This window comes from Hippopotamus amphibius, chromosome 16 (genome assembly GCF_030028045.1).
Source record: "Hippopotamus amphibius kiboko isolate mHipAmp2 chromosome 16, mHipAmp2.hap2, whole genome shotgun sequence".
NCBI classification, from domain to species: domain Eukaryota; kingdom Metazoa; phylum Chordata; class Mammalia; order Artiodactyla; family Hippopotamidae; genus Hippopotamus; species Hippopotamus amphibius.
This window is the reverse complement of record NC_080201.1, coordinates 63,048,440-63,188,629: the sequence shown is the minus strand read 5'-3', so window position 1 is coordinate 63,188,629 and position 140,190 is coordinate 63,048,440. Positions and strand designations below refer to the sequence as shown.

At 51.8% G+C, this 140,190-nt stretch overlaps 7 protein-coding genes and 3 pseudogenes across 10 annotated transcripts; 6 read left to right on the top strand and 4 right to left on the bottom strand.

Annotated features, from left to right (window-relative positions):
• Positions 1 to 31,461: 31,461 nt before the first annotated feature.
• Positions 31,462 to 32,859, bottom strand: LOC130839038 (ribosomal oxygenase 2-like). The gene is given in 2 exon segments (XM_057712842.1): positions 31,462 to 32,530; positions 32,532 to 32,859. Coding segments are annotated over 2 exon segments (1,239 nt in total). The 5' UTR covers positions 32,807 to 32,859; the 3' UTR covers positions 31,462 to 31,566.
• Positions 32,860 to 35,573: 2,714 nt separating this feature from the next.
• On the top strand, positions 35,574 to 48,991 carry TTYH1 (tweety family member 1). 2 transcript variants are annotated; one of them, XM_057712097.1, is made up of 14 exons: positions 35,574 to 35,780; positions 38,111 to 38,289; positions 40,159 to 40,277; positions 41,097 to 41,310; positions 43,733 to 43,828; positions 45,118 to 45,190; positions 45,509 to 45,584; positions 46,083 to 46,138; positions 46,281 to 46,373; positions 46,580 to 46,672; positions 47,948 to 48,090; positions 48,222 to 48,267; positions 48,454 to 48,534; positions 48,658 to 48,991. In XM_057712097.1, the coding sequence occupies exons 1-13, from the start codon at positions 35,655 to 35,657 to the stop codon at positions 48,490 to 48,492; spliced, it is 1,353 nt and encodes a 450-aa protein (XP_057568080.1). In that variant the 5' UTR covers positions 35,574 to 35,654; the 3' UTR covers positions 48,493 to 48,534; positions 48,658 to 48,991. The 2 variants fall into 2 exon arrangements, with proteins under 2 accessions (XP_057568080.1, XP_057568079.1); XM_057712096.1 differs by having other exon boundaries at positions 35,655 to 35,780; positions 40,159 to 40,270; positions 41,090 to 41,310.
• Positions 48,992 to 50,178: 1,187 nt separating this feature from the next.
• On the bottom strand, positions 50,179 to 54,741 carry LOC130838185 (basic proline-rich protein-like). Its single transcript, XM_057710921.1, has 4 exons — positions 54,658 to 54,741; positions 53,535 to 53,909; positions 52,970 to 53,425; positions 50,179 to 51,081 (listed from the first exon to the last, which is right to left on the bottom strand). The coding sequence occupies exons 1-4, from the start codon at positions 54,739 to 54,741 to the stop codon at positions 50,824 to 50,826; spliced, it is 1,173 nt and encodes a 390-aa protein (XP_057566904.1). The 3' UTR covers positions 50,179 to 50,823.
• On the top strand, positions 53,050 to 63,378 carry LENG8 (leukocyte receptor cluster member 8). Of its 2 annotated transcripts, XM_057711214.1 has the most exons (16): positions 53,050 to 53,171; positions 54,789 to 54,881; positions 55,492 to 55,666; positions 56,025 to 56,126; positions 56,840 to 56,950; positions 57,795 to 58,047; positions 58,173 to 58,314; positions 58,520 to 58,708; positions 59,074 to 59,352; positions 59,426 to 59,566; positions 59,717 to 60,002; positions 60,558 to 60,659; positions 60,739 to 60,807; positions 60,889 to 61,018; positions 61,100 to 61,307; positions 63,216 to 63,378. In XM_057711214.1, exons 2-16 carry the CDS (start codon positions 54,844 to 54,846, stop codon positions 63,376 to 63,378), a joined length of 2,388 nt encoding a protein of 795 aa, XP_057567197.1. In that variant the 5' UTR covers positions 53,050 to 53,171; positions 54,789 to 54,843. The 2 variants fall into 2 exon arrangements, with proteins under 2 accessions (XP_057567197.1, XP_057567196.1); XM_057711213.1 differs by lacking the exon at positions 63,216 to 63,378 and having other exon boundaries at positions 61,100 to 62,872.
• Positions 63,379 to 63,784: 406 nt separating this feature from the next.
• On the bottom strand, positions 63,785 to 66,418 carry LENG9 (leukocyte receptor cluster member 9). Its single transcript, XM_057711215.1, has one exon. The coding sequence runs from the start codon at positions 66,249 to 66,251 to the stop codon at positions 64,557 to 64,559; it is 1,695 nt and encodes a 564-aa protein (XP_057567198.1). The 5' UTR covers positions 66,252 to 66,418; the 3' UTR covers positions 63,785 to 64,556.
• Positions 66,419 to 67,193: 775 nt separating this feature from the next.
• CDC42EP5 (CDC42 effector protein 5) lies at positions 67,194 to 72,333 on the bottom strand. Of its 2 annotated transcripts, XM_057711217.1 has the most exons (3): positions 72,106 to 72,333; positions 71,711 to 71,853; positions 67,194 to 67,709 (listed from the first exon to the last, which is right to left on the bottom strand). In XM_057711217.1, exon 3 carries the CDS (start codon positions 67,707 to 67,709, stop codon positions 67,248 to 67,250), a length of 462 nt encoding a protein of 153 aa, XP_057567200.1. In that variant the 5' UTR covers positions 71,711 to 71,853; positions 72,106 to 72,333; the 3' UTR covers positions 67,194 to 67,247. The 2 variants fall into 2 exon arrangements, with proteins under 2 accessions (XP_057567200.1, XP_057567199.1); XM_057711216.1 differs by lacking the exon at positions 72,106 to 72,333 and having other exon boundaries at positions 71,711 to 71,872.
• A 16,386-nt stretch (positions 72,334 to 88,719) lies between these two features.
• Positions 88,720 to 108,113, top strand: LOC130838184 (leukocyte immunoglobulin-like receptor subfamily A member 6; annotated as a pseudogene).
• Positions 108,114 to 122,387: 14,274 nt separating this feature from the next.
• On the top strand, positions 122,388 to 125,821 carry LOC130839337 (leukocyte immunoglobulin-like receptor subfamily A member 6). The gene is made up of 7 exons (XM_057713544.1): positions 122,388 to 122,421; positions 122,580 to 122,615; positions 122,799 to 123,083; positions 123,230 to 123,532; positions 123,760 to 124,056; positions 124,310 to 124,612; positions 125,685 to 125,821. Exons 1-7 carry the CDS (start codon positions 122,388 to 122,390, stop codon positions 125,819 to 125,821), a joined length of 1,395 nt encoding a protein of 464 aa, XP_057569527.1.
• Positions 125,822 to 134,036: 8,215 nt separating this feature from the next.
• LOC130838183 (ferritin heavy chain-like) lies at positions 134,037 to 135,763 on the top strand (annotated as a pseudogene).
• An 849-nt stretch (positions 135,764 to 136,612) lies between these two features.
• On the top strand, positions 136,613 to 138,618 carry LOC130838182 (leukocyte immunoglobulin-like receptor subfamily B member 3; annotated as a pseudogene).
• Positions 138,619 to 140,190: the final 1,572 nt, after the last annotated feature.

Genomic DNA, 140,190 nt, shown 5'->3' with positions numbered 1-140,190 from the left:
CCTTGCATTTTTGTAGATACAGTGTGACCACATATATATATATATATATATATATATATATCTCAGTATGTGTATATGTACATGTTCATTGTCATTTTTAACTTTATGACAAAATATAGTTTTCAAAGTTATTTTTGAAATCAAGTACAGAGTAAGCGTGTGCTAATAGTCTATTAATTCATTAATGATGGAACCATCACTTGAAATTCCTGTCTTTACCCAAATATTTACCCTTTTCATTGTTCTGCCTTCCCTCTTGCATGTCTCTGTTTCCACCAGGATTATTCTCCTCTTGCCCGAAACTTTCATTCTTCTGGTGCCCATCTGCTGGCGAAGAATACAATTTTTCATTGCCTGAAATGTCTTCATTTCACCTCCAAATATTGATGTTTTGTCCTGTTGCAGAGTTCTAGGTTGGCAGGGTTTTTTTTTTTAAGCACTTAAATATGGCATTAATCATTTTTGTTGCAGATGAACTGTAACTCTTCTCATGGCTCTTTTGAAAGTAATGTGTCCTTTTTCTTTCAGTACTTTTTAAGATTTTGTCTTTGGGGTTCAACAGTTTTCCTCTGATGTATTTCAGGGGGTGTGTGTGTGTCTGTGTGTGTGTGTTACACTTTTATTGAAGTGTAATAGAATAAAAGTGCACATATCAGGGACTCCCCTGGCAGTCCCGTGGTTAAGACTCTGCGCTTCCACTACAGGGGGCGCAGGTTTGATCCCTGGTCGAGGAACTAAGATTCCACATTCAGATCCCTGATGGGGGAATTAAGATCCCACATCCTGCTAGGTGCGGCAAAAAAAAAAAAAAAAGCTAAAAGAAAGGGCACGTGTCAAACGCACAGCTTGATGAATTTTCACAAATTGAGCACTCTTATGTTTTCCAGTAACACTGACTTCTAACAGCATGGGTTACATTTGCGTGTTTGGGTTCTTCACGTCGATGGGAATATCCTCTGCAGCCTCTTTGTGTGTGTGTGGCTTCTGCTCAGCCGAATGTCTGTCAGCTTTGCCATGATGATGCCGGGAGCTGCAGACTTCAGCCCTGGTTGCTCTGGGGAATTCTATCGCGTGCATCACCACAGTGTGTATATCGTCCGAGTGTAGGTAGGCATTGCTTAGCTTCTAGTTTAGGTTGTGATGGATACTGTTGCTTTGAATGTCAATACATGTGAAGTGATGAGCGTATACGTGCAGTTCTGTTGGAATAAACCTAGGAGCGTAATTGCTGCGTGGTGGGCTCTGCATTTATTCATCTTTAGTAGGTGCTTCTGAACATTTTTCGTAGTGATTGTATTAATTTACACCCAGTGCATCTGAGTGTTCTGGCTACTCCACACCCTCACCCACTCCTCCAGTTTCACATCTTTTTATTTTAGCCACACTGTGATGGATAGTGGTAGCTTTGTGATTTTATTTTGCATTTCTCTAATGATTAATGAACGCAGGAATATTTTCCTATGGTTTTTGATCATTTGAATATTCATTTTATTTTTCTGAGATGTCTATTTGAATCATTTCCTCATTTTAGAAAACTGGGTTGACTAACTTTTTTTACTGAACAGTAGGAAGCTTTCTCTTTTTCTTGCTGTGCATGTGAGTCCTTTGTCAGGTATGTTCATTGTGAATATTCCGATTCCTAGTCTAGCTGAGGTTCACTCTCTTATTGGGGCATTTTGAAGAATACAATTTCTGAATCTTATTATAGTCTCACTTATCTAATTTTTATTTTATATTTAGTGCTGCGGCAAAGTGTGAAGAAGTTTCCTGTGTATACCTCCCAGAGCCATATATGTACTTTTTAGATTTATATCTTCAGTCCTTGGGAAATAATGGGGGGTGTGTGTGTGTGCGCGTGCGCGTGTTGTGTGGTAAGGGTCCACATACATTTTTCATGTGGAAACCTGACTGACACAGCACAGTTTATTGGAAGGACCATCCTTTCCTCATTGAGCTGCTGGGTATCCTATGTCATATTGCAGAAGACTGAACACGGCCCTTATCAGCCTTCCTGTTCTGTGCTAATGTTTAGTTTGTGTATCTGTGTACACGTAACACATGGATCCGGACACTCTAGCTTCATAATAAGGCTTGACGCCTAGTAGCGTGAGCCTTCCAGCTTTGTTTTTATTTTTCAGGATATCAGTGAATAACTTTGGCCCTTGGTATGTCTAAGAATAAAAACTCCCTGAGTTATATATATCCATACATATTAGCAGATATATATATATATATATCTGCTAATCTCAGTTTATATCTGCTAATCTCAAACTCCTAATGCATCCCTCCCCCCACCCTCTCCCCTTTGGTAACCAGAAGTTTGTTTTTGTCTGTGAGTCTATTTCTGTTTTGTAAATAAGTTCATTTGTGTCATTTTTTAGATTCTATGTGTAAGTGGTATCATATGATATTTGTCATTCTCTGTCTGACTTAGTGTATGACAATCTCAAGGTCCATCCATGTTGCTGCAGAGGGCATTATTTCGTTCTTTTTTATGGCTGAGTAGTATTCCATTGTATATATGTACCACATCTTCTTTATCCATTCCTCTGTTGTTATACATGTAGGTTGTTTCCATGTCTTGGCTATTGTGAATAGTGCTTCTGTGAACACAGGGGTGCATGTCTCTTTTTGAATTAGAGTTTTGATCTTTTCTAGATATATGCCCAGGAGGGGGATTGCTGGATCATATGGTAACTCTGTTTTAGTTCTTCTCTGGGTTTTGATTGAAATTCCATCAAATCCACAGACGCCTTTGGGAGTATCAATATATTTACAATATTGAGTCTTTCTACTCTCCATTTATTTAGGACTTCAAAGGTTCTCTCAATATGTTTTGTATCTCAGTGTGGTGGTCATACACATCCTTTGTTAGATTTATTGGTTTTATTACATGTTTTTAGATTACTGTGTATGTCATTGGTTTTTTTAAAATTTTATTTCTACCCTTTTTCTTCTGATACAAAGAAACATGGTTGGGTTTTTGTGGACCTTCTATACAACAGCCTTGCAAAATTCATTTATTAATTTTGATAGTTTGTGTATTCTATTCGATTTTACATGTACACAGCAATATATTCTATTTTCAGTGACAGTGTGTATTACTTTGTTTCCAGTGCTAATGGCTTTCATCCCTTTTTCTTGCTTTTTCGTACTGGCTAGAATCACTAATAAATACAAATGTTGACATCAAGATTTCACCATTTAATACAATGCTTTCTGTAGGGCTACTTATATCTTCTTTACCAGATTAAGAAATTTCCTATTTTACCATAGTTTGTATTTTTTGTTCGGTTTTGTTTCCTTTACTGTAAATGACCATTTAATTTTCTTAAATGTGTTCTGCACCTGTCCTATGTCCTGCATATAATTTGTCTCTTTTTCCTCTGTTAATGAGGAAAGTTATACTGATGTATTTTTAAATGTTAAGTCATCCTGCATACACAGTATAAATCCCACTTGGTTATAAAATACTATTGTCATAATATAACTGTATGATTTGCTCATTTTTATGAAGGATTCTTGAACAAGATTAGCTTGTAATGTTTTATCATGTAATATCCTTAGTTGGGCTTTGAAATCAAGGCTTTGCTAGAACTCCAAACTGGGATATAGAAAACAGTATAGATCTTCCTCAAAAAATTAAAAATAGAGCTACCATATGATCCAGCAATCCCACTTCTGAGTATACATCTAAAGGAAATGAAAACAAGATCTCAAAGAGATATCTGAACTCCCATGTTTATTGCAACATTACTCGTAATAGCCACGATACGGCAGTGACCTAAGTGTCAATCAACAGATGAATGGATAAAGAGAATGTGGTGTATTTATGCCATGGAATATTACTCAGCCGTGAAAAAGAAGGAAATCCTGCCATTTGCAAAAGCAAGGGCATTATGCTATGTGAAATAAACCAGACAGAGGAAGACAAATGCTGTATGATCTCCCTTCCATGGGGCATCTAAAAAAGTCAACCTCATAGAAATAGAGGGTAGAATGATTGTTTTTTAAGGGCTGGGGTGAGGAAAATGAGGAGATGCTGGTCAAAGGGTACCAACTTCCAGTTGTAAGATGAATAGGTTCTGGGGATGTAATATATAGCATGGTGGTTATAGACAACAATACTGTACTCTGGACTTTAAAGTTCCTAAGAGACTGGATCTTGTTCTCAGCGTGCGTGTGAGCAGGCCCGCGCACACACACACACACACACAAGAAGATAAGAAAAGAAAGAAAGAAATGGCAACTATGTGATGGGATGGGCGCCTTAGCTAATGCTACAGTGGCAATCAAGGTGCAGTATTTAAATGTATCAAATCAATACATTGCACACCTTAAACTTAATGTTATATGTCAATTGTGTCTCAGTATAAATAAATAGACAAATAAATACAGGGGACACAATGTATATTCTCCCTTTTTCCTCACTGAAATGTTTTTTTATAAGATTTGCATTATGTTTCCTTTAGAGTTTGGATGAATTCACTGTGAAGCACTAAGCACTGTCTTATTTGCACTTATCTTGGGCTTTCTCTGAGCTTCTGGAAGCAGTGGCTTGATGGCTAATCCAATTTGGGAAACAAAAAGGGATCACTTGGTATCTTTTGTTAGTTCTGTCTTGCTTTTGTTTCTGTTTATTTGCTTTTCGGCCATGCCCTGCAGCATGCAGGATCTATTTCCCTGACCAGGGATGGATCCCGTGCCCCCTGCACTGGGAGCCCGGAGTCTGAACTACTGGGCCACTGGGGAAGTCCCCGACATGGATCACTTTGGATAATAAAAAGTTGCATAAAATTAAAATGAGATAAAATTGGATAATTTCTAGGTTGTTATCTCCTCACATACTGCTTTTTTTTCATTCTCTCTTCTTCACTCCCAGAGCTCCAGTTAATCATATGTAGAGATTTTTCCCTGTGCTCCACAAGTCTCTTAGATTGTCCCTTGAGTTTCCATTTTCTTTTCTGCGTACTTCACTCTGGATATATTTACCTTATGTCCCGTTCACTGTTTTTGTCTCCTGCGCTGTTCCAGCCCCCCGTGACCATGAAGTCAGGGTCCAGAAATCACTAGGATCCAATCACATGAGACATAGTTGTCAGAAAAAGCACTGTGACTGAAGATGTCTTCAGCGACTTCAGTCACAAAATTGAAGAGAAGCCAGAAGAGCCACAGTCTACTAAGCAAGAGTGGGAACATTAGCTCATCTCTCTTGGGACAGAAAGGAAAGGTCACACCAGGTCTCTAAGTAATGCCTCTTGGTCAGATGCTCTCCAGAGACTGTCTCAGAGTCTGCTTCAGGGGAAATGCCCATTTTCCTCTGAGTCTCCTTTGCAAAGAGTGTGGGATGTTAAGGTGGTGAGTCAGCTCTCTAAACCAGCGCCATCCAATAAAAATACAATATCAACCACAAATACTAGCCATACATGCATTTTTAAATGTCCACACGAAAAAAAAAACCAAAAAGAAACTGGTGGAAATTAATTATACTTATGTTTCATTTAACCCAGTCTGTTTTATTTTTTTAAACAGTTATTACAACTATTCCATATTTCTTTTTTTAAGTATATTTATTTTATTTGTTTATTTTATTTATTTGGTTGTGCCAGGTCTTAGTTGCTGTAGGCATGCTCCTTAGTTACAGCTCACTGATTCCTTAGTTGTGGCATGCGAACTCTAAGTTGCAGCATGCATGTGGGGTCTAGTTCCTCAACCAGGGATCGAACCCAGGCCCCCCCCACCCCACATTAGGAGCTTGGAATCTTAACCACTGCGCTGCTAGGGAAGTCCCTAACCCAATCTGTTTTAAAATGCTATCTTTTCAATGTAAAAAAATGACTAATGAGATAGCTCACACTCTTTCTTGTACTATGTCTTCCAGGTCCGGAAAATGTTTTATATCTGAAGCACATCCCAACTGAGACTGGCTTTGTGTCGACTGATCAATAGCCACCTGTGGGTAGTGGCCACCACGCTGGGTGGAGCATCTCTTAACACATCCTTGGTACCTGAAGTAAGCACAAGTCGCCTTCAGTAGGTACATCAGTCTCTGTGGCTCTTCCTCTCTTCTGTCTCACTTAGTCTGACTTCATGCAAATTCTCTGTTTCTCCCTTGTCTCTGTCAGTGTCCTTCTCTCCCACTGAGTCTGGAGGGCCTCTGTGTGTCACTATATCCCCAAGAACTTAAGGTGGACCTCCATTCATGTCACTACCTGGGTAAAACGCTTAAAGCAGCCCATCTGAGCCCCAGAGAGGATTGGGGCTAGCTGGGCAGGTTCACGGGTGATCACAAGCCCCGCGGTATCCCTGGAAGCCCATAGCTCATAAGAGGATTGACTGTTCACCATTAAACAGTAGCGTCTGGAAGTCCTTGCAAGGGCAGATTCACAGAGCCTGGGGAGAAAGCAGCCCAGGGATGCTCATCACCATGGCAACCTCTCCAGGGAGGATCAGGGGAGGCACCGAGGTGGGCATGTGCCGCCCCACCCGTGGCCAGCACGTGCAGACAGAGGAGCTGACACAGCCCAACCCAGCAGACAGTTATGTAGGCTGTGGAGCCCAACTCGACAGACAGACACGCAGGGTATGATGTGCAGAAGCTTAACCCCAAGCACGTTTCGGTTTGCTTGTTGATTTTCTCTTGAAATGGGAAGTAACCCCCTTCCTTGAGCTTTGTTCTTCTCGCCGCCAACCCCATCAGCAGCAAAGGACGTTTCACAGCATAACAGATGTTTCAGCTGCTTTGCAACCAAACCGCTGCTCACTTATCTGAAGCACCATCCACGACCCACCGGCAAGTTCAGGTGGGTAATTTGGTTCTTTTCATAAATGAATTTTATTTCTTAGACTAGTTTTAGGTTCACAGCAACACTGAGCAGAAGAGGAATTCCCTGCTGGTCCAGGGGTTAGGACTCTGCACTCTCACTGCCGAGGGCCCGGGTTCAATCCCTGGTCAGGGAACTGAGCTCCCACAGGCCGTGCAGTGCAGCCAAAAAAGAAAAAATAATTGAGCAGACAGTACCAAGGTGTCCCATACACCGCCTGCGCCCACACATGCACAGCCTCCCTCGTTATCAGCATGGTGGCATCAGAGTGGTACACGTGCCACAACTGACGAACTCACACGGACACGTCATCACCACCCAAAGTCTGTAGTTTACAAGAGGGCTCACTCTGGGTGTTGTACATTTTATGGGTTTGGGCAAATGTATAATGTCATGCAGCCCTCACTACCGTTTCACGCAGAGTAGTTTCACTGCCCTCAATTTCCTCTCTGCCCCAGCGGTTCGTCCCTCCCTCCTCCCTGACCCCTGAAAACCACTGATCTTTTTACGGTCTCCATAGTTTTTCCTTTCCCAGGACTTCATGGAGTTGGAATCATACGGTATGTAGCCTTTTCAGATTGACTTCCTCCACTTGGTGATAAGTATTTAAAGTTCCTCCATGTCTCCTCCTGGCTCGGTAGCTCACATCTCTTCCGCACCGAATACTATTCCACTGTGGATGGACCGCAGTTTATTTACCTGTCCACCTTCTGAACAGCATCGTGGTTGCTCCGAAGGTTTGGCAGTTATGAGAAAAGCATCCGCCTTCGACATCTGTGTGCAGGTTGTTGTGTGGACATAACCAATTCATTTCATAATTCATAATGCAGTTCATTTAGGTAAGTACCCAGGAGCACGATTGCGGGATCATGTGGTAAGCAGGTTTAGTTTTGTAAGAAATGGCCAAGCGGTCAAAATGTAGCATTTTGCATTTCCCACCAGCAGTGAATGAGAGCTCCTGCTGCACCACATCCTCGCCAGTATTTGGCGATGTCCGTGTTTTGGATTTTGGTGACTCTGAATAGGTGTGAGGTGGAAACTTGGTTCTTAAGATATTGAAAGAAGTACAGAGCATGGGGCTGAGAAGTCAGACAGAATGAGATCTTCCTCTGATCCTGTCTCCTACAGTGAGTTCAGGCAAGTCACTTCCCCCATAAATTTTCATAAATGTGAGTATGGGAGTTCCCTTTCTTCAGAAGCCAGTTGACCAGTATTTAGTCATTGCCTGTCATGTGCTCAGTGTTTGGGGTACAGGAGTGAACACAACAGATAGGCCCCTGTGCTCAGCACAGCTCCCATCCAATGAGGAGATGGAATCAGTCGCTTAGCTACTCATCAATTATTTAACTACTGTTGTGGTATAAAATAAGGAGGGGGTTACACTCACCTCTGTAACAAGTCAACCCTAAAATACCAGTGTCTTAACACAAAGGGAGTTTGTCTCTCATGCACAACCAATGGGGGTTTCCCTGGGCAGTATTTGAACTTCCTCTCTTATGAGGTTTCAGGACCATCAGCCTCTTCCAACTGTGGCCCCACCATCCTCGTGGACAATGGTGTCCTCTGCTTCCACCCACAGGAAAGAAAAAGAGAAAGGGTATGTCCACCTGTAAGTCCTGGCCTGGAAGTGATACACGTTATTTCTGCCCAAATTTCTTGACTATAAAGACGTACTGTGATCCCAAGCAGATGCAAGGGGGACCAGACAGGGAAGTCCCGTATGGGTAGCCACCTCCCACAGAGACTACTCCACAGGGGAAAGAGAAACACACACTTTCCTGGGAGCAGGCAGACAGCTCTGCCTCGTGTGGAAAGTAATCTAAAGAAGAAACACACGGGCGTATGGGTAGCAAAGGAGCGTGTGATTTTGACCCCTCCAACCGATGCACCGTCTGAGCTGATGGAAGCCTCAGAACTAGGAAGAACCAGCTGCGCTGGAGTTCTGAGGAACATTAAAGGGATGCATGTCCACCAAGTGCTGGCTAAGCTGAAGGTCGTTGTCACAAACAACCAGAAGAAAGGGAAGTGGCCGTGTGGAGGGGCTGGGTTCCTCCCCTCCCTCGCCCTCCGTTCTTGTCTCTGTGGAGGGCTCCTTGTGGCCCATCCATTTCCCCCTTGCGCTGACCGTGATGGGCGGGACCCGAGATCTCAGGTTGTGATTTTGGCTGCCATAGTGACCGTGGCACATGCCTGAATTGTCTGCTGCCGTGGACAGGATGGGTGATATGGACGGGCATGTTCCTGAGCTCCCGTGAAATCTTTACCCCAGAGCTCGAGACTTCCATCTCTCTCTGGACAGAACTCCTCAGACCTGGACGTCTCCCAGCCCCAGAGGGTCATGAAATTCTTCTGGTCTAATACCAAGTCTGCATCAGCCAGGATGATGACTCTGGAGTCATTTTCTAGAAAGGGGTCAAATCTAGAGTCTCACGGGACTTCCCTGGTGCTCCAGTGGTTAAGACTCTGAGCTTCCAATTCATGGGGTGTGTGTTCCATCCCTGATTGGGGAACTAAGATCCCACATGCCACTGGCCAAAAAAGGAAAAAAAGAACCTGGAGTCTCACGGGGCCCAAGCACTTGAGAGTTTAGACTCCAGGAGCACTCCCCAAGTAAGCTCACCAACCCAGCCTCTTCTCATCCAGTTCCAGCTCCACTGGTGGGAGTCAATTGCATTGATCCAAGATAGACCTTAGCACTTTAGGACAGAGACTTGCTCTCTTGTATTCAAATCTTGTGTCCCAGACTCAGCCCTAATAGAGAAATCCAGGTTTAAAATGCTTGATCTTCACTCAGAATCCATATTTGATTAAGCCCTTAAGCTCCTGGTTCAAGGCCAGGGCAGGGAAGCCTGATACTTGGGGAGACAATACCTTCCTTTCATAGTCTCTGCTCCCCCTTGAATCACTAAGGTCCCACAGCATCGATCCAACCAGAACTTGGGTCCAGGGAAGGACCTGGATTCTCAACATCCCAGCCCCTCAGCCCAGAGGTCCCCTCCTGCCATGTCAGGACTCACCAAGGAAAAACCAAAAAGTAAACAGGGCGGGCACGACGCTGCCTGCCCCAGACTCAGCCTTGCAAATGGACAGGTGTACGTGACGTGGTGGTCAGAGACTCAGTCCCAACCATCTTGTGGTTTTCTGACCAAGTGTTTTAAAGGAAAGTTCATGCACCTAACCTAGTTCCTCCTTCCCTGGACTGGAAGTTTGGGAGAGGATTGTTCCAATGCACTCATGACCTACTTGAATCTCTGATCCAAACACCAAATCCAGATTGGCAAGGCTGGCCCTGGGGTGTGGAGAGGGCCTGTGAGCAGGGCCGGGAGTCAGACACAAATGCCACTGTAATGCCGGCTCTGCCTCAGGTACCATATGGGACCTCAAGCAAGGCACCTCCCTAGGGAGATGTGATGCTGTGAATTTCCTTTTTTGTCGCTATTCAACCAATGCATAGTTACCGGGCATCTCTTAAGGACCCAAGTCTGTGCCGCACACTTGAAATACGCACACGAAAGGAGCTCCCAGGCTAATGAGGACGCGCCACATCAGACGTCTCCAAAACCCATGTAATTGCAGGTGCAACATGTAATCTCTAGTAACTCTAGATATTTTTTTTCATGAATCAACCTCAAAACTCAGTAGTTTGTCTCAGTGAAATGTCTGTTTCTCACTCATGTGACCCTTCTGTATGGCTGCCCCCCAGGTCGGCAGAGCTCCTCCTCCGTGGGGTAACCCACGCTCCCAGGATTCTTCCCAATTTTGGCTCCAACATCCGCTGAGACCTAGGAGTACTCCGCTGCCAGAGAGGGGAAGGAGAATGAGAGAGTGAAAATGATGCATCCGTTTCTTTAAAAAAAAAAAACAACAAAAAAACCCCTGAAGGGGCACGTATCCTGCCTGCTCTCATTCCGTTGATGAGAATTAGTCGTCAATGGAGTGAGAGCAGCTGGGTCCACAGCTGGGTCCAAAAGAGGCTGGTGATGCGGTGCCTGGTAGGGCAGCTGCCTCCCGTGATAATGCGACACGATATAGGAGACGCCATGGAAGTTTGGTGCACGTGAGCCACAGCAGGCGCTCAGAGGGAAAGAGTGGTCATGACTCTGTGAAAGGCGAACTTGACCTTGAGTGCAGAACTCAGGGAAGGTCCCCCTGATGATGCTGGACTGAGGCAGGCGTGTGAGGACAGGTGAACTGTCAACACGGGGCAGCAGAGCAGGGAGTCGGGGAGAACCTGGGCAGAATCCTGACCGTAGCCCGGAGTCAGGAAATCGTTTTGCTAGTTCTAAGAAGCTGACACAGTTCCCCAAACACTGGAAACTGGAAAACACTGAGGAGATGCTTCAGTGGGGACTGAATGTGTAGGGCTTTGTAAAAGGCTGTGTAAAGATGTGGGATTTTATGTTTCGGATAACGGGAAAGGTTTTAAATGTAAGGCTGGCATAATCAGATTTTTGTCTAAGATATATGCGTACGGCCACTTCGTGGAGACAGAGTAAGGGGAGGAAATAAAAGTAACAGCTCACGTTTTATGAGCACCTATTATACGCCAGTCACTGTTCGGAGTCCTCCGTGTGGATAGTGTGCTTAATTCTCACGAGACTCAGTAAAGCAGTTTCCTTAATTAGATCTGTTTCACAGATGAGGACGTTGAGGCTCAGAGGGGCAACTGATTTGATCAGCTCTGTGCATCAAATAAGTGTTGGAGCTGAACCTCCACCTGGGACGATCCCATGGTCTCACCTGTTATTGTGATACTGTATTTAGCAACAATATATGATACAAATGTACATTATATGTTGATTAAAGAAAATAAAAGCTGTGTGGATGGACCGGGTAAGGAGCTCTTGCCCTCCAGGAGAGAGATAAGTGGCTTGGGCTAGGATGGTGGCTGTAAGAATTTAAATAAATGCATGGATTCAAGACTGGGAAGTAGGCTCAAAAGAAATGCTGATGGAAGTTTGATTCCCAGAAATGTCTGACCAGCTTGTTTCAGATCAAACTTCCCATTGCAAAAAATAAAATGAAACAAACGAAAACGGGGAAAAACCATAGAGAACATCTGTTTGTTGGCCTTGGAGAGCTTCCAAGGCAGACAGAACTTACAGTTCCAAGTTGCAAAAGGGGAAGGAAACCGAGAGGAATCTATGACTCAAGGACAGTTTTACATTGACGGTCTGCTGATTCTAAACGTAAAAGCAGCAGACAAGAGACTGAAAAGCTGGATGGAACTTTTGGCCGTCCTGTTCAACAAAATTTTCGAATTAGGGGCAGCAAGCAGGAGGGTCCACCATGGAGGAAGGACCCCGTAAACGTCCCTGAGGGGCCACATCCTGAGATGAAGGTGATCCGGGCATTAGCAGGACCTCAGGAGGGCAGAAACCCAGTTTTAAAAAAAGGAAGAGGACTGGTCTCTAGCCCATCTGCCTTCCAGAAGCAAAAATATATCCTCTCTGGAGGAGAACGACCTTATAGAGTGGCAGAGCATCCCCAAAAAACATCACACGCGATTCATGGCACATAATTAAGAGCAGTAAGGCATCGTGTGGTCAAGATTAGCCCGAAGAACCCAGAGGGGAGAAAACAGTATGCAACAGAGATAGACCACATTGGACTTCAAATAACTACAACTGCTATATACAAAGAAATGGCAAGATGGGGAATTTCAACAAAGACTAGAAAATATGAAAACAGATAAATGAAAATTCTAGAATTGAAAAATATAGTTACTGAAACTGTGAACTCAACAATGGGGTTAACAGCAAATGGGATTCAGCTGCAGAGAGAAAGTGTGACCTGAGACATAGGTCAAGAGACATATCCAGACAGAGGAACTGAAAGACTGAAGAATAAATATTCAGAAGAGGGCATGAATTACCTCCATGAATAAAATAAAGGGCATGAGATGAGTATGGGACATGGTAAAAAGGTCCAACACGTGGGTAACTGGAGTCCCACTAAGGGGAAGAGAGAGAGACAGAGGGAGGCAGGGAGGGAGGGAGAAGGGAGAGAGAGAGAGAATTGCAGAATTGCAATCTCATCTCACCACCTCCGCTAACACAGCCCTGGTCCGAACCACGTCAGCTGTCACCTAGGTATGGCAAGAGCCACCTCACCTCCCTACTCGGTGTTATTTTTTTGGTTTGGTTTGGTTTGGGTTTTTCCTACATCCTTTTTTATATTCCTTTCCATTATGATTTATCCCATGATTTGATAGTTCCCTGTGCTATACAGTAGGACCAAAAAATTACATCCATCCTATTTGTAATAGTTTGCATCTACCAACCCCAAACTCCCAGTCCATTTCTCCCCCATCTCGCCTCCCCCTTGGCAACCACCAGTCTGATCTCTATGTCTGTGAGTCTATGTTTTGTAGGTAGGTTCATTTGTGGCATATTTTAGATTCCACATGTCATATCATGTGGTGTTTGTCTTTCTCCCCCTACTTGTTTTTAACCTCCCCCCTTTTGTCTAATCTCAACCAAGCAGCAGTGTCACCCTGTTAAACGTAACACTTCCCCCCAGAATTGGGGCCAAGCCTGGCAGATAGGGGAGGGTGGACACAGTCATGGCTGCCACGGCACTAGGGATGCTGGCCAAGTCCGTTTCTTGACTTTGGGCAGATTTAGATGCGAGAAAATAACTAGCCAACGTGATGGCTGTCATTCTAGGAAATCATTTCCTTGAGTGCAAAACTCCCTTAAAAGAAAAAGGCAGCTCTTATAAAAGTGTTGAAGAGGCAACCAAGAAAAGCTAGGCAAGAGCTGATTCCTATGGAATGTTTTATTATTCCTGGGAAATTATGGGATAACATAGGACTTCTTCTTTGGGCAGAGGCCTCACGGAGAAGAGCAACAGGAGAGCTCTTCCTAGGGAGGGATGCTCCCTGTCCACCTCCAGTCCCCAGAGCAGCCCTTCAGGTCAAGGTCACATCGGAACAGGAAGGGCTTCTCCAGGGCCCAGGGCCGGGAGGAGGCTGTCAAGTAAGACCCGGGTCTGTGTCCCTCGAGAGGGAAGGTCTGAGGTGTATGTCACCCGTTCCCAATTACCAGCACTCAGAATGGGGGTGCAAGGCTGACGCCTGGGTGCCCACACAGGGATGTCCATAAGAGGACTGAAGGCAGCTCACCTAAGACTGGCACCGTTTCCATATATACTGATGCTTTCATGAAAACAAGAATCTCTCGTTCCTCAAAAAACTAAAAATAGAATTACCATGTGATCCAGCAGTCAGTTCTACCTCTGGGTATTTATCCAAAGAACGTGAAAACCTGATCTTGAAGAGGTATCTGCACTCCTGTGTTCATTGCAGCGTTATTAACAATATGTACAAGATATGGAAACAACCTAAGTGTCTGTCAGTGGATGAATGGATAAAGGAGATGTGGTGTCGGACTTCCCTGGCAGGCCAGCGGTTAGGACTCCGAGCTTTCGTTGCCAAGGGCCCGGGCTCAGCCCCTGGTAGGGGAACTAAGATCCCACAAGCCTCAAAGTGCCGTCAAAATAACATAAAATCACTTATTTTAAAAAAAAAAGATGTGGTGTATATATGAATATTACTCAGCTATAACAAAAAGTGAAACCCTACCATTTGCCACAACGCGGGTGGATCTTGAGGGCATTATGTTAGCTGAGGTAAGACTGAGAAAGACAAGTACTGTATGATATCACTCATATGTGGAATCTAAAAAAGGCAGAAGAGTGAAGACAGAGAGTGGAATGGCGGTGACCAGAGGCTACGGGGTGGAGGAAGTAGGGAGATGTTGTTTAAGGATACGAACTTGCAGCTCGTAGATAAAAAAAGTCCTGGAGATCTAAGGCACAGTGTAGTGAATCTACACAATAAAACTGTATTCTAAGCATTAAACCTGCTAAGACACTGGATCTTTTTGTTTAAGTCTTTTTAAAAAAAATATTTTATTTGGTTGCACCGGGTCTTAGCTGAGGCAGGTGGGCTCCTTAGTTGTGGCATGCAAACTCTTAGTTGTGGCATATGGGATCTAGTTCCCTGACCAGGGATTGAACCTGGGCCCCCTGCACTGGGAGCACAGAGCCTTAACCACTGAATCACCAGGGAGATCCCAAGACACTAGACCTCGATTGTTCTCACCACAGGAAGAAAGTATAATTATGTGACACAACAGAGGTGTTAGCTAATGCAATCAGACTGCAATGGAAATGTATCATATCAGTATGGTACACCTCATACTTACACAATATTATGTGTCAACTGTATCTCAATTAAAGAAAACAAAAATGGGAATCCCCTGGAATATATATAGGTATATGAGGGTGAGTCAAAAATTATCCACACTCCGGTTATATTAAAACTTCTGTTGGCGGCACTGTCTTATCAGCACTTTCTGTTCAAGGCTACTGTCTCCCCAGTCACTGCTGTGCAGGTGTGAACATGTTACATCAGTTCATTAGTAACTATGGTGCGAGCAGAAATGGATGCCCCACTTGTGATGTGCACAAAAGAAAAGCAGCGTGCAGTGATTTGTTATTTGTGATCTGAGGGTGTGCATGTCCGCACACTTCTGTCCACACTGTCGACACTCTGCAAAAACTTCGTTTTGAGGTGTTAAAGCATCCTCCCTATAGTCCTGATCTTGTTGTATCGGACTTTCACCTGTTTGGTCCCCTGAAAGCAGCCCTACGAGGATGAAGATTCACTTCTGATGAAGAAGCGAAGACAGTGGTGCATTCGTGGCTCACAGCTCAGCCTAAAACATTTTTTAATGAGGCAATATGAAAGCTTGTTGACAGATGGACAGAGTGTATTGAAAAGCAAGGAGATTATGTCAAAAAATGATGTATTTGCCTCTTCTAAAAGTTAATTGAAATAAATTCTATAGCCAGAGTGTGGATAATTTTTGACTCACCTTCGTGGGTGTGTGTGTGTGTGTGTGTATAGAGGAATATATATATATATAGATATATATACACACACATTCTTTTTCATATTCTATACCATTGTGGTTTATCCCAGGGTTTTGGGACAATGAATGGTCTAAATTTCATTCATGGAAGTGCTTCTTTTCCCCACTGGTAGGTGATGCTCTAGTAATCAAAAAATAAATAATTGCTACCTATAAGGAGCTAAGGATACAGACTTAATGAGAACAGATACGGTACCAAGATCTCTTTTCCTAAGACTAGCGTTGGTTCCTATCACCTTCCCAAGCACCCCCCCAAACCTTTCATTCAGCTGGGAGTTCTTTTGTTCCTCCACAGCGCCCTCTGCTGCCTCCTGTCAGAGCACACATCACAGACCACCTAGGTAATGATTGACGTTTCTCACGTGTCCCTACCCTAATTCACAAGCAGATCCAGGACTGCTTCACCTCTCTCCCCAGAAGGCAACATAGGCCCATGAAAGCGATTGCTAAAACACTAAGTGAATAAATCAGCCAGCACTTGTGGATTTCTCTTTGGCAAAAAAAAAAAAAAAAATCCAGATAAACTCATGACTGTTGTGGAATAGTTGAAAAATACAGAACAGTGCACCGAACAAGAATTACCCATCAGTTATACTTCAGAGAGAACTGCCGTACTTTGCCTCCTTTTTATCTACTTTTTCCCAATTTTTTTATTGTGGTAAAATACTCATAACATGAAAGGTACCATCATAACCATTGATAAGGGTCCAGTTCCGTAGAATTAAGGACATTCACACTGTTGTGCAACCATCACTGCTGTCCATCTCTAGAACACTTTGTCTTGCAAAACTGAAACTCTGTACCCATTAAATGACCAACCCCCAACCCCCCTCCTCCACCCCCGTCCGTCACCATCCCACCGTCTATGTCTATGAACTTGACTATTCTAGGAACCTCATATAAGTGGAATCATCCAACACTTGTTATTGTCTGGTTTTGTTTTATATTAGCCATCGTAGTGAGTGTGAGGGGGGTTTTATCCAGTATTAAAGGCTGTTTTCAAATATCAGAATCCAGGGTAAGAGTCCTCCCCTCCTGAACTCACCCTGCAGCCTGTTGATGGGCTCCAGGTGGTGGGGTGGTTTGGGGGTGGGTCCGGGGTTGGTGTCTGATTCTCCTCCAGGTTACTCCTGAGGCTGGATCCCCGCCAAGCATAGGAAGACAGGTGCATTGGAGGTGGTATCTCCCATGTTTCAAAGACTTGCTAGAATCCAGGAGATGGACCACATTCCCTTCGTGAATGTCATCTCACGCCACTCAGACCTTTGTCCGAGGCCCCGTTTCAGTTCCGGTGGGAAAGGGGGAGGGGGATCCTTTGAATTCCGTGCAGGCTCAGGCCAGCTGGATCTTTCACAGCCTAAACGGATGCGTGAAGGAAGCTGGACCTCGAGGCTTTGGGCTGGTGGATGCTGGGCGGGGGTGGGGTGGGGGTGTTTGCAGGTGGGGTGCTAGAAATGTAATGGAGAGTGTCAGATTTAAATATTTAATATTAATGATAACAATGGTAGTTGGCATTTGTTAAGTGAGCAATTTCCAGGTCTGAGCTAGGTCTGTGACTTTTTTTATTCCATCAATTGCTCAAAATTGCCTGATACGACTGAAAGGGTTATTGTCCAGGTCTGAGGGAGAAATGAGAGCCCAGAGGGGAAGTATCACCTGTACAAGGTCACACAGCAGCTGTTGCAGGTGATGGGGCCTCTTACGGATTGAGGTACTCAGAAAAATCCGCCCCCTGCCAAAGATGTCCACTTCCTAAGTCCAAGAACATGTGAATATGTTACATTACGTGGCAAGAGGTAATTAAATTTTAGATAGAGTCAAGGGTGTTATGCAGGAGATCCTGAGTTGCCTAGATTAACCAGGTGGGCTCCGTGTAGTTACGAGGGAACTTATAAGTAAAAGAAGGAGGCAGGAGAGTCAGGGAAAGACCAGAAGATGGAGGACGGGACCCCGAGTCAAGGAATACAGGCATCTCTAGAAGCTGGAAGATGCAGGGGAACAGATTCCCCCCGGAACCTCCAAGGAACGCAGCCCTGCCCACTGAGACCCATGTTAGACTTCTTGCCTCTAGAGCTGTAAGTTAACACATTTGTGTTTTTCTGAGCCAGGAAGGCTGTGATTATTTGTTACAACAACCGTAGGAAATTAGTGCAGCCCCGAGAGAGGAGCTGAAAGAAGAGCTGGCGTTTGCATTGATCTTTGACCTTTACATCCTGACTTAGTCGGCTAGGACTGCTGCAGACTGCGTGGCTTAAACGACAGAAACTGACTGTCTTATAGTCCTGGAGCCTGAAATCAAGGTGTCGGCAGGATTGGTTTCTCCGGAGCCCTCTCTCCTGGGCTTGCAGACGGCCGGCTGTTTTCTCCGTGTCCTCATGTGGTCTTCCCTCTGTGCACACACACGGAGAGAGATGGGTGTCTGGTGTTCCTCCCTCCTCCTTGTAAGGACACCAGTCCTGTTGGGTCGGGACCCCACCCTCATGACCCGGGTTCACCTCGGTCATCTCCTGTTTCTGCTCTGAAGTTTAGCGGAGCCGGTTCACATTCACTGATGCGGGGACCCTGTGACGCTGCCGCATGATGACCAGAAGGTCAGCAGGATTTCTCCTCTACGAACAGCGAAGCATATGATCGGTGAGTTTTCTCTAAAGCGCGTTACTGCCTTGTGAGATGGCACTATTGTCGGTTCCTTCGATTACTCTTATTTTGTGGATTCTATTGGGGTGTTCATGTTTCTTGTCCTAGCCTCATGGACTTGCATTGCTGTTGGGGCTCAGGGCGGGTCGCCCCCAAATATGCCACAATGGACATGATTATTTTGAGTTGGAGTTGCTGGAGAAGCATCTGATGTGAGAAGGGGAAAGCCTGACCTGTATCTCCCTGGAAGCAGGAAATAAATCTCTTATACGGGAGGTGCCCTTCCTGAATCTGGAGGTGGAAGGACACCCTTATCCTCAGAGACAGGGAATTTGGAGCCAGAAAAGCTTGTATAAACAAACCTTGTTACTTCACTAAGTTGCTAGCCAAGCCCAAACGCTTTAGATTCTTCACTAATTAAGCATCCAAAGCCTAAGTGGCTTTGTCCTGTCAATTCCTCACCAGTTTATTCTTTGTCTAAAAAGTATAAGAGCTGCCGGCTTTGGCCACTTCTGGGGTCCTATTTCTGAGTCCCCTGTGCGGACTAATTAAAATTTGTCTTTCTCCTGTTAATCTGCCTTGTGTCTATTTTATGATTAGTCCAGACACAAGAACTTGAGGGGTACGGGGGAAATGTTCACCCTCCCCAACGTTGTCGAGTGTAATTTTACATTTTATTTGTTTAGTAACAGATTTATTGAGGTGTCATTGATATATTTTTTTAAAACCTGCACGTGTTTAACGTATATCATTCGATGAGTTTGGACACAAGCAGTGATGTTTTTGAAGCTCCTTCAAGTTCATGCATTTTCTGTCCATTCTGCTCTTCAGAGCAGCTCATTCCCGGCATTTTCATCTCTCAGTACAGATGGGGAGGTGGAGGCTCCCCAAGGAGAAAGGAGATTGGGGGTTGGGGGGAGTTGGGGTGGGGGGCGGTGTCACCTGGCCCCGGTCCTGGTGGCGGAGGCTCAGGGGCAGAGACCACCCACCTGGGGCTGCAAAGAATTAACTTGTATCTTGGGCTCCCTCTTGTGGCCGGAGTGGAGACATTCCCTTCCAGGTTGCAGGAAAAATGTTTTTTTTTTTTAATCCAACAAATTCATTTCTTCATTCAATAAGCATTTCTTGATCCTCTACTGTGTGCTAGACACTGTTTGAGGTTCATCAGGAAACACAGAATGCCTGCCTTGACGCGCTTATATTCTATATTGTGTATTATCTGGGAGGCAGCCGACACACAATGTAGACTCAGAGTTCCATCCATGTCCCTGGTACCCAGCACAGGGGCTAAGATCCTGGAAGCCTCAATGGCATTCTACTTAACAAAGAAAATAAATTTTCTGGGCAATTATGATTGGATTTCTATAAAAGGCCTGCTAATCATGCCAGGGTTCTAGGAATTGACCCATAATTATGGAGAGTCACTGAAGGATGTACAGGCACCAGAATCAGCTACGGGATCACAGGATAGTCTTAGGAAGCACCAGCTGGGTGATTGCACCAGGAACGCCCAGAACCAGCTGGGTAATTATAGCAGAGTCCCTGGAATCTGCTGGATAAGAACCACAGAGTCATGGAATCAGCAGTAGTAATAAAAGGGTCCCCGGCACAGACATCAGGAAACGTCTGGAGATGTTTTTGATTGTCACAACGTGGCGGGGAGAGGGATGCTATGGCACCTAGTGAGCGGAGGCCAGGCCGCTGCTGGGCATCCTACAATGTGCAGGACAGGGCGGGACAGCCCCCGCGGCAAAGAGCCAGCCCGTCCTGTCTGTGTCTCTTCAGGCGGCTCTAACAGAATACTCTAGGCTGCAGTAACAGGCATGGTTTTAGAGGCGGGAAGTCTGAGATCCAGGTGACAGCATGGTTAAATTCGGACAAGGGTTCTGGTTTCCTCCCATGGCGGAGAGAGAAAATGGCCCCTCACCACACATGGAACCCAGCAGCACCTTGATCTTGGACTTTGCCCCTGGAACTGTGAGAAATAAATGTCCGCGATTCATAAGCCACCTGGTCTGTGATACTTTGTTACAGCGGCTGGAGCCAACTAGGACGGTGATGGATGCCTGAAACATTTTGTATATACTGAGCCCTTAAGTAAGATTAGTTAGTAAAAGTAGTTGACAGAATGTCACAGTGACTACCCACATACACACTACTAGGGTTCAGCCATTGACGTTTTACTGTTTTATCACGTAGCTATCCATCAGCCCGTTTGGGGTGTTTGGGGTGCCTTTAAAAGTTAGTTGCAGGCTTCAGTATGATTCTCTCTGAATATTTCAGCAAGTGCATCATTACCTCGACTTCAAGCTTCAGAGTTCCTTCTTTTTCCTTGTGTGTTAAAATGTGCATTCAATGAAGACAGATACCATATGATGTAACTTATGTGGAGTATAAAATATGGCACCAACGAACCCATCTACAAAACAGAAATAGACTCACAGACATGGAGATCAGAGTTGTGGTTGCCAAGGGAGAGGGATGGACTGGGAGTTTGGGGTTGGTAGATGCAAACGATTCCATTTAGAATGGGTAAACAATAAGGTCCTACTGTGTAGCACAGGGAACTATATCCAATATCCTGTGATAAATCATAATGGAAAAGAGTATAAAAAAGGATGTATATGTGTGTATAACTGAGTCGCTTTGCTGTACAGCAGAGACTGGCACAACATTGTAAATCAACTATACTTCAATTTAAAAATTAAAAAAAAATAAAGTATGCAAACCCCCCCCCCAAAAAATGCGTATTCAATGAAATGAAAAATACACATGTAAATGTACCGGGAGCTGTGTTTTGACAATTAGATACCTGAACCCACTATCAAGATATAAAATACAGTCACCGTCCCTGGAAATAGTGGGTGCAGGGGCTGGGGGAGGGGGAGTGGGGAACTGGCGTTTAGTAGGAGCAGCGTTTCAGTTTTAGAAACTGTGGGTGGTGGCGATGGTCTTACAACAATGTGAATGTATTTGGTGCCACTGAACTGCACACTTAAAAATGGTTAAAGTGGTAAATTTTATGTTATGCACATTTTACCAAAATTTTAAAATGAAAAATTAAAATAAAAACTGTAAGAATTGGGGACCATTAGCCTCATTTTGCAGCTAAGAAAACGCAGGCCAGATGAGGGGTATGAGTTCTGTGGGACCGCAGACCTAGACAACGAGGGGTTGGGGATTTGAACTCACATGGATGTCCCTCTGAGCTCATCTGTTCTCCTCCTCCAGACAGTTCTTCATCCTCTTCTGCTGCCAACAGTCCCAGCAGCTGTAATAATAATAGCAGAAGTAGCGGTTGTGGTAGCAGTAAAAGTAACAATGATAACCAGAGTGAGTTATATCCATACAACAGATTCTCACAAAGGAGAACTGATACATTTCACACTGTGGAGGAACCTCGAAATGTGACTCTGAGTGAAAGGAGCCAGACATCAAAGGTCACCGGCTGTATGATTCCATTTCTAGGAAATGTCCAGAACAGGCAAATCCAGAGACAGAAGGCAGATGAGTGGCGGCCTGGAGCTGTGGGGAGGGAAATCAGGAGTGCCTTCCTTTGGGGGTGGGGGTTGGGTGGTGAAAATGTTCTGGAACTGGATAGAGTGTTGGTTCCACTGCTTTGTGAATGTGCTGAATGTCATTGAATTGTATGCTTTAAAATCATTAATTTTTAAACTACTTTTTAATTTATTATTTTCAAAAGAAACTTTATTGAAGTATAGTTGATGTACAATGTTTTATTAGTTTCAGGTGTACAGCAAAGTGACTCAGATATAGATATAGATCCATATATATTATATATATCCATTTATATATATTCTTTTTCAGATTCTTTTCCATTATGGTTTATTACAGAATGTTGAATATAGTTCCCTGTGCTGCACAGTAGGTCCTTGTTGTTTATTTTGTATATAGTAGTGTATTTCTGTTCATCTCAAACTACTAATTTATCCCTCCCCTACGCTTTCCCCTTTGGTAACCAGAAGTTTGTTTTCTATGTCTGTGAGTCTATTTCTGTTTTGTAAATAAGTTCATTTGTACTATTTTTATTTTTTTACTTTTATTTTTTTAAAATTTATTTATTTATTTGTTTATTGGCTGCATTGGGTCTCTGGAACCTACTCTGAGCTGCAGTGAGCGGGCTCCTCATTGTGGTGCCTTCTCTTGTTGTGGAGCATGGGTCCTAGGTACATGTACTTCAGTAGTTGTGGCATGCAGGCTCAATAGTTGTGGCTCATGGGCTCTAGAGCACAGGCTCAGTAGTTGTGGTATGCGGGCTTTGTTGCTCCTTGGCATGTGGGATCTTCCCCGACCAGGGTTGGAACCCATGTCCCCTGCATTGGCAGGTGGATTCTTAACCACTGCGCCACCAGGAAAGTCATCCATCCATACTTATTTTTAGGTTCCACGTATAAGTGATATCATATAATATTTGTCTTTCTCTGACTTAGTTCACTTAGTATGATCATCTCTAGGTCCATCCATGTTGTTGCAAATGGCATTATTTCATTCTTTTTTATGGCTGAGTAGTATTTCTGTGTGTGTGTGTGTGTAACATATATACACATCATATCTTCTTCATTCATCTGTCATTGGACATTTTGGTTGCTTCCATGCCTTGGCTATTGTAAATAGTGCTGCTGTGAACATAGGGTGCATGTATCTTTTCGAATTAGAGTTTTCTCCAGTTATATGCCAAGGAGTGAGATTGTAGGATCATATGATAACTCTATTTTTAGCTTTTTAAGGAAACTCCATAGTGGCTGTACCAATTCCCACCAACAGTGTAGGAGGGTTCCCTTTTCTCCACACCCTCTCCAGCATTTTAACATGGTTAATTTTATGTGAATTTCCTCTTGATAAAAAAATAATAACAGCTATTGAGCATTTACTGTGTGTGAAACACCAGATAAGTGCTTGGCCAGGTATTATTAATTTGCAGCACCAAATGGGGTAAGGAGGTTTGGTGGCTCCATTTTTGGAGAGGGATAGTCCAAGCCACAGGGTCAGAAAGCCGGCAAACAGCAGATCTGAGGTCTGTCTCTCCGGCACCAAAGTCCTCCCTTTAAAAAAATTATCCTTTGGGAACTTCCTTGGTGGTCAAGTGGTTAAGACTCTGAACTCCCACTGCGCTGGGTACGGGTTCAATCCCTGCACCGCATGCTGGTGCAGCCAAAAAATAAAAAAATAAAATAAAATAAAATTTAACAAAAATTAAAAATATATATATCCTTGGGGCAAAGACAGCACACTGTAGGGCCCAGGGTTCCCATCCCTTCCTCCCTCGCGTCAGCTCTGCTTTCACTTCTCTCCGCTTGGGCTTCTGGGCAAGGTTTCCTGTTAGGCATGAATTGCGCTGCATGCCCCGCACCCCATACCCCTCCCCCAAAGACAGTGCGTGTAAAAGTGGGAGCGAAAGAAAAAAAAAGAGGAAAGAGAGAAAAAATAAATTTGAAAATCCCTGAACGCTCCTTTTCCTGCCCGTCCAGGTGAGACACACCTGTCCAGCGTGGCTCAGAGGGGATTAGGAGCCTGTAGGCTGCACTGCCTGTTTCTGAGCTGGTGGGCAATCCCTGTGTGGCTGTCACACTATAAATAAAATGGTTTAATTTTTGTCACACCTGCTAGAGCTAAACGCATCTCCAGCATCTGGGCCCACGTACCATTTCCTGCCAAACTCCATTCACAGCCTCAGTGCCGTGCCCAGGTTTGCTTAAACCAGCCCTGCCCCCACCAGTAGTTTCTGTTGCCTGGAAATAAGCTCTAAAATCCCTCTTAGACTTCAGGCCCTGCACGAGCTGGCCCTGCCCACCTCCCTGACCTCACCCTCTAGAACACCCCCTTCCTTGCTCACACCAGTGCCCCCCCACACACACACACAGGAATTGGTTTTCTCTCTGTTCCTCCAATTCTAAGCTTGTCCCTGCCTCAGGGCCTTTGCACAGGCTGTTATTTCTGCCTGAAACTCTCTCCCTGCAGCTTCTCCTCATCCTTCACTACCATCCTCTATTACTCTTTCCAAAATACCTCCCCATCATACCAAATAAAGTAGGCTCTTGTTTTTACCCACTCAAAGCTCCTCATCCTTTCCTATCACATCTCTGTTCACAATTTGTCATCATATAGATTGTGCTATACCTTGGAGTCCCCATCACCACCACCAGAAACTAAAAATGCAACAAAGCAAAACAGCTGGTATGACAAGAAGGGCACCTCACCTATCTGGTATTCCTTCCCCCAAACCCACAGTCTCAGTCCAATCTTGAAAAAAAAAATCAGACAAAACCAGACTCAGGGAGATTGGACAAAATCCCTGAGCACAACTCCTTGAAGCTGTCAAGGTCGTAAAAATCAAGGAAAGAGTGAGGAACTGTCACAGACAGGAGGGGACTCAATGCCATGTGGGATTGTGCATTGGAGAAAGAGTGGGAAAATGGGAAGTTAGAATACAGTGAGTAGTTCAGTTCTAACGTGTGAACGTTTGTGTCTTAGTTTTGACCAATGTACCCTGGTTATGTAAGGTGTTAACATCCCGGAACTTAAGTGAAGGGTACATGTACCATCTTTGTACCATCTTTACAACTCTTCTGTAAATCTAAAGTTATTTCAAAATAACAGTGTAGGGAATTCCCTGGCATTCCATTGGTTAGGACTCCGAGCTTTCACTGCCGAGGGCACGGGTTCAATCCCTGGTTGGGGAGCTAAGATCCCACAAGCCACTAGGTGCGGCCAAAAAGAAATAAAATAACAGTGTAAAATAAAAAGTAGAAAATAGAAACAAAAAACAGACAAGCACCCAGCAATTTCACTTCGGGGTATATACCCTGGTAAAAACAATAGAACTGGCTCAAAATGAAGTCACTTAGGCTAAAGCCCCATGTCACCAACAAGACTTAATTACCGTTTCTGTTCTCCCAGAAGTGGAATGTTAAACCAGTCAGTCAGGAATCGCCTTCTCAGCAGCGGTTAGGTAACCTGCCTGATGGACCCTGCCGTCCCCTAAAGGAAAGTGGCCACCAACCCGCTTTTTTGCCCAGTAGCACGTCCTCATTCCGGCTCCCTTCTGCTGATACACATCTTTCATTTTGTACAGCCTCTCAGAGCTCCTTACTATCTGCTGCGCTGGATGCTGCCCGAGTCTTGCACTGTTAAATAAGCCAATAAGATCTTTAAATTTTACTCAGTTCAATTTTTTTTAACAACCCCCCAAAATTGAAAGCAGAGTCTCCAACAGAATTTGTCTACCCATGTTTATAGCCGCATCAGTCACGATAGCCAAGAGGTGGAAGCAACATAAGTGCCCACCGAAGGATGAAATAGATAAGCAAAACGAGGTATGTATACATACAATGGAATACTACTCAGCCTTAAAAAGGAAGGAAATTCTGACACAGGCTACAACACGCAGGAACCCTGAGGACATTATGCTTAGTGAAATAAGCCAGACACAAAAAGGCAAGTACTGTATGATTTCACTTATATTCGGTATCTAGAGCAACCAAATTCACAGAGGGGGAAAGTAGAATGGTGCTTCCCAGGGACTGGGGTTGGGGGTGGGGAATGGGGAGTTACTGAGTTACCATTTAATGGGTATAGAGTTTCAGTTTTAGGGGATGAAAAAGTTCTGGAGATGGATGGTGGTGATGGTTGTACCACACTGTAAAAGTAATTAACACTACTGAACTGTACACTTAAAGATGGCTAAGATGGTAAGTTGTATGTTGTGTCTTTTACCACAATTTTAAGGTTTTTAATTTAAGATGTTTTAACAACAAGCAAAAACCCAACCTATTTGTAGTTACAGAGTACTACAGAGTTGTTTTTTGTGAAGGTACAAAAAGCTTCTTGGGAATTCCCTGCTGGTCCAGTGGTTAGGACTCGGCACTTCCACTGCAGGGGGGATGGGTTTGATCCCTGGTCGGGGAACTAAGATCCTGCAAGCCAAGAGGTACAGGAAAAAAAAACCAAAACACTTCTTGAAGTAGACTTGTTTGAACAGGGAACAAGAAGAGCCTGGGAGGAGTTGGGAACATCCGTTACCTTGATGGTGGTGATGGTTTCATGGTGTTTGCCTTTGTCCAAATTCATGTGTGGTTCTTTGTATAACACCTATACCTCAATAAAGCTAATTTTTTAAAAAAGGGAATGTTCCCATATCTCCGCACTTTGAGGTCCCAGTGGGAAAGCCCACGGGTGATAAACATCTGCTTGTTCTAAAGAGAAGCTTCAGACATGCAGAGGCCCAAAGCGACACACGTACCCCGTCGCCCACCTTGAGGTGAGGGACTCGGAAGAGGGTGGGGTTCTTGGAAATGTACTTTGCAGAACAGAGTGTGTGTTCCCTTCTTGTAGGGTGCTATGCACCGGATGTGTTCCCTCCCCAACCCCGAAATGCACGTGTTGAAGCCCTCACTCCCAGCACCATTGTATTAGGAGGTGGGGCTTTTGTGAAATGATAAGGTCATGAGGGTTCCACCCGCATGATGGGATTAGTGACCTTATAAGAAGAGGAAAGTACCCCAGAGTGCTCCCCACCCTGTGTCTCTGTCTCTCTGTCTCACTCGCTCTCTGCCACCCATGTGAAGACACAGCCAGAAGAGCAGTCACCTGCAAGCCAGGAATCCCACCCCCCAACCCGTGAGTACAGCAAACCATCTTTTTGAGACAGTTGTCTCCTGATCCTTCAGCCTCACCATGCCTGAATAGTAATAATAAGCCTGTATTTTTTCAATAATGTTTTTTTGTTTGTTTTTATTTTTGGCTGCATTGGGTCTTCGTTGCTGCACCCGGGCTTTCTCTAGTTGTGGTGAGCAGGGGCTGCTCTTCTTTGCCGTGCGTGGGCTTCTCTTTGCAGTGGCTTCTCTTGTTGCAGAGCACAGGCTCTAGGCATGCAGCCATCAGTAGTTGTCTCACGCAGGCTTAGTAGTTGTGGCTTGCGGGCTCTAGAGCACAGGCTTAGTAGTAGTTGTGGCGCATGAGCTTACTTGCTTCTCGGCATGGGGGATCTTCCCGGACCAGGGCTCCAACCCGTGTCCTCTGCATTGGCAGGCAGATTCTTAACCATTGAGCCACAAGGAAGTCCCTAAAGTCTGTATTTTGAGACATCTCAGTGCCTCCGCAGGACAGCGCCGGAGCATGGTAGAACAGGACGTGATCCCCTGAGTTCTGGAGTATGGGGTGGAGGTGGGGGGAAGATAAAGCTGAGTGGCTGGCAGGAGCCGCCCCCACTGGCAGAGCCAGCACACACAGCAGAAGCAAGTTTGATGCTGCTGCGGGAGATGCCTGGCAGTGAGAACACCCCAGAGGACTGCCCGAGGGGCAGAGGGCCCTGGGGGTGTATCTTGAAGAAGAGCAGGAGCCAGGCGGGTCACAGCAGGACTGGACAAGGAGAGAGCGAGCGTGAGTGACAGGTGCAGCGCAGAGGGGGTGACTTCAGGTGGTACCCTGATAGGCAAACTCCTGCTGCAGGGTCTGGCTTGATCCAAGTTACTTCCCCCTCGTATCGGGGGATCTCCTGCAGGCATTCCTGGACAGGCGGACCCTGCCTCCCACGCAGGACCCTCCTGCAGGTGGCGGGAGAGGCGGGTCACGCCTGGAAGTTAAGTGATGCCCGTCATCTCTACAGATACTACAAGGGCCAGAAGCAGTCATGCCCACCAGGGAGATAGATGCCGGTACCTGGTGGGAAAGGATGCGCGGAATGGATGTGATGCTCACGGCCATGCCAGGACCGTCCCGCGTAGGATGCCAGCAATCTCACTAACGTCCGCTTCAGCGGCTATCACTGCGCAACCGCAAAACACCCGCTCTCGTGGTAAATGAGGACTTGCTTCTTTGCCTGGTACCCCTTTATCCTCGCTCTCATCTGCCCTCCTGTAGATAAGGTTTCTTTTTCTTTTTCTTTTCCTTATTCTTTTTCTTTTTTTGTATGTCAGTTTTTTAAATTGAGGTATAGTTGATTTAAATAGTGTGGTAGTTTCAGATGTACAGCAAATTGATTGTTACATATATTTTTTGAGATTATTTTGCATTATAGGTTATTATAAGATATTGAATATAGTGTCCTGTGCTACATCGTAAATCCTTGTTACTTATCTATTTTATGTATAGTAGCTTGTATCTGTTAATCTCATACTCCTAATTTATCCCTCCCTGTCCCTCCCTTTCTCTTTTGGCAACCTTAAGTTTTGTTTTCTACGTCTGTGAGTCTGTCTCTGTATATAGATTCATTTGTATTATTTTTAGATTCCACGTATAAGTGATATCATAATATTTCTCTCTGTCCGACTTCCTTCACTGCTGTTCTCTAGGTCCATCCATGTTGCTGCAAATGACAATGTTTCATTCTTTTTTATGGCTGAGTAATATTCCATTATATGTATGTATAGACCACATCTTCTTAAACCAGTCCCCTGTTGATGGGCACTTGGGTTATCTCCACATCTTGGCTGTTGTAAATAGTGCTGCTGTGAACATTGGGGTGCATGTGTCTTTTTGAATTATGATTTTCTCCAGATACATGCCCAGGAGTGGAATTGCTGGGTCATATAGTAGTTCTGTTTTTAGTTTTTTGAGGAACCGCCTTACTGTTCTCCATAGTGGCTGCACCAATTTATATTCCCACCAACAGTGTAGGAGGGTTTCCTTTTCTCCACACCCTCTCCAGCAGTTATTATTTGTAGACTTTTTGATGATGGCCATTCTAACTGGTGTGCGATGATACCTCATTGTGGTTTTGATTTGCATTTCTCTAAGAATCAGCGATGTTGAGCATCTTTTCATGCGTCTGTTGGCCACCTGTATGTCTTCTTTTGGAGAAATGTCTGTTTAGGTCTTTTTTCTTTATATTGCGGTATATGAGCTGTTTGTAGATAAGATTTCTTGAGACACCTAGTCACAGAGTTGGCCCTGCTTCCTGACAACACCCAAAGCCAGAGCAAGCTCTCTTCCTTTGACCCGACCCTGCTTAAACTGCCACACTGAACCTAAAGCCAATTATAGTGTCTTTATAACACTCTCTATATCACTTTCTCAGGCTGCCATGACAAAGCACCACAGACTGGGGGGTTTCAACAACAGAAATTTATTTTCTTATAGTCCTGGAGACTGGAAGTCTGAGATCAAGGTGTTGGCAGGTTTGGTGTCTTCGAAGCTTCTCTTCTTGGCCTGTAGCTGACTACTTTCTTGCTGTGTCCTCACATGGTTGTCCCTCTGTCATGTCTGTGTCCTAATCTCCTCTTCTTATGCGGGCAGCAGTCATATTCGATTAGGACTCCCCCTAGTAACCTCATGTTAACTTAATAACCTGTCAAAGGCCCCATCTCCAAACATAGTCACATCTGAGGTACCAGGGGGTGAGAATTTCAACCTATGAATTTAGACAGATACAATGCAGCCCAAAGTACCCTGTTACTTGGTCTGTTACCTCTCACCCCAGAGTGTGTGTTCTCTCTCACGGTGGTGAGTAATAAAGCCAGCTTGTTCAACTGTAGGTATGTTCCTGGTGGTCTTTGGCTAAAGAGCATCATCGCCAGCAGTGATTTGGTGCTGAAGATGGAAAGCAGGGATTCCTGGTGAACTTGAGGGAAGGAGGGAGGTGGCTTCCCAAGGATTCCCATGAGACAAAGAGATACCAGCTGAATGCCTGGCACAACATGGGAAGGAGTGTCTATCTCAGAGACGGGACAAAGAGGGCAAGGTGAACGGGCAAACCAACCACGGGCCACTCCCTCCCTTTGTCTGTGGGGTCTTAGCTCAAGCCTCCCCCTGGAAACGGGGTGTGACTGAGCTGGATGCCAGATGGACAATTTGATGTTAAGTTAGGCTGGACTGTTGATCCCCCAAAATTGGGACAGTTGGAAAACCCCCAGATGGCAAGAACATCTAGAAGATCTGCTCCTGATATAGCCATGGAGGAGGGAAAGGGGACTCAGACAGATGGAGTGTGAAGGCAGGGTGAGAAAGAATGAGGCTGTTTCCTGTTCGCACCAGGGAGCCTAGACTTTTTTTTTTTTTTTTTTTTACTCCATCATTTGAAAAAAATGGATTGCTTTTTTTAAGTAAAATTTTTATTTTAGAATAGTTTCACATTTACAGAAAAGTTGCAAGGATGGTACAGAGAGTTCCTGTACGCCCTTGGCCCCGTTTCCCCTGCTAACGTCTTAGATTGCCGTGGCGCCTTCGTCACGACTCATGAACCTAGATTGACGCCCTCTTGTTAACTAAAGCCCAGATTTTACGTGGAGCTCCTTGGTTTTTACCTGGTATCCTTCTGTTTCAGGACCCCATCCGGGAGACCACACAGCATTTAAGCTCCTGAGGGTCACCCTGTTTGGGATGAACTTGACAGTGTTGCAGAGGACTGGTCAGGTATTTTGTAGAACGTGCCTCCCTTGGGGTTTGACTGATGTTTTTCTCATGATTAGACCGGGGTCCTGGGTTTGGGGGAAGAAAACCACAGAAGTAAAATACCATTTTCCTTACATCATATCGGGGGTGCATACTATCAGCAGGACTTTGATGCTGACCTTGAACTCTTGGCCGAGCCCGGGCTCCTCAGGCGTCTCGACTACAAAGTTACTCTTTTTCCCTCAGTTTTATGCTGTTCCCTTTAGAAGGATGCCATCAGGCTCAGCCCACACTTAAGGAGTAGGGAGTTAGCTCCACCCTGGAGTGTAGAGTAGCTACATAAATTATCTGGAATTCTTCTGCATGGGAAATATGTCTCTTCTCTCCCATCTCTTACTTTCTTCAAGCAATTATTTATGTCATTCTGGACTCATGGTCATTTATTTGTTATTTGGGTTATAAGCCAATAACTACTGTATTGTGTTGCTCTAATCATAGCCCTGTCCTTTTTTTTTTTTTTTTTGACATTTAAATTTAAATGATACATTTATTGAGCTGTGCCTTTTCTACCACACTGGATTAAATAAACTTGTCAAGAAGTATGGTTTTTGTTACCTTCTGGGATATTTAGTAATTTGCTTTTCTTTCTTCTTTGTACCTCTGTTAGTACATATGGCCAACTGATCAACTGTAATAGGTAAGTCTCATGTGATTAGATACACAGGTAAGGAAAGTTACATTCATTGTGTCCTTGGCTCAAAGCAACAGGGACTCCATATATATATATAAAACAGTAGACATTTGATTCTGCAAAGGCACTAGATTACTTGGATTAAACATTCTGTCCAGAGGGATAATACCAGGCTTTGCTTTTCCTCATCTGTAGGAAGTTTCAGGTCCTTGACAGCAATAGCTGAACTGTTCCAAACCTGCTTCAGTGCATCCATATGTGATAAAGGAAAGTGAAGTCCATAAGGCTCTGTTTGCTCGTTTCCCATCGTGTGTGTTTCTCTCTTATTCTTTAAGGAATGATAGGTGTACACCATCTTTTCTTGAGTTTCATCTGATGGGTCCTGATCGAGTTCTAGAGTGAGGACAATGTGGTCTCTAAACTGCAGTTTCACTGTGCTGTCCAACCCTGGAAACTGTCCACCTGGTGCTGAAAGCTCTGCTCCACCTCCCATATAGTAAGGTGGGAGCCTGTTCACAGCAAAATCCTTCTTCATGTCTGCTGAAAGCAGTTCTTTGGTACCCTCCAGCTGGTTGGCAAGCATCCTCAGAAAGCCACTTAATCTTCTTGTTGCAACAGCTGGGGTTTCCACCTGCAGGAGCACCTGCCAGGGTATACCGGCCCGGAGCGCCACCTCTGCCTTTGCGGTATCAAACACAAGCCCTGAAATGGTGTCCAAAAGGAAATCTCCCTGTGAACTGCTCTGGTAGGTGCTGATGGTCAGGTGCGTGGAGTGGGTCAGCCCCGCGGGAGTGTCCGCCTTATGAGTGGTCCCTCTGGGAAAGTACAGCAAGTCTCCCGGCTTCAGCGTGAACTCGTGTGCTGGCCTCCCGATCCTGTCCTTGGCCTCCACGCTGTACTCTCGCGCCAGGGGCACCGTAGGGTGGTACAGGCGCCAGTGCTTCTCCCCCTCCGGCTGCAGGATGAAAACCTCAATGTCATCATAATGGCACGGCAGGCCCTGAGCTCCCGCGGGGGTTATGGACACGCTCGAGCCAACCAAGGAGCCAGAGTAGCACTCCAGCTTCTCCTGGATCCTCCAAGGCTCATCCCCGGCTGCACAGACGCTTCAGATCTGAGAGCCTGAACAGGCACCGGTAATATGTGGCCAGCGAAGGGTCATCTCTCTGCATGAGAAGCGGCTTCTGCTCCCAGAATTCTTTGAAAAAAACCTCCATCTTGATGGGTGAGATTAAACTTTCAAAGAGGCCACTGGGGCTCTCAAAGTTCAAATGGGAAGGCCCACCAGCTGCCTCCACCTTCACCTGCTTGCAAGGGACAGGCCCCCCTTCCTTCCCATCCCCTGCAGGCTTCGCTTTCTTTGGCATCGTTGTCTTCAAGACAAGGCAGTGAGGAAAACCGGGCTGGGCCTGCTGCGCACGGCCCGAGCCAAGCGGGCGGCGGCGTGGGGCGGGGCGACGTGGCGCAGCGCCACCCTGTCTTTTTTTTTTCCTCAACATTTTATTATGAAAAATTTCAGACAGACAAAACAGTTGAAAGAATGTTACAGTGAAAAATCCAAATAATCTAATTATAAAATGGGCAAAGGACCTGTATAGATGTTTCCAAAGAAGATATACAGATGGCAAACAGGTACATGAAAAGGTATATATGTATGTTGTGTGTGTGTGTATGTGTGTACACATATATGCATATACATGTATATATAACCATTACAGTGTACACCTTATTATGTTATATAATTGATATATAACACCTGCACAGTGTTATATATCAATTATATCTCAATAACGATGAAAAAATAAAGAATATTACAGTGAATACCTAGATACTCATCACCTAAACAGATGCTACCATTAACATTTTGCTTTTTCTTATGCGTCCACCTTATTTCTTTTTTGATCCATTTCTGATCCATTTCAAAGGAAATTGCAGACACCTCTAAACCTCCCCCCATAGTTAAGCATGCAAATCATTCAACAGAGTTCTTTTTCTCCCCCAGGGGTAAAATTTGCAGTGAAATGCAAAATTTCCACAGATCCTAAGTGTGCCACAAATGCAGACCCCTGTGCAACCCCAAACCTTATCAAGTCATCACCCCTGAGAGTCCCCTGGGCCGCCTTCCCAGTGCTCCCTGTCCCCACCCTCCCAGAGGCAACCCCTGTTCTGATTACTGTTGTCTGTTCTTGAACATAATCTAAATGGGCTCATACCATGTGTATTCACAACCACCTCGTGAAACTGATCAGTCTCCCAGAGTTCACATCACGGGGAGTACATGCTGAGTTCTTTAGCCAGGACCTGCCCTTGTCTTTCATCAGGAGAGGCTGTTCAGGAGGCCTTCCTGGAGGAGGCGGCGTTGCTGCCTCTCTCCGGTTTCCTTCCCGCCTCTCTGGGCTGCTCCTTCTCAGCCTCTTTGCGGGCCCGTTTCCCTCTGCTTGCCCCTTCCACGGCGGCGGTGCTGCTCAGCGTCTGGCTAGACCAGAGCTTACAAACCAGCCAGCTCCAACCCACGGACAGGTTTTATTTGGCCCACACAGTATTTTTTTTATTTTTTTTTGTATTTGAATTAGCTTTAACATTTAAAAGCTGAGGGATTTTGCTTTTAAAAATATCCATATTTCTGTCGTCTCTTGGAAATTTGGAACATCTGGTGATGCTGTGTCCCTCTCCCCACATGATAAGAATTGGCGGAAACAAAGTAGCAACAACCTGTGCCCTGAGCCCTCCCCCACATGGGAGGAGGGGGGAGGTCAGTTCTTACGTAGCCAGGCCCTGAATGAACACTTGGAGAGTCTGAGGTGGTATTGGAGTGGTATTCAGCCAAGAACCCTAGAAATGCGCAGGAACCACCCTGGAATCACCATGCATCTTCCCCAGGAGAAGCAGACCCAGGGAACAATGGCAGGAGAAGGTCAAGGAGAACAAGTCTCTATCAGACAGCATCTTAGATCTCCCGTTGGTCAGCATCCTCACCATCATCACCATCACCTTCCTCATAGCATCAGCACCATCATCATCCCTAGGACCACCACCACCACCTGCATTATCTTGCTCCCTAGTAATGAAACGGGCAGCTACCCCCCAGCCCTCTCTCACCAATCTGGATCAAAATATTGAGATGAGATGGGGGGAGCACTACCTCCCCTTTCTCCCCCCGCCCTGTCACCTCCCCCCGCCAAGGGAGGCCATGTGTGGGGACCCCAGGTGGCAAAGTCTAGCCACCTCCACAGAGGTAGGAGGACCCCTGGGGCAGATTCCTGGGGACCTTAGTTTTAACTTCAACAGTGACCGGCTGGGTGGTGATGTTGAAGTGGCCGGGTCCCCTCTACTTCCCCTCTATCACTGTGGCATCGGTGGGTTCCTGTGAGACTCAGCAGAGGTAGTGGCTGGAAAAATACTATGTAAACTGTAAAATGAATGACAAAGGGGCGGGGGATCCTTGTATATATTAAGTCATTCTTAATCAGTGTAGAGAGGTTTTTTAACACATGGGAGGCATCCTTATAAAGATGGAAGGGGTCCCCAAATAGATGAGCGGTTCTTCGAGGGGGAAGAACCCTTCTGCATGTGCGAGGGGTCCTTACACAGACATGCAGGCGTGCCTTCTGGAGGGGTCTATACACATAGGGAGGTTGGTGTCTAGAAGCTGTGTCCTTATATAGGTTTCTTTTAAGTGGGAGAAGGCTTTTAACCCACATGGAGGCGTCCTTTATAGGTGAGAGTACACTTACAGAAGTAAGGGGTTTTTGTTAATGCAACTGACCACTATTTATAACCGATCGTTGTTTGTAAAATGCTGTGTAAACACTAGCGACCCCTGCACAGACATGAAGCTCCTTCCCGCTGCAGGGCGATGTAACAGCAGGAGGGGCCTCCTCCTGGACGTCGCTGTTCCGCGGAGCTGGGTCGGGCCGCCTACGCGAGGGAGCAGCGCGGTACCTGCGCGCGGGCCGCAGGTGGGAGCCGCCGCCGAGGGGGAGCGGGGAGCCCGGCTCGCGGTGCCGCAGTCCCCCCCGCGGCCGCCAGGGGCAGCACCGCGGCCGCCCGGCCCGCGCCTCCCCCCTCCTCCCCCAATCTCCGCCCCCCACCCCCTCCTCCCCCAGCTGGCTCCCCGCAGCCCCGCCAGACCCCGCTCGGCCCGCGCCCCGCTCCGCTGCCGCCGAGGCTCCCGCAGCCCCGGCGTCCGCCCCACTGAGCCCTCCCCCGGGGGCCATGGGGGCGCCCCCGGGCTACCGACCCTCGGCTTGGGTGCACCTGCTCCACCAGCTGCCCCGCGCCGACTTTCAGCTCCGCCCGGTGCCCAGCGGCTTCGCGCCCCAGGAACAAGAATACCAGCAGGTGGGCGCCGGCACGGGGTCCTGGGGGCGGCGGCGGGCTGCTGGGGGACGGATTTCTGTGTTCTCTGGGGGTGGGAGCCGGGCCGGGACTTCGGGGTGCCTGAGGGAGCCGGAGCCTGGCATTTCCGTACCCGGAGGTTCCCCTGGGACAGGCGGTGGGGAACCAGACCGCTGGCCCCCTAAATAAGGGTAGGGCTGGGGCCTGGACCCCTGGATCTCAGAGGAGGGAGGGGACTGGGGGCCCTTGGGTTGCCGGGTCCCTGAGAGCTGCCCGGAAAGCTAGGGTCATCAGGGGGATAGCTCCATCATGTCCTAAAAGATGACCCCTTCCCCTCATGGGATCAGGGCAATCCGGTTAAATACGACCCAGTTCCGGTGGGACCCAGGAGATAGAGGAGAGGGAGAAGGCTGGGGGGTGCCCCGGTTCTGGCACGGGATTGAGACCTGAAATGGGGAAGGGGGTGAGGGGTTTTAGGGCGGGAGCTGCGAAAACCAGGTGGAGGTGCTGGGAGAGACTTCCAGCCCGTCCCAAGACGGAAGGGGCGGTCAGGGCTCTGGAAGGGCGGGGATGGGGTGGGGAGGCGGGGATGGGGATGAGGTTCAGTTTGGGGACTGGAGGATGAGGGAAACGGGGCCAGAGGGTGGGGCTGAGGGGGAACCTTAAGGAAACCGGGGTCCCTGGGGAAGGGGACCCAGCCTGGGTCAGCTCCAATAGGGGCGAAAGAACTGTCCCCTGACCCAGTTTAATTCAAGTCCTTGACTTTGAGATTAATGAGCGAGGCTTGGCTGAGCTGGGGGTGGGGCGGGGGTGGGGAGGGTGGTGGAGCACAGGGATGGGTCCTGGGCCCTGCCTCTAAGGTCTGAACCCCTCGGATCTGTCCTGGGGAGCTCCCGGGACAGGGGGCTGGGGATTGGCAAGCTTAGAAGGGGGGGGGGGGTGTCCCAGGAAAGCAGAGAGGGGGACGTGTGCTGTATTCTGCGCTATTTGGGTCATGGCTGGGCTGAGCCAGCCGTAAGCAGCTCCTCGCTGCCTACTCCTCGCCGCCCTCTCCCCACCAAACGGGCACTGCCAGCCCCTCGCCCACAGCCTCCTGGTTACACAATCCCAGCCTCCAGAGCCGGGCCATGGACACCTGCTTACGGCCAAGGAGACCTTCCCACACGGGTGCCACTTGCGGGGTCCCCCCCACCAGCAGAGGCACTCAGGGAGGCTCACTCTGCCCCCATCAATGACAGTCAGGGTGACAGCGCTGGGACACACCCCAGGAGGGGACATTGTCCCCTAGGGGATCACCCCTGTGGGGACAGCTGTGAAAATAATAATCAGGGACTGGGACTGGGTGCCCCTGTGCTGGGGGGGGACACGCACATTCACACTCACACTCACACACGTACTCAAATATGCACGCCTGTACACCCACATACATGTACAGATACATATATACACACTCCCATACTCACACTCACATGTAGAGACACACACACCCCTGCACCTTCACATATACACACACATTCTTGCACTGACACAAATGTTCACACATGCACTCACGTATACACACAGTCACACACTCACATGTTCGCATACACACACTTACACATACATTCACACACTACCTCTTTCCCCTCTCTCTCCCCATCCTCCCCACTGCCCTGCTGTCTTCACTCTCCCAGCCCCCCAGTCCCCATCTCTGAGTCTTACGTGTGCACACGCGCACACACACACACACACAGAGTCAGGAAGGCTGTCATGCCTCCTCCCCCTGAGTCCCTGGGTGACAGACTCACACTGCGGAGGGTGTGCAGAGCTTAGCATCGGGGGAGAGGGAGCAGCGGGGAGCAGGGGGGACCAGCACGGAGGAGGGTGGAGGAAGCCTGCCACCCCCAACCCCGCACACCTTGCCAGGAAGAGGGGGCCCCTCCTGCCCCTGATCCCACAGGGGTCCAGGGTCCAGGTCTCGGCATGTCCTTGGATGATGCTTCATTCCAACTGCCTGCTTTCACTGAGGAGGAAACTGAGGCTCAGAGAGGGAAAGGGCCTTGCCAAAGGTTACACAGCCTTTGGAGGGTAAAGCAGAAGTGGAACCCAAGACTTGGGCCTCCCAGTTGGAAGCTCCCTCCAGCCCTAAGGGCCAGAGCCCCAGCGGCAGCCTGGGAGGACCTGGGGCTGCCACCTTTTCCCACAAACCTGAAAACCATGGTTCAGGCTTGGCCCCCTCCCCAGCTAGCCAGGGATGCCGTCTACCTGCACTGAGACCCTAGACCCAGAACCTCCAGCCACACAGGGAGGGACCACCAAGCCGCCCTGATGCCTGATGTCACCCCCTCCCCCAGGCCCTGTTGCTGGTGGCGGCCTTGGCAGGCCTGGGCTTGGGCCTGAGCCTCGTCTGCATTGCTGTCTACCTCCTCCGCTTCTGCTGCTGCCGGCCCCCAGAGCCCCCCGGGGCCAAGAGCCCCCCGCCTGGGGGAGGCTGTGTCACCTGGAGCTGCATTGCTGCCCTCCTCGTCAGCTGGTAATGGGGCCCCAGGGTGGGTGGGCACTGGGGACAGGGCTCCCCGAGCTCTCTATCAGTCTTCCTGGTGGTGTCCCAGCAGGGAGAATGGCTCCCACCTGGTGGGTGGAGAAACCGAGGTCCAAGAGAAAAAGTGACGTCCAGGGGCAGCTGGCCTGGCAGGATGGCATAGGGGTTCAAGGCTGGGCAGTCAGACTGCCTGGGTTTGGTGGCTCTGTCATGGAATACCTGTGTGACTAGGGGAGTGATTGTTTCTCCAGGCCTCAGTTTCCACATCTCTAAAATGGGCACAGCAGTCACACCCACCTCCTAGCTGTGGTGAGATTAGATGAAATGTACTGTGGCTGGTTCACAGTTGTACTCCATAAATGTGAACTAGTGATGTCTGATATCACTCAACACATTCATTCAACGACTATTTCCTGAGTACCTACTATGTGCCAGGATGTACGGACCAAGCCAGACAAGGTTCTGGCTCTCATGGAGCCAGACAGGGAGACAGACAAGGCATATTTACAATCCAGGAGCAGACCAGCATGGTCTAACTTCCCGAGGTAACCTTGCTGGACTCAGAGTTGTCACAGCCAGTTTGTGACAAGGGAGGCGCAGGGAGAGGCAACTTTTCAAGGCCACGTGGGCCAAGCAGCAGAGTGGAGAATCAGACCCCCAAACCCCTAGGAGCCCAGGGGCCACCTTCTGGGACACCCCCAGGGGAGAGAGGAACAGGGCACAGGAGGACACACCATTTAACAAGAGCCAGCTCTGAGCGCAGCCCCTCCCCAGCAGGGCAACACCCACCACTCAGGGCAGATCTGGGCACTCAGGACCTGCCCCTGCCCCCGGCCTGGGGGGCCGGGTGGAGTGGCCTGGAAGCCGGTAGCCCCCCACCCCCAGGCTGGGCTCCGCCATTCTGCAGGGAGCAGCAGTGTGGGTGTTTGGAGGTGGGAGGGGGGCGGGGGAGGGGGCTGGGGGTCCCAAGATGCTTCCCCCTCAGGCTCTCCTGAGCCGGGGTGGACCGGGGAGGTGGACAAAGGCCCTGTGGGGGAGAGACACGGCCGGCCTCCGCGGCCTGGGAACAAGAGCAGCTTTGTAGGACTGTGAACAATGGGTAGGGTGCTGGAGCCGCGTCGGATCCCAGGGCTGGGGGTGGGGGCCTGCGGAGCCCGGGGCTGGGAACTGCGAGGGCGTCCGGCCGTCCGCCGCCCCAGCGCAGCCCTGGCCCCCTCCGCGGAGGGACACAGTATGTTTGGGGGAGGGGGCCCGTATTCAGGCCCCACAATGGAGCTCTGTGTGCCGGCAACTGAGGGGCGGGGGCGCCCGGCTTCTGGCCCATCGGCCCACATTCCCTTGCTTCCCTCGCAGCTATCCAGAAGCTTGGGTCTCGCGGGTGGGGAAGGCTGGGGGCTCCAGGCTCAGGGTCCCCCAGGAGATGGTGGCTCCGTGGAAACCCCGGGGGGGGGGGGTTGGCCGGAGGGGCCGGTTGGATCCTGAAGGGACAGGTGCTGAGGACCCAGGATGCTCGGGGAAAGGATGGAGGGGCTGGCAGTCACTACCCGGGAGCACTTCCCATCCTGGGGCTGGGCACGACGGGGGTGCACTCCGGGGAGGTGCGCGTTAAATCTGGGGCCCCCTCCCCTCCCCTCCACCTCTCCACCCACCATTAGCATCACAATGACGTCCCTGGGCCGGGGGAGTGAGACCTTCTCGTTACCTTGGCAACCGGTGGGGGCCAGGCTGGAGACGTTCTTTTCCCACGACGGTCTGGACCAATGGGATGGGGTGGGAGATGGGATTGGGTGTGTGAGAGGTGGGGTGGCGGCCCCCAGGGTCCCAGGACCAGTTGTGATTTCCCTTCCCTCCTCCTCTCAGCGCTGGCATTGGCATCGGTTTCTATGGCAACAGCGAGACCAGTGATGGGGTGTCCCAGCTCAGCTCTGCACTGCTGCATGCCAACCACACACTCACCGCCATTGACCACCTGGTGAGGGGCCAGGCACTGGCCAGACCCCAGACCCACATCCAGACTGGGCAAAGGGCCCCCTCCCAGGGAAACAAGATCTAAACTCAGAACCAAGACCCCAGACTCAGAATGTCAGCTTCCAACATGCAGACCTCAGGCTGTACGCCCAACCCCCAGCCCTGACTGCAAATCAGGGCCTCACAGGTGGCGTCCTCAGAACCTTAGCCCAGATCTGGGATTCCAGACTCAAACCCAGACCCCAAACTCACGTGCAGCCCCAGCCCTGGACTTCAGCTCACAGCCCAATCCATTCAGAGACAAAACACCAAAACTCAGCCCCTGCCTTCAGGTCAGATCCAGGGCCAGAGACCTGATCCTTGGCCCAAGTGCAAGGTCAAAGACCTCAGCGCTGAGCTCCAGGACCCAGACAAGAAGCCTCACTCTGATCCCCAGCCCCAAGACTCCAGATGCAGGGCTGAGACCCAGCCGGACCTCAGACATTAGATTTCACGTCCAGTTGCGACCCTGGACCATGGAACCCAGACTTGAGACCCCAGACTCAGGAAGGCAGATGCCAACGTCAGACCTAGGATCTCAGACTTAATCTCAGTCCTGGCGCTCAAGCCACTGACCTCCCCAAGCTCCTGATAGAAGCCGCAGAGCTGCAGGAGCTGGACTGCAGAGCTCCCTCCTTCCCCACCTCAATCCTCAGATGCCCTGGCGCCCAGATCTCAGACACCTGTCCCTGCTCAGTCCTACTTTCACCCCCACAACCCTGTCCCCAACGCCGGGTCCCTCGGAGAATGCCCTCCGCTGACCCAGACCCACCCTTGTGCGCAGGTGTCAGAGATGGTGGAGAGGTTGGACGAGGCCGTGAGGACAGAGCTGACCACACTGGAGGAGGTACTGACGCAGCGCACGGAGCTGGTGGCGGCCACCCGGGGGGCTCGGCGGCAGGCGGAAGCCGTGGCCCAGCAGCTGCAGGGGCTGGCCTTCTGGCGGGGAGTGCCTCTGAGCCCCCTGCGAGTGGCCGAAGATGTGTCCTTTGTGGAGGAGTACAGGTGGGTGACCGCTCTTCCTGCCCTGTGTGGCAGGGAACCCCTGCCTGGGTGATGGTGCCTCCAGGGGACAGCGGGAGACATATCTGGAGGTCACCACTCGGGGAGGGGATGCTACTGGCACCTGGTGGGCAGAGACCAGAGATGCTACTGACTATCCTGCAATGCACAGGACAGCCCCCCACGGCAAAGGAGTAGCTGTTCTAAGTGTCAGTAAGTGTCAGCAACCCCTGCATAGAGAGAGGACCAGGTGACCCCGTGCCCACCCACGTGTTCACCCACTCCTCCACTCCCTCCGTTTATTCACCCGTCCATTCCTCCATTCATCCGTGACCCAGCCATTCCTCAGGTCACTCCTGCACTTCACTCACTGACTCTAGACTGACTAGTTCACTCCCTGGGCCGTCCATCTGACACGTGTATCCATTCCGCAGGTATTTATTTACACCTTCTGGTGAGAGAGGTGGGTCCAAGGGGTCAAGACCATGCGCTCTAAAGCCAGGTGGCCACTCCCTGACCATGTGACCTTAAACAAATTGCCTGCCGGCTCTGTGCCGCGTGTCCTTATGTGGTATCCGTGGGAATGATGGGTAGCGATGCCCTCGTTGGATTGTGGAGGATCCGTTGAGTCAGCGTCTGTCAAGTGCTTACAGGGGCAGCCAGCGCACGTTATACAGGTGTCTGTAAAACGTAGGTTTTATAAGATGGAGCGGTGAACAAAACAGAGTGATTCCTGCCCATCATGTGGTGGGCAGACCAAGAAGAAACAAATGCATGAGTGAGATGTTGTCTGTAAGGTGGTGAATGGTAAGAGCTCTGGAGAAAGTTAGGCGGGAGAAGGGAACGGGGTGGCCTAGGGACAGAGGCTGGCAGATTTTGGAGTGGGGGCGGGTCACCTGGGAAGGCCACAATGAGAAGGTGACATCTGAAGGACATCTGGGACAGCCACCCATCCCAGCAGCCCACATGATGGAGTCCTCCTTGCTTTGTCCACTAGGAATTATCTCCTTTGTTCATCCAACACCTGAGGGCCCCGACCAGACGTGGGGGCAGAGACGGGGAAGACTGGGTCCCGGATTCTGTGCTCTCGGGGGGAGGCAGACCCAGGCTGAAGCCATCTGCAATGAGGACACCCCCGCGGGGCATCAGACAGGCCTGGGTCCCAGTGAGTTCACGTTCTGGGTTGTGGCCAAGCTCAGGGGCACAGGCACTGGGCCTCAGCCCTGTTTCAGGGGGGCTGGGGGTAGCTGTGTGGACGACACCCAGGAGAGGCAGACGCATCGTTAACAGGAAATAGCTTCTGGATGCTCCAACATGAGAGCGGCTGGCACTTGGGAGTCCTTCAAGGAATGTGGCCGGTTTCCTGGCAGGAACTTGGGGCCCCCAGAGGGAGAGCTTGGCTGGGGGAGTTCATGGAGGCTTAGGGCAGAAAAGCCACCTGCCCCTGATGTAAGGGGAGGTAAAGCTGGGGCACAGACGCTGGTGGTGGGGACGTGGGGAGCAAATGCCTGAGGTCAGCTGGAGCCACTGGGCCCAGCTTATCCTTCCCGGGGAGATCCTGACCCTCCCCAGGTCCAGGAAGGGAGGGCACGGTGAGTTCCCACAGGGGTCCGAGCAGACGCTGCCACGGAGCGTGTGGCGGTTCCCTTGCCGCCCCTCTGGGCACGTGGGGCTGCTGCGAACGATGCTATGTGTTGAGCATCTCCTAGGTGCTGGGCGCTGCGCTGTAGCCTCGCGGGCACGTTCCTCTCCAATCAGAGCAAACTCATCAGTGACTAATACCCAGTTCTTAATAACATGTAAAGTTCCCTCATTCGCATTCAAGCTAGTATTTCCGTGTGTTCATTTTGGCACTGTTTTAGGTGTGTTATGTGTTTTCACTCCTTAGCCTCCCGGCAGCCTTTGTTAGTCGCTGCTGTTGTTTCCCCAGGTCCCTGGCAGGGAAGCGGAGGCCCTGGAGGCAAGGTTACTGAGACCAAGTTGCAGGCAGGCAGGAGGTGGAGGGGCTGGCGACGTGACCCGGCCCTCTACCTGCAGACACCGAGCCCTTGGGTTGTGCCCTGTGATGCTGGGTACACACCTGGGAACGAGTCCCTCTACTCTGCAGCCTGGGGTAGAGGGGGCGCCGGGGCTCTGAGCAGCCCAATCGCGTGGGCCGCTCACAGGGCTCGCGCGTGCTGCGTGCTTCGGTCTGGGTCCTGTCGGGTGCTCCGCCCCGGGAACCTGTGCTCTCAATGGCCATAGTGGCCAGCCTCCCAGTGTACGCGTTTCACAGGTGAGCTTGGCTGTGGCCTGGAGCCTGGGCATCGGGGAGATCACGAGTCCGGGCAGAGCCAGGCGAACGTGGGGGTATCGCCTGCTGCCTAGTCCAGGTCTGGGAGCCTGTGGCTGCATCCTCACCCCTGTCACCGCCCCCCCAACCCAGGTGGCTGGCCTACGTTCTCCTGCTGCTCCTGGAGCTGCTGGTATGCCTCTTCACCCTCCTGGGCCTGGCGAAGCAGAGCAAGTGGCTGGTGATTGTGTAAGTCTGGGTGGCCTTCCTGGCGGTGGCGCAGGGTACGAGATCTCACAGCGCTCTTACGAGAGGGGCCGCGGTCCTCCCCAGGCTCACACTGGTTTCACTCCCTTGTCCCACCAACCTCCATGGAGTTCCTGGGCTGGGCTGCCACATAGAGAGAAATCAGACCCAGAGCTGCCCAGGAAGGGCGGGAGCAGGAAACAGGCCATCCTCAAAGCAGGAAGTGCACCGAAATCCTAGAAAAAACGGTAACGGTGATGCTTGTGCTGACGATGCGGGTGATCACTGACCCCTTCAGTTGCCACGACAACCCTGTGACGGAGGTGCTTGTCAGATGCCCGTCTGGCGGACGAGGGCCCTGTGGCAGAAGGCTGTCACGTGGTGTGGCCGCGATAAGGACCACACTCTCACTTAATGGTCCATTCTGTGTGCCCGATACTCTTCTGGAACCCGCTCCCTGACGCTGTGAGGAGGCCCTTTCCTTCTCCCCATTTAACAGAGAGGGAGACCGGTGCTCAGAGAGGTTACGCCACTTGCCCAAGGCTGCACAGCCAGAAAGTGCTGGGGCTGGGATTCCATCCAGGCCAGCCTGTCCTGCTTGGAGGAGCTCTTGGATCCTCCCTGGCTCGGGGTGGGGGGTGGGGGGGCACGCTGGGGCCCACCGCCATTCCCACACTCCCCCTATGCCTCCTGCCATCCCATCCAGGCCCCCAGGCTTGGAGATGGGAAAGCAGGTGGGCAGGGCAGCTCTGGGACTTGGGGCCGGGCCTGCAGTTCTGCCCCTCCAGGTGCTCTTCTTGCTGGCTGATCACCCTCCAGTGCTGAACCCCGCCCCCCCAACCCCATCCCCAGAGAAAAACTGGGAGGCGATTGCAGCCCTGGAGCTGGCTCCACTCCTGAGAGGAGGAGTCGGGGCTGAGCTGGAGGCTGACCAAGCACTGGGGAACCTGGGGGCCAGCTCCTGCGGATTCAGGGCAGGGAGCTGGGCCCAGAGTGGGCGGTCCGGAGCAGGGCAGGGGCAGACCCGGCTGGACGCGGGCAGCCCAGGCCCTGCTCACCGCCGTCCCGCCCGCCCTGCCCAAGCAGGGCCCGCTGTTCACTTTGACGTCAACCACAGGTCCACACCCCCCCCCCAACTTCTCTGCCCCTAATTGTGATCCTCTTGGCTCCAGGGGTTGGCGCGGGGTGGGGGTGGGGCTGTGCTGGGATTTGGGGTGGGGGAAGGGAAGAGGCGAGGTGGGAGGTTCAGAACCCCCGAAGCCCCAAGTCCAATCCCTCCTCCCCCACCGCAGGATGACGGTGATGAGTCTCCTGGTCCTCGTCCTGAGCTGGGGCTCCATGGGCCTGGAGGCAGCCGCAGCCGTGGTGAGTGCTGGGGACAGGCCCTGGGCTGCAAGGCGCAAGGGGGCTGAAGGCCCCTAACTCCTGGGTCCTGGGGCAGGATGGGGATAAATGCCTCAGGTCCTGAGAGGAAAGACTTGGGGGCCAGGATCACAGGCTCTGAAGTTTGGAGCCAGTTTCCTAGGTCCTGAGGGACTGGACTTCTTGGATGTGAGGGAGGAAGGGCTGGGGGTCTGGACCCCTGGGTCTGAGGGAGGAGGGGCTGGGGGGCACTGACTTCTGTGGGAGTGTGGAATTGGAGCAGTTTCTGTTCCCAGCCCCCTTTCCTGCTGCCCCTCTCAGGGCCTCAGTGACTTCTGTTCCAGTCCGGACACCTACATCCTGAACCTGACGCAGGAGGAGACCGGCCTTGGCTCAGGTGATCGCATCTCCAGGCACACGCCCTGGGTCCTCAGGCCTCTGTGCACAGTCCTGCGTGGGCTGGGGTGGGGCTCCCAGCCAGCAGCCAGGCCCGGCCCAGTTCTGCAGAAGCTCTCAGCACCTCCCCCTGGGAGGCTGGAAAAGAGGGAGGGATACAGATGCCGGAGTCTGGAGAAGGGCGTGAGGGAGAGGGGCCGGCTGGGCCTGAGGGATGGGGGGATTGGAGGAGCACAGTTGAGTCCAGGGTGGCAGAAGCCGGGGCTCCCCCGGAATGTGTAGATCCGTAGATCTGCATGTTCCTGGCTGAGGCTGGAGCAGAAGGGATTAGGGCCCAGGAGGGTTGCCCGTCTCCGTGTGAGACCACTGGGACCACAGGAGGGTCCTGAGCTGGGAGGGGTGGAAAGTGTGGCCTTGCCCCCTCCCGCCTTTCCCCAGGGAGGCCCTGGGGCTCGGGCTCACAGCCTCCCCCTCTTCCCCTCTTCCCCTGCCGCTTCAGACATCCTGAACTATTATTTCCTCTGCAACCAGGCCGTCTCCAACCCCTTTCAACAGGTTAGGGCTGCGGGCAAGGGAACCGGGTGGAGGAGGGCGCGGCTGGGGCCTAGGCTTAGGGATCCTGGGGGAGGATGAAGGCGCCAGGTGGGCTGGGGGCGTCAACCGCTGGGGCCTCCTCCCTCCCTCTGTCTTCCCGCAGAGGCTGACTCTGTCCCAGAGAGCTCTGGCCAACATCCACTCCCAGCTGCGGGGCCTGGAGCGAGAAGCCGTCCCCCAGTTCCCTTCTGCGCAGGTCGGCGGGCCGGGTGCTCCCCTTGCACCCCAATTCGCCGGGGAAGAAGGGGGCGGGACCTGGGTGTGTGGGCGGAGCCTTAGGAAAGGGGCGGGTCGGTGGCTGTGGGTGGGGCCCCGGCGTGTGAGCCAGCAGAAAGGGGCGGGGCCTGAAGAGACGGGCGGAGCCTGAAGAGTTCCTGGCATAACAACCCCCTCCCACCGCAGAATCCTCTGCTGTCCTTGGAGGAGACGCTGAATGTGACAGAAGGAAACTTCCACCAGTTGGTGGCGTTGCTGCACTGTCGTGGCCTGCACAAGGTGACCCCCCTGTCCCCCTCCCCAAATTTTTCTCCCAGGGGAGCCTCTGCCTAGACCCAGAAACCTAGGAATATTCGTCTTGCTTCCTGTTCATCCCTCCAGCAAATTCTGCTGGCCCTTCTGAAGCCCTGCTGGACTCCGAGCACAGCTCACGCTGTCACCTGCTCCCGATGGCCACAGAGCCTCCTGCTTGCCTGGCCCCACTGTCCCCTGCCTGCCTGCCGCAATCTGTCCTCCCCACAGCAGCCAATAGCCCAGTGAGCCTTTTAAACACAATCTGATCTGCTTTCTCTGCTCAAAACCCTCTAGCAATTCCCCTCTGCATGCGGATTAAAGACCTGGCTTCTCGCCTGCCCTCTGAAGCCTGTGTGGTTGGCCCTGGCTGGTTTCCGGCCTCAGCCCCTTGCCCCCCGACTTCCCTGCTGCCCTCCTCCCCGCATGCACAAGCCACAGCAGCCTGGCGGGCCATCGGCGGGCTCCTTCCTGCGGGTGCTATCTTTGCTGGGGGGGCAGTATTGCTTTCCAAACCTCCTCTCTCATCAGCTAATTGTGGTCTGAAGTGAACTTCTGGGCCCTAGTTACTGAAGTTTCCCTGGTACAGAGCAGGCCCTTGGCGCGTCCGTGCCTGATGACTTACAGCTGGGCATTCAGGAAACGGTGCCTCTGCTGATTTCCAGGGACGACAGTGACGTCAGCCAGTGTTTACTGAGTGTGCTTTATATGCAGGGAGCAGTTCTACACCAATTGTTCTTCTAAGCCTTATTCTCAGTGTTGTTCTAAGCCAGCGATTTTGCCCCAGGGGACGGTTGGCAATGTGTGGAGACATGATCGGGTGTCACAATTGGGGTAGGGGATGCTGCTGGCATCTGCTCGGCAGGGGCCAGGGGTCCTGCTCAAAGTCCTGCAGTGCACGGGGCACCCCTGCACCAACACACGCACACACAGTGATCTGGCCAGAACGTCAGAAGTGTCCAGGTGGAGAAGCCTGGCCCTCAGTCAAGGCCGAGCTGCTGTGGTGGCTGGTGGGTGGAGGGTTCTCAGTGATGGAGAGGAAGCCACGACTTGTGTTTGTGCTTGTGGGTGTGACAGTGGCAGTGACCACAGCACCTACCACGCGCTGAGCACGTCCTGTGTGCCTGGCCCTGTGCTGCGCATAGGTGTTGGGGGAGGAAACTGAGGCACAGAGAGGCTGAGTGACTTGTTCAGTGTTGCACAGCCAGGTGGACCCTCTGGGCCGCGTGCATTGCTTGCTGACGCCCTCCCCCTCTGCCCCAGGACTATGGCGCAGCCCTGCGGGGCCTGTGCGAGGATGCCCTGGAAGGCCTGCTCTTCCTGCTGCTCTTCTCCCTTCTGTCTGCGGGGGCCCTGGCCACTGCCCTCTGCAGCCTGCCCCGTGCCTGGGCCCTCTTCCCACCCAGGTCAGGAGGGGAGGGGCGCAGGGTCCTGGGGGAGGGGATGGGGGAGAACCGTCGAGCCCCTGCTGGGGTGCAGCCTCCTGATGGCTCCCCCTCCTGCTTCTCTGCCACTCCCCCCCCCCATTGCACCCCAGTGACGACTACGGTGACACAGACGATGACGACCCTTTCAACCCTCAGGTGCTGGACCCCGGGTCTGAGGGAGGAGGCCAGGGCCTGGACCCCTGGGTCTGAGGGAGGAGGCCGGGGCCTGGACCCCTGGGTCTGAGAGAGGAGGCTGGGGCCTGGACCCCTGACTCTGAGGGCCCACACTAAAAAGCCACATTCCTTAGTCATGCCCCCTCTCGCCCCAAATCTCCCTGGCAGGAATCCAAGCGCTTCGTGCAGTGGCAGTCATCTATCTGAGCCCCTTCTCCGTGCCAGACTGGAGCCTGCTCCCTGTCTCTGGTGAGCATCTGAAGTGACACCCGGCTCCCAAAGTTGGCCTCTGCCCTCCCACCCTCCCTCCCTCTGGGTTCGGGGTGGGGCCCTCCCACCTGCATCTGGTCGCATCTTTGCCTCTCTCTGCAGTCCCTTCCCCGGCTGCCGGAGAAGACCCCACTCACCCAGCGTCCCTGGGCTCCCACCACTAACAGCGCCCTGGCCACAGGCACCTTAAACAGGACGGCTTCCCGGCCCCGCCCCCTCTACGGGACCCTGGCCCTGGAAGTAACCTGAGGGGGCAGGCCAGGGCCTGGGGCTGGCCGGGCAGGGGCAGACAGCCCGCCCCACAGCTGCTCAGCCCTGAGGGGCTGTGAGGGGCCCCCCCCCCGCTACACCCCAGCGGGCTTCGGGCCCCTGATCGCCACCTGTGGCAACAACTTGGGAAAGGGCTGATTTGAAATAAAAGGGACAACTTTATTTTGCACGCAGCTGGGTCCTTATTTCTCCCCTCCCCCAATCTGGCCTTTCAGTTGTTGTGGGGGTTGGATCCCTTCACCTCTGCTCTGCCCAGCCTCCTGGCCGCCAGGTGTTTCTGCTCCTGTCCAGGCTCTGCAGCAGTTCCAAAGGGATTGTTCTTTAAAAAAAGAATAATCCCCTCCACCCCGATCTAAAAGCAGCACACATGTCCTGACGGAGGAAGAGCTGCGTATCCCTGGAACAGAAGAGACGACCTAGAAATAGATCTCAGTGTGTGTGTACATATGACAGAAGACAGATTTCAAGTCAGGGTGAAAAGGACTGGTTTTGAAGGAATGCTGACATGATTAGCTCTCCATCTGGAAGAAAACACTCTACATACGACATGGGTAAAAAATCTAAATGTAGACCAGTAAGGGGACAGAAGTACTTCGAGAGAAAGGAGGAGACTTTTGTATATTGTATATCTCGATTGGAGGGGGAGGATTTTGAGCAAGATATCCTACAGACGGAAAGGAAAAGATAACTTATTTCACAACGTGTGGACTGAAAAAAATACCTAAAGTCAAGAGGCAAATTGACAGTCTGGGGAAAATTGTTTTTAAAAAAAAAAAAAACACATACTGCAAAGAAATATATCATTCTTAATACACACGTGTAACCTGCAAAGCTTCCACTGACCAAGAAAAAGATCAGCCAACTTGAAAATAATCCACTAAGAACAACATTCAATGAAATGAAAATCCCAACGCCAGTGAACAGACTCGAAGGCATTCAGACTCTAATGATGAGGAAGTGCACTCTGAAACCAGCAGAAACTTTGTTTTCACCACCCAGTTATTATAAAATTAAAGGAGTGCTCATGTTCTGTTCTGGCAAAGATGTGGAGGAACGACGCAGGCACTGCTCCTGAGGCTGTGAACTGCAGGCCTGTGCAGACAGTCACCTGGGGCTTCCCTGGGGTGCAGTGGTTAAGAATCCGCCTGCCAGTGCAGGGGACACGGGGGAAGATCTCACACGCAGCAGAGCAACTAAGCCTGTGCACCACAACTACTGAGCCCACGTGCCATGACTACAGAAGCCTGCGCACTTAGAGCCCGTGCTCTGCAACAAGAGAGGCCACCACAATGAGGAGCCCTCGCACCACAATGAAGAGTAGCCCCCGCTCGCCACAAGTAGAGGAAGCCCACACGCAGCCATAAAGACCCAACGCAGCCAATAAATAAATAAATAAAACTATTAAAAAAATAGAAAACAATAATCTGCTCACATGTGATAGACCCTTTGACCCGACAGTCCTACTTTTGGAAATCAATTTATGGAAATAAGGCAGAGGCACATAAGATGTATTTTAGGGGCTGTTGCTGCAACGATACTTTGGCTAAACTCTGGAAACTAGAGTCCGCAGAAAGAGGACGAGTCCAGTAAATCATTGTACAGCAGGGCTCTCCAGAATGTGACAGCTCCTGGATTTGGAAGCTTAGGAGAGAGCCTGGGAGAGGAGAGATCTGAGGCAGGTGTGACAGACAGTGGCAGCAGAGTGGACAAATGCGGCGGAGGCTGTCGCTAAGGGCCCAGGCCTGCTCCTGACCACCAGATGGACATGGGTCGTCACTGGACTTGCTGGACTTCACCTGCCTCATCCATCAGGTGGGTGTCCGAGTCAGCTCCCCAGTTCCTCCTCTGTGATTCCAAAATCCAAAGAGTTCTGTTAGACCAAAAGTCTTTTCCGAACTCACTGGGCAGCAAAGGCTGACCTGGCATGAGGTTACTTACAGACCGTCTCCCTGCCTGGTACGAATGTCCATCTATTTGTCTGCAGAAACACTGACGGGGTTACTTCCAAGTGCTGGATAGGGTACTGAGGGTAAGGTGTCCTCTGTGGAAAATATACCATGTTCGCTTTTGAAAGTCTGAAAAATCCTGAATCCCAAAACACATAAACAGCCCCAGGGGTTTCTGGTCAGGGCTTGTTGGCCCAGAGTGCCAGATGTCAGGTGTCCAGTGTGGGGCAAGCCTCCAGGTTTGCGAATCATTTCCATCTTGTGCACTGAAGGGAATGTTCAAGGAAGCCTTCGATGTGTGGGCCTGAAGCTGGGAAAGAGAAGTGGATCACAGTTTCCAGAGAGGGACATTGGGGGGCCACCTACTTTGACTCTCTTCTCATGACCCTGTGAGCTGTCTGGCCTTGGGGTTGGCCCCACTGCTCTTCTAGCTGCTCTGCTCTCAGATACTGCCCTCTAGTGACTCTGAGTCTGTGTCTGGAAGCTGGTGTGCCCTGGTGTTGAATGTTCACAGAGTATCCTGAGGTTCAGACTGCCTGATTTCCTGCCAAGGGGCCTTGGGAGTGATCTTTCATCAGGAAGCCCTAACCAAGAGAAAAAGACCATTTTGGCATAACCTTTATAAAAGGTTAATCTGTTTTCATTTAAAGATGTTACGTATGAGGACTTCCATTCTGAAGAAGATGGAGTAACAGGGACTGGATTTGCTCTCTTTCCTGAAACAACCAAAACACCAGACAATATGTGAAACCACGGTGCTCAAGACTTGACATCAGGCAAGGAGGGAGGAGGGAGAGTGACCCCTGAGAGTTGGAAAACACCTAGGTGACCCCTGAAATCGCCATAGCCTGTGAGTTTCCAACCACAGGGTAGGGGACCTCCCTAAGCCCTCACCTAAAAGTGCTGTAAAAAATACTCTATTTCTAAAAAATGTTCAAACCGAAAGAAGGCAGAAAAAAAGGAAAAGGGGAACAAAAAAAGATGGGACAAATGGAAACCAAATAGCAAGATGATAGATTTAAAAAACAGTACCAGGAATCACATTAAAATAGTTATAAAAACCTCTTTTAAAAGGCAGAGATTGATTGTAACCGTGGGTAAAAAGAGATCCAACCATATGCTATCTAAAAGAAACCCATCTTACATACAAGGGTTAAAAGTAAAGGGATGCTGAACGCAATGGGGTACCCCGAATTGGACTCTGGCGCATAAAGGTGACATTACTGGGGAAAGTGGTGAAATTCAAATTAAGTTTGAAGCTTCTAGAATTGTGCCAATGTTGGTGTCTTCGTTTTAACAAAGACTATGGCGTTGGGGGGGGGGGGCAACTGGGTGTAGGGTAGACGGGACTCTGAATTATCTTTGCAACGTTTTTGTAAGCCTAAGAATACTCTAAAACACAAAGTTCAATTACAAAACAAAGTCAAAGGATGGAAAAAAAAATAGATCAACTGTGCTAAAAGTGACAAAAAGACCCGCAGGTATCAACAGAAAAGTTTTTAATAGTAGAAAATGGGACGGAAATCACCGCTTCTTAAATACCACCTACTATCACTGCACTGACCGGCCCGTGAACGGGACTGGATAATTTTATCAGAGTCCTGGATGGAGACAGCTGGCACACTCAAAAGGTTAGATGCAAGGAGTTTAAAGAAAGGCCTTTTTAAATTGGGATGGTCCCGATGTCTCGGGCGGACACTGACGGCCTTTCAGGCAGGATCTGCTACCTGCCCACCTCCACAGACCTCTCTCTTGACGCCAGGACCCCCGCACACGTCTGTTGTGCCACAGTCCCCTGTGCCCCGGAGCCTCCCCACGCTACGCTCGGTTCCCGCCTCTCTGTGTTTGCAGACGCCGTTCCCCCTGCCAGGTGCGCTGCTACAGGTGTATGAGCTAGGGAAGCTCCCCTTTCCGGCTGGGGGCTGTTCTCCGGTTCTCATGCCTTCTTTGGCGCCATCATTCTCTTCCTTCCACATCACTGCACTCCCGGGTAGTCTCAGAACTCTATCGCACTGATATATGCCGAGAAATGGTAAAGCCTACCACCAACTGAGCCAAAACCAGGATGTGTGGAAAGGGCCCGGGACCAGCAAACTCTGCCGCGCGTGTCCCCTCGGGGCCACCGTCCCCCCACCCGACTTCCGGCTGGCAGTGAAACGCCCACCGCGCGGTGGCGTAGGCGGAGAGGGCGGACTCACATCGAGCTCGTGGCGCCTATTGGCTGCCCGGGGAGGGGGGGTCGAAGGAGGCGGGGCGAGGCCTCTGCATGACGTCAAGACGCCGCGGTGCGGACGTTGAAGCCCAAGGAAACGAAGAGCCAGCCGGGTAGGGAGCGGTCGTGAGGCCGTGTTGCTGTCGCTTGGAGCCGCCGCTGACGAGTCCCGGGGACGTACGGCCGAGGTGGGTGTGTGAAGTGGCGGCGGCGGGCGGCCGGGCGGGCGGAGACGGCGTTTCCTTGTTGGCCTTAGGCCCCGCGGGCCCCGAGGCCTTGGCGGCGGTCGCCCCAACGGACGCGGCGCGCGAGCGACGACAGGGTGTGGCGGGGCAGGGGCCACTGCGCCTGCGCGCGGGTCGTAGCGGGGGAGGGGGGCGGCCGGCGTGCTCCTCGCGCCTGCGCCGTCGTCCTGGGCTCCCCGCCCCCGCGCTCGGAATTCCTGCACCCCGAGCACCCCTTTCTTTCACCCCCTTTGACCCGGCGGTTCCAGCCGGAGGACGACGTTGCCCCGGGCGACGGGCGGCCCTTGCGCGGTCGTCTCCCCCCACCCCGGGGCCGTGGTGCGCACGCGCGGCGGGCCGGGGCGGTGGCTGCGGGGCCAGTGACGAGGATCCGGGCTGGCTCTGGCTGCCGCCGGCGCCCGGCTGTGCGTCCCCGCGCCTGCGGGGCCGCCAGGTGCCCCCTCGCGACCGGCGCCCGCCCCGCCCTCCGCGCCCGCCCGGAACCTTCCCTCCAGGTTCCTTCCTGTCGCGGGGCTCCCCACGCGCGACCCCCTGCCTCCCCGCCCCCTGTCCTCCCGCCCGACGCCGCTCGCTGTCGTCTTTAAGGCCTTTCTTCTCTAGGCCTTTTCTCAGCTCCAGGCTTCTGTTCTTGTCTGCCCCCCGCTCTTCTTGTAGGATTTTCGGGGTCTCCCGCTGGACTGGCTTTTGAGCACAGCCGCACCTCTCAGGTCCCCCTCGCGCCTAGGCCCCCCCAGCCCTTGCCCCCAGGACCCTCCTCCACTCTCCTGCCGCCTCTCTCAGGGCCCTCAGGGTGTCGTGATCTCCTCGGGCGTCCGCAGAGCGCTCCCTCCCGATCTCAGGCCTACTGCTGCTGCTCGGAACCTCCCACGCGGGGTGTTCTCTGTCCTTAGGGAGCTGTCCTAAAATTCGTCTTCTCAGAGCTTCCTAAGAACTAATTTCTTCTCTTCCGGGGTTCCTCTCTGGCACCCTAAACGTCTTCCTGCTGCGACAATAACTTCCAGAAACCCCCTTTTCCTCCCAGATTTCTTCCTTCTCCAGTGTTGTCTCCTTTTCTCTCAAGGCTCCCGTAAACGCTCCTCTCTTTACAGACTTTCCTTCAGGGGTCTTTCCAAGTCTTCCAGTCTTAAGGCTGGCTTAGACCTTGTTCATTAGAGCTTCTTCTCAGAAGCTGTCTTCCTCCTTACCCCTTGCCTGAGGTCCCCACTCTGCCCTCTGACCTTCCTCCTGTCTGTCTTGGGGTTTCCCTTGAACCCTCCCTTTCTTCATATGGGCTTCAGATCCTTCTCTTTCTCTTTGGGAAATACCTTTGGACTTCCCTGTTTTTCAAATCCTTTGTCTTCCATCTAGAGTACTGCAGGGGGGACCAAGGTCTTTCCCTGGGGCTGTAGCCCTTTTATTCCACACGCAGAATTCTCTTCAGATTGTGTACCTCGGTGGCTCCTCCTTTCTCAGACTCCCTTTTCTGTCTGGCTTCTTGTGAGCCCATCTGCTTCCCTTTCCTATTTGATGACATGTTTCTTGCTCCTCGGGTGTCTCCCTAATTCATTCTTTTTCTTGCAGACAGTGAAAAAGCAGTCTGGCTCCCGAGGTCCACCCCTTACACCCCAGGGTCCAGATGGCGGCCAACGTGGGTGATCAGCGTAGCACGGATTGGTTAGTGGGGCTAGAGGGACAGAGCCCGGAGGGGAGGGCAGGAGGGAGCGAGACCTAGTGTTGTGCTCTGGATGGGTTGGGACGTCACACAGCATGGGGGGACGTGAAGCCACAGCCCCCGGGGTAGGGATGGGATGAGGCACTCTTGAGCTTTCATCTTTCTCAGTACAGTGCCTCTTTCACAGAACTGCGATGATTCATTCCACGAGCTATGATTAAGGGGCAGCCACCAACACTTAATACTCAGTCATTTATTGTTTTGTTAATTCCTCTATGTTTCCAAAACAGTGTGATAATTTTCTGACTGAGGTGGTATCAGACAGAATTTGGGGATTCGTAAAACACTTAGAACTATTAGGGTTCGTGTCTTCTGTTAAGTTCTGTGGGTGTTGGTAATCTTTTTATTTGATTTTTAACAGCTGTATGTACCAGGCCTCTGGAAAAGTACCTTAGGTAGATAATCACATTTGTGGCTCACAGAAACTGTGAAGCGGAAACTGGCTGTCAGTGTGTGACAGAGTGGAAAGTTGAGGCTCTGGGATTCAGGCCCTGGTGTCTGCCTGCCATGTGCAGTGGCAGAATAGGCTGACTCAATGTCCCCTCTCTGTAGGTCCTCTCAGTACAGCGTGGTGGCGGGGGCCGGCAGAGAGAATGGCATGGAGACTCCCATGCACGAGAACCCGGAGTGGGAGAAGGCCCGCCAGGCCCTGGCCAGTATCAGCAAAGCGGGAGCCGCCGGGAGCTCCGCCAAGGCCAGCAACAACGGGCCTGTGGCCAGTGCACAGGTGAGAGAAGTCCCCACCGGACCCGGGTACCCTGAGTGGGGGTGGGGAACGCACACACTTGGTGTCTTCTTGGATCACCAGGGCAGGGTGCTCTGAAGGTATACTAGGAGCCCTCGAGTGGGGGACGCGAGGTCTGTTTCCTTGAGGAGACTAGGGTACCGTGTGGTCCTTGTCACTGGGCATCCAGCCTGAGGAGGGGGAGGTGCCCGTGTCCGATGGCAGCGGTGGAGGTGCTCTGAGGAGAGGTGTGGAGCCAGCTCCATCCCTTGGCAGTGCGCCGCCAGTGAACAGAGCTGCCCTCGCGGGCCCTGGGCTCCTGCTTCCAGCACTGAGGGCGCAGGGTCCTCTCTCCCCACAGTACGTGTCACAGGCAGAAGCCTCGGCTCTGCAGCAGCAGCAGTACTACCAGTGGTACCAGCAGTACAACTACGCCTACCCGTACAGCTACTATTACCCCATGGTGAGTCCCCAGCCCGGCAGCGGCCGGTGTGGAGGGGCGGAGGTGGGATCAGTTGGACGGGGTCCGGGGGCAGTGATGGATTGACCACAGCAGGGACCGTTGCTGGAAAACCCTCCCCTAGCTCATCGTCCACAAGATAAAGGCTCAGGTCCTTCCGTGGCCACCCGCCCTGCGCTCCCCAGGCTCACGTTGCCACAGAGGCGTCTCACCTCAGCACACACCGAGTCCACCCTGCCCCCGCCTCCGCCCTCTCCTGGTGTCCCCGCCTCACGGAGGGCTGCCCGCACGGCACCTTCAGAGAGCCCTTGCCGGGACAGGCTTCACTTAGAGTGGCGTTCCCACTGCTCAGGCTGCCACTGGCTTCCCTGCTTGGCCTGCTTTCTGTGTTTCCTGCTGGGTGTGCTGCGTGTCTGCCGCTGCATGTGTTTTGAGTGCAGACTTCGTTTTGTCTTTACTGTTCGTCCTGTTGTAGCGTTTAGATGGGTTAGCACCCCATGGATAATGTTGAACAGAGAGGAGAATGTGGAGTCGATGGAGGTTGTCGTCTTATTTTGTAACTGTCTTAGCACAGGCGAATCTGGTGCGTTGATGCGGGGGAGGGGGTGAGAGGTCAATAGAGGGTCACAACCTGAGCAGCTGGGAGAGGGGCAGCTCTCGGCCTCCGGGAAGGACTCGGGCCTGCCGCTGACCCTTCCCTCCTGTGCCCTCGGCAGAGCGTGTACCAGAGCTACGGCTCCCCCTCCCAGTACGGGATGGCCGGCTCCTACGGCTCAGCCGCACCCCAGCAGCCGGCCGCGCCCCAGCACCAAGGGACCCTGAACCAGGTAACGCCCTGGCCCGGCGGCCGCTCGTGTCCAGGCAGGGGGTGTGGTGGGCCAGCGGTGGGGATGTCTGCATTGTTCAGGCCGCTCCTGCTGAGCGATTCCTGATCTGAGGACGAGGAGGGCAAAGCATAGTTTCTGAAGCCAGGGTGGGTTTAGGGCTGGGTCAAGGCCAAGGCGCTGAGGCGTCAGGGTGGTGGTGAGGGCACGTGGTAGGGTGGCAGCGCTGCTTCTGTGTTTTCCTCTCAGCACGTGCACACACGCATAGTCTCTCTCTCATACACGCACATACACGTCTGGCCTTGCACGTCACATGCAACTGGGGAGGCCCGGTGGAGCTCAGGCCAGGGAAGTGGAGAGACCTGGGTGTGAATCCCAGCCGCCCGTCTGGTGGCGACATTGCAAGTCGTGCGCTCTCTCTGCGCCTCGGTCGGTGCTGCCCGGGGGGAAGGGTTGCTGCTTCCCCCCCGGGCTCCTGCGCGTGCGTGTGCCGGGTGTGTGCCACACATCTGTCTCCACGGGCACGTGACACGTGCTCAGACAGCTCCTGCCGGGTGGGTGTGCCGTTGGGCGGCTCTCACCAGGAGGCGGGCTTCAGCGCTCTAAGCGCCCGCAGCTGCCCCTCAGCCGCTGGAGCCGTGGGAAAGCAGCTCGTGCCCGAGCCTGGGCTCTCTCAGCGGTGGAGGGGGTGGTCGCGGCTGCTGCGCGTCACCCTGAGGGCGCGGGCGGTGGGACGTGGGGAGGCCTCGGCGCAGAGGGGAGAGCTGAGTGGCGTGACGGGGAGGACGGAGGGTGAGGGCAGCTCGGGGCACCTGCTCCTGCCCTCAGCGCCCGTTTCCCCCCACAGCCGCCAGTCCCGGGCATGGACGAAGGCATGTCCTACCAGGCGCCCCCTCAGCAGCTGCCCGCGGCCCAGCCCCCTCAGCCCTCCAACCCCCCGCACGGGGCTCATCCTCTGAGCAGCGGCCCGCAGCCCGGGACCGCCCCCGCCGCCCCGCACAGCCAGGCGGGCCCCGCCTCGGGCCAGGCCTACGGGCAGCACACCTACAGCGAGCCCGCCAAGCCCAAGAAGGGCCAGCAGCTGTGGAACCGCATGAAGCGTGAGTGGCCCTGGGCTGCGGAGGGCGCTGCGCGGGGCTCACCTCTGGTGTTGGGACCTCTCGAGGCTGCGGGGGGTGGGGGGGCCTGGGACAGGGCCTGATCCCAGCTCTCGCTACCCTCACAGCGGCCCCTGGGACAGGGGGACTCAAGTTCAACATTCAGAAACGGCCTTTTGCTGTCACGAGCCAGAGCTTCAGTTCCACCACGGAGGGCCAGCACAGCAGCTTCGGCCCCCAGCCCAACCCCGAGAAAGCCCAGAACCACAGGTGACGGCCAGCCCCCGCCCCAGGCACCATGCTCAGCGCCCGCCTGCAGCTGGCTGGAGAGGCCACTGCTCAGCCAGCAGAGGGCGCCCTCCCCCCCCCACGGGCTCGCCCTGGGCAGCGAGGGGTGGTGCTGGCGGTCCTGGCGGTCTTGGCTGGGGCAGCGGTGCTGCTCCCCGACCGAGGGTCTGCACCTTCCCTCCGCCAGGGGGAACCTGTCTGGGAAGCCCGACGACTGGCCGCAGGACATGAAGGAGTACGTGGAGCGCTGTTTCACCGCCTGCGAGTCGGAGGAGGACAAGGACCGGACAGAGAAGCTGCTCAAGGAGGTGCTGCAGGCGCGGCTGCAGGACGGCTCCGCCTACACCATCGACTGGAGCCGGGAGCCCCTGCCGGGGTGAGCGGGGGCGGGGGGCTGCGGTGGGGGCAGCTGTCCGAGGACCAGAGCCCCGAAGAGAGATGAGCAGAAGGATTGGGTCCTGGGGGCAGGCGGCTGCCGGGGTGGAGCCCAGGCCCGGGAGGGGCCCGGGGTTGGAATCCTGGGGGTGAGAGCTGTGCAGGCGGGCAGGTGTGTTGCTCAGTGGCGGAGAGCACGCTCTAGACACAGAAACCCTTGGGTTTGCCTCCCATTCTTCGTCGTGTTCGCTGAGCCGCCTGGGTACGTGTCCTTCCTCCTGCACGTGTGTGTCCCTGGGGCGGGTGGCAGGTGTCGGGGACGCTGGGGGCGCCAGGCGGTGACGCGCTGCCCTGCTGTGTCCTCAGGCTGACGCGGGAGCCTGTGTCTGAGAGCCCCAAGAAGAAGCGGTGGGAGGCCCCTAGCAGCCTGCACCCTCCCCGGGGGGCAGGCTCAGCGACCAGGGGCGGGGGTGCCCAGTCCCAGCGAGGGACGCCCGGGGCTGGGGGTGCTGGCCGAGCCCGGGGCAGCAGCTTCGCCAAGTTTGGCAACCGCAATGTCTTCATGAAGGACCACAGCTCCTCCTCCAGCACGGACTCGCGCTCCCGCTCCTCCTCCCGGTCCCCGACCCGCCACTTCCGCCGCAGGTAGGAAGGCTCCGCGGTGGGGGGGGCTGGGGTGGAGCCATTTCAGGCCTCACCTTTCTGCTCCTCCGTGCAGTGACTCCCACTCGGATTCCGACAGTTCCTACTCAGGGAATGAGTGTCACCCTGTGGGTCGCAGGAACCCACCCCCCAAGGGCCGGGGAGGCCGGGGGGCCCACATGGACCGGGGCCGAGGCAGGGCGCAACGTGGGAAGAGGTGAGACTCTGGGTGGCCGGGGAGGAGAGGCCGGTCTGCGGGTTCCTGGGAGGATGAGGGCTGTGTCTTTGGAGAGCATGGGAGAGGCAGGTGGCTGAGGCGGGAGGGCGGCACCCCTCCTGCCCCCTTCAGGGCCCCCTCCTTCCCCAGGCACGATCTAGCCCCCACCAAGCGCAGCCGCAAGAAGATGGCGGCCCTGGAGTGCGAGGACCCCGAGCGTGAACTAAAGAAGCAGAAGCGGGCGGCGCGCTTCCAGCACGGACATTCCCGCCGCCTGCGCCTGGAGCCCCTGGTGCTGCAGATGGGCAGCCTGGAGAGCAGCGGGGCTGACCCCGACTGGCAGGAGCTGCAGATCGTGGGCACCTGCCTCGACGTCACCAAGCACTACCTGCGTCTCACCTGCGCCCCCGACCCGTCCACTGTGCGCCCCGTGGCAGTAAGTGCCCCTGGCGGCAAGGGCAGGTCCTCCCTGTGAGGCGGGTGCGGGCACCAGGCCCCTGGGGCCAACACCGCAAGGACACAGAGGCAGCATAACAGGAGGGGGTGTGGCGGGCAGGGGACGGACATGGGGAAGACCCCGATAGGCACGGGGGGCCTGGGGCACCGAGGGGTGAATTTAACCCAGAGCGTGCAGCCTCACCAGGAGGCTGGGCCGGCCTCCGAGCCTCCATCTCCTACTTTAGGAGGTTGAGAGAAGGAAGCCGGCGTCCCAGGCTGGTGTCTGTGAGACTCTGGGACGTCCAGACCCCAGCGTCCCCTGAGGCGGGAACTGGAAGCGGCCGACGTGCTCTCCTGGGCCGGTTCTGATGCCGGGGACTGAGGCTCGAGAGAGTTCACGCCTACTATCCTTAATGCTGGTGTCAGGGCGCTGGGTGGGTTTGGTGTAGCAGCCGCCGCTTTAGGATTCCGAGTTCCTGGAACCGTAGTGGGTAGAGCACACCCTTGCTCTCCCTGCCAGAGTCACATGGGGCCTTAACGCACTCCTTCCCAGGTCTTGAAGAAGTCGCTGTGCATGGTCAAGTCCCACTGGAAGGAGAAGCAGGACTACGCCTTTGCCTGCGAGCAGATGAAGTCCATCCGGCAGGACCTGACGGTGAGGTGGGGGCCAGGGAGGGGCTGTGCTGGTGGGTCCTGCCTTGCTCTGGCGTGATGTCTGCTCTCCCGCCGCCTAGGTGCAAGGTGTGCGCACCGAGTTCACGGTGGAGGTGTACGAGACCCACGCCCGCATCGCCTTGGAGAAGGTGAGGGACTGATGGGCTCCCAGGCTTCCCCCCACACAGCTCCCGCCCCCCCTCACTCCACGTCTTCCACCCCCCACCCAGGGCGACCACGAAGAGTTCAACCAGTGCCAGACGCAGCTCAAGTCGCTGTACGCGGAGAGCCTGCCCGGCCACGTGGGCGAGTTCACTGCCTACCGCCTCCTCTACTACATCTTCACCAAGGACTCAGGAGGTGGGGCGCAGACCCGCAGAACCGGGGCGGCCACGGGCCTCCAGACACTGCCTCGCTCACCTCCCTTGTCTCCGCCCGCAGACATCACCACGGAGCTGGCGTACCTGACGCGGGAGCTGAAGGCAGACCCCTGCGTGGCCCATGCCTTGGCACTCAGGGCAGCCTGGGCTCTAGGCAACTATCACCGCTTCTTCCGGCTCTACTCTCACGCGCCCTGTATGTCTGGCTACCTCGTGGACAAGTTTGCAGACCGGGAGCGCAAGGCTGCCCTCAAGGCAATGATCAAAACGTATGTGAAGCCGAGCTCTCCCCCAGCCCTCTGCTCTGCGGCCCCGCCGCCACCCTCCTCCCGTCTACTCCCCGCTCCACACGCTCCTGGGCCACCAGGCCTCGGCTCCCCTGGTCTCCGCTCCCCACCGGGTCCTGGTCTTCCCTCCCCTCTGGTCCCTCCGCTTCCCTGGGCACAGCCCACCCTCCTCTGTGTCTCCTCTCCTCTGTCATCTCTTTCTCCGCTCTGGGGTCTCACGTCCCTCTGCCTCTCTCTGTCTCCTGCTCACATCACCCTGGACCCCACTTGGTCTTCATGCTCCGGGCTCCCCTTCCTCCAAGGCCTCTGCCCACCTTCCTGGCTCTCCTGTGGCTGAGCTCCTGCTCTGTGGGGACGACCAGCAAAGCCAGCCCTGCTTGGGCAGCTGTGGTCTCAGGGGCAGGGCCCTGCGCCCACTTGGCACTTTTCAAGAGCACAGATGTGACTAGGGACCAGGTGTGAGGGAGGCAGGGGCAAGCTAGGCCGGGACGGTACCCATCTGCTCACCAGGGGAGGGGTGTGCTCCCATTCTCGGTTGGGAGGGAGACACCCCCAGGCGATGTCAGGACACCTCTTCCATTGTCACAACCGGGGGTCCTTCTGGCCTCTAGTGGGTGGAGGCCGGGGAGGCCACTCACTGTCCTGCAGTGCGCAGGTCGGCCCGCCCCAGTGTCAGTCTTGCTGAGGCTGGAAAGCCCTGGCCAGAGGTCCCAGGAGCCTTGAGTGCCACGGCAGTTTGTTGGGAGCAATGGGATGGTTTGGAGCTGGGGAGGGACACTCAACCTGAAGGTTAGGAGACTCTAGGATCCTCTTTGGGTCAAGAAGATTTAAGGGTGAGGTGGAGCCAAGGCAGGGGCCGTGGGGGCAGAGAGGAGGGCGTGAGACACACACAGGAGGCAGGGTGCACGGGACCTGGTTTCCAACCCAGGAGGGAAGAGGAGCCCGTGTACCTGAAGGAGGCTGGGCCGCCCCCGGGCCCGCCCTCTGCGTCCCTCGGCAGTTTCCAGGCTCCCGTCTGCTCCCGGGGCTGTAGGCAGGCGGGCAGGCCACCGCTTCCTCCACAGCACGTGCTGCTGCTTCCTCAGCATGTGTGGGCTTGGTCTGTGGGAGGGGGCTCCAGCCTGTCATTGGCCTCATAGTCTTGTGTCCTCCTGCTTCTGGTGGTGGCACAGCTTCTCCGTGGCAGACACGTCCCTCCCAGAGCTCGCTGGGTCTGGGCCAGGCCCCGTGTGAGTGGGCAGCAGGCTCTCCTGTGCCCGCCACCCCCCATGGACATCCGGAGCCAACAGAGTTAGGGCTTGAGGCAGGACTGGTTTGAGTATCTCCTGCCACTCACTCGCTTGGTGAGAGTGGCCGAGGGGCTCTGGCGCCGCGCTGTCCTGCGTCCGTGTGTCTGTAAAGGCTAGGGCGACCAGCTTCCGGGCGGGAATTCAGTGAGTTCACAAAGAAGAGCCACTTCCTAGCACAGGCCTCATGGCACGGCACCCCAGTCAGGGCAAGCAGGAGGGGCGGTTGTCGTCGTGTTCCCCACCCCCCCCCACCCCCCCCACCCCGCGTAGCTGCCCGCCCCAGGGGGTCCTCTTCTGAGGGTCCGCTCACGCCCTGAGCCAGCAGAGGAGCCAGCTGGGCCCTTCCCTCCTACCCCCTCTCCTCCCGTGTCCCCCGCACAGGTAAGTGAGGGCGAGGGGGGGCACAGCCGGGGGCGGGGCTCCACCCCCACCCCGGGCCCCCCCAAGCCCCTGAGGTGGGGAGGCTGGGGAGGGGGAGGGGCGAGCAGGTCACGTGCTGAGGAAGCCGTTCGGGTGCCCGAATGGGGGGCGCCCACTCCCAGCTCGTGGGGCCCTCCCCGCCCCCCGCCCGCCTCATCGCATTCTCCTCTTGTCTCCGTAGCTTCCGCCCTGCGCTGCCCATCTCCTACCTGCAGGCCGAGCTGGCCTTCGAGGGCGAGGCCGCCTGCCGGGCCTTCCTGGAGCCCCTGGGCCTGGCCTACACGGGCCCGGACAACTGCAGCGTCGACTGCCGCCTCAGCCTGGCGCAGCTGCCGGCCTTCTGAGCACCAGCGCCGCCGGGGGCGGGGGGCAGGGCTGCAGCCCCCCAGCACCGCTTTGGCAGATTTTGTTTTTGAGCCATGGACTTGGGTTGTAAATTAATTCTCGGGGAGCGGGCTCCAGGAAGAGCCACCGTCCCTGCCCCCGGTTTCCCACCGGGGAGTCTGTACAGAGATTTTTCTACGTTTTTATTTTTTGCCTCAGAGGGATGGGCGTGGGGGAGGAGGGGCAGGGCAGCGGAGGGCTGGGGGCATGGTCTGTAGGCTGGTCTGTGTCCACCTTGCACCTCCACTAATGCTGTCTCAGTGTTTTCTCTCTCTCTCTCTCGAGCTTGTACTCCGGTACCGACCCAGCACCCTGGCCCGACCCATGCCGGGGGGCCGGTGGACGAAGACAGGCCGCTCCGCCCGCGCCCGCCCGCGGCGGGGGCACCAGCACACCAGCCCGCCGCCCGCCACCCCACCTGCCTCACCACAGACTCTTGTTGCCCAGCCCTCCGGGGCCTCAGTGTTTGGGGCGAGGGGAGCCGCGTAGAGACTGTGCCCTGCCTTTGGCCCCCAAGCCCAGAAACGCCAATGCCTCGCTGCCACCAGACCCGCGCCGCCACCCTGCACTGAGGACTCCGGAGGCCATCGCGGGACCTCGACGGCCGGGCTGCCTCGTCTGCAGTTGTATTAAGTTGTCTCCGTGTCCCCTCCTCCCTCCACCCCCAATGTTTCTTCTGGTTTTTTTTTCCCCTTTCCCTTCCTCCTCCTCCTGCTCCCGCTCCTCCCTTGGTTCCGCACAGGTAAAACGGTTACCCTCCCTCCCCGCCTCATGGATCACCAGCTCACGTCATGTTTCCTTCTCTTTTCTTTTTGTGTGTGTTTATTTAAGTTATTTTTTTCTTCCTCCCTTTTTCTTTTCCGTCCTCCCTCCCTCTTCTGCCATGTAACTGGAGGATGTGCAATGAGTTTGCAAACAGCTGGACTGTCAGGCTGCTTTTTTTCCAGATGTTCCTCCTCTGCCTCCCCTCCCCTCCTCTCCCCACCCCTTTCCTTCCTTCATTCTTTCCTTGGAGCACTGAGCACCATTTGGAAGCTTGAGAGAAACCAAAATTAAAGAGAGAGAGAGAGAGAACATGCGTGTATGCTTTGTCCTTCCTCCTCGGGCTAGGTTTCCTCTGGTGGTCTGGCCCTGGCCCTTACAGCTGTGGGGGCTGAGGCCCCAGGGGGATCTCAGCCACAGCCTGGTAGGTGCCCCCTGCCCTCCCCACGCGGCACAGCCAGAGTGACCCCAGGGGCTGGCTCCCCAGCTCCTGCCTTGGGCTGACCCCAGGCTTGGGGAGGCAGACTTGGGAACCCTGGGGCACCTTGGCCAGGGTGAGGTGGGGGTGTAGCCCCCCGCGGGGCTGCAGCACTCTCAGCCCCTCCGCCTCCAGCCTCTGGCTGAGCCCTTGGGCCATGCTCTCCAAAGCCGGGGAGGGGGGCGCACAGAGCACATGGGAGCCTAAGAACACCAGGCGCCTAAACCTCAGCCTCGGAGGGACCTGAAGCCCGGGGTCCAAGAGCACGCGCCTGAGTGCGTCCACCGCAGCCGCCGCCTCCCCCGGGCCCGCCAGCCTCAGCAGGGCCAGTGTCAGGTGCAGGGCCTGAGCAGGCACTGTGAACGCTGCGCAAGCTGGTGCATCTTGTACCAGTTCTTCCTGGACCTTGGCCACCCCGGCCCGCAGCTCAGGCTCCGCCACCATGAGGGCCACGAAGTGCGTGGGGCGGGGCTGGCGAGGGCCCACGGCCCCGGCCGCACCGCCGTCCACGGGCCAGACCCCGGGACCCCACTCCACTTCCGTCTCAGAAAGGCCTTCCGAAGGCCTTCGCGGGGCCACCACAGCCGGCAGCTCCCCACCCGGGGGCTCCAGGACCCCGGCACCGGCGGCGGCTGGCTTCAGCGCCCTTCCTGGCTCCATCCACGGGGAACCTTGGCCTCCAGGGCCGCCCATCTCCCCCTCCTGGGTCCTCGCCAACACCAGGCGCCCAGCTTCGGGGCCTCCGCCATCCAGGGCCAAGGAGGCCCGGAGACCCGTCCAGGCTGGCTGTGCAGGCCCTCCCGCCCCGGTGCCGAGGCGGGTCGCAGCTACGCCGTCCAGTGAGCCTCCGGCCGCGTCCGTGTCCCCACCGCCAAGTGCCTCTCTGGCCCCGAACGTGTCCTCGCCATCACTCTCGTCCCCGGTCCCGTGCGCGTCCCCGCCCCCGTCTCCGCCGTCGTGCGCGCCCCCGGCCCCGTGCGCGTCCGCGCCGTGGCTCTCACCGCCTGTCCCGTGCGCGTCCTCGCCGTCGTGCTTGTCCCCGGTCCCGTGCGCGTCCTTGCCGTCGCTCGCGTCCCCGGTGTGGCGCGCGTCCCCGCCGTCGAGCGCGTCCAGGATGGTGGGCCCGCGGCCCGCCGCCAAGCCCGAGCCGAAGACGAGGTCCGTGCGCGAGGCGCGGTCCCACACCAGGCGGCCGCGGAAGCGAAAGTAGCGCACCCGGTGCTGCGGCACCGCCAGGACGCCCGGCCCGAGCGCCGCCAGGGGCTCGTCCCAGCAGAAGGAAAGGAAGGGCTCCTCGCGCACGCCCAGAAAGCGGTCGGCGTAGCCCACGGAGAAGTCGGCCGGGTCGAGGCGCGGGTCCCAGCGGATGCGCTGGATGACGGCCGCAGCCGTGCGCAGCGGCGGCTTCTTGGCTTTGGCCTGGGCCTCGCCCCTAGGCTGCGGCGGCGCCGGCGCCGGCGCCCCGGGGTGGGGCTGGCGGCAGCGGGCTCCGAAGCGGCAGCGGCCCTCCAAGAAGAAGCGGCAGGCCGGCGGCGGCGCGGGCTCCGCGACGGGGAGCCCCACGGGCGGCCCCGGCCCTCCGGCCGCCGCCATGGGAGCGCGGCGCGGCGGGCGCGCTCGCCCCGCTCAGGCCCTTCCGCACCGGGGTCAGCGCTGCCGGGCCGCGCGGCGACGTCACGGCGAGGCTTAGGCCACGCCCCGGCCTGGAAGGCACCTCGCGGGGCGGGCGGCCCTCCGCGGGGTCCCGGGGGAGCCGGACCCGGCGGCCCCGCCCCAGCCCCGATCACGGACACGCGCGGCCCCGCCCCCGACGCAGGTACCTTACAGGTGTGGCCCCGCCCCCCTGGGCCCCGGGCGAGCTTGGCGCCCCTCCCTAATAATTTACAGGTGCGCCCCCGCCACGCGTGCTCCTTGGACACCCCGGCCCGGCCCCGAGTCCAGTGACGGGCCCGGCTCGCCCCGCCACCTAATGATTTGCGTGTGCTGCCACGCCCTTCGCCGGACAACCGGACGCCCGCAGGCTGGGAATGAACTTCGTAGCCCGGATCTGGGACGCCACGGTCGCCCTCGGGATGACATCTTTGGGGCGTCCCTTTTCTAGACGGGGACCACGCCTCTTTTCCCGGCCACTTTCCCTGTGCGGCCGCTCGCGGGGTGAAGAGCAGCTCGCCTGGGCGGGGCGCCCTGGAGACGTGGAGCTCCCGGGGTCACAGCCGTGGGCCCGCTCGCGGGAGGGAGTCAGGCCGCGCCCGGGACCGCGCTCAGCAGGCGGCGGCGCGCGGCCAACCCCGCTTAGGGAACCGGGCTGTGGGAACGGCCACGTAGGGGCCCCACCCCTGGGAGGGACACTGCCCACCACGCCCCTGGCTCTCTTAAAGGGGCCGCTAATCCTTCAACCTCTGTCCACCTGGCTGGGACGGGAACCCCACCAGACACACCTGGCTCTTAAAGGCGCCGGGACCCCATCACCCCTCCCCGCCCCCCTTCCCACGTGCAAAGTGAACAGACAAAACCCGGGGTACAGACCTTGTCGGTTTATGCATAAAGAAGTGGGGCGCCGGACGGTAAGGGCGCCGGGAATGGGGGTGCCTACAGGCCGATGACGTCGTCCAGCTCGAGGTCCGCGTTGGGGAGGCAGCGGGCCCTGGGGTGCTGCGCCCCGGAGCCGGGGTCCACGTCGGGCTTGGCGGCGGCGGCGCCCGGGCGTTCCGCGTCCATGACGCCCAGCACCGCGTCCAGCATGGAGGGGCCCAAATCCAGGTGGAAGGACAGCAGCGGGTCGGCGGGCGCGGGCGCGCGGAGGGCGGGCGGCGGGGGCTGCGGCACGGCGGGCGGCGGCGCGGAGCGCGGGGCCCCCGCGGGCGGCGCCCGGGGCTCAGGGGGCGGCCCGCCGCCGTGGCGGCTCAGGAACGAAGTGTCCCCGAAGGCGTCGCCGCCGCGCCCCACGTGCAGAGTGTGCCGGAAGTCGCCGAGCGGCGCGGAGATGGACAGGGCCCCGCGCTCCGGCCGCTTCTTGGGCTGCGCGGGGCCCAGCTGCTTCAGCACCGGCATCTGCGGGGTAGGGACGGGTTAGCACGGCCTACCCCGGGGGGACCCTACCGAGGCCTTCCGTGTCCCCAGCCCAGGGCCTAGCCCGCCGGTCAAAGGATATTCTCCATAAGCACAGGATGATGGTGGCGGGATCGCTCCCATTTTACAGGTGGGGAAACTGAGGCTTCCAGAGGCCCGAGGTCACAGCTGCTTGATTCCAATATCAGACCCATGTGTTAATTCCACTAAGAACTAACGTTTGCGCTTTTTATAGGCCAGAGAACAAGCAATGTGCTTCCACCAAGCCTGCAGACTGCTTCCCAAACTCGACAGAAACTCCACCCTGAAGACAGGGCTGCCTTTGCAGCAGACACGGTGTCCAGGGCCCGCACACACACTTAAACATTTTATTACTGATATTAGTGTTTTCGGCTCTCATCCTTTATTGAGGCTGCTGGGCCCCAGCTCCTGCAGGGCAGGGACACAGGCCCAGGTCTTCCTCTCCAGTGCGGCCTTCAGGACTCACAGAGCCCACAAAACCCAGAGGAGAGCTGCCGAGCCCCCACCTCCTCAACACACGGGGTACAGAAGCCCCTTCCCAGCCGGGGGTACCCTGTTTTAACTTATTTTAAAACATCTGGATTATGTTTGTGTTTATACCCACACTCGTAAAATATAATTACAAGAGATATATATAATTATCTATATGAAACTTTGCCTAGAACACACGAAAGTCATAATGTAGGCTGGCCTGAGAATTCTAATCTGGGAGATTTAGGATGGGCCTGGGAAAACCTGTATACTTGCACCACATTTTGTAATTTGAATGATCCGGTTTTGAAAAAAACGTCTTACTTCTTGTAAAATAAAAGCAACAACAATAATGCAAAGTTTCCTGTGTTAAACATGGCAAGAATGGCATGGATTCCAATCTGGCAGCTCGTGAACTGTAAACTAGGTGCCCTATTATAGCCACAGGACTGCATCAGACTAGATGGCGGATAGATACGCCTGCCAACCTTTGCCCGGATTCTGGAACTTGGCTACTTTTATGGAACTTCTGGGAGGGACTTTGATGACCTTGTACTTTTGTGTTAACAGTCACTGTTATTATAATAATAACAATGTAAAAAAACCTTTCTATTTGAAGTCCCACCCTTTGCCAATATGAACTGGGATAAATTATGTGATCTCTCTCTGTTTGTTTTTGTGTGGAAAATGGATAAAATAACATCACCTTCCTTGCAGGACACATAGAAACACTCAAAGAAAACTGTAACAGTGCCAGCTGATTAACAGTGATAGGGTTGGGGGGGCTGTGGGGGGAATGGGTCCCCAAACAAAACTGTGGAACAAAATGTTGATTTGATCAAATCCTATGAAGCAAGCAAAGCAGCCAGCATTGTCCTTTTAGTAACCAGCACCCTGGGAAATATCAGTGATGACGTGGAGAAAAATTAAAGCCAAAAGGATTTGAAATAATTATAGATGGATATGCTCTGAAAGCTGCCCTCTCCCCTACACACACACACACACACACACACACACACACGCACGCGTGCACACACACTTTACATTTATTTCTCTGGAAAAACGTGTTGATTTACCACCTCTGTAGTGTTTCTCAAACTTCCCTGACCTCAACCTGGATGAATAAATATATTTCATTGCAATCTGGTCCACAATCACCATGCCTTCCCTACGTAAGGGAAACAAACATTTAATGAAATGAGACCTACTCATCACATGCTAGGCACTTGGATAAGTTTCAATTCTCATCTACTTTATTATTATTTTTTAAATTTTATTTTTTAATTTTTTTGGCCATACCATGCGGGATCTTAATTCCCTGACCAGGGATGGAACCCACAGCCCCTGAAGGGGAAGCGCAGAGTCTTAACCAATGGGCCGTCAGGGAAGTCCCTATTATTCTTTTCTTAATGCTGACCTCTGCTCATCAGTGAATCCCAACCTACAGTTAAAAAACAAAACAAAACAAAACATCTGTCTCAGAGTTAGCAGCACCCCTTATCACTTGGCAGTGAATTGCAGGTGAGAAGAGCAGAACTCAGAAAGCCAACTGCCCAGACTTGGATCCAACGGTGCCGGTTACTCTGTGACTTTGGGGAAATTACTTAACCTGATTTCACTTACTCATCTCAAAAATGGAAGGATGCTCATATAATAATTCATAGTCTCTTTGCAAGAATAGGTGAGGGGAATTCCCTGGCAATCCAGTGGTTAGGACTCCGTGCTTTCCAAGCTTTCACTGCCAAGGGCGCAGGTTCAATCCCTGGTTGGGGAACTAAGATCCCAAAAGCCATGCAGCACAAAAATAAAATAAAATAAAATAAAAATTGGTGAGATGTTGCCCATGGAAAGCCTTAGCACAATAGCAGCAAATGCTCAACAAATGTTCAGTGGAGTCCTTCCTTGGATCATCCTCCCCTGTCCCAGAGAAGGAAATGGACGCTCAGAGAGGATACGTGACTTGCCCGAGGTCATAAAGCCAGCTCTGTGGGACTCCAGAGCCCAGAGTTACGGCTGCCACTGCCCCTCCCTGGGCAGCCGCTGCCGCGCCTCCCTGCCCTCCCCTACCTTGCCCCTCATCCCATCCTCCTATCACTCCACAATGTGACATCACTGCCATTTTTCAGCACTTAGCAGCACAATAAGATCTTGGTTTCTGGGAATTCCCTGGCGGTCCAGTGGTTAGGACTCAGCGCTTTCACTGCCAAGGGCCTGGGTTCAATCCCTGGTTGGGGAACTAAGATCTCATAAGCCACCAGGCACGGCCAGGAGAAGGGGAAAAAAAAAATATCTTGGTTTCTGACAGCAGACACACCAGGGCTGCCAATTCCTTTCTGTGGGACCGAGAACTAACTTCGTCAACCTTAAGTCTCAGTTTACTCCTCTGAAAAATGGGAATCAGAATGCCTGTTTGCAAGGGGTTGTCGTGGAGCATACTTACCATGCTGACATTTTCCCCCCAAGCACTTATGCTGGGCCAGGCGGGGGTCTAAGTACTTCACAGCAATGAACGAGCTCATTTAATCCTCAGAAAAACCCAATGAGGGGAGACCGTCCTCACTATGTTTGTTTTACAGATGTGGGTGGCACAGAGAGGTGACGTAACTTGCCCTGGGTCACGCAGCAGCAAACGCTGGGGGCCTAATTTGGAACCCGGGAAGGCGAACTCTGGAATCAAAGGGTGATGGGTCACTGCTCACAGCCTCCAGAGGATGGGGCATGAAGACTCACGGAAAAAATAATGTTTTGCTACCAAGGCCAGGGATTTCCTACACCCTTGACTGTGTTTGTTTGCTTTGCTTTTTTTTTTCTTTTTCCCATTCCAGATAAGCACAGTGAGTTCGAAATCGGTTTTAAAAGCTGCTGCTTCTCCTCGCTAGCTCAGAGACCTGGGGGGCCAGCCACTCCACTTCTCCCAGCCTCCGGGTCCCCTTGAACAGAAGGCTCTAAGCTCCCTTGTTGTGCGCTTGATGCAATGAGGTCATGCTGGGAAAAGTCCCTCACAGCGCCGAGCTCCGTACAGAGGGGCTGTTGTTTGTGACAGTCTCCAAGCAGGCAGAGAGCAGGAGCCAGGGCCGGACGCGGGGACCCGGCGACTGCGCAGCCCTCCTCCCGCCCCCACCTGCCCCCTCTTTCCTGCCGGGCTCCAGATGCAGGGGTGGGGGGCAGCTGGCTCACCTCTGTCCTCTCCGGCCCCAGCTCCACCAAGAGGAAATAACAACCCGCTCCAGATCCAGCCCGACTGGTTCTCAGCCCTTTGGGAGACGCGACAAGGCGGGTGGGACCCAGACGGGGCAGGGGGACCCGGATCGGGAGCCCCCACCCCACCCCGACCCTGTCGGGGCTCCAGTGCGCGCTTCCTGAGGCCACGTGGCTGCAGCCCCGGGATTTCAGCGGCCGCCGCCCCTTTGGCCGGCTGTCTGCCGCCTTGGCCATCCGTCCAGCTCCCCTCCAGACCTGACCAGCGACCCTGGGCCACCACTGCCCCTTACCTCGTGGTCCTCGAAGAACCGGGCAGGCGAGCTCTCAGGCTCCGGCTCAAGCTGGGACCCTCCTCTTCTTGGTCCGGAGCCTGCCTCCGCCTCCCAGTCCCAGGCCCTGCGCCGTCTTCCTTCTTCCTCCGGGCGGATCTCACCTGGCAAAGGAAGCGTCATGAGGAACCTGGAGGGGCGTCCAGGACCCAGGCGGCCGGGCCCACGGTGCCACCGCCTTCTCTCCTAGGTTCCAGGAGTCTTGGCTCCTCGTCCTTACTTCTCAGCCTCGGAAGGCAGGGGTCCCAGCCCCCTCCTCCCTCAGACCCGGGAGTCCAGGCCGCCGCCCCTCCCTGCTCAGACCCGGGAGTCTGAGCCCCACGCCGGCAGACCCTGACACGGGGTCGCTTCTTTACCTCCACCGGGCACTGAAGTGTCAGCCCCTCTCGGGGGCCATGGTAGGAACCCAAAGGGGCGCAGAGTCACTGCCCAGCCCAGCTCAGTCCCTCTGGGGCAGAGAGGGTTAAGGCGGAGGCCTCTCCCAGCCTTCCTTTCCCCCCAAAATTTGCCTCTAGGATTTAAAGGACCAGAAAGCAGCGGTGGAAAAGCTGAGGCCCCTCCGGGCTGAGTGTGGGGGCGGGAGGAGGCCGGGACTGGGTGTGTGCCGAGAACACCGCAGAGGGGGTGGGGGATGGATGGACAGGGCGGCCCCCCAGTCCGGCCCCTCCCCCTGCCAGCCTGGAATTTCCTGACACTGGGGAAGTCTGGCTGTTTAGAAGAGTAATTTCTTCCAGATTGCAGCTGTTGAGGGAGTGTGTGCGGATTGAAAGAGAGAGAGAGAGAGAGAGAGAGAGGGAAACAGACAAAGTCAGGCAGTGAGACCGGCAGGAGGATGGGTGTGACCCGGGAGAGCAGCTCTCACCCTGCTTTGGAGAGTTTCCTGGGTGAAGGTCCCTGCCTGGAGCTACTCAGCCACAGACAGGCCATTACATCACGGAGTGCCCTGTCTAGCGGGGTGTGGGGAAGATCTCCCCCTCTGCCCGACCTGGGGGAGGCAGAGTCCCCAGGCAGGAGGCTGGCTCAGCTGTAGCTGGGATGGTGGGGCTGGAGAGGAGAGAGGGCGTTCCACAGATGACGAGCTGTGGCTTGACCTGCGTCTTGCAGGAGGAGTGGGCGTCCACAGAGCGGAGGACAGGAGGGAGGCTATTCAGAGCAGGCTAGGCCGCCAGGTGGAGCCGAGGGCGCTAAGGCAGGGGGTGGAGCTTGGTTTGCCTGGAAAGATCAGCTCAAAGGCCACTGGGAGCTTAGGCTTGTCCTTTGTCCTGGGCCGGGTAGAACAGGGGTCAGATCCGGGTGGCAGAGCCCCCTCCGCAGTCCAGGAGGGGGACGGCCTGGAATAAGGCTGGGACTCACATCCAAGGCAAAATCTAAGGTGGGGAGGGTGGTCCCCTGAACCTTAGCAACCACGATAAATGTTTAAATTAACAGAGTTTTATTCATTATTTTGTACTGATGTTCGACTCACATAACATACAGTGAATCATTTGAAAGTGGCATTTAGTACATTCACAGTGTTGTACAACCATCGCCTCTATCTAGTTCCAAAACACGTTCACCACCTAAACACACACACACACACCCCCCAACCAACCAAGCAACCAAGCAAGCAACCAAACAAGAACAAAAACAAAAAAACCCAAAAAGTTCCTGTACCTATTAAGCTGTCAGCTGGGGGCTGGTCTGCTCTGACAGGCTGCTTGCATCCTTCTGGTGTTTTCCATGTGTCTCTCCTCTGGCGACGGTAGGCTGAGCCCCTCTTATGCTTCACATCTCCAGCCAGACAAGGTCCTCTGCTTTTAGGGCTGCTGTGATTAGGCTGGGCCCACCTGGGTCATACAAGTGTTATATATATATCACCACGGGTAATGGGTGTGTATGAAGGTATTACTTGGTCATTAGCACCAGTTAAATACCACATAAGTGTACATCATTTATGTCGAGGAACTGGAGTTTGCACTGCTAAGGGCTGCCACCTGAACTCTGTAGGGCAGACTGGAAACTCAGTCAGGCAAGGAGCTGATGCCGTGGTCTTTGTTTTTGGTTTTTGTTTGGTTTTGGTTTTGGTTTTTTTGGCCGCGCCGCAAGGCATGTGGGATCTTAGTCCCCCAGCCAGGGATTAAACCCACGCTCCCTGCCGTGGCAGCGCGGAGTCTTAACCGCTGGACGCCAGGGAAGTCCCCGATGCTGTGGTCTTTAAGGCAATTTCCTCCCCGGTTGTGCAGCGAAGCCCTTTCAACTGGTTAGGTGAGGCCCACCCACGGTCTCGTGGGCCATCTCCTTTACTTACGGGCAGCTGGTTCTAGAGGTTAACCACACCTACATAATGCCTCCCCAGCCACACCTGGGTTAGTGTTTGGCTGAACAACCAGGTACTACAGACTGGCCAAGCGGACGTGTAAAATGAACCATCACGCCAGGAAAATCTTCCTGTCTTAAGGTTCCTAACGTTAACCAAAGTCCCTTTGCTACCTGATGCAGCATATTCATAGGGTTCAGGGGTTCATGCCTGGACATCTTTAGAGGTGCATTCTACCCACCCCAAGGACCCTCACAGGGCAGATCCCCGGGAGATGGTGGGGCCGCCACCACGCTGGAGAGCCTGGGAGGCGGAGCAGGCATATGGGAGATGCTGAGACCATGCCTGAAAGAGGGGGAAGCAGGGCCTGTTTCTGTGCAGTCACCAGGTGCCCCGTGCTCAGAAAGGTCCTGCACGTGGCTTAGTGGTTTGCTTCATCTTGAAATCATGAATCGTTTTGCACAAGAGACTCCACACTTCCATTTGCAATGCACCCTGCAAATTAGGTAGCTGGTTCTGGACTGACGTGTGGGAAGAGCAGAGGCCTGGGATGAAGCAGCGGAGAAGGGTGTCACGGAGAGATAAGGAGAGGGGAAGGAACTTGGACGAGGGCCTGGCAGCTGCCAAAGAAAAAGAGGAGGAGGAGAGAGATGGGTTGCAGAAGCCCTGGGAGGACACACAGGTTCCCTCTCTGCAGTTTCAGAAGCAGGCTAAGTCTGATTAAAAAAAAAAAGTGCACTGGATTTAATAACAAGCCAAAGGCCACCGGTGGCCTGAGTGAGAACTGCCCATGGGGGCTGGGCGGGCAGAAGCCAGAGAGCAGCTTGCAGCGGGGGAGGGAGGCGAGGGAGAGCGTGTAGAGGTGAAAAAGTGCAGAGGACTCAGGAGGCTGTGAAAGGAAGGTGAGCGAGATAGGATATCTGGAGGAAGAGGCAGGAGTCAGAGGAGTTTTCTTTCTTTGCTTGATTTGGATACATTTTCTGCTATTTTCTTTTTTTGAAAAAGTAATTTTTAGTTACAGAAAGGATACATGAACACATCCTCCTTGTAAAGAAAGGAAAAAAACCGTAACTAATAAGGTTTTGATGACCTCCTCCAATCCAAGCCCCATGAAATTAGTTTATGGTATATACCTTCCAACTGGGCTGAGCTCATGGACCAGAGTTTCTGCACCCAGAGCTACTGGCATTTGGGGCTGGATAATTCTTTGCGGTGGGGCAGGGGCAGCGGGGTGGGGGTGGGGGGTGTCCTGTGCACTGTGGGACGTTCAGCGGGTCCCCAGGGCTCCACCCACTAGATGCCAGTAGCTTTCCCCTCCCCACGATTTAGACAACCAGCATTGTTTCCAAATGGCCCCTGGAGGGGGGATACTGTCCCTGGTTGAGAACAGCTGATCAACGTGATGCTCTAAGAAAACACATTTTAAATACACATCTTAGGGACTTCCCTGGTGGTCCAGCGGTTAAGACTCTGCGCTCCTAATGCAGGAGGCCTGGGATCCATCTCTGGTCAGGGAACTAGATCCCACATGCCACAACTAAAAGATTCCACATGCCACAGTGCAACTAAGACCTGGCACAGCCAAATAAACAAACAAACAAACAAACAAATAAATAAATAAATATTAAGAAAAACACACAAAGGAAATTTACTGGATGATTTCTGGGCTACCACTTTTTTCCCAGTTAGTGGTCTCTCTTGGGACACTTACTGTTACTATGTACAAATTTGAAAAGGGGGCTTGAGCTTATTTCAGCATTTTGGAGAAACTATATAACAACAGTAATAGCAGCTAACATTTATCAAGGGCTTAGACTCTTTTAGGAGCTGTTCTAAGCTCTTTTTGTATGTAACCTTAATCTTTGCAATGACTCTATAGGTGAGAGGAGGTTGGTATTATTCTTCCCATTTTACAAGATAAGAAACTGAGGCACAGAAAGGGTTTTTTGGTTTGTCTGGCTTTTAATTTTTAGGTAACTCAGCTAATGCTGTTATAAAGTTGTGCAGGCGGGATTTGAACTCAGGCAGGCTGACCCTGACTGAGAAAGAGAGATGGATGAGACAGGAGACGTAGGTTTTATGATGGACAGGACCCCCAGGAGTAGAGGAGAAAGGGATCTGTTCAACAGAACTTTCTGGAACGATGGGAATGTCCAGTACAGTAGTCCCATGAGGCTATTGGTACTTGAAATGTAGCTAGTGGGGAGGGGAACTAAAATGTTAATGGTGTTTAATTTTAATTGATTCTACATGAAAACAGCCACTGGGGCCAGTGGTCCAGGTATTGGGTAGCCTGTGTCTAGCCCAGGGCAGCAGGGGCTGCCTCTTGAAGGAGCTGGAGGAAGGAGGGAGGGGTGACTGCCGCCTGGGCTCGTGTACAGGTGGGGAGGTGCTTCTGAGGCTCTACCCCACTGGCCTGGATCGGGGTGAAGCAGAGGCAGGGATGGAGGAAGGGAGGTGCTGGTTTGGCTGTGCTGGGAAGGCAGGGGAAGCTGGTCTGGATCTGAGCCCCAGATGAACTGCAGGACAACTTCTACTGAACACTTGCTGTGTGCGGGCCCTGTTCAAAGCACTGCTCACATAGTTGTCGTTTAGTCCTTATATCAACCTTTGAGGCAGGTGCTGTTATTATGTCCGTTGAGCAGATGAGGACACTAAGTCCGCTTGGCAGGGCCTCTACCAAAGGCCAGGGAGAGTCAAAGGCCATAAGTGTGGTGACTCACAAATGGAGCTGTGGGAATTTCCCCAGCAGCTCGGGGGTGGGAGCAGAGGATGCTGACAGAGGGAGTGACCCAGGGTTCGGGTTGTGCCATCAGGAAGTATTTCCAACAACCAAAAGGACTTTAAAAGAGCCTCCTCTAGATTCAGAGGAAGAGGGGAGGAAGCCAGAGAGGTTAGGGACAGACAGGGTGAGGGTGAGAGCAAGGAAGGGAGGGAGACAGAGAGAGACAGAGAAAGATGCAGAGGGAAGCAGAAAGGAGGGAGGACTCCCCTGGTGGTCCAGTGGTTAAGACTCCGAGCTTCCACTGCAGGGGGCCTGGGTTCAATCCCTGGTGGGGGAACTAAGATCCCACATGCTGTGTAGCACAGCCAAAACCAAACAACAACAAAATCCATCATGGCGAGAGAGAGAGAGAGAGAGAGAGAGAGAGAGAGAGAGAGAGGATCTGTGCCAACAGAGGGAGCCCTGGGACTGCAGCCAGTCTCTGTCTGAGCTCTGTCTCTGGAGTTCCCTCCTCCTTCCAGCTGAGCTGGCTCCCAGGGCCACCTGCCTGCCCACCCCCCCAGTTCAGAAGTTTCGTTTCTTTGCTTGGTTTGGATACATTCCCTGCTATTTTTGTTTTTATTTTGGAAAGTAATTTTTAGTTACATAACTGATACCCGAATACATCCTCCTTTTATCTTCCTTGTAAAGAGAGAAAGGAAGGATTTTGGGGTTTTTTTTTTTTTTGGCCATGCAGCAGGGCCTGTGGGATCTTAGCTCCCCGATGAGGGATTGAACCTGAGCCTCAGCAGTAAGAGCATGGAGTCCTACCACCGGACTGCAAGGGAATTCTCCCTCCTGTAAAGACAGAAAGGAAAATAACCCTTACTAATAAGGTTTTGATGACCTCATTTCCCATGAATTTGCTCTGGGGGTACATACCTTCCAGCTGGGCTGGGCTCTTCCAAACACGCAGAGTAGCGCTTCTGCACCTGGAGCTATTGGCGTTTGGGGCTGGATCATTCTTTGTGGTGGGGGGGGGGGGCGGTGCGGAGTCCTGTGCACTGTGGGACATTCAACAGCATCCCAAGGCTCTGCCCACGAGATGCCCCCTCCCCGTGGTTGGACAACCGACAATGTTTCCAAATGACCATGTGCAGCTCCCTCCCCCTCTGGCCACAACCCCACCAGGAAAAGTTCCTGGGATCCACTGCAGGTTCCATGAAAGAAAGGAGTATCCTGGCACAACTGGCAAAGCTGAGGAAACAGGGAAGGCCAAGAGATAATTGCTGCACACTCCTGGCCAAAGGACCAAGAGCCTGGACCTTCCATCTGGGGGTGGGAGTGAGGGATTCCTAAGGTTCTTCCTGCCTTGCCTCTAAATGTGGGCAGGTGGGGTTGTGGCAAGAGCCTGCTGGTGTCAGACAGCCTTGGCCTGGAGCCCCAGTTCCACTGACTCTTGCCTGTGTGGCCCCTGGCAAGTCAGTTTTCAACTTGTAGATTTAGTTTCTTCATCTGTGTCCCAGGCCTAAGCACCCTCACAGAAATCCTAACAATAATTAATAAAAGCCGCTATCGTGACCAAACACAAACAGCTGAGCAGGTTGTGTCCAGGCATGTGACGGTGACAGGAACAGTCATAACAGTAGTAAGAGCTCACATCCTTGTTTGAGCGCCAAGTGAATGTCAGGCACCCTACTCCACATCACGTGTATAAACTACTGTATTCAGTTTCTTACCCAAGTCCCACAGAGCAGGCCCTGGCATTATCCTCATTCTACAGATGACAAAGTAGAGGCATGTGGCTGATGTTCCAAAGTTAATAAAAGGCAGAGCTGTGATCAAATCCCGGATGTCTGACTCCAGATCCTGCCTGCTTAGCCAAACTGCTTGCCTCCTGTGAGAAACAGAATAATCTCTGATCACCTGCTTCCTATGAAGCAGACACCGTTACTATCGCCATTTTCCAGAACAGCAAAGTGAGCCTCAGGGAGGCAGAATGACATTCCCAAGGACTCAGAGCTAGCAGGAGGCAGATCTAGGTTTGGAAACCAGTTTGGTGTGAGCTCAGTCCGTTACCTTTTGGTCATACCCAGTATCTGGCATCCTGAACCTGGGCTGGTAAAAGGTAGTTCTGAGGTGGATAAGGGAGAACGAACATCCTATGACCCCGTGGGCTGCTCCAGTGGTTGTGATGCTGCGTGTGGGGCCAACATCCCGAGCTTCTGGATTCTAACCCTATTCAGGATGCACGGGTTGTGAAGGGAGCTTGAATCACTGCCAACTACTGCCATCCCCGGTATTTTTCCAATTTACCCTCATGTGTTGACTGAATATGTCTTATTTGACTCCTGCATGGAGACGACACAAGAGGACCAAAGATGGGGCTCAGCTGACGCCTACTTGCCAACGGAGATATCAGAAAACGGTGGAGGCTGTGTTGCCTTCATAGACTCTGACCATGGTGCTGAAACTAGACCCAACCGGCAACTCCTAATCAGCACCGTGGACAGCAGCTGCAGCGCCTACCTTCCTGGGGTTGGGTCCTGCTGGGTGAAACAGGGACGGTGTCCAGATACAGGTCCACCCAGAGAAGGAGCCAGAATGGTTCAGGTGGCAGGGAGGCTCGATATGCAGATGAGGATCAGACTGAGCACAGAATGCTGTCATCACAAGACAAATTCTTTTCTACTCTACCCTGAGGGAGGAAGAGGGACAGCAAAAACGGATGCACGCTAGACTTGGCTTGGACATAATGTTGTCTTTTATGGATACGCTATGGGTGTATAGCATGAGCGCAGTAAGAATGCACTCGGGAAATGTCAGGGCTGTGCTGCCTGCTTTACAGACACCATTACTTTTTTTCTTACTGCAGTAAAGTTCACATAACATAAAAGTGACCATTAGCCATTTGAAAGTGTACAATTCAGTGGCATTTGGTGTATTCACAATCTTGCATGACCATCACAGTTAGTTAACTAGCTCCAAGATATTTTCATCACCCCAAAAGGAAACACTGTACCCATTAGTCAGGGTTTGTCACAGAAACAAAACCAATAGGATATGTATTTGTATATATCTATATCTATCTCTCTCTATATATGTACATAAGGGATTTATTTTATGGAATATCCTCACACAATTATGGAGGCTGGAAAGTCCAAAATCTGAAGGGTGGGCTGCAGGCTGGAGACCTAGGTGAACTGATGCTATAGTTCAAGTCCAAAGGCAGTCTGCTGGCAGAATTCCTTCTTGCTTAGGAGAAGTCATTTTGTTCAATTCAGGCCATCAACTAATTGCATGAGGCCCACTCACGTTATGGAGGACAATTTGCTTTACTCAAAATCCAATGATTTAGAGACTTCCTAGGTGGCACAGTGGTTAAGAATCCGCCTGCCAATGCAGGGGACATGGGTTCGATCCCTGGACCAGGAGGATCCCACATGCTGTGGAGCAACTAAACCTGTGAGTCACAACTATTGAGCCCATGAGCCACAACTACTGAGACTGTGTGCTGCAACTACTGAAGCCCATGTGCCTAGAGCCCATGCTCCACAACGAGAGAAGCCACCACAATGAGAAGCCCACACACCGCAATGAAGAGTAGACCTTTCTCACTGCAACCAGAGAAAGCCCATGTGCAGCAACGAAGACCCAATGCAGCCATTAAATAAATGAATTAATTTTTAAAAATTAAAAAAATCCAATGATTTAAATGTTAATATCATCCAAAAACACCCTTGCAGAAACATCCAGAATGTCTGACCACATAACTGACCGTGGTCCAGCCGAGGTGACACACAAAATTAAACACTACAAATCCACCCCTTGCCAACTTAATATCTATATGCATCTCCTTAAACCACCCTTAACCTCCAGATAAACACAGTAACAACATGAATGAGTGACTGAGCTCCGGCAGCTCCCTGCCTCTACGAGGGATTTTGCTGACTGTGCAGCCGACGTCCTGTTTCAGGGCTACAAGCCCTCTCTTCCCGCCGCCCCCAGCCTGGTTGAGACAGACAGGGTTTCCAGAACCTCAGTTCAAGGAAATGGAAATAAGCTGAGATGAAGGTAGAAAATATGGATCAAACCAGGGATGATTTCTGCACAGAGAACGTGCACTGGACACAGGGATCCTCACCCATTGGGGAATGTGGGATCAGAGCTGTGCTCCAGCTCCTCCACACACACACATACACACACACACACACACACACACACACACATGCATACACACGCACAGAGCCTGCACTTCCAATGCCACTCTGCAGACTGCACCCCCTCACCCCATGCAATCCCACCCGGGGCTGCCAGCTGCCCTTCGGACCCAGCCCAGATCATGCCTACCTACTCAGACTCCTGCTTTCCTTGTCCCAGGAAGGACCTGGCCATCCCCATCCTGTGCCTCCCTCCCAGCCCTCTCTGTCCCCCTAGAGTGGCCATGGTAGGAGGGAGCCGCCCCCTGCAGCAGATATTCCCAGGCCCCCAGCCTGCTCTGACACCTCCCATGTCACCCTGAGCAAGATGTGTCCAAGCCTCAGGTCCTTAACATCAAGTAGGGACAACAACTCCGCAGTGAGGAGAATTTACATACAGGCAGAATAGACATGGGGGTGGTCTACTGGGGAGGATGAGGAGAATGGTCTGAAACTGGACTGTGGTGATGGCCACACAATTAAGCTTGTCAAAAAAAGAAAAACTGAACTGAGCCACTAAAAGGAGTGAAATGCATTGTGTGGTGATTTCCTCATGACAGACCCTGAGATCCTGCTCTCACCCCTCCCAGGGACCCCACCCAGACCCTCCTTCTGGGCTTTGCCAGGCTCTGTGATCTCCTGGTGGCAGCCTGTGACCATCATGTGCCAGGGCCCTGCTGGGGTTGAGAGATTCCGCCTGGAGAACAAGGACAACAGACATGACTTCAAGGATGAGGATACTGTGTCTCAACTCGGTCCACACCAGACAGAAGCCAGATTCCCCATTGCCGCTGTGAGGGAAGACGATGCCGGGCGTTATCACTGCTGCTATATAAAAGAGCATCACTGGTCTGGGTCCAGTGAGCTCCTGGAGCTGGTGGTGACAGGTGAGGACGTCTCTGCTCTGCCCCATGTCCCTGGACCCTGTCCACAGCTATGTCCTTTGTCCACAGGCTCCCTCTGCCCTACTGACCCCCAAGCTTCTCTGGTCCCCTCTCCTCTCTGCATGCACATACCTCTGCCTTCATACCTGGCTTAGGTCCCTGGAGCCTGGTCTCACCTGGACACGACAATGACCTGGACACTCAGCCCCAGCATCAGGGTAGACACAGAGCTGGCCCTGCTGGGCTGGTGGGGAGTGGGCTTCCAGAGATGAGGGGGGGGGCGCGGCAGACTCTTTCAAGGGAGCTTATGTCTTTTCCCTCAGAATGGTGTTAAACTGTCCTTTCTGCTGGGTGAGAATCTGTGGGCCCTGAGGCCGTGTGTCCCCTGTGATGTGGTCCACCCTTTGCTGGTCAAGTCACATGGTCCAGGAGGGCCCTGACCAGGGCTGGATAGTGCTTTGGGGTACCTATGGGATGAGGTGGTCCCTGTTCCTGTGTGCAGTCAGCCCCAGGATATCCTGGAGTCAGGGTCCATCCAGGACACTCTGACCCCCTCCATATCCTCTCGGGGCCTCAGAAGAAACATTCCACATGGATTCTGGGTGGTAAAGTGGGGCACAGCTGTAGGAGGTGCAGAGGGAGTGACTCCCCAGCAGAGTGGAGCAGGGGGACTCTCCCTGCTCTCCTGGTCCCTGGCTCCATTTTATCAGGAAACTCAGGTGTTGTCTGGGATTGAGTGATGGTCAGAGGTGGCCTGTGGTCGGATGCTCAGGGTGGAGAGGGGCCACCCTGAGTGGGACAGGCTCCCTGCAGCCCCCACACAGCATCAGTCCCCCAATTACAGGACCACTGGAGACTTCAGCTCCATCCCCACCCCTCCACGCAGCCTTACTCCTCAGCTGGTGAGTAGCAGACCTCAGCCTGGAGGGGTTTCTGGAGAGGGGGTGTCTGCACTGGGGATCAGAGCCCAGCTCTCTTCTGGGCTTGGATCAGAGAGTGGTTAGACCGCAGGAAGGGGCTGGCACATGCAGGGCACCTGGGTGTCTCTGATATTCATAAGGACCCTGATAACAACACCCACGTGACTGAGATAGCCCTACACCAGGCACCTGATGGCACCACGACAGGCCAACCTGGGAGGCACTTCCCAGAGCATCTACGAGCCACCACTGCCTTTTAACATGCAGAAATGAAGTTAAAGTTTCTTTTGCAAAGGCCCAGGGCTCTGAAGGGGAGGAACCAGCCCAGGGAGGTCAGACCCCAGACCTCGGGGTTTGGCCACGGCTCTGCACCGCCCCCTTCTGGGCAGGGTCCGCCGCTGGCCCCGCTCAGCATTGAGAGAGGGACAGACGGACTGACAGCTCATCCCAAGGACACTAGAGGAGAGAAGGGACCTCTGCTGATTACGTATGAACAGCCTAGAAGGGAGGGCACTCTTGCAAAAGCCTGCCGTGGACATTTGGAGGGTTTCCCTGTGGAACCATCCCTTCCTGAAGTCACCCAGCCAATTCTCCCACAGGCAAGAGCTGGAGTCCCAAGACCCCCAGTCACCTTCTAGGAGATCCGTTAACCATGTGGTTCCTCCCACAATCAATGAGCTCCTTGGAGAGAATGTGTAGTACGTGTTTCCAGAGACCCAGCTGCGGTCACTTGACTGTTTCCAGAGATCCAGCTATGGTGCTTGGCTGTTTCCAGAGACCCAGCTATGGTCCTACAGTTGCCCAGCTGATTTCAGACGTGTTCCATGACTCCTCCACTGCCCCCGGAGATCCAGTTTAATTGTCTTCTCAGCTGGCTCTACAAACCTTCCTGGATTTCAGCTGTTGACCTTGAACCTGGGTTACGCCTATGCAGCTGAGACCATGTTCTCTGGATGACGCTTCACCTTGTTCATCAACAAATGTTCTCACAGGCCCGACGGTGTCCGCCCTGCATGTGGCGCTGGGGTGCACGGGTTCTAGGGCCCAGGCTCTGCCTCCACAGTCATTCAAGACTTAGTGGGGGAAACAAGGCCGGACACAAGGGCACCCCTGTTTTCTGATCCAAGTGTGTCTCAGGGGTGAGTGAGGGAGACGTCTGAGGGGACTTGTGTCTGGGTGAAGATGCAGGGCTGCCCCACCTGTTACAGCTCCCACCCCTCGTGCCACGCACACACCCCCACACCCACACTGTGCAAACCCACTCACTTATGCACACACCCACACAGGTGGACAGGGGTGGACTGGCCGAGGGAGGTGAGGAGGCCACGACTGCACAGGGAGCGTCCCTCAGGCTTTAGGTCCACTCACAGGAGCACGCGGTTCCCCATTCCCCAGCCCTACGCCCGCTCACGCCCACTGGACGCCACGCATCCTCCAAACACACGAGGACCCATCAGCTGCAGGACACAGTCCTTGACGTGACCTTGACCCCCGCGCCTGGCTCCTGCCCTTCGGGTCTGGGACTGGAGGCTCTTCATCCCAACAAGCTTCGATCGCCACTGTAACCCGTCACCACTCCCTTCGTGGCACCAAACAACACGACTGATTTTCCTACAGTTCAGGACGTCAGAAGCCTGAAATAAGTTAAACTGGGCTAAAATCAGGGGTCGGCAGGGCCGCGTTCCCTCTGGAGGCTCCAGGGGAGGACCGTCCCTCACCTTTCGCAGCATCTGGGGGCCGTCTGCATTCCTTGGCTCGCCGCGCCTTCCTGCGTCTTCAAGGAGCACCATTGCTTGTTCACACCCTCCCTCTGCCTGGGACTCCTGCTTGCGTGCTCACATCTCCTTCCCATCCTCTGACCCGCCTCCTCCCTCTGACCAGGACCCTGGTGATCACATTGGGTCCACCCGGGATATCCAGGCTCCCCTTCCCCCTCAAGAGCCATAATTCAGTCACACCTGCAAAGACCCTTTGCCACCTAAGCAGCTGGTTCCAGGGATGGAGCCGAGCGCATCTTTGGGGCCGTTATCCTGCCTCCTTAAGTGGGTGCTGGTCCTCAGCGCCACCTCGGCTCCTGGGCTCCTCTGGGCTTGAATGCGTGACTCTGAATTCTAAGCATCTCCCTGCAGGGCTGCTTCCTGCTCCCACTCGCTTGTGAAATGAGGAAGGTTTGAGAGTCTATTTCCTGTGTCCCTAGACCCTCTACATAAGAGAAGGTTGGGTAGAAGGCAGTGGAGACTGGAAACAACCCCTCAAACCGTTGCCCCGCCCCCTGCTCAAAGTGACAGGTGGCCCCTGTGGGACAGGACTGTGGCTGCTCACCAGCACCGTGTCCCCCGTTCCTGGGCTCCCAGCGAGATGGTCTCTCCAACCTCCCTCGCGGTTACGTGTGTCCTGGGATGAAGTTCGCAGAGGCGCATGAGGCGGGTGAATGGAGCTGCTTCCAGGCCGGGCCCCTAAACCTCCCACACAAGACCCTCACTGCTCTTCCCTCCTGCGGATGGACACGGATGCCCTGGGTGACCTTGGAACCACACGCAGAGGGTGGCACCTGGTCCCCAGGATGGCCCCATGGAGTAGAGCCTGCTGCACCGCTTGCTTTAGTCATGTTTCAGGTTTCTATAAAGATATTTTAACGTGTGTCATACGTGCATGTGCTAGTGTGAAAATTAACAAAGGGAACCTTAATTTAAAACAGAGGTGGGAAGCCCTGAAAGGGAGCTCTCTGACCCTTACACTCTGTTGCAGCTTACTCTACATTCCTGGGCAGGAAGCAGCTTACTTTACTACCCAGCACAAGAAGGATGATTTTCTCCACGCCCAGCAATAGCTCAGCCAGTGAGAAACAGCCACAGCCCAGCCAATGAGAAACAGCCACAGCCCGGCCAATGAGAAACAGCCACAGCCCGGCCAATGAGAAACAGCCACAGCCCGGCCAATGAGAAACAGCCACAGCCCGGCCAGTGAGAAACAGCCACAAAATATTAAAAGCGGAGCTACTATATGATCCAGCAACTTCAATTCTGGTTATCTACCTGAAGAAAAGAAAAACACTAATTCACAAAGCTATGTGCACAAAAATGTTTAATGCATTATTATGTACAATAGTCAAGATATGAAAACACCTGAGCGTTCAACAGATGAGTGGATAAAGAAGATGTGGCAAATATATAAAGGAACATTACTCAGTCTTAGAAAACAAGCAAGCTTGGCATTTGTCACAACACTGGTGGATCTAGAGGGTATCAGGCGAAGTGAAGTAAGTCAGACAGAGAAAAACAAATACTGTATGATCTCATATGTGGAATCTAAAAAAACAAAACACTATGAAAGAGACTTACAGAGACAGAGAACAAATGGGTGGCTGCAGGAAGAAAGGGGGATTGGAAGGGCAAGATAGTGAAGGGGATTGAGAGGTACAAACCTCCAGTTATAAATAAGTCACAAGAATACAATTACAGCATGAGAAATATGGTCAATAATATTGTAATAAATTTGTATGGGAACAGACAATTACCAGACTTATTGTGGTGATCATTTCATAACACATGCAAATGTCAAATCATTATGTGGTGTGCCTGAAACTAATGTAATATTGTACCTCAGCAATATATCAATAAGAAAAGAGAGTGGACCTCAACTAGAGTAGGACTATTCACAATAAACATATCTGACAGAGAACTCACATGCATAATAAGGAAAAGAGAAAGCTTCCTATTATTTAGTAAGAAAAATTTTAAAAGTTAGTTAACTCAATTTTTAAATGAGAAAATGATTCAAATAGACATTTCACAAAAATAAAATGAAGATCCAAATGATTAAAACTGTATGAAAATGTTCCCGAGTTCATTAGTCATCAGAGAAAAACAAAGCAAAATCACAAATGTACCACCACCCATCACAGCGTGGTTAAATTAAAAAGATGTGAAACTGGAGGAGTGGGTGAGGGTGTGGAGTAGCCAGAACACTCAGATGCACTGGGTGTAAATTAATACAATCACTACGAAAAATGTTCAGAAGCACCTACTAAAGTTGAATAAATGCAGAGCCCACCACGCAGCAATTACGCTCCTAGGTTTATTCCAACAGAACTGCACGTATACGCTCATCACTTCACATGTATTAAGGCATTCAAAGCAACAGTATCCATCACAACCTAAACTAGAAGCTAAGCAATGCCTACCTACACTCGGACGATATACACACTGTGGTGATGCACGCGATAGAATTCCCCAGAGCAACCAGGGCTGAAGTCTGCAGCTCCGGGCATCATCATGGCAAAGCTGACAGACATTCGGTTGAGCAGAAGCCACACACACACAAAGAGGCTGCAGAGGATATTCCCAACGACATGAAGAACCCAAACACGCAAATGTAACCCATGCTGTTAGAAGTCATGTAGTCATTACCTTTGGAGAGAAACTACTGGAAAACATAACAGGGCTCAATTTGTGAAAATTTACCAAGCTGTGCATTTGACATGTGCACTTTGTATCTATTACACTTCAGTAAAAGTCAACACACACACACACACACACGCACACACACGTAGACAATTCAGAGAAAACCTGCTGAAACCCAAAGACAAAATCTTAAAAGCACTGAAAAAGTACACATCTGTTTCCAAAGGGGCAACAAGAAGAGATACAGTTTATCTGAACAGAAAGGATTAACGCCATATTTAATGTGCTGAAAAACTTAACTGTCAACCTAGAACTCTAGAACACAAGGAAGCGTCCTTCAAAACTGGAACTGAAATAAAGACATTTCAGGCAATGAGAAACTGTACTCATTAGCAAGAGACTGCCGGATTTTCTTATTGCAAACCTCACCCTCCCCACTTCCCCCAGCAAACAGAACTAGGTTCCTGTTAATAAGGCAACAGTGAGCATCGACTGCTGTGTAGACCACCGTCAGTGTCTGGCACAGCTACCCCTGGGAGAAGCAGCTCTTCCCTGGCCTCAGGGCAGTGGACATGAGAATCCAAGATGGGGCTCCTGTCCTACTGGGCTCTGTGTGCACAAACGCCCTCCCCATCCCTGGTCCTGCTCTATATTTCAGCACCCAGCTGATCCCAAGCCCAGAGCCAGGTCCCAAGGTCTGTCTCCTGACGTTCAGTCCCCTTAGGGTTTTGCATGTGCGGATGGACCAGCCTACCCTTCCCTGGTCCCCATGCCACTGGGGGAAGATGGGCAGAGAACCCGTGTTAGCGAGATACTTTTAAAAAAAATTTTTTTTTAAAAATTAAGTAATTAATTTATTAGCTGTGTTGGGTCTTCGTTGCTGCGCACGGGCTTTGTCTAGTTGCAGTGAGTGGGAGCTCCTCATTGCCATGGCTTCTCTTGCTGCGGAGCACGGGCTCTAGGCATGTGGGCTTCAGTAGTTGTGGCACAAGAGCTCAATTGTTGTGTCTCATGGGCTCTAAAGCACAGGCTCAATAGTTGTGGCGCACGGGCTTAGTTGCTCCGTGGCATGTGGAATCTTCCTGGAGCAGGGATAGAACCCATGTCCCCTGAATCAGCAGGCGGATTCTTAACCACTGCGCCACCAGGGAAGTCCAGTGAGATAATTTTAATGCGCTCAGTACTCCCGGAAATGTAACATGTATGATAGTATTAAATACTCAGAGGACGACTGGGGGCTTCCCATTTTAAATATGAGGAAATGTTGGCATAAAGTGGTGTAACTCTTCGCTTGAGACCAGATGGTTGCCGGGTGGAGTTGGAACTGACAGTCAAGTTAGTTTGCCACACAAATCCGTGGTCTGCTCGTCCCACAGATTGAGAAGGAGGCTCCCACCTCGGGGGGTGCATCCAGAGATGAGCTCAGCCTCACCCAAGTACAGGGGGAACAAACATCTTCTGGAAGCCGGCCTCCCTCATCTCATTAGTGGGAAACGTGGACCGGAGGGGAGGGAGACCTCTTCCCCTTTGTGTGAGGAGGTTGATGCAGAAACCCCATAAAGGGCCCCTGGGCCACCACATCCTCTTCTCGTGTGTCAGCGGCAGGCTCTGTCCTTCACCCACAGACTCCAGGACGGCGCCGGGGGCAGGGGCCGGGCCATGTCCCCCCATCCCACCATCCTCCTGGGCCTGGGTGAGTCCTGGAACGGAGGGGCAGGAATCCAGGGGCAGAGGGGCTCCCCTTCCCGGCTCAGACCCGGCTCCAGCCCAGGAGACGCTGGGGCCCTAGGAGGGCAAAGTGGCCCCCCCGGGCCGGCCCCTGGGCTCTGGCCAAGACCTCCGTCTGACCACGGAAGGTTCCGTCCTGGAAATGGTGCCTGGGTACGGGGTTGAGTTCAGGCCCAGAAGGGCTGTGGGGAGGAGCACTTGTTTGGAAGAGGGGGTTGGGGTTTGTCTTGAGACCATTTCAGAGCAAGGGGAGGGCTTGTACTCAGAGGTAATGTTGGGGGGGGTGTTGGGAAATTAGGGAAGATGACCCCGCACCCCTGTGGGCTCCTCCAGGCCCCCTTGACCTCAGCCCTGTGAGGAAACCGGGCAGTGGGCGACGGTCTCACTAGCGCTTCTCTTCCAGTGCTCTGTCTGGGCCAGAGGATCCACACACAGGCGGGTGAGTCCCTCCCCGGTGCCCGCTGCACCCCTAGGTGACAGCGGAGCTGATCCTGGGGGCCCCGACATGTGCCCCGAATGGCAAACAACCCCAGATGCGTACCCCTCGCCCAGGTCTCTCCCCCGCTCTCCACCTCTGCTCTCCACGGCCCCGCAGGCACACTTCAGACCATCAGGGCCAGGCTGAGCCCGCGGGCTCTCCCCACGCAGGCCCAGACCCCTCGGCAGCCCCCGCACAGAGCACAGGACCTCGCTGAGGGCTGACTCGGAGCCAGTCCTCTGTCCCGTCTTCTCCATCCTCCCGCACGCAGCTCCTCACCAGTGATGTGGTTTTAAATGAGCATCTTCAAGTTTTACTTAAAAACTTTAAATGCATATATAGTATGTATTGTATTTTCAGGACACTACTAGTTTCCTTAGAGCCTCTCACAGGTCACCGGCAGACACACCGAGGCCCATGGGTCTCTCTGGTCTGGGCCTGTCTGTCCCCGCGCTGTCTGCTCCCTCATCTCAGTTACCTTGGTTTCCTTTCACTTTCTAAATGCCAACTTCCCTCTCAGCTCCAACCTCCTCTCGGGCTGGTTTCTCCACCCTGAATGCCCAGTGTGCCCTGTCCCTCGGCCTGGGTAATTCACCCTTGACCTCAGAGCTCAGCTCAGAGACCTCTCCCCTCCGACCTCCTGGCAGAGGGCAGGTCCGCCTCCCGGCTGCCCCGAGACTCCCACACTCGCCCCAAGGGCTCGTATCAGACTCTGTACCCGTGGATTTACACAATTATTTGTCAACATCTGTCCTCCCTCTGGACTTCCAGCCCCAAGAGGGCAGGCATCCTGGGTGTTTCACATATTTGTGGGACCAGTGGTTCATGGAGGCATCAGTCAATGAACAGATGGGAACTGAGATGTGGTCGAAGGAAAGAAAGGGCGAGTGGCCTCTGGCGGCTCCCCGCCTCTACAGGGGATTTTGCTGACGTCCTGTTTCAGGGCTACAGCCCTCTCTTCCCCCTGCCCCCAGCCTCGTTGAGACCCATGGGGTTTCCAGAGCCTCTGTAACAAGGAAACGGAAACAAGTTGAGATGAAGGTAGAAAATACGGAGAAAGCCCAGGGATGATTTCTGCACAGAGAACGTGCACTGGACACAGGGATCCTTACCCGCTGGGGAATGTGTGACCAGAGCTGTGCTCCAGCTCCTCCACACACACACACACACACACACACACACACACACACGCACACACATGCACAGAGCCTGCACTTCCACTGCCGCTCTGCAGACTGCACCCCCTCACCCCACGCAATCCCACCCGGGGCTACCAGCTGCCCTTCGGACCCAGCCCAGATCATGCCTACCTACTCAGACTCCTGCTTTCTTGCCCCAGGAAGGACCTGGCCATCCCCATCCTGTGCCTCCCTCCCAGCCCTCTCTGTGCCCCTAGAGCGGCCGTGGTAGGAGGGAGCCGCCCCCTGCAGCAGACATGCCCGCCTCCCCCCAGTCTGACACCTCCCACGTCACCCTGAGCAAGACGTGACCAAGTCTCGGGTCCTTAAGTCAAGCAGCGAAAATAACTCCGCAGTGGGGAGAATTTACATACAGGCAGAGCAGACAGTGGCTGGGGGTGGGGTGGGGTGGGGGGTGGAGTCTACTGGGCAGGATGAGGAGAGTGGTCTAAAATTGGATGTGGTGATGGTCGCACAACTTTGCAAGTTTCCTTAAAAAAAAAAAAAGATGAACTGAGCGACTAAAATGGGTGAATTTTGTGATGTGATGATTTCCACATGATAGACCCTGAGATCCTGCTCTCATCCCTCCCAGGGACCCTGCCCAGACCCTCCATCTCAGCCGAGCCAGGCTCTGTGATTCCCCGGGGGCAGCCTGTGACCGTGGTGTGCCTGGGCCCTGCTGGGGTTGAGAGCTTCCGCCTGGAGAACAAGGACAACAGAGGTCAATTCAAGGATGAGAAGAGCGTGTCTCAACTTGGTCCACACCAGACAGAAGCCAGATTCCCCATCGCTGCTGTGAGGGAAGACAGTGCCTGGCGTTATCAGTGCATCTATATGAAAGATTCTGGCTGGTCTGAGCCCAGTGAGCCCCTGAAGCTGGTGGTGACAGGTGAGCACGTCTCTGCTCAGCCCTCAGGTTTGTCCTAGGTCCCTGGACCCTGTCCCCAGCTGTGTCCTCTGTCCACAGGCTTCCCTTTGCCCTCCTGACCCCCAGGCTCTCTGGTCCCCTCTCCCCTCTGCACACAGGTCCCTCTGCCTTCACTCCTGGCTCAGGTCCCTGGAGCCTGGTCTCACCTGGACACCACGATGACCTGGACACTCAGCCCCAGTATCCGGGTAGACACAGAGCTGGCCCTGCTGGGCTGGCGGGGAGTGGGCTTCCAGAGGTGGGGGGGATAGACCCCCTTCAAGGGAGCCTGTGTCTTTTTCCTCAGGATGGTGTTAAACTGTCCTTTCCACTGGATGAGAATCTGTGGGCCCTCAGGCCATGTGTCCCCTGTGGTGTGGTCTACCCTTCACTGGGACAGTCACATGGTCCAGGAGGGGCCCCTGACCAGGGCTGGACGGTGCTTTGGGGGACCTTTGGAATGAAGCCGTCTCTGTCCCTGTGTGTGGTCAGCCCCCAGGATGTCCTGGAGTCAGGGTCCTTTGGGAAGGCTCTGACCTCCCTCAGGGACAGAAGGAGGGCATGAGGGAAGAGTTCTTCCTTTAAAGTCCAGTGCCTCCTCTCCTGACTCAGACATCCCACAAATAAGATGCACAGTGTCCAGGGGTGGCCCTACTCTCCAAGCCTGGAGGCATCCGCCTCGTTTATCCTGACCCTGTGACCACGCCCCCCTCCCCACGGACCTGGGGGAACTATAGGTGCACAGTGGCCCCTCTAGGTGAGGTCAGCCCTCAGGACCCCTTGACCCTGTGGCCAGGTGAGATGGTGCACCCCTCCCCCAACTTTCGTCGCACCAGAGACCAGCTGCTTTGTGCTAATGTAGGGGCGGGGATTGAGATGTTCTGAGGGACCGTGCAGCCCCCAGAGGAATGGAAGCAGAGAGGGTGCTGTCCCTGTGTCCCCAGGTCTCCCTGCCTCCCTTCCTTGGAGTCTGGGGGGCATCACCTAGACTCGAGAGGTGGAGAGAGAGGCCAGCTGGGTGGATGCTGCAGGAGGGGAGGGGCCAGGCTGAGTGGGAGAGACTGGGAGCTCGGGATCAGCGCTTCTCCTGCCCGTTCACAGGGGCCCCCGGACCTCATTCCCCATCCCCCCATGCTCAGCTCCCTCCTCCGCTGGGGAGTTGCAGGCTTCAGCCTGGAGCGTCCACTCCTAGGGGCTCTGCTGGGGGGTGGCCCCTCACCCTGCCCTGCTTGCAGGCAGGCCTGGGTTTGGGGGGTAGGGACCGAGGTTCTCTGGGCACTGGTGCCCCACCTTGTCCTCCCAGCTCAGGAGAGGCTGCCGGATATTTATCAGCTCTCTCTGACTCCTAGGAGGCCCCAGTGAAAGCAGCCCCCCACCCACAGGCTCCAGCTCCCAGACAGGTAAGTCCCCTGGGACTGTGCCTGGGGAAGTGCTGGCCAGAGACAGGTCCTCGGGCCACGGGGGATTCACTCCTGCCTCCGCGCCCTGGTCCTGGGTGGGGCTGCGTCTTGTCCACCTGTCAGTGACCCCCGCCCCATTTCTGCTTCCAGCCCCCACCTCCCAGGATGACACGCTGGGGAACTGCGTCTGCATGGGTGTGGCTGCTGTGGTCTTGCTGGTCCTGGTGGCAATTCTGGCAGAAGCTGGGCACAGCTGGAGCAGGTCCCAACATGGACCACAAGGATGGAAACCAAAGGATGCCTCCCAGAGAGACTGGACCCCAGGGTCCCAGGATGGACATTCCCTAGGGCTCTGAGGCTCCCACTGGAGCCTGAGGACACAGCGCCCAACATGGGCTGTGTCCTCCACGGTGCACCCACTGGCGGCTGCCCTGCCCGACCAGGACACCGTCCTCAGAAGTGCATGGGGTGCAGGGGTGATGCATCCTGGGCTCTCCTGGGTTTGTCAGTCTCCTGTCTCCAGGGTTACCTCCATGCCTGACACTCCTAATCATGGTCCCTCCCCCCACTCCCTCCTGGTCTCCCTTCTCTCCAGGTTCTAAGACAGGAGCCCGGGTCCCTCCAGCCTCTGCTGCCCTCTTCCTTTTCCTCCTCCTCCCGCCCCGTTGCAGAAGCTCCACGTGGCTGAGCTCGAGTCATCTCCTCAGTGTCCCCTCCTCTCCCCTTGGTCATATCAGCCTCTGGGGCTTCCCTTCCACATCTGAGCACAGGACTCCCACACTGGAATCCCCCCTCCTCCTGGAGCCCCACATTCCCAGCCGCCTCTGAGAACCTGGAACTTGCAGCTCAAGCTGTCACCGACACCTGTCACCTGCTTTACCTGGGGAGCCCCGAACTTCACCTGCCCTGCGTCTCCCCAAATCCCATTTCTTGTCTTCCTGGGACTGTCTCTGCCTTCCTTGGTCTCTGGCCTCCTCGTGTCCCCACGGTCTTGGATCAAAAGTCCAGAGGAGGGGACTTCCCTGGTGGTCCAGTGGGTAAGACTCTGAGTTCCCAATGCAGGGGGCCCAGGTGTGACCCCCGGTCGGGGAACTAGGTCCCGCATGCATGCTGCAACTAAGAAGCCCACCTGCCACAGCTAAAGATCACATGTTGTGATGAAGATCCCACGTGCCGCAACTAAGACCCAAAGCAGCCTAAACAAACAAATAAAAGTCCAGGGAAGGAAATGAGAATCAAAACCACAGCGACTCACCACCAAAGGGTGGTTATGAGAAAAGGGGAGTAGCAAGTGGCGGGAAGGGCGAGGAGAAATCAGAGCACGTGTGCCCTGGTGGGGGGAGGCCAGAGGGTGCAGCTTCTGTGGAAAATGATGTGGCGGTGCCTCAGAAGTTACACAGAGCATCACCACACCATCCAGCCATTCCACTCCTGGGAGGCAGGCGAAAAAAAGAAAAAGAAGCAGGGCTTCAGCAGATCTTAGCAGCCTCCTGTGCACAGCAGCGCCTCCTTGACTTGGGGACAGGAGCTGAGTCAGCAGTGCCGGAGTGCAGCAGGTGAGACGCACTGGGCCATGCAGTGCTGGCCTTGAACGTGGAGGGGGGGGGCACGGGTCAAGGGATGCAGATGCCTTTGGCTGCTGGAAAAGGCACAGAAGTGGATTCTCCCCTTGAACCTTCAGGAACGAACACAGCCCTGCAGACACCTTGATGTGAGCCCATGGGACCCATTTCCAGCTGCCGACCTCCAGGACCATAAGGTGACAAATCTGAGTTGTAAGCCACCACGTTTGTGCTACTTTGTTGCAGCAAAATGAGGAATCTCACCACCTGGGGACCCACAGTTTGTGACGGGAGGCCCCCAAGCTTCTGGAACCTGATTCCAGGCAGAGCTTTCCTTATAAGTTCTCTAACTCTCCCCTGATCTTTCTTTCCAAGCCTCTGACCACCAGGGCCCCGAAGCCCAGCCTGGCACCCATCCTATCCAAGGTCCAGATGGTGGGCTTCATCTCTGAGGCACTGCAGTGGCAGGTGGGGGAATGCGGTGCTGGATCCAGGATGCAGGATAAGCGACGAGTTTCCCCCTCCCGCCGTACCCTCTGTGCGAGGCAGGGCTGAGCAGGACGATCTCCACCCACCCCCCATCCCCTCCCCTTCCTCAGCACAGACAAGTGGACGGTGGCACGAAGGCTGGCTTGGCTTGGACGCAAAGCTGCTTCTCTTCAGGAACTGTGCCTGAGCTGCGCTCTCTGCTCCTCTGACTCCGTGGCCACCTCAGGGAGCATCAGGGCTCTCTCAGCATGGGGGCTGTGGGAAACCACCCCCTGCATCCCTGGAGGGCTGGGGAGTGCCCTCATGTAATTCCTGGTGCTCAGTCCCCAGACTTGGCCATTGGAGGCTCCCGGCTGTGCTTCTGGAGATGCACTTTTTCGTGATTTGATCACTGTCCTGCTTTCGGGGGTAAAATGGAGTCCTAAGCATATCTTGTATTCCTCCTGCCCTGACCAGGAATCCACCTTTTCCCTAAGAGTCCTTGAGTCCCTTTTAGTGGGAAATATTTAGAAAACAAGATCTGGAGGTTATGTGAACTCAAGGTGCTGAGCTGAAACAGAGTCTGCCGGATACGTCTCCAGCAGAGATGGGGTTATTTGGGATCAACAGAGAATTGCAATTAGGTGTCTGTATCCACGGCAAGCCACGTGCCAGTCCAGCCGGGCAAGGGAAGGAGACGCTTTGATAGAGGGGACAGGGGAGTCGGGGGGGCTGTAGTAGGCAGAGTCCAGGCTCTCACCGGTGGAGTCCTCTCTGGGGTCTTTCACCCTCCTGTTGGCAATTTCATCATCACAAGGCATGAGAGCCTCCCCTGCTGGTCTCCGGACTATTTAATTGACGTTTCTATTTATTAATTTTTTTACAAAGGCTACTGGGATTTTGTTCCTTATGGACCACTTAGTATTCAGGAGGACCCGAACGGTAACTTCATAGATATTCACAACCTAATGTAACATCACTGGATATATTACCTGTTTATGTTACACATGTAGCTTTCATATTTAAAATTCCAATTCCTAATACATTAATATAGTTACTGGTTTTTTTTTTTTTTTGGATTTACCCTGTGTCACTGCTGTTAACTGGACATAAGGTGTGTTTTTCTTGTTTGTTTCTTGTTTATATTCCTGTTGAGGTGTGCTTTCCCCACTTTTGTGATTTAATTGTGTGTTTGGGGATATGTGCAATTTTACGTATTTCTTTTTTTCTCTTTTTTTGCTATTGCTTTTGGGCTTGGGTTTTTTTTTCTATTTTTAAAAATTTATATATTTCAAAAGTTAAAACTACATAAAACTGTATATTCAATGATAATCCACTTCATCCTATCTCCTTCATCCTCTACCCCCCACATATTGGAGGTGACTATATGTGTTAGTTTCTGGTTTTCAGAATGAAAATTGATATGTGAGAAATAAGTAAACCCACGAAATCTTATTTTACCTACTTTTTAAAAAGTTAGCACAGTATATCTGTTGCTCTATACCTTGCTTTCTATGTTTCTAATTTCCTTGTCCTCCTGTAAGAAACTGTCATGAACTCTGTGCCTAAAAAAAGCCCACATTTATGACAGCACAGTCCTATACCTTGGAATTGCGACACGAGTCCCACTGTGCTAAAATGAAGGTGTCGGCAGGGCTGTGTTCCCTCTGGAGGCTCCAGTGGTGAATCCATTTCCTTGCCTTTTCCAGCATCTACAAGCTGCACGCATTCCTCAGCCCATGCCCCCTCCTCTGTCAAAGGTGACAATGGCAAGTCAAGTCCTTCTCATGTCATCTTTCACTGACTCATCATCTCAACTCTGTTTTCAATGCTCAGCCTCCTGTCTCCCTCTCCCACTTTCAAGGACCCTTGTGATTCCACTTATAGAATGAAATTGGAATATTCTATAACACCATGTAAAAAAAAACCAACAACAACTCAAAATGGATTTAAGACCTAAATGTAAGAACGAATACGCTAAAACTCCTAGAGGAAAACCTAGGCAGAACCCTATCTGACACAAATCGCAGCAGTATCTTTTTGGACACACCTCCTAGAGTAATGAAAATAAGCAAATGGTACCTAATTAAACTTAAAAGCTTTTGCACAGCAAAGGAAACCATAAAACAAAAAGACAACCCACAGAAATGGGAGAAAAATATCTGCAAGTGATGTGACTGATACGTGCTTCATCTCCAAAATATACAAAGAGCTCATGCAGCCCAATACCAAAAAAACAAACAACCCAATAAAAAAAAATGGCTGGAAGATCTAAATAGACATTTCTCCAAAGAAGACATACAGATGGCCAAAAAGCACATGAAAAGATGCTCAACATCACTAATTATTAGAGAAATGCAAATCAAAACTACAATGAGGTATCACCTCACACCAGTCAGAATGGCCAGCATCAAAACATCTACAAACAATAAATGCTGGAGAGGGTGTGGAGAAAAGGGAACCCTCCTACACTGTTAGTGGGAATATAAATTGGTACAACCATTATGGACAACAGTATAGAGGTTCCTTAAGAAACTAAAAATAGAGTTATCATATCATCCAGCAATCCCAATCCTGGGCATATACCCAGAGAACACCATAATTCAAAAAGACACATGCACCCCAATGTTTATTGCAGCACTATTTACACTAGCCAGGACATGGAAGCAACCTAAGTGTCCATCGGCAGATGAATAGATAAAGAAGATGTGGGACATATATACCATGGAATGTTACTCAGCAGTAAAAAGAATGAAACTGCCACTTGCAGCAACATGGATGGACCTGGAGATGATCGTACTAAGTGAAGCTGGACAGAGAAAGACAAATATCATATGATCACTTATATGTGAAATCTAAGAAAAATGATACAAATGAACTGATTTTCAAAACAGAAACAGACTCACAAACTTCTAAAACAAATTTGTGGTTACTGAAGGGGAAAGGTGGGGTGGATAAATTCAGAGTTTTGGATTAACATATACACACTACTATACCTACAATAGATAATAAACAAGGACCTACTGTACAGCACAGGGAACTCCACTCAATACTCTGTAATAACTTATATGGGAAAAGAATCTGAAAAAGAATGGATAAACTGAATCATTGTGCTGTACACCTGAAACTAACATAACATTGTAAATCAACTATACTCCAATATAAAATTTAAAAAAATTTTAAGTAACAAGGGAGAGGGGAAAGAGAATAATGGAACTCTGTTATAAAATACATTCCAAATATTTTCAGCTGAAAAAAGAAAAGATCCATCTGGAGAATCTAAGATAATCTTTCCCTCTCAAAGTCCATAATTTAATCACACTTGCTAAGTCTCTTTTACCAGGTGAGTAAATTACTCACGGGCTCCGGAGATTAGGGTGTGGGATCTTTGTGGGGCCAGCACCCAACCCACCACATTACATATTCTGGAAGCCAGGGCACAGCGGTGCATATAAATCCTCTTCACTGTTTACATCTGCTTTCTCCCCCAGAGCCCCCAAATGTTTCTGTACTTTGGTTTTACAAATAGAGCTTCGATGACATATTACACCAATGTCCCTTTGTCATCACGGGTCTTCAACACAGATTCCTAGAGAGAAGATGGGCATGCCACACTTTTACTGATTATATAATTTAGTGGATCCTATGAAATTGGTGTCATTCCACTTTTTTAGCCCTGCCAGCCACATGTAAGAAAAGTGACTGTTTCTCCACATCCTTCCCAGTGGTACTTGTGGTCAACTTTCAGAAATGACCCAATCTCATAGAAAAGAAACAATTTCTCAGCGCACCTTTCAACTGAAGTTCTCCTTTTATGAATGAACTGAGTATCTGTTTACTATAATTAAACATCATCTGTGTATAATTGATCTGAACTTTCAGTTGAGGTCTTTTCATTTGCTTCAGAGTTTGTTTTGGGTATCAGCTTTATTGAGGCATAATTCACATCCCATACAATTCACCCCCTTTAAAGGGTACGGTTCAGAGTTGTACAACCATCACCGCAATCAATTTTAGAGCATTTTCATTACCCCCAAGGAAGCCCCAAAATCATTAGCCCTCACTCTCTATTTCCCCCTTTTCCCCAGCCCTGGGCACCCACTTATCTTTCTGTGGCTGTAGATTTGCCTATTCACACTTCATAGAAATGGAACTGCGTAATAGATGGTGTTCTGTTGCCGGCTTCTACCACTTAGCACAATGTTTTCAACGTTCGTCACGCTGTAGCACGCGTCAGCGCTTCATTCCTTTTTGTTGACAAATAACATTCCATGGTATGGACAGACCATTTTACTCACCCCTTCGGATGTCTTTTGGCCATTTTTTTAAAGAGGTAATAGGTTTTGCTTATGAATTTTCTTTCCTAACTTACTAATATGCTAGTGGTTGCCAAAGGCATGGGGGAAGAAGCAGCAACAGGAGTGACCACTTAGTGGGTCTGGGATTTCCTCTTGGGGTGATTCAAATGTCTTGGAACTAGATAAAGGTATTGGTTGCACAACACAGTGACTATACCAAAACTTTAAACCTTAAAATCATCCGATTTTTGTGAATTTTATCTCTAAAAAGACAAAACATTCTTTTCTTTATTGAACAAAGTGAGAGTAGATGCTTTAGGATAACGTGTCTTTGTTGGAATCACTTATTTCTCCCAACTATGTGAAAAGAGCTCAGTTCTAGACAGGACTCCTAGATCTCTGGAGGAGAGCTGTTCCAGTCCCCGCCATAGACAGACTTCAGCCACACCGGGACCTCGGTGCCCTTTCTCTGCCCTGTACATTTTGCCTGCACAGATGGTGCTGTTTTGGCACAGACGACCCTTAGCTGGTCCCAGCAGCTTCAGCTCTCTGCACTACTGTGCATGCCTTTTCCTTTTCTGAAACCTCCACTGTGCCCTCTTTTTCAGACCATGGCCACATTCTTTACAAACATTTTATTCAGAACTTCTCTGTATTTGGAGCTTAAGGGGGCTCAGAACATGGGCTAGTCTGCCTTCTTGACTGTGACATCTGGTACCAGAGCCAGCTTTTTTTATTTTTATTTTTTAATTTACTGTGGGAAGAACACCTAACATGAGATTTACTCTCTTGGGAAATTCTTAGGTGTACAAAACATCATGGTCAACGACAGGCACCATGTTGTACTTGTTCACCTTGTATAACTGAAACGTTGTACGTATTGAACACGAACTCCCCATTTCCCCCTCCCCCAGCTCCTGGAAACCACCAGCGACTCGCTGCATCTGTGAGCTGACATGGTAGACACCACGTGTAAGTGGAATCACACAGGATGGGTCCTTCTTCTCTGGCTTAGTTCACTTAACACAACATCCTCCAGGCTCATCCGTGTTGTCACAAACAACAGCAGAATTTCCTTCTTTTTAGGGCTGAGTAATATTCTGTTGTAGCATATACCACATCCTCTGTATCCATTCATCCTTCGACGGGCATTTCGGTTGTTTCCAAATCTTGGCTGATGTGAATATGCTGCAGTGATGAACACAGAGTGCCCAGTTCCCTCTGAGATCCTGATTCAGTCCTTTTGGGTCAATGCCCAGGGCTGGGATTGCCGGATTGCACGGCAGTGCTATTTTGAATACTTTGAATACTCCATACCGTTTTCCACAGCAGATGCACCATTTTGCACTCCTACCAACAGTGTTCAGGGTTCCAATTTTTCCACATCCTCACCAGCAGTCATTGTTGTTGTTGTTCTTGTTTTGTTTTTTTGATAATAGCCAACCTAATAGATGTGAGGTGATATCTCATTCTGGTTTTGATTTGCATTTCCTTGATAATTAGTGATGGTGAATGCGTGATCAGATCTTAAGGATGCCCCTAGAAGGATGGGTACCAGGTTTTATTTATTTATTTGTTTGTTTGTAACATACAACTCATATTTCCCTCCTGTTATACATTCTCATATTTCCATGTATTTCTCTTTTTCGAGCAAGTAATGAATTGTGAAACTAGTTACTGAACTAGGTCTGTCTCCATCATATGATCTCTGCCAGCTCTGTGACTACATCTGTCTGGTTCACAGATGGATGTCCTGGGCCTGGAACAATCTAAGGTTCAAGAGACATTTGCTGGCTGGCTGGCTGAAGGAAGGAAAGACAATCCCATGTACGGACGTCCCCAGAAGGGAAGTGATGTTTTCTCTGGCACACCCAGCTTGTACGCGGCCTGCGAGACACACTCCAGACTGGAACCTGGTTCCCCATCCTCTCCAGGAAGGAAGTCACACTTGGCAGGCACAAGCTTGGCACTTTGGATTGGGTCCCAACTGTTTGCAGAAGAAGGTGCCCTCTGGAGCCCCAGGAAGGAGCCATTCCCCTTCCCCCGAGCCCGCAGATGGGAAAGCCCCTCACTGCCCACATCCAGTGGGTCTGTCTGTTCTGCCAGGTTCTGTGGTTTTGCCCATCTGTGCAGGTTTGTCCAGTGGGAGGCGGCACCTTGACCGTCCCCTCTACTGCCCTTCTCTGCCTCGGTGAGTTTGGGGAAGGATGGAGATAAACACTGATGTGGGAGGGGCACATCCCCCATTCATGCTGTGGTCTTTGGGGAGACCCCATGAACTTGGAAGGCTCAGGGGAGGTGGGAATCCACTCGGGAACCAGTGGCCTCTTACTGGGATCTCTCTTCGAGGGCTGTGTCTGATCCAGAGGATCCACGTGCAGGCAGGTGAGCTCATCCCCAGGTGTCCCAGGTCCTGGGTCCTCCTTGGAGACAATGTGGGACCCCCGTGGAGGATGGAGAAGAGGAACTTTAGTTTGTTTTTAATTATTTTTATTTTTTATTGACGTATAGTTGATTTACAATGTGTTCGTTTCTGGTGTACCGCAAAGTGATGCAGCTATCTATCCATCCATCGTCATATTCTTTTCCATTATGGTTTATTACAGAATATTGAATATACTTCTGTGTGCCATACAGTAGGTCCTTGTTGGTTATCTATTTTATATATAGTAGTGTGTACCTGCTAATCCCAAACTCTTAATTTATCCCTCCCCTACACCCTTTCCCCTTTGGTGGCCATAAGTTTGTTTTCAAAGTCTGTGAGTCTGTTTCTGTTTGGTAAATAAGTTCAGTCATATCATATTTTAGATTCCACATATATGTGATATTATATGATATTTGTCTTCTCTGACTTCACTTTGAATAATCCCTAGGTCCATCCATGTTGCTGCAAATGGCATTATTTTATTCTTTTTATGGCTGAGTAGTATTCCACTGTGTATATGTACCTCATCTTCTCTATCCATTCATCTGTCAGTGGACATTTAGGTTGTTTCCATGCCCTGGCTACTATATACAGTGCTGCTACGAACATTGGGGTGCAGGTGTCTTTTCAAGTTAGAGTTTTCTCTGGACATGTGCCCAGGAGTGGGATTGTTGAATCATATGTTAGTTCTATTTTTAGTTTTCTAAGGAACCTCCATACTGTTCTCCATATGGCTGCACCAATTTACATTCCCACCAACAGTGCAGGAGGGTTCCCTCTTCTCCACACCCTCTCCAGCATTTATTGTCTGTGGACTTTCTGATGATGGCCATTTTGACTGGTGTGAGGTGATACCTCACTGTGGTTTTGATTTGCATTTCTCTGATAATTAGCGATGTTGAACATATTTTCATGTGCCTGTTGGCCACCTGTATGTCTTCTTTGGAGAAGTATCTATTTAGGTCTTCTGCCCATTTTTTAATTGGGTTGATTTTTGTTATTGAGTTGTATGAGCTGTTTGGGTACTTTGGAGAAGAAGCCCTTGCTGGTCACATTGTTTGCAAATATTTCCTCCCATTCCGTTGGTAATCTTTTCATTTTGTTTATGGCTTCCTTCGCTGTACAGAAGCTTGTACGTTTGACTAGGTCCCCTTTGTTTATTTTTGCTTTTATTTCTATCACCGTGGGAGACTGACCTAAGAAGACATTGCTATGATTTATGTCAGAGAGTGTTTTGCTGAATTCTGAACTGATGAATGGGGAACATGTGTGAGGGGCACCGGGGCTGAGGGCCAGAGGACGCTGACGCAAGGAGAGCGTGGCGCCTGCAGCCTCTGACTCTCTTCTAGAGATTCTGCTCAAACCCACCATCTGGGCGGAGCTGAGCTCTGCCATCCCTCCGGGGAGGCTGTGAGAACCTGGTGTCAGGGGTCTCAGAAGGCCAGCCAATACTACCTGTACTGGAAGAGGGTCTCGAAGCCCCAGAGAGACAAGTTTCCCCTGGGATGCAGCGACAAAGCCGAGGTCTCCACCCCACACGTGACCCACAGCCTCGTGGGGAGGCACCGCTGCACGTCTCACAGCAGGACGAGCTGGTCAGTGCCCAGTACGCCTCCAGACTTGGTCGTCACAGGCGAGCCAGCTGTGCCTCAGAGGAACCTCCTTTCCATAGTCAAGTCCTGTTGACAACCTGGGGGGGTGGTCTTCTCCCTCCCCACTTTTGTTTTATGCTAAGGGCTTTTTTTATTTTGGCCCTGCTGCACAGCATGCAGGATCTTAGTTCCCCGGCCAGGGATCAAACCCGTGTCCCCTGCAGTGAAGCGCAGAGTCCTAACCACTGGACCACCTGGGAAGTCCCTACTATGCTAAGAACTTTTGACATGAGATCTACCCTCTTCCTTTTTTTTTAAGCTCTTTAGTGGAATATAATTGCTTTACACTCTTGTACCAGTTTTTGAGTACACCAAAGTGAATCAGCTGCACTTACACACATATCCCCATATTCCCTCCCTCCCCCGACTGCCCCCCACCCTCCTCGTCCGGCTCTCTAAAGCATCACCCATCATTGAGTTGATCTCCCTTTGCTATACAGCAACTTCCCACTAGCTATCTAACAGTTGGTAGTGTATCTATGTCTATGCTACTTCTCACTTCGTCCCAGCTTCCCCTTCACCCCCCGCCCCTCAGCCCCATGTCCTAAAGTCCATTTTCTACATCTGCATCTTTATTCTTGCCCTGTCACTGGGTTCATCAGTGCCATTTTTTTAGATTCCATATATATGAGTTTGGAATATTACTCAGCCATAAAAAGGAATGAAATTGAACTATGTAATGAGGTGCATAGACCTAGAGTCTGTCATACAGAGCGAAGTAAGCCAGAAAGAGAAAAACAAATACTGTATGCTAACTCACATATATGGAATCTTCCTAACTTTTTAAGTGCACAATACGGTAATTAGCTACACGAGGTTCTGCAGCAGATTTCTAGAACCTAATTGTCTTGCAAAAGTGAAGCTCTTACCCAGTAAACCTCCCCACTTCCTTCCCCTCCCCCCAGCCCCTGGCAACCACCATCCCACTCTCTGCTTCCATGAACTTGACTATCTTGGATTCCGCATGTAAGTGGAGCCACGCGACTGGATTACTTCTCTCAGCATCATGTCCTCGGGTGTCCTCTCCCCTCTCCACACAACTGGCTGTTCTCTCCTAGGCGCCCACAGCCAACCCACCCTCTCAGCCCTGCAAGGCCCCGTTGTGCCCTCAAGAGGGAACGTGACCTTCCAGCGTGGCTCATGGCAGGCATTTGACCGGTTTGCTCTGTGGGAAGGAGGATGACACCACCCCAGATACCTGGACTCACACCGCCGATCCGACGGGTGGTCCCAGGCCCTCTTCACCGTGAGCCCCGTGAGCCCAAATCACAGGGGGATGTACAGGTGCTACGGGTATTTCCAGAGCTCTCCCTATGTGTGGTCTTCCTCCAGCAACATCCCGGAGCTCCTGATCTCAGGTGAGAAATTCACACCCTTGCCACAGAACTCCACCCCCATCCCCGATAGGTAGCGAGGAGCCTCGTCTCAGGTGTGGCACCAGGTGAGGCCAGAGACACACAAGGACCAGCAGTGGGGAGCCCCAGGGGCAGAGGAGTGTGTGGGGAGCCTGCCTCTCTTGGAAACATGATCACCTTTTCTCCAAGGTGTGTCTGGGAAGCCCTCCCTCCTGACCCCCTAGGGCCCTGTCGTGGCCTCTGGACAGAGCCTGACCCTCCAGTGTCGCTCTGATGTCGGCTATGACAGATTCGCTCTGTCCAAGGAGGGGGGACAGGACCTCCCCCAGCGCCCTGCCCGGCAGCCCCAGGCCGGGCTCTCTCAGGCCGACGTCCCCCTGGGCCGGGTGACCGACGCCCACGGGGGCCGGTACAGATGCTACGGTGGACACAACCTCTCCTCCGAGTGGTCGGCCCCCAGTGACCCCCTGGACATCCTGGTGGCAGGTGAGGAGCCCCGCCCCAGCCCACCCTCCTGTTTTCTCTGGGCCCCAGACTTGGTCTCAAGGGCTTGTTGGGGATGCAGGGTGGGGAGAGAACAGGAGGTGGGATGAGGGATGTGACGCTCTTAGGAAAAGTAGGAACAGAAGGAACAGTGAAACGCCCTTGGGTTGGGGGCCTGAGAGGAGTCTCAGCTCAGGTCGAGGGATGGGCGCCCGAGGACACAGCTGCCCTGACACTGTGGACTTCTCTCCGAGGCTTGTTCCCTCAGGATGCACCTCCCACCCTGTCCGCCCAGCCGGGCCCCACGGTGGCCCCAGGAGAGAACGTGACCCTGCTGTGTCAGACCAGGAGCTTATTTGATGCGTTCCTTCTGTCTAAGGAGGGGGAAGCCGGTGCACCGCTGCACCTCAGGTCTCAGTACAAAGGTGGGGTGTTCCAGGCACACTTTCCCATGAACCCTGCCACCGTGGACCACGGGGGCACTTACAGGTGCTACGGCTCACTCAGCAGCGCCCCCTTCCAGCTGTCGTGTCCCAGCAACGCCCTAGAGCTGGTGGTCACAGGTGAGGAGCTGTCCGTGGTGCCTCCTTCCCTTTCCACCCCTTCCCATCTAGCACGGTGTCTGCCAGGCAACCTCTCTGGATGCACGATGTCTTCCCCACCTCTGCCCTCCTTGGAGTCCAGGCACCACCATCTCCCACTGGGCCCCCGTTCCCACAGGTGGAAGGCATCATCACTGAAAACCCCTAAGTCTTTCCTCCTCCCCTCCCCCTCCTTCCTCTCTAATGGCAATACACCGACGTGGCACAAGCACAACATACGTTGCAGGTGGTTTCCAAGTGGTGCGAAAGAAGCGGACGGCACCTTTCCATCTCTGTCACCACTGGCTCAATCCCCAGCTCCCCCACCCAAAGTCAACCACTGACGACACCCTTCTATCTTTCCCTTGTTATTCTGCAAACACACCTTCTGTGGGTAGATGATCATCAATGTCTTATAGACACAGTTCTCAACCACTCCATTTTTTAAATGAATTAGGACATTCTAAAGAATGATCTGGTATTACTACATACAAATCCATTTTAGACCCTAATGGCAGTATAGTATTCCCTTGCTTGAAAGTATCCTAATGTATGTATGTACTTATTTATTTTTGGCTGCATCAGGTCTTAATTGTGGCACATGGGCTCCAAGGCACGTGGGCTTAGTTGCCCTGAGGCACGTGGGATCTTAGTTCCCTGACCAGGGATCAAAATCCACGTCTCCTGCATTGGAAGGCGGATTCTTAACCACTGGACCGCCAAGGAAGTCCTAATATATTTATTTAGTGCTCTGTAATTGGCATTTGTTTATTTCCAGGCTTTTGATATGTCATACTTCTGTGATGAATACCCCTCTACATGAGTACCTAATGCACAGGGCTATGTGGAAACAGTGACTCTCTATCTCTTGGTTAAAGGTTTAGAATAGAATAGCTTAGTTAGTTTAGCTTGGTTAGTTTTAGAATAGAATAGCTTAGGCAAAAGACACAGGCATTTATTATGTGATAAATATTGGCAATCTCTCTTCACAAGGTTCACGATTTTTCACCCTTCAAGCTTTGATTTAAAATCCTCCTCCAAATAAAGCCTTCACTGGGTGACCCTATTCAGATAGGTCCTACCCCTTTAACACCTATTTTAATTTTTCAAAGTGTTTGACTGATCCTAAATGTATTACAGTTTTTTCTATTTGTAGATCTAATTTGTCTGTTCTACATTTTACTCCTTAATAACTGTTCTCCCCACCAGATAACACATTCTTTGAAAGCAGAGGTTGGATAGCTGTCCTTTATCATTGCCACCAACACACACAGGCACGATGTGCACACACTCACACACGCATGTTCATGTGTATATACGTCTGTCTCTGCACATGTCGATATACTTACAGTCTATAAAATATGCATATAATACATATATTATATATTCATAATATATTACATACATATATATTATATATAAACACACACATATAATATACATATATAATACACACATACATATTTTATATGAATATGTAACAGCATATGTATATATAATATGTGTATATAAGACACAGATACATAAGTAGATATACAGACAGTCCATAATAATTTGGAGGGTGAAGGAATGCATGTAATAACAAAAGAAGGTCAGCTGAAGGTTCCTGATGCAGACGGAGGCGTGGGAGTGAACTGGTCAAGGCTGGGCAAAGACTGGGAGCCCCAGGTGCCACTCCTCTGTGTTTCTGACCCTGGGGAGCCCCTGGGCACCCACCTCTCACCCATGGACCCAGGATTCCCCACTGAGACTGAGCTCACAGCCCTCCCTTCTGGCAGATTAAGTTTAGCCTGGGCTGCTGCTGTAGACCAGTGAGCGAGTGAGGAGGAGCGAAGCTGCAAGAGTTTCTAAACCTGTTCCCTCCCAGCTTGTGGCATGCGGTGCGGCCAAACCCTACTCTGTTATTAAGACCCCAAAGCTAAGTCCAAATGCAAGGAAATCAGAGACACTGGGGTTGCCCCCTCAGCTGCGGCTGCGGAAGGGATCCTTGTGAAAGCAGATAAAGACGCTGACGTGAGTAGGAAGACTTACTAGTGCAGACCTGTGGGGGCTTGCTGGGCTGAGATGCTTGCAGCTGCTCACCGTCTCTGCTTCCTGATTCTCAGGGGCTCCTGTTACTATCACCCCATCAGTGCAGACCCCAGACTCCACGAGTGGTAAGGAACCTGACCGATCCTGCTTGGGGAGCAGGGTGCACACAGGTGGCGGGGGCTCTGACCCTCTGGTCTGGCTGCTGTGTGGAGTATGACCTACCTGTCTGTCTTCTGACATATAACCCCTCCCCCGACACATGACCCCCGTCCCATTGTCCCCAGGCCCCCAACTCCCAGATTACACAGTGGAGAACCTCATCTGCATGGTTCTGTCTGGATTGATCCTGGTGGTGCTGGGGGTGCTGGTGTTTCAGGCGTGGCTCAGTCAGACGAGGGTCCAAGGCTAAACCAAGAGGTGAACAGGATGGAGCGGCACGCTCCCTGGGGTTTACAGAACCTCAGAACAATGTCACAGTCACAGGCTGTGGTGACAAAGAAGGTTCTGAACAGCTGGAGGCACGAGCCATGTGAACTGTGCTGAGGACCTAAAGGCGGGGAGGCTGTCGTTGGCGCAGGAGGTGACGGCGGGGCTGGAAGTGCTCCTTGGAGGAGGCTCCTCCACCAGGACCCTTGCCCCTCGTCTTGGTGTCTCCTCCATGTCTGGATTCTCCTACTTCACGACCCGAGGTCCCGATGACATGACGCTATCTCTGCATGAAGGGTCTGAGTCCATCACTCCACTCTGTCTCATGCCCTGTCCCTTCACGGCGTATCACACATCCTCTTTATAACGTGCACAGCCCTGGTGTGAGTTTCTGAGTCTCTGTGCCTCCAGCTCCGAGTGCGGACACTCAGGTAATGCGGTTGAGTAACTGAATCAGTGGCTTGAAACGTCTGTCCAGCCTGGAAGGGGCAAGCTCAGAATGGTGGCATGACAGCCCGTCTGAATTCTGCAGGCTCCTCTCTCTTCACCAGGTGCTTCTCCTGTGTCTCCTCCTGCAGCTCCTGGAATCAACACTCTCCTGTGTGACCTCCTGCAAGCAACAGCTGGCCTGCGAGCCTCTGTTGATTTCTGTGTAACTGGTGGTGATGGTGGCTCCTTCAGGGCTGTGGTATTGATTAAACGAGATTAATTCCAAGATGATGAACACAAGTTTGCTGTCGTCGTTTCTTTGTTTTAATTTCAATATCGATTGATGGAGAGAGGCTGTCACCTCACACACTACTGGGTGTACAAACTGCCTCAGCCAATTTGGGGAGCCGTCTGGAATTTTCTGTTTCAGGGGAAGAGACATGCGGATGTGATCAGGCAGTCTTACACCTGGAGATTTGCCCTAGGGGACCCTGTACACTTCTGCCCAGAGATAAAGACATGGGAAAACGGGAAAGGGGCATTGGTCTCATCGACCAAAACTGTAAGCAACAAAATTCCACCCACTGAAGAAGGAAGAAACAATTTTGTGGGACTTTTCTACTATGGTATATCATACAGCAGTTAAACATTCATAAACCAGGATTACAAACCAAAAAATTCATATTAATCTTGCCAACATAATGGTGAGTCAGAAGCCAACACTAACGCATGTGATATTACTGCATTGTTAAAAGGAGACATCATCATTTTTTAGGCATACAAAGGCACGAAAATGATGAAAAACAGGTGAGACGATTAACTTGCAATCCATGATGGTTACACTGACACATCACAGAGAAAACTCAGGAGGCTTCTGGAACGCTGGCCATCTTGTCAACTTGCCTTGAGTTACATCTACATTTGATTTTGATTACTATCCATAGTTAATTTTGTTTAATGCTCCTTCTGAATGTTTTAGCCTTCTCAGTAAACAACGAAAAAAATCACGGAGGGGTCTCGGTGCAACTTCAGGGAACAGCAGCTGGGTCTCAGCACCATGGACATGACAAATGGACACTGCATGGAAATTACAGGCGGTCTGAAACCTCAACCCAGGCTCAGGTCTAAAGACAACCCAGTGCCTGGCTGCATCTTTAATGCCAGATGGGTTGGGCTTTCATATGGTGTGCTCCTGACCTTTACACTCTCATAGGAAGGGTCAGTGGTCAGGCAGTTCACCTCTGTGGTCTGCCCGTGTGTAATGATTCCAAGATCCATGGGTTACCTCTGTGGAACTCCAAGAAAGCTCCATAAACTATGCACTTCACATGCAATGACCATAAAACTGGGACGAAAGGAGTTCCAGCCTTGTAAACTTGCTGGGAAGTATAAATGGGTAGTGTATCTAAAATCCCTACCCTGTCACTTGTTTTCAAGCTCCTGTTTAGGGGTGGCGGGGTTTTTACTTTTCCAACACATGTCTCTAATATATCTGGCTGGTCAAATACTGCACCAGACATCTGGTGCTTTGGCCTCCACATGCCTGGGTGACTGAGAGCAAAGCAGGGTGGTGGTAATAAATCTAATAAAATATGCACAGAGGAAAATGGAAACCAAGGGAGCCAACCCAGCCTGCAGAAGCCTGGAGGTGCTCAGCGCTTTGGAAACGCAGTGTGTGTGGAGCGAAAATGACACAGGTGAGAACAGACTGACTGATGGACATTGTTTTATGGAAAACTGAACCCCATTGCTCTTCTACACTCAAGAGATAGTCTAAAAGCTTGGGGTAACTTTTTTTGAAAATATGAGGGAGTTCTAGAGCAAATTCTTCCTCATATAGTCTTTCAGGCAATCTTATCCTAACATCTGCTTGAACATCTGGTCAACCTAACTTGTCACTGGGCATCCAATCAGCACCTTGCAAATGAGGAAAAACAGTTTTAAGCCAGAGAATTTCTCTATCTAGGGATCAAGAGCCTTCAACTGAAGGAATTTAAAATAGTCTGTGCTCCATCATCAAAAAGTCTACAAATAATAAATGCTGGAGAGACGGATCAAGATGGCAGAGTAGGAGGATGTGCGCTCACTCCTTCTTGCAAGAGCACCGGAATCACAACTAATTACTGAACAGTCATCGACAGGAAGACACTGGAACTCACCAAAAAAGACACCCACATCCAGAGACAAAGGAGAAGCTGCAATGAGATGGTAGGAGGGGCACAATTGTGTTAAAATCAAATCCCATAAATGCTGGGTGGGAGACTCAAAAACTGGAGAACAGTTATACCGCAAAAGTCCACCCACTAAAGTGAGGGTTCTGAGCCCCACGTCAGGCTTCCCAACCTGGGAGTCCAGCAACGGGGGTAGGAATCCCCAGAGAATCAGATTTTGAAAGCCAGTGGGATTTGATTGCAGGACCTCCACAGGACTGAGGGAAACAGACTCCACTCTTGGAGGGCACACAAAAAGGTGTGCTCACCAGAACCCAGGGGGAAGGAGCAGTGACCCCATAGGAGACTGAACCAGACCTACCTGCTGGTGTTGGAGCATTGCCAGCAGAGGTGGGGGGGGGGCGGCTGTGGCTCACTGAGGAGACAGGGGCACTGGGGGCAGGGGTTCTGGGAAGTGCTCATTGGCGTGAGCCCTCCCAGAGCCTGCCATTAGCCCCACTAAAGAGCCTGTAAGCTCCACTGCTAGGTAGCCTCAGGCCAAACATCAAACAAGGTGGGAACACAGCCCCACTCTTTGGCAGACAAGCAGATTAAAATTTTACTGAGCTCCACCAACCAAATCAGATTAAAGTCTTACTGAGCTCTGCCCACACAGCCCTACCCACCATCCGTCCCTCCCATCAGGAAGGACGTTCCAGCCTCCTAGATAGCTTCCTCCACAAGAGGGCAGACAGCAGTATCAAGCAGCATCAGCAGTATTTCCTTCTGTGGAACTGAAAACCACAGCCACAGAAAGATAGAGAAAATGAAAAAGCAGAGGACTTTGTACCAGATGAAGGGACAAGCTAAAACTCCAGAAAAACAACTAAATGAAGAGGAGATAGGCAAGCTTCCAGAAAAAGAATTCAGAATAATGATAGTGAAGATGATCCAGGACTTTGAAAAAAGACTGGATGCAAAGATTGAAAAGTTTACCAAAGACCTAGAAGAATTAAAGAGCAAACAAACAGAGATATGCAACACAATAACTAAAATGAAAAATACACTAGAAGGAACCAATAGCAGGTTAACTGAGGCATAAGTGCGAGTAAGTGACCTGGAAGACAGAATGGTGATAATCACTGATGCAGAAAAGAAAAAAGAATGAAAAGAACTGCAGACAGCCTAAGAGACCTCTGGGACAATGTTAAACGCACCAACATTTGCATTATAGGGGTCCCAGAAGGAGAAGAGAAAGAGAAAGGACCTGAGAAGATATTGGAAGAGATTATAGTTGAAAACTTCCCTAACATGGGAAAGGAAATAGCTACCCAAGTCCAGGAAGTGCAGAGAGTCCCAGGCAGGATAAATCCAAGGAGAAACACGCCAAGACATATAGTAGTCAAGTTGACAAAAATTAAAGACAGAGAAAAGTTATCAAAAGCAACAAGGGAAAAATGACAACTAACATACAAGGGAATTCCCACAAGGTTAAGAGCTGATTTCTCAGCAAAAACTCTGCAAGCCAGAAGGGAGTGGCATGATATATTTCAAGTGATGAAAGAGAAGAACCTACAACCAAGAATACTCTACCCAGCAAGGATCTCATTGAGATTCGATGGAGAAATCAAAAGCTTTACAGACAAGCAACAGCTAAGAGAATTCAGCACCACCAAACCAGTCCTACAACAAATGCTAAAGGAACTTCTCTAAGCGGGAAACATAAGAGAAGATAAGAGAAGAAAAGGACCTACAAAAACAAAAACAAAACAATTAAGAAAATGGTAATAGGAACATACATATTGATAATTACCTTGAATGTAAATGGACTAAACGCTCCAACCCAAAGACACAGACTGGCTGAATGGATACAGAAACAAGACCCATATATATGCTGTCTACAAGAGACTCACTTCAGACCTAGGGATACATATAGACTGAAAGTGAGGGGATGGAAAAAGATATTCCATGCAAAAGAAAATCAAAAGAAAGCTGGAGTAGCAATACTCATATCTGATAAAATAGGCTTTAAAAAATATTACAAGAGACAAGAAAGGACACTACATAAAGATTGAGGGATCAATACAAGAAGAGATAACAATTATAAGTATATATGCACCCAATATAGGAGCACCTCAATACTAAGGCAAATGTTAACAATGATGAAAGAGGAAATCGACAGTAACACAATCATAGTGGGGGACTTTAACACCCCACTTACACCAATGGACAGATCATCCACACAGAAAATTAATAAGGAAACACAAGCTTTAAATGACACAATAAATCAGCTTGATTTAATAGATATCTATAGGACATTACATCCAAAAACAGCAGATTACACATTCTTCTCAAGTGCACATGGGACATTCTCCAGGATAGATCACATTTTGGGTCATAAATCAAGCCTTGGTAAATTCAAGAAAATTGAAATCATATCAAGCATCTTTTCTGACCACAACGCTATGAGATTAGAAATCAATTACAGGAAAAAAACTGTAAAAAACATAAACACATGGAGGCTAAACAATATGCTACTAAATAACCAAGAGATCACTGAAGAAATCAAAGAGGAAATCAACAAATACCTAGAGACAAAGGACAATGAAAACACAATGACCCAAAACCTATGGGATGCAGCAAAGGCAGTTCTAAGAGGGAAGTTTATAGCAATACAATCCTACCTCAAGAAACAAGAAACATCCCAAATAAACAATCTAACCTTACACCTAAAGAAACTAGAGAAAGAAGAGCAAACAAAACCCAAAGTTAGTAGACGCAGAGAAATCATAAAGATCAGAGCAGAAATAAATGAAATAGAAACAAAGAAAACAATAGTAAAATCAATAAAACTAAAAGCTGGTTCTTTGAGAAGATAAATAAAATTGATAAACCTCTAGCAAGACTCATCAAGAAAAAGAGGGAGAGGACTCAAATCAAAAAAATTAGAAAGGAAACAGGAGAAGTTACGACAGACACCGCAGAAATAAAAAGCACCATAAGAGACTACTACAAGCAACTCTCTGCCAATAAAATGGACAACCTGGATGAAATGGACAGATTCTTAGAAAGGTATAACCTTCCAAGAATGAATCAGGAAGACATAGAAAATATGAACAGACCAATCAAAAGTAATGAAATTGAAACTGTGATTAAAAATCTCCCAACAAACAAAAGTCCAGGACCAGATGGATTCACAGGTGAATTTTATCAAACATTTAGAGAAGAGCTAACACTCATCCTTCTCAAGCTCTTCCAAAAAACTGCAGAGGAAGGAACACTCCCAAACTCATTTTATGAGGCCACCATAACCCTGATACCAAAACCAGACAAAGATACTACAAAAAAAAGAAAACGACAGACCAATATCATTGATGAATTTAGATGCAAAAATCCTCAACAAAATACTAGCCAACAGAATCCAAACATATTAAAAGGATCATACACCATGATCAAGTGGGGTTTATCCCTGCAATGCAAGGATTCTTCAATAAATGCAAATCAATCAATGTGATACATCATATTAATAAGTTGAAGGATAAAAGCCACATGATCATCTCAATAGATGCAGAAAAAGCTTTCGACAAAATTCAACACCCATTTATGATAAAAACTCTCCAGAAGGTGGGCATAGAGGGACCCTACCTCAACATAATAAAGGCCATATATGACAAACCCACAGCAAACATCATTCTCAATGGTGAAAAACTGGAAGCATTCCCTCTAAGATCAGGAACAAGACAAGGATGTCCACTCTCACCACTACTATTCAACATAGCTTTGGAAGTCCTTGCCACAGCCATCAGAGAAGAAAAAGAAATAAAAGGAATCCAAACTGGAAAAAAAGAAGTCAAACTGTCACTGTTCACAGGTGACATGATATTATACATAGAAAATCCTGAAGATGCCACCAGAAAACTACTTGAGCTCATCAATGAATTCAGTAAAGTTGCAGGATACAAAATTAACACACAGAAATCTCTTGCATTTCTATACACTAACAATGAAAGATCAGAAAGAGAAATTAAGGAAACAATCCCATTCACCACTGCAACAAAAAGAATAAAATACCTAGGAATAAACCTAACCAAGGAGGTAAAAGACCTGTACTCAGAAATCTATAAGACACTAATGAAAGAAATCAAAGACAATACAGATGGAGGGACATACCATATTCTTGGACTGGAAGAATCAACATTGTGAAAATGACTATACTACCTAAAGCAATTTACAGATTCAATGCAATCCCGATCAAATTACCAATGGCATTTTTCACAGAATTAGAACAAGAAATTTTATGATTTGTATGGAAACGCAAAAGACCCCGAATAGCAAAACAATCTTAAGAAGGAAAGACGGAATTGGTGGAATCAGGCTTCCAGACTTCAGGCTATACTACAAGGCTACAGTGATCAAGACAGTGTGGTACTGGCACAAAAACAGAAATATAGATCAATGGAACAGAATAGAAAGCCCAGAGATAAACTATGGTCAACTAACCTATGACACAGGAGGCAAGGATATACAATGGAGAAAAGGCAGCCTCTTCAGTAAATGGTGCTGGGAAAACTGGACAGCTACATGTAAAGGAATGAAATTAGAACACTCCCTAACACCATACACAAAAATCAACTCCAAATGGATTAAAGACCTAAATGTAAGGCCAGACACTATAAAACTGCTAGAGGAAAACATAGGAAGAACACTCTTCGACGTAAATAACAGCAAGATCTTTTTTGATCCACCCCCTAGAGTAATGGAAATAAAAACAAAAATAAATAAGTGGGACCTAATGAAACTTGAAAGCTTCTGCACAGCAAAGGAAACTCTAAGCAAGACGAAAAGACAACCCTCAGAAAGGGAGAAAATATTTGCAAACGAATCAGCAGACAAAGGACTAATCTCCAAAACATATAAACAGTTCATCCAGCTCAATATCAAAAAAACAAGCAACCCAATCAAAAAATGGGCAGAAGACCTAAATAGGCATTTCTCCAAAGACGACATACGGATGGCCAAGAGGCACATGAAAAGCTGCTCAACATCACTAATTATTAGAGAAATGCAAATCAAAACGACAATGAGGTATCACCTCACACCGGTTAGAATGGTCATCATCAGAAAATCTACAAACAGTAAATGCTGGAGAGGGTGTGGAGAAAAGGGAACGCTCTTGCACTGCTAGTGGGACTGTAAATTGATACAGCCACTATGGAGGAAAGTATGGAGGTTCCTTGCAAAACTGAAAATAGAACAACCATATGACCCAGCAATCCCACTGCTGGGCTTATACCCAGAAAACGCCATAATTCAAAAAGACACATGCACTCCCACATTCGTTGCAGCACTATTTACAATAGCCAGGACATGGAAGCAACCTAAATGTCCATCAACAGATGAATGGATAAAAATGATGTGGTACATATATACAATGGAATATTACTCAGCTGTAAAAAGCAAGGAAACTGGGACACTTCTAGAGATATGGATGGACTTGGAGACTGTGAGTCAGAAAGAGAAAAACAAATACCGTATATTAACACATATATGCAGACGATAGAAAAACGGTACAAATCAACTGGTTTGCAAGGCGGAAATAGAGACACAGATGTAGAGAACAAACATATGGACACCAAGTGGGGAAAGCAGGGAGGGTTGGGGGAGAATGAATTGGGAGATTGGGATACCAAATTGTACACTCTAAATATATGCAGTTTATTGTATGTTAACTGTATCTCAATAAAAGTTCTAAAAAAAAAATACTGGAGAGGGTGAGGAAAAAAGGGACCCCTCCTGCACTGTTGGTGGGAACATAAATTGATACAGCCACTGTGGAAAACAGTATGCAGGTTCCTTAAAACACTAAAAATAGAGCTACCACATGATCCAGCAATCCCACTCCTGGCCATATATCCAGAGAAAACTCTAATTTGAAAAGACACATGCACCCCAATGTTAAAAGCAGCACTATATACAACAGTCAAGAAATGGAATCAACCAAAGTGTCCATTAACAGACGAATGGGTAAAGAAGATGTGGTGCATATATACAATGGAATATTCCTCAGCCACAAAAAAGAACGAAATAATGCCATTTGTAGCAACATGGGTGGACCTAGAGAATACCATACTCTGTGACGTAAGTCAGAGAAAGACAAATATCATATGATATCACTTATATGTGGAATCTAAAAAAAGGTATGAAAGAAAATATTCACAAAACATAAATAGGAGCACAGATGTAGAAAACAAACTCATGGTTACCAAAGGGGAAGGAAGGAGGGATAAATTAGGAGTGTAGAATTAGCACGTACAAACTACAATATATAAAACAGATAAACAACAAGGACCTATTGTATAGCACAGGGGACTCTGCTCAACATCTTGTAGTGACCTATAATGGAAAAGAATCTGCAAGAGTATATATATACACATATATAACTGAATCACTCGGCTGTACACCTGAAATTAACACAACATTGTAAATCAACTATACTCCAATATAAATAATAAACAAATAAACAAACAAGTCTGTATAACAGCAAATGCAAGACAAATCTACTCTCACGCTTGCAAAGTGGGAGTAAGATGATCAACCCAGATGTTAGGGCCCTGTTTTCCATTGGGTCCGGGGCGGGTAAGCAATGGCTGGGGATCAGGTACGGGATTTACTCTATTCTGAGACGAGTCTCTTCTCAGCTCCTCTCAATTGTCCGAAGAAAGGAAAGGAGGATGCTGTGCACAGAGTGAAGAAGGCCAGAATCTAGAACATGCCCAGAATGACCCAACTGATGGGCGCGTTGACCTACCAGAGAGAAGACTCCACATGCTGGCATCTGGGGTCCCCTCGCGAAACAACAAACTCCCCAACTGACCAACCTTAGTAAATCCACTCAGGACGTGACCCTCGCCCTGGAGACGCAACGTGGGGTTAGAGTCGGGACATCCTCCCCAACGTCACCACGTGACATGTAACGGGCAATGAAACACGGGTCCTCGTGGATCCCAGCACAGCCACGCCCCCAGGGTAAAATGGAGGTGACTCCTGCGTCCCAGTTAGATGGTGTTTGAGTGTCTCGTAAAGGCTTGACGGTAGAGTGAAACAGGCTCAGGAATCAATTAGGGTTAGATACGCCTGCGGTATTTTTATTCCTTCCACTGTGTTAACATTCACCCATCTGAAGACTTGCCCGTGATAGTCTGTAATGTTTCCTCCTCTTTCCCTATAACCCACTTAGTTTAAATGCCGACTGATTCTTGCATTTAGCTATACTTTACATCATTTAGGTTCCCCGCACCATCTTCAAATCCAAATCCACAAAGTTGGTTACTTCTTTATTTTACGCAGTCCCATTGCTTTAAACCGTGCCCCTGAAGGACTGACCCTACTTCCCATTTTAGACTTCTCTGTGTAATTGTTTTGTTAATTTAACCTGCGACACCAGACCTGCCACGAGGGCGGAGTGTACACGTGCTCTGCTCAATGTGACCTCCTCACGTCCTGGGATGGCCATGGGATAACATGCTGAGATATTGCTTTAGTGAACGGGGATAAGATTGTGAATGGAGAATAGACGCATTAATGGGTCAAGTCCAAGAAGTCACGGAACGCTTACGGTGAGTGATCTTGAGCAGTTAGAAAAAAGATCATGTCACTAGATAAAAACAAAAACAAAAACTCATGGCATTTTCCCCGTCGTTGAATTACTGTGAGTAACCCTGAAAGCAGGACCTAAGGCAAGGATGTAAGTGTGGGTGGTTTATTTGGGAAGCAGGAATGAGGGAGTGGGCTAGGAAAAGTGTGAAGGATGGAATTCTGGAAACAGGGATGCGTTACGGAGGACCCTGCAGTAGGTGATGTGGACAAGACTCCAGCAGGATCCTGAGGATGTACGGAACACCCTGCAGAATCTTCCTTTCCGAGCAGGAGACCCTTGGGAATGTATTCATGGGCTCCTGCTCCCATTTGCTTGGAATTTTCCCCAGGGATGGTTTCTTTCTTCATGGTTTGGGGCTGCAATTGTTTGAGGTAAGGTCCTTACCCCCAAATGTGGGAGTCACACGGGTGTCCTTCAGAGGGGTACTGTCCACGTGATGCTGAGACCTACAGAGCTGTCCACCTGATCGAATATGAAATCAGCAGGTCACCCCGAGGGATACGAAATGGAGGCTAAAAACACGTGCTTGAAAACCTAAATTCAATGGATTTAATGCAGCATCTGTTAACTTGACTCCAGCCCTTCTGGAAGCTGCCACGTCTTTGCCTTCTGGATCAGAAGGCAATTTATCTTTCAGTCCCTGCTTCCTCTCTTCCCTCCCACCCAATCTTTCAGTTCTGAATTCAGAAGGTCTTGTCACCCTTTTAAGGAGAACAGAGATGAACGATGGTTAGTCCCTCCTAGATCAGACCACAATTCTAGATCATTTCAGGTCACACACATTGGAACTGCTGCAAATCTAGCCTTGGACCCCAGCAATATCTAACACAGCAGCTGCCTAACAAAGGAAACCACAGCCCGTCCATGGAAGGTTACTGCCCGAGGCAGGAAGAGAAAGAAACGGGTCCTGGTTACAAGCCTGACCTTCTGCCCTGACTCAGGGGTAGCAGAGGCCAGATGAGAGTGGCCTGGAGTGGAGATAACCAGCTAGGAAAGAGGGAGAAACTTGCAAGTATGTTCTAGAAGGCCACTGGAAAGGCAATAACCAAAGGGCATCCTCTCCTAGATGTCATCTGGTTTCATCAGCTCTTAAGGAAACTTCTGGAAACCCTGGCCTTGGAGAAAGAATTTATTCCTATTGCTTTCCTGATTGTTTTGTACTTTTAGAGTCTCACTTTGCAGTATTATGGGCTCCCCAACTTAGACATAACTTTACAATTCTTGCATCTACACAAAATTTTCGTGTTCTCTAGGTGCTAGAAACCAGACCAGCTGCCCCCCAAAAAGAAGGTGGGATGTTACAAGACTCAGAATGGACCACCGCCAACTTCTTTGTCCTCACTGAATTTCTGGCTGTGCAGGACCCTGCCGCACAGGGAGTGGGGTTGTTCTGCTCTGATAGGGACCCTGAGGGGAAAACAGAGTTGGAAAGGCAGGATGAGGCAGTTCTTGGAAGACCGTGAACACCAGGGAGAATTTGCACATGCAGATCCTGGAGAATTGGGCAAAGAGAGGATGTGGTGAGGAGGGCTGTACAGTGCAGTGAGGGTGGGGGGTGTAGAAGGGAAGCCCCCTGGAAAGCCCTGGAGACTCAACGATAAAAGTCATTCAACCATTAAAAACAAATCAAATTAGTAGTCGCTATAAAATTGATTTCTATGAACCAACCACTTTCATATCCACAAATACATCCCAACTTCATGTTGAATATCCACCACAACAACAAAGGAAAATTCTACAGAATAAATGTGAAAACAAATATGCAAAACTTCACCCATGCAAATATATATCTTTCAAACATTTCTGAAGGGAGCAAAAATCAGATTTGAACAAATTAAGAAACACGCCTTATCCTTGGACAGAGTGACTCAGCATCACAAACATGTCGGTTCTGCATAAGCTAATTTATAAACGTGCCTCAGTCCTCAAAACACACCAACGTGTGTTTCTTCTTGAACTAGACAAGTTGATACTAAATCCCATATGGAAAAATAAAAATGTAAGAATAACTAGGAAAACACCCAGAGAGAAGAGCTATGCGGGCAGGGGGGACGAGCTCACCAGAAATTAAAACACAGCAGAGAGCCTCTGGGTCATGAGGAAACAAGCGAGCCCAGAGGCGTCTGCTTGTTAAGACAGAAGAAACACAGGAAGGATCGGTCCTATTTCATAGGCACTTACAAGTAGTGGGATACTATAAACAATGTGATTTCCATGTGAGCGGATGCCTCTGGGAGAAGATTTGCCACAGCAGAGGGTCAGTCGCTGCTAAAATTATTAAGTGGATGCTTAATAAGGAGCAAGATGCGTACAAACTCTCGAAGTAGCTGCCCACAAACCAGTGATTAATTACAAAGGGCAAACAGCAGCTTTCCTCTGGAGAGACCTGGGGCATGCCGAATTAACCACGTGAGGAAGCCAAAGTCACCAATAAGGAGAAGCAAGGACAACACGGCTTGCATGGCGTTCCATCCCAAAACGCACAGCCTGCACCTAAGCGGGAAGTGGTGTGGGAAACCTCCTGCTCTGTGTGTGTCACGCTGCTTTTCTCTGCAGGGTCTCCCCTCCTCTCTCATCAACCCCAGCATGACCAAGGCTGTGAGGGAAGGAACCCAACCTCTCTCTTCATGAGCTGGTTGCAAATCTATTAATCCAAACAGGATTCCAGGATGTCGGAGCATCTGGGGAAGAACACAAGCCGCTGAAGTTGGGGAGAGCAAACACCTTGGGCAGGAACCAGTGATCTGCTGACCGTCCAGCTCAGAACCCAGCATCGGGCTCTCGGCACGTGCTGGCATGTTTGGACCGTGTCTGGAGCACACATCTGGGTTTATGGCGGGCAGAAATTGTTTTCTGAAAAAGAAGTCATACAGCTTACTGGGGATGGCAACAGAGACGGACGTGTGGGGAAAGAGCTGTTCCGCTTCCTGTGAAAACTCCAGTGTTGAAACACACGCTGGGGGTGATGGAGGCCCACGGCATCCTCTCAGTCAGTGTGGCCTCCCCGGCTCTGTCCTCTCGTCCCTCCGCTCAGCCCGGAGCACGCACGAAAGTCACCGTTATGTCAAAACTCACCACCCCGCTCTGCCTTACTCCCAAGGCAGGATACTGAGTCCTATTCTTATTATTATTGTTTTCTGCTTTTAGGGTGAGCCTTGAAGTGCCCCTTAAGATCCCTCCTCATTGGCCTTCTCAGTGGTGGAGATGGGGAGACGGTCCTGGATTAGCCAGTGGGGGCCCAGGTCACCACAAAGGTCCTGATGCGTGAAAGGCGGAGGCAGAGAAGACAGGGCCAGAGAAAATGTGACTTGAAAGCAGAAGTTGGAGAGCCGTGCCTGCTGGCATGGAAGCTGGGAGGGGATGAGGCATGGGACACGGCAGCCTGCTGAAGCCTGAGAAGGCGCGGGAGTGAATCCACCCCCCGCTCTCAGGAGCAACGTGGCCCGACAGCAACTTGATTTTAACACAAGGCTTTCCATTTTGGACTTCTGACCTCCAGAACTATAAGGTGAAAACTCTGTGTAGGTTTAAGCCAAGGACTTGTAATGGTTGCTACGGCAGCCACAGGAAACAAATACCCCAAGTATTTGTGGGGTTTGGTGGTGGTCCTTGATCAGTTGTTTGTTTGCCAGTCTGAGCTCTGCAAGCTCAGGGTCTGAATCTGTGGTGTCCAGTGAGGTACTTCTTAGCCGGGAACACTGCAAATACCCAATAAATATGTGTTGATGCTTCAGTCAAAAGGGACTTCAGGCCAGGTAGGCAGCAGCTTATACGTCCAGTGAGGCCTTGGATGTCGTCAGAAATGTCTGCAGAAGCCCGCTGCCCGCTCCAGCCTCAGCCCTGAGGAAACAGGGCCAGGCTCCTGGGGAGGGGCAGTTCCCCTTCCTGTGGGGCTGCTGACGTGACAACCCCGTGACGGAGAGGACCAGCCTCCAAGTGGCCACACCCTGTGGGTCTGTCTGTCCTGAGGGCACCAGGGTCTCCTCCATCTGCACAACCGGGACCACAGAGACCAGACGCCATGACCCCCACCCTCACGGCCCTGCTCTGCCTCGGTGAGATGGAGGAGGGGGAGGGGAAGCCCTGCTCTGGGAGGGACCCTCCCCACAGCCAGGCCTGCTCTGTCAGGAGACCCCAGGACTCAGGAGGCTCACGGGGAGGAGAGGTGCTGCTCAGATTCAGGGCAAATCTCTCACAGGGATCTCTCTTCCAGGGCTGAGTGTGGGCCTGAGGACCCAGGTGCAGGCAGGTGAGTCTGTCCCAGGTGTCCCAGCTCCCTCCTCCTCACGGGGACAAGGGGCCACCCCCAGGCCATGGGGATGGGGAGCAGCAGGTCTGGGCTGAAGGAGGGGGAGTCTGGGAGGTTTGGGGCTGAGAGCTGGGCACCTGGGGGTGGGCATGTCTTGGGACCCAGCCTCTGATTTCCTTCCAGGGACCCTCCCCAAACCCACCATCTGGGCTGAGCCAGGCTCTGTGATCCCCAGGGGCAGCCCCGTGATCATCTGGTGTCAGGGGACCCGGGGGGCCCAGGAGTTCCGTCTGGATAAAGAGGGAAACTCAGAACCTTGGGACACAGAGAGCCCACTGGAGCCCGGGGACAAGGCCAAGTTCTCCATCCCACGCATGACAGAGCACTACGCAGGGAGACATCACTGTTCCTATCTCAGCCCCACTGGCTGGTCAGAGCACAGTGACCCCCTGGAGCTGGTGGTGACAGGTGAGGGGACACTCAGGGGTCCCAGCCTCAGGCTCTGCCCTCAGGAAGGGCGTCTGCGCTCAGGGGTGTGTGCCTCTCACAGCCCAGCCCTGGGGGAGGGCAGGGGGTGTGAGCCCCATTTAACAAGCTGCCTCCTTCTCTCCTAGGATTTTACCACAAACCCACCCTCTCAGCCCTGCCGAGCCCGGTGGTGACCTCAGGAGGGAACGTGACCCTCCAATGTGGCTCACGGCAGGGATTTCACAGGCACATTCTGACTGAGGAAAGAGAACAGAACTCCTCCCGGACCCTGGACGCACAGCGACGCCCCGATGGGCAGACCCAGGCCCTGTTCCCTGTGGGCCCCGTGACCCCCACACACAGGTGGACGTTCAGATGCTACGGTTTTAACAGGGACAAACCCCAGGTGTGGTCAGAATCCAGTGACCCACTGGAGCTCCTGATCTCAGGTGAAGAAGTCCCACCTTGGCCTCACACACCTTTTGAAGCAAGAGACAGATTATTAGATGCTTTTCTCCCAGGATTGTCCCAAATGAGAAGGTGGGATGAGGGGGGTGTGGGACTCAAGGACAGAGACACAGAGTGTGAGAGAGACAGTGAGGCTGGGGACGAAGATGGGAGAAGGGGGTTCATGGGAGGAACCAGCCCCTACAACCTAGGGCTGGTCTCTCCCCAGGTGTGTCTGGGAAGCCCTCCCTCCTGAGCCCCCAGGACCCTGTCGTGGCCTCTGGACAGAATCTAACCCTCCAGTGTCGCTCTGATGTCGGCTACGACAGATTCGCTCTGTCCAAGGAGGGGGGAAAGGACCTCCCCCAGCGCCCTGTCCGGCAGCCCCAGGCTGGGCTCTCTCAGGCCAACTTCTCCCTGGGCCGAGTGACCAACACCCACGGGGGTCGGTACAGATGCTACGGTGGACACAACCTCTCCTCCGAGTGGTCGGCCCCCAGTGACCCGCTGGACATCCTGGTGGCAGGTGAGGAGCCAGCGGGTCCGTCAGGGACCCAGACTCTGCACAGGCCCTGCGGGGGGAGCCCCGGGGGTGATGCTGGGACCAGGGGGGAGGGGTCCCCAGGGAGGGAGACAGAGAGACAGAGAAACAGGGGTGGGCGGGAGAGGGAGAGACTCAGAGAAAACACAGACAGAGCTGAGGGTCCTCAGGGAGGCCCTGCTGAGTCTCAGCTGAGAACCAGGTGGCCGGCAGCCCCTCACCCCCTTCCTCTCTCTAGGACGGCTCCCTGACACGCCCTCCCTCTCGGTGCAGCCGGGCCCCAGGGTGGCCCCAGGAGAGAATGTGACCCTGCTGTGTCAGTCAGGGAGCACAAGGGAAACCTTCCTTCTGTCCAACGAGGGGGCAGCCCATCCCCCCCTGCGTCTTAGAGCAAAGTCCCGAGGTGGGCAGTTCCAGGCCGAATTCTCCATGAGTCCTGTGACCTCGGCCCACAGTGGGACCTACAGGTGCTACAGCTCACTCAGCAGTCACCCCTACCTGCTGTCACAGCCCAGTGACCCCCTGGAGCTCCTGGTCTCAGGTGAGGGGCCCTGACCCTGTCCCTCGGACGCAGTCAGCTCAGGGCTCTGTCCCCTGAGAGCTCTGGGCTGGGGTGGGAGTGAGGGGTCTCTGAGGGAGGGTCACCTGGAGGGAGATCTGCCCCTGAGAGGCCCTCCACCCCTACCCACCCCTTCCCCCTCACCTGGGTTCTGGAGGTGACAGGGGGGCAGTGGGAGGGTCCTGGGGAGGCCACGGGGCAGGTGTCGGGGAAGAGTTGAGTGAGGTGGGGACTCCAGGGTCAGCCCCAGCCCCACCCGCTTCCTGTCCTCACTCCCGGGACTCCTAGGGGCCCCAGTCCCCACCCACAGGCCCCAATTCCACCACTGGGGCGTCACTGTGGCCTCTCTGCACAGATGGTGCACAGGCCACCCCGGGGCAGGTGGCGAGACTCTATGGGGATTGAAGTCCAGCAAAGATGCAGGGAGACCCCAGGGCACCAGGGCCTCTGAGGCTGGTGGATGAAGGATCATGGAGAAGGAGCTGTTGGGACCAAATCTTGGGGAGAAGCAGCCCCCGCCCCTCACCTCCTGTCCTGATTCCCAGGAAACTCTGAGGATCTGCTGCTCCCCTTCAGGCAGGCAGAGGGGAGGGTGAGGGTCTCTGGGGAGGTGGTAGTGATTCCATGGGGGGCAGGGCCGAGTCACACCCTAGTGACCTTCTGGAGAGCACCATCTGAGGTGAGGGGCCCCACTCCATCCTGTCTGGGCTCAGTCAGCTCAGGGTCCTGTGCTCAGGACTGTCTGGCACAGTCACACATAAGGGGCACAGGGGCTCCACAGAGGAGGACACGGAGCCCAGGAGAAGGGCTGTGTCCCCCCAACGCCTCACTCACACCCTCACTGTGTGACTCTCAGGAGCAGCTGACACCACCCGCCCATCAAAAAACACGTCACATCCCACGAGTGATGAGCAGGAGAAATGCTCAGATATGGGGCTGGGCTCTGAGGGTCACGTCCTGCCAAGGGGAGGTGGGTGCCCTGGGGGGACAACCCGGATTCTGGGGTGATTCAGATCTGCCTGACCTCTGTGACCCCTCTGTGCACAACTCCTAGCCTCACCGCCCCCAGACCACACGGTGGAGAACCTCGTCCGGATGGGCATGGCTGCCGCGATCCTGCTGGGCCTCGGGATTCTGCTCTTTCAGGCTCGACACGGCCATGGAGGAACCCCAGGTGCAGCCAGGAGCTGAGCACACGAGGGAGCCGCGCACCGTCCAGAGCGGTGCAGCCTTGGCCATGACCTCCTGGGCCCAGGAGCTTCTGGAAGGGCGTCTCAGCGTGTGTTGTGTGAACTGTCTGCCGAGACCACGGAGGGAGAGACAGGGTGTGGGTGCAGGCGCAGGTCTGGGAGTCCCTGGGGAGGGCTCTGCCTCTAGGAACCGTGGGGCTTTCCCTCCCCACCATGGAGGCCTCTCCCTGACGGCCCCGTCTGCTCTCAGCCCTGTGACACGAGGCACATCCCACATGGCGGGTCTGTGTCCACACCTTACACACCTTCATGCTCTGCTCCACTCTCATGTAATATATATATTTTTTTAATTTCCATCTTCACTGACCTCCATTCTTTCACTAAGAAACCGAATATGGTTTAAAAACTGAATTAATCGGTGAAACTGGGGTCCAGGCTGGAACAGGTACACCCAAAACTCTTCCCTAAACCCCTCTCTGGACCCCTCAAGCCCTTCTCTCCTCATCATATGACACCTGGTATAGTTTCCACAGAAACACCATCAGTGTGAAGGAACACCCTGGCATTTGAGTGACAGCCAGGTGCTGTGCTGGTAAGTGGGCTTAGGAATATATCACTTTGTAAAAAGCCCAGACGTGTGGCATTTGTCTCTTTCTTCAGTGTACATACTCTCTTCATGGCCAACCTCAGGTGGCCGTGTGAGTGCACTGGAGGCAGAGTGGGAGGGAATGAGGGGAACTGTCTCCCAAAGAAGTGAGGCTGGTCCAGCTGGGGCACCCCTCACTGATGGCCCCGGGGCAGACAGATGTGTCCTTTAGAGTAAACATCACGATAGATCATTTCCACTGCAGTTTTATGCCCTGGTTTCCATGAAATTATGATGCCAAAATCGTAGTCCAACCACATGAGAGGCAGAGAGAAAACAATGAAATATCAGTTGTGGAAGAAACACTGAGCACTTTGAATCCCAATACGTCATCAGTAGGTGTCCTAATTGCCTCAGTCAATGTGGGGATAAATAAGAATGATCCGTTAAAAGGAAGAGACACACAGTTCTGACCCACACGTATATAACCCAGATGGAAACACGCACATAACCATGAATATACATTCACGAGAGCTTTGACAGAGGGTCGTTCACATTACACAAAATCATACAAACACATCTCACCAAAACAGACCGGTTTGATGTATAGACACACACACACACATTTGCGACTGGATTTTATATGAGAGAAAAATACACAAATTTAAACTGCTACAATAATGTGGATCAATTTTGAAGCATGATCATGAATAAGTGAAGAAAAACGATGAGCGTATTTCATTAAATCAAATTCAAAAGCAGACAGTGTGAGACCCAACTAAACAAAATAAGAATATGAAGGAGGAAAAATAACAATTGATACCACAGAAATACGAAAAACCATAAACGCTAACAGAATACTATTAAGAATTCTATGCCAACACACTGGACAACCTAGAAGAAAGGACACGTTTCGAAAACATTCAGCCCAGCAACACAGAATCAAGAGGAAATACATAACTTTGAACAGACTGATTAAGAAGGGAAAAAGAATTTGTATTTTAAAAAGAAAATCACTTCCTGCAAACAAACGTCCAGGACCAGATGACTTTGTGGGAAAATTTCGCCAAACATACAAAGAAGAATGTCTACTGATCCTTCTCAAACACTTCCAAAGACTAAAGAGCCAGAAACGGTCCCAAAGTCATTCTATGCAGCCAGCATCTCCCCATACCAAAACCTGACAAAGACACTACCAAACAACAACATTACAGGCCAATATTCTTGATGAATATAGATGCAAACATGCTCAACAAGTATTAGCAAACTGAATCCAACAACCAAAGAATCATACACTGCAATCAAGCTGGATTCATGCCAGGGTCACAAGGATAGTGCAACATGCGCAAGTCACTCCATGTGATACAGCACAGCAACAGAGGAGGAGACAGAACCACATGATCATCTGCATCCATGAGGAAAAGAATTTGACAAAATTCAACACCCGCTCATGATAGAAACTCTTGCCAAAGTGAATACAGAGGAGACATATCTCAACATAATAAAAGCTACTAACGACAAACCCACAGCCAACATAACAAGCAGTGGGGAAAAGCGGAAAGCCTTCCTGCTGCACTGAACAAGACAAGGAGCCCACTCTCACCACTTCTAGTCAACATGAAGTCCCAGCCACAGCAATTAGACAAGGAAAAAAAAAGGTATTCAGGTTGGAAGGGAAGAGGTAAAACTGTCATTGTATGCAGATGACACGATATTCCTTGTAGAAAACCCTAAAGACGCCACACAAAAACTATTAGAACTGATAAACTAATTCAGCAAGGCAACAGGATACGGATTAACATAGAGAAATCTTTTGCATTTCTTTTCACGGACAGCGAAATATCAAAAAGAAAATTAAAAAATCAATTTCTTAAAATTCCATCAAAAATAAACTACCTAGGAGGAAACCTGATGAAGGAGGTGAAAGACTTATACATTGAGAACTATAAGACATTGATAAAGGAAATGGAAGATGATTCAAAGAAATGGAAAGATACCCCCTGCTCTGGGACTGGAAGAATGAATACAGTCAACATGGCCATAATGACCCAAAGCAACCTACAGATTCAACACGATCCCTATCAAATCACCCATGTACTCATCTTCACAGAAATAAAATAAAAAATCCTAAAATGTATGTGGAACCACAAAAGACCCAGAATTGCCAAAGCAACCCTGGGGAAAAAGAACAAAGCTGGAGGCATAACCCTCCCAGACTTAACGAATACTACCAAGTGACAGTAATCAAAACAGAATGATATTAGCACAGAAACAGACATACGGATCAGTGGAACAGAATAGAGAGCCCAGAAATAAACCCACACACTGACAGTCACTTTCAGTATTTGACAAAGGAGGCAAGAATACACAATGTAGAAAAGACAGTCTCTTCAATAAGTGGTGCTGGGAAAACTGGACAGCTGCATGCAAAAGAATGAAATTAGGACATTCTCCAACACCATACACAACAATAAACTCAAAATTGATTAAAGACCTAAATGTAACACTGGATACCATAAAACTCACAGAGGAAAACACAGGCAGAACAGTCTTTGACATAAACCACAGGAATATTTTTTTTTGCATCCTTCTCCTAGAGTAATGGAAATAAAAACAAAAATAAATAAATGAGGCCTAATGAAACTTAAAAGCTTTTGCCCAGCAAACGAAACAATAAACTAAATGAAAGACAACCTATGATTGCAAGAAAATATCTGCAAATGATGGAATCAACAAGGGATTAATTTCTAAAATATGAAAAACAGCTCATGGAGCTCAATATCAAAACAAACAAACAAAAAAACCCAAAACACCTACCCAGTCAAAGAAGGGACAGAAAACCTAAATACACATTTCTCCAAAGAAGACAGGCAGATGGCCAACAGGCACAGGAAAAGATGCTGAACATCACTAATTATTAGAGAAATACAAATCAAAACCACAGTGAGGAAGCACCTCACACTGGTCAGAATGGCCATCATCAAAGGGGCTGTAATTAATAGGGACTTCCCTGGTGGCACAGAGGTTAAGAATCTGCCTGCCAATGCAGGGGACACAGGTTCCAGCCCTGGTCCAGGGAGATCCCACATGCCGCAGAGCAACTAAGCCCATGCGTCACAACTATGAGCCCTCGTGACACAACTACAGAGCCAACGCACCACAACTACTGAAACCCGCGCGCCTAGAGCCCACGCTCCAACTAGAGAAGCCACCGTGGTAAGAAACCCGCACATCACAATGAAGAGCAGCCCCCGCTCTCCACAACTACAGAAAGCCCGCGCACAGCAACAAAGACCCAATGCAGCCAATAAACAAAAAAAATAAGTAAAAATTTTAAAAAGGGTCTATAATTAATAAATGCTGCAGAGGCTGTGGAGAAAAGGGAACCCTCCTACACGGGTGGTGGGAAGGTAAATTGCTGCAGCCACTATGGAGAACAGTATGGAGGTTCTTTTAAAATCTAAAAATAGAGTTACCATATGATCCTGCAATCCCACTCCAGGGTATATATCCTGAAAAAACTCTTATTCAAGAAGACACATGCATCCCAACGTTCATAGCAGCATGATCTACAGTAGCCAAGACATGGAAGCAACCTAAATGTCCATCAACACATGAATGGATAGAGAAGATGTGGTGTATGTATGCAAGGGAATATCACTCAGCCATAAAAATATGAAGTAATGTCCTCTGTAGCAACATGGATGGACCTAGAGATGATCATACTAAGTGAAGTCAGTCAGACAGAGAAGGATGAATATCATGTATCACTTATATGTGGAAACTAAATATGATACAAAAGAACTTATTTACAAAACAGAAAGAGACTCACAGACATAGAAATCAAACCATGGTTACCATAGTGGAAGAACGGGGAGGGATAAATTAGCGGTTTGGGATTAACATACGCACTAGTATATATAAAGTAAACAACAAGGCCCTACTATACAGCACAGGGAACTACAGTAATATTTTGTAATAACCTCTACTGGAAAAGAATCTGAAAAAGAATATATATATATATGTATAACTGAATCATTTGCTCTACACCTAACACAACATTGTAAATCAAGGACACTTCAATTCAAAAGGAGACAAGGTGCGTTATTTAGGGAGGAGAATTTTGTCTAATCTTATAAATAGAGGAAGGGAACCCCCATGTGGTCCCCGTGGTGGTTACACACCAGGTGAGGTGGGCCGTGCTCTCAGGTGGGAAGCCCAGGGGCTGCCTGAACCCGGGCCGCGTCCCTCCCGACTCTCAGGTACTGACTCACGTCTGCTCCTCAGTACTGGGAAGTGGTGCACTTGGCCCTATGGCCTGGCATTGTCTCCATACGATTTAGTGAGGTGGGAGGAACCCTGGTGGGAAGCCACCCCCTACACCAGGGACTCAATTGACAACAAAGTGGCCATTGATGAGTCACTGCACACACGTCGCACACTCGCACGGTGGTTTCACACAACAGGACTTCACCTGCCTGATCAGCCTCACCTGAGTCCAATCAGACCAGGAGCTGCTGCCCAGTGAATCCCTGGGCCTCTGAACCAGCACTTGGCCTGACACCAGACACCACGCAAGGCCACACTGAGCGTGGGACCCTCCAGGCCTGGGGAAGAGGGACACTCGGAGCTCCAGCAGCACCAGGCACCCTGAGACCCCAGAACAGGACAGCGGCCCCCGTCACGGCAGGGACACCGTGACCACGGGCACTGCCAGTGCCCCCAACAGAAATGTCACTGGAGGCGGTGGGGCCCGGGCAGGGGCCTCCACGGCCCACTCCCTACTCTCTGCCTCCATCCGCAGGCTGGCCGTGCACCTGTGTCCCCCCAGGGACCCCCATCCATACCAGGGCCCCTGGAGGTACTGCAGGGACCAGGACTGGGTCACCCTGTTGCTGCATCTCACACGTCCCTACAGAGGTGTCCCCACAGCAACGTTTGATCCTTCACGGGCCAGGGTGACACGCAGCTGTGTGAGGCTTTACAGGCAGTGGATAATCTGGTCCCCTCACAAGCCTCAGGAAGACATGACCACTGTCAGCCATGTGTTCACTGGAGGAAGCGGAGTTCAGAGACCAGGCAGCAGGCTCAGGGTTACAGAGGGGACGAGACCCAGAAATGCACGCAGCCTGCTGATTCCAGAGCCCCATCTTGCAAGCACGGTGCCTTTGCACCTTGTGAGGGTGTCCCAGGGCTGTTGTAACATCTCCACAAGCTGGGGAGGCTGAAACAACAGACCTGTATTCTCTTACATTTCTGGACGAGAACTCCACAAGGAGGGTGTCCCTTTGAAGGGTCGAGGGGAGAGTGCTGCCTGCCTCTTCCTAGTGACTGTTGGCCAGGGCACCTCCTGGTGCGCAGCAGTGCAACTCCGCACGCTCCTCCCACTCCACACGGCCGACGTCTCCTCGCGCACCTCTGTCGTCACCTGGCATCCTCTCCACGTGCGTCTTCTCTCCACCAGATCACAGCACCAAGACTACTGGATGGGGGGCCCTCCCCATTTCAGCACGCTCTTATCTTAACCTGATTACATCTTCAAAGGCCCTATTTCCAAAAAATCACATTCTCAGGAACTGTGGCTGAGGATGTCAACGTCGTTTAGGGTGACAGCTTCAACTCAGAACAGCAGCCGAGAGAAAAATACACATAGGAATGCACTTATCACAGGAGGTACAATCGTTATACACTGTAGTGTTTTTTCACCTGATAGGGAAATGTTGAAAAGAGCTAAATTAATGGGAAGACATCCCAGGATCATGGCTTGGAAGGTTGATGTTGTAAAGATGACAATACTCTCAAGGCGGCCTACATGATTAATTCAATCCCTATCAGAATTCCAGAGGCAATTTCTGCAGAAAAAAAAGCCATTTCTCTGAAGTCACAGTAATTGCAAATGACCCACAATAGCCAAGAAATCGTGAATGAGAACCAAGTTGGACACCAGACACTTCCTGGTTTCAACACTTACTACAGAGTTCCAGGTATCAAAACAGTATGGTGCTGGCAGGAGAACAGATGTACTGAGGCTTGGAATAAACGTGAACGCCAACATATAAACCCATCCATATGACCAGATGACGACTGACAAGGGTGCCAAGACTATACAATAGGGAAAGAACAGTCTCTTCAACAAATGGAGTTGGGAAAAGTGGATATCCACGTGCAGAAGAACGACGCTGGACCCTTATGCACACCGTATACAAAAATTAGCTCACAATGGATCAGTTGAAGAGTAAATTATAAATCTCTTAGAGAAAAACATAAAGCAAATCATAGCTTTGAACTTAACAGTAGCTTCTTTCATGTGACACTAAACGGACCTGAACAAAAAGAAAATAGATGAATAGAATTTCATCAAAATGTAAAGAGTATGCATCAAAAACCACTATCAAGAGTATAAAACACAACCTGCAAAATTTGAAAAGATATTTGAGCATCATCTAGTCAGAGGATAGTCTCCCGATCTGCAAGGAATACCTTTAACTCAACAAGAAATGACCATATTTTGAAAAAATAGGCAAAGGCTCAAATAGACATTTCTATACAAACAAGAGATACAAATAAGCAGCTAGCCCACGAAAAGATGTTCAGTTCGTCAATCACTAGGGAAATGAAAACAAAACCACAATGAGATACCACTTGATACCATCTAAGTTGGCCCAAATTGGAGAAACAAAATCACGTGGTGTTAAGGATGTGGAGAAATTGGAGCCCACACACAGTGCTGATGGGAATGTGAAATGGTTCTGCCCTGTGGAAAGCAATTGGAAGGTCCTTAAAAAGGCAAACCCAGAACTACCATACAACCTAGAAATTCCACTTCTACGAAGAGTTTCAATTACTCAAGGTTAATACATTCTGGAGCTCTGCTGAACCACTGTGTGACTATAATTTATAATTTCATACTCTGCACAGAGATGTGTGAGGAGTGTTGATCTCATGTTAAGTGCTCTTCAACAAGGAAAACAAGACAAAAATCATTTCAAAAAGGTATGCAAGAAAATTTCATGCTGGTGTGCTCACAGAACTATTCACAGTAGACACAACGTGACCACAACCCAAACGTCCGTCACTGGTACGTGGATAAACACACACACTGTTCACTGTCTGCAAGTGGTGTTTTGCCCAAAGCATGGAGACAGCGTCCACAGCATCACATGAAGAGTTACTGGCTGGGGAACAAGAGCAGGGTGGAGGCAGGAACCACGCAGAGGTCCGGATGGAGAGGATGAGAGAAGGTGCAGCCGCTGAGAGAAACAAGGCAGTCAGAGAAGGAAGGGTTTGGGAGGAACAAAACCACATTCTCAGGGCAGGAGGGAGGCGGCGGTTCCTCTGTGGGTCGGGCTGACAGGATCATAAACACCTCCCCGAGCCTCCCTCTCCCCTGGGGTCACCCGTCCTGTGACAGCCCCACGGGCTCCTCTACACGAGCAAGGCAGCCAGGGGAGGAGCCCTCAGTTCCTCACCCGCTTCCACCAGCCCTGACCCCGAGCCCCTCGAATCCCTGAGCCTGGTCCAGCACCGCAGCCCAGCTCAGTGGCAGCCTCAGGAGGCCTGGTGGGTGCAGCCCCAGCACCTCCCTCCTGGCTCTTCCCCCCCAGGGCCTCACTCCCCGCTGAGGACTTAGATGCTCTCGGCCCCACCGGATCCACCGCAGGACCCTCCCCCCAAAACCTCCGCCCAGGGTCTCCACCTGCCTTCAAGTAGACCCCAGGATCTGCAGCTGCCGCTCCCTGAGGCTGAAGAGCAGAGTAAGCTGAGCTCTCAGGACCAGCACAGCCAACTCCTTCCTCCAACCCCGCTCATCCCATGAACCAGCCCTCCCAGACACACACCCCCGAGTTCTCACCACACGCGTGGCTTCTCAAAGGGTAATCTTTGAGCCAATTATTAAAACCACAGACTCCTTCCCAGACATCCTAGCCCACGATAATGACAAAGAAGTCTTCCTGACTCACCCCACTCACCCGTGCATCTATTCCGCTGTAGGAGTCGTGGAAGGGTTACGTGAGAAAACCTCAGAGACCATGTGGACACGGATCCACGCGTCTCCTGGGGTGGCACTGACGCGGGAGCTGGGTCACTGTTTCTCACCATCACGGTCCTCCTCCAGCCCAGTCCCCACACAGAGGTGCCCATCTCAGTACAGCTGTGTGCTCACACCTGCCTCTCCTGAACGTCACCCTGTGGCCTTCAGCATAAAACCCAGGCACACGTGCCGGGCGCCCTGGAGCCTGTGTGACCCGGGCCCAGCATCCCCTGAGGACTCCAGGTCTCAGAGCAGCTCCCCCTCCCCGCCCGGGGTGCCGGCCCCTCACCACTCCTGTGCTAGCCTCCACCAGCCTGGGCCTCTCCTTCCCAGAAGGTCCCCACACGCCCACCCTGTGTGCCTCCCTGTCTTCTGTTTTCCTGCTTCTCCACAACTGACCAAACTAGAGCCAGATTATTTCCTGTCTAAACACGTGTGCCGTCTGCCGTCATCATCAGGGCTCCCTGGGTCCAGGGATGGAGTCGGCCACCTTCACCAAGAATCTCGTGTCTGCAGATAGTAACTGCTCTGTAGACAGAGGCCGATGGCCTGCCTGGTGGAAGGAAGGGAGCGAGGGAAGGAGGGAGGAAGGAAATTTGCATTTTCAGAGTCTCAGGAAAGGGAAGGGACTCCCCCCAACCTCACACAGTTTCTATGAATACCAGAGTCACAACTGGAACCAGAGCAGTGCTGGGCAGTGTCGCGAATGTGTCTCTTGCTTCCATCGTGTTTGGATGGAAGAGACCCAGGGATGCCCCTTCCTTCAGCCTCCGACCACCTCCACCTCTTCTCCAGTCTCAACCTTGGAACCAACCACTCACCTGTCCTCGGGCTCCAGGACCAGCCAACACCACTTTCTGAGCTTAGCTCCTTACTGCCGACCCCCCAGGAGCCCCCAGATTCCTCACAATTCTTCCACCAGGGGGACGCCGCCGGCAGCCGCCTGGCCTACGTGCACCTGCGGGCCTCGCACACCTACCTCTCCGGGCTTCTATGTAGACCACAGATGATGTGGCCCTGGAGGGTGTGAGACACTTTTCCCATGAATTGGCCGAGGAGAAACGCGTGGGTGCCGAGCATATCTGCAAAATACAAAAGCAGCTCTGTGGCCGCGGCCTCTTCCAGGACCTGCAGAAGCCGTCCCAGGATGAGTGGGTAAAACCCAGGACGCTGTGGAGGCCGCCATGCTCGCGGAGAAGAACCTGAACCAGGTCCTGGTGGACCCGCAGGCCCTGGGTTCTCTCCACGCAGACTCCACCTCTGGGACTTCCTGGAGCCACTTCCTGGAGGAGCAGGTGAAACTCATCAAGAAACTCATCACCTGACCAACCTCCCAGGCAGGGCGGGGCAAGTGTCTCTTCCAAAGGCTCAGCCTCACGCACCACCAGGAGCCTCCGGAGCCCAGCGGCCTTGGAGGAGCCCCTCTGGTGTCAGGGCTTCTGCCTGAAGCTTCTCTCTGCAGCCAGCACACAGCTTGTGAATCCCCCTGGAGCCCTCACCAAGCCCTGGACCAAAGGGAAACAATAAAGCTTTTTACAGAAAAAAATGTAAAACAACAAGAATTGGGACCACACGTGGGCTGCTCCTGGCCCTGCCCTGCGTCCTCAACGTCCTGTCGGGACCAGGTCACTCTCTGGGTTTGGGACGAGGTGCAGGCAGAGTGTGCGGGGTCTGGTGAGACTCAGATGTGGTCTGGAAGGTCCTCAGCCTGCTGCCTCCTGGGCCCCAATCCGCAGGGAGAGCAGAGGGAGGCCCTGGGTGGGCTGTTCCTCTTCCTGTGAGGCTGCTGTGAAGGACCTGGGAACGGGGAACACAGAGCCTGCACCTTCTCACACCCAGTGTGTCTGTCTGTCCTGCTAGCTCTGTGGACATTTTAATACAGCTGGGGACCATGGAAGGCAGGCCAGGACCCCACTCTCACTGCCTTCCTTTGCCTTGGTGAGCTTTGAAGAAGGGAGAGGGGCTGGGGCTCCTCCCCTCCAAAGTCTACTTGCTGAGAAACCCCAGGACACAGGAAATTCAGTGGGGGCAGAACTTGTCAGGGAGTGGGGATGTGTTCAGCCCCAGACCTGACCCCAGCACTCAGGGCCCAGACCAGGCCTGGAGCATCTGTGATGTGGGGTGGGGGATGGGCGCTCACAGGGAACGCTCTCCCAGGGCTGTGCTGGGACCTAATGGACCAGGTCCAGGCATGTGAGGCTCCCCAAGACCCCCTGCTTCAACCCAAGAAGCCCCTGGTCATGTTGGGGAGCACAGTGGGTCTGGGCAGACGATGACCAGTCTGGGAGGGAACTAGGGGTGAAACATGGCGAAACTGAGGGGAGGGCACCTCTGACACCTCAGGTCTGGTTCCTTTCCAGGACTTCTCCCCAAACCCTCCATCTAGGCTGACCAAGGCCCTGGACACCAAGAGGAGCCCTGTGACCATCTGGTGTCAGGTGTCTCTGTGGCCTGCTGGCTACCGTCTGTATAAAAGGATATCTCTAGCGTCTAGAAGACTAAGGCCCCACAGGACTCCAGGAACAAGGCCAGTGTCCCCTCGGATCCTCGAGTCCCGCACTGCAGGGTGGTATCAGTGTGCTCCTCACAGCAGGAACGCTGGTCAGAGAGGATGGACCCCTGCCTCTGGTGGTGACAGGTAAGAGGGAGGACCCGGGTCCCCTCCCAATGTGGGCCCCTCCTCCCAGGCAAGGGGAGCAGAGTGTGGGCTCAGGGGGGCCTCTCCCCTCACAGCCCACACCTAGGGGGAGTGGGGTGAAGGGCCCCCTTTAACACAGCCCCTCCCCTGCCCTCAGGAGGGCACAGAGCCCCTCCCTCTGGGCACAGCCAAGCCCTGTGGGGCCTCAGGAGGAAGAGTGTCCCTGGCATGTAGCTCACAGTGTGCAGTGGGCACTTTGCACCTGCTGAGGGAGGGAGGCGCTGACTCACCCCACACAGCACATCGAGGCTATGGAGGACCTATGGGAGGGGACAGGCCCTGCGCCCTGTGGGCCCCGAGAAAACCTCCCATGGGGGAACCTGCAGATGCTATGATCCTCCCAGCTCCCTCCCCATATGTGGTCACACTCCAGGGACCCTCTGCATCTCCAGGTCACAGGCGAGGGCCCCCAGCCCTTTCTGTTTCCTGGACCCCTGACCTAAGCCTTGTGCCCAGTGAGCCCTGTGGTGATGTGGGTCAGGGACACTGTCCTCCTGGAGCAGAACCACTGGCAGGAGGCTTGGGAGGGAGCAGGGAGGACTCTGACTGCAGCCCCAGGGAGCACTGTGGGGTGTGTGTCCCCCTTGGTGCCACTGTCCCTGCTCTGCAGGCGTGTACAGGGAGCCTCCCTCTCAGCCCAGCCGGGCTCACTCGTGCTCCTTGGACACAGCCTCACACTCCCATGTTGCTCTGAGGCCGGATTTCGCAGATTCTCTCTGACCAAGGGCGAGAAGGTCACACCTCCCCTCCATCTTGAGGGACAGCACAGCCCCGACTTCCCCCCAGGCCATGTGAGCCCCACCTACGGGGCGGGTACAGAGGCTGCAGTGGACACAACCTCTCCTATGCGGGGTCGGCCCCCAGCACCCCCCTGCACATCCTGATCACGGGTGAGGAGCCCCTGTCCTGCCCCATGTCCTGATTCTCTGCTCAGGGCATTGGGCCCAGGGTCAGCCCTGGGGGTAATGGGTCCAGGGAGAGGGAGGAGAGGCTGAGAAGGGGCATGGCCTACAGGGAAAGGGCGTGAGAAGAAGGGAGAGGGGGCATGAAGATTAAAGAGACCCAAACAGAGGGGCTGAGAGCAGCTGAGAGGGCATCACAGGGAGGGTTCCTGGAGAGAGGATGGTGGTCCCTCAGCTCAGGGTCAAGGGTGTGTGTGGTGGTGGCTCTCTACACATCACACCTTTCTCTCCCCCAGAAATGCACAAGAAACTGTCCCTCTCAGCCCAGCCAGGGCCCTTAGTGCCCTGGGGAGAGAAGGTGACCCTGCAGTGTGGCTCTGAGGTCTGGTCTGATTCCCTCCATCTGTCCAAGGAGGAGTCACTAGCTTCTCCCCAGCACCTTCGTCTTCAGGACACAGCTGCACCCTCTCAGGCCAACTGCACCTTGAGTCCTGTGACCTCAGCCAACAGTGGGACCCACAGGTGCTACAGCTCACACAGCACATCCCCCTACTTGATGTCACACCCCAGCGCCCCCTAGACCATCTGCTCTCAGGTGAAGAGCACCCCCCTCTTAAATCCATTGAGGAGCCAGACCCTGAGCTCACAGCCCTGTCCCAGGAGAGCTCTGAGCTGGATGGGAAGAAGGGAGACACAGGGATGTCAGCCCCAGGTGACCCCAGCCCACGGAGGGGTGGATAACACAGGGGGAGCCCCTCTCCCTCGACTCCACTCACCCCCACACCCGGGTCCAGGCTGTGCTAGGTGTGTCAAAAAGGAGACTGGAGAGTGGAAAGCCCTGAACTTTGAGGGAAGACATGGAGCTAAAAACACCATGAAGACCCAGACACACCCCCACATCCTCCTTCTGTCCTGTTCCAGGCTGCATTTGGGGCCTGCAGACCCTCACCCTCGTGCACAAGCTCCATGTCTGCTGAGTAACAGAGTCCTCTCAGCCTAGAGGAGACAGTCTCCCTGGTCCTGGGCTGACCTTCTGTTAACCCTTCCCCACTAAAGCTTTACAGAAGGGGCGCTTCCCACAGGACTTGGGGGTGGGCAGTGGGGATGAAGGAGGGGGCTTCATGTCTTATGTATAACTGAGGTCACTGGTGCCTATTGGGTGGTCAGAGTGAGAAGAAATGCATGAACGGAAGATCCCAGCTGAGGGAGGGAGAAGAGAGCAGGTGCCCCCTTGCCTCTCTCCATGGTGCTGATTTCTAGGAGCCCTTACACTCAATGGCCCCTTGGAATCAGCCCCACAAGGTGAAGGGCAGAGTGAAGCTGACCTCTCATTTTCAGGTGACGGAGGTGGTGGGACTCACTTGACAGCTATATGTAAATCAATGAAATGAGAATATCCCCTCACATCATATATAAAAATAAACTCAAAATGGTTTAAAGACTGAAATGTAAGACATGACACCAGAAAACTCCTAGAAGAGAACATAGGCCAAACACTCTGACATAAATTTTACCAATATTTTCTCAGATCAGTCTCCCAAGGAGAAAGAAATAAATGCTAAAATTAACAAATGGAACTTGATCACACTTACAAGCTTTCACACAGCAAAGAAGATGATCAACAAAGTGAAAAGACAACATACAGAGTGGGAGAAAATAGTTGCAAACGATACAACCAAAATATACAAACTGTTTATATGACTTGAAATCAAAGAAACAAACAACCCAATCCAAAAAGGGACAGAAGAAATGAGTACAGATTTATCAAAAATATGCAGACGGCCATGAGGCACATGAAAAGGTGGTCACCACTGTCAATGATTAGAGAAATGCCAATCAAAACCACCATGAGGTATCACCTCCATCAGAATGACTATCACCAAAAGCTACAAATAATAAACACCAGAGAGGCTGTGGAGAAAAGGGAACCCTCTGACATTGTGGGTGGGAACGTACTTTGGTGCAGCCACTATGGAGAACAGTATACAGGATCCTCGAAAAACTAAAAATAGAGCTACTATATGATCCAGCAACCCACTCCTGGCTGTATGTAATCAGAAAAAAAGAAAACTCTAATTCAAAAGGTACATGCACTTCATTGTTCACAGCAGCACTGTTAGCAACAGCCAAGATATGGAAGCAACCCAGGTGC

Coding starts and splice junctions, on each gene's coding strand:
- LENG9 (XM_057711215.1), bottom strand. CDS start 66,251: ATGGCGGCGGCCGGAGGGCCGGGGCCGCCCGTGGGGCTCCCCGTCGCG.
- TTYH1 (XM_057712097.1), top strand. CDS start 35,655: ATGGGGGCGCCCCCGGGCTACCGACCCTCGGCTTGGGTGCACCTGCTC. Junction 41,311..43,732: donor TCCTTTGTGGAGGAGTACAG/GTGGGTGACCGC, acceptor CCCCCAACCCAG/GTGGCTGGCCTACGTTCTCC. Junction 45,191..45,508: donor TGGAGGCAGCCGCAGCCGTG/GTGAGTGCTGGG, acceptor TGCCCCTCTCAG/GGCCTCAGTGACTTCTGTTC.
- LOC130838185 (XM_057710921.1), bottom strand. CDS start 54,741: ATGTCATCAAATAGGAAAGGGAAGCAGATGGGCTCACAAGAAGCCAGA. Junction 53,910..54,657: donor AGAAAGGAGGAGCCACCGAG/GTACACAATCTG, acceptor TGTGCTCAAAAG/CCAGTCCAGCGGGAGACCCC. Junction 53,426..53,534: donor GTGCGCACCACGGCCCCGGG/GTGGGGGGAGAC, acceptor CTCGGGGTGCAG/GAATTCCGAGCGCGGGGGCG.
- CDC42EP5 (XM_057711216.1), bottom strand. CDS start 71,872: ATGACGCTTCCTTTGCCAGGTGAGATCCGCCCGGAGGAAGAAGGAAGA. Junction 67,710..71,710: donor GGTTCTTCGAGGACCACGAG/GTAAGGGGCAGT, acceptor CCTACCCCGCAG/ATGCCGGTGCTGAAGCAGCT.
- LENG8 (XM_057711213.1), top strand. CDS start 54,844: ATGGCGGCCAACGTGGGTGATCAGCGTAGCACGGATTG. Junction 56,951..57,794: donor ACCAAGGGACCCTGAACCAG/GTAACGCCCTGG, acceptor TTCCCCCCACAG/CCGCCAGTCCCGGGCATGGA. Junction 60,003..60,557: donor CCACTGTGCGCCCCGTGGCA/GTAAGTGCCCCT, acceptor ACTCCTTCCCAG/GTCTTGAAGAAGTCGCTGTG.
- LOC130839337 (XM_057713544.1), top strand. CDS start 122,388: ATGACCCCCACCCTCACGGCCCTGCTCTGCCTCG. Junction 122,616..122,798: donor GAGGACCCAGGTGCAGGCAG/GTGAGTCTGTCC, acceptor ATTTCCTTCCAG/GGACCCTCCCCAAACCCACC. Junction 124,057..124,309: donor GCTGGACATCCTGGTGGCAG/GTGAGGAGCCAG, acceptor TCCTCTCTCTAG/GACGGCTCCCTGACACGCCC.